This window comes from Cryptomeria japonica, chromosome 8, assembly GCF_030272615.1.
Source record: "Cryptomeria japonica chromosome 8, Sugi_1.0, whole genome shotgun sequence".
Taxonomy (NCBI): Eukaryota; Viridiplantae; Streptophyta; class Pinopsida; order Cupressales; family Cupressaceae; genus Cryptomeria; species Cryptomeria japonica.
In genome coordinates this window covers 595,007,208-595,151,386 of record NC_081412.1, presented here as the reverse complement: position 1 = coordinate 595,151,386, position 144,179 = coordinate 595,007,208, and the positions used below count along the sequence as shown (strand labels likewise).

The 144,179-nt window shown below is 35.6% G+C and overlaps 2 protein-coding genes across 5 annotated transcripts; both read right to left on the bottom strand.

The window, feature by feature from the left end:
* Window positions 1-40,461: 40,461 nt before the first annotated feature.
* On the bottom strand, window positions 40,462-103,044 carry LOC131029841 (uncharacterized). 4 transcript variants are annotated; one of them, XM_057960491.2, is made up of 6 exons: window positions 102,531-103,044; window positions 64,847-66,582; window positions 64,568-64,669; window positions 43,662-43,814; window positions 41,121-41,246; window positions 40,462-40,909 (listed from the first exon to the last, which is right to left on the bottom strand). In XM_057960491.2, exons 2-6 carry the CDS (start codon window positions 66,179-66,181, stop codon window positions 40,811-40,813), a joined length of 1,815 nt encoding a protein of 604 aa, XP_057816474.1. In that variant the 5' UTR covers window positions 66,182-66,582; window positions 102,531-103,044; the 3' UTR covers window positions 40,462-40,810. The 4 variants fall into 4 exon arrangements, 3 of the variants coding, with proteins under 3 accessions (XP_057816474.1, XP_057816475.1, XP_057816477.1); XM_057960492.2 differs by having other exon boundaries at window positions 64,847-66,579; XM_057960494.2 differs by lacking the exon at window positions 102,531-103,044 and adding an exon at window positions 66,823-66,856.
* LOC131029842 (uncharacterized) lies at window positions 86,937-88,163 on the bottom strand. Its single transcript, XM_057960495.2, has one exon. It carries the CDS (start codon window positions 88,161-88,163, stop codon window positions 86,937-86,939), a length of 1,227 nt encoding a protein of 408 aa, XP_057816478.2.
* Window positions 103,045-144,179: the final 41,135 nt, after the last annotated feature.

Genomic DNA, 144,179 nt, shown 5'->3' with positions numbered 1-144,179 from the left:
TTCATAAATTTGATTTTTTCACAAGTGTTGATGTCTAATCCTCATTTTTTCAACTTTTAGGGCTCCCTTCAGGCTCATACAAACTCCTTTTCAAGTGCCTTTTTTTTAAAGTGCGTGATTTTTCTTTACTTCACAATGGTGCTATTAGTTTGTAGTGATTGTGGTCAAAAGTTGTACTTTCATCATATGGTCTTTTTTGACTTATTTTGGCAATTGTAATGCTTAGATCTTAGTTTAGTCTATGACATTAGTAATGTGATTTTAGTATAGCTTAGTTGGGGTAGTTGTAAACATTGAAATCAGAAGTTCACTTTGCATTTGTTTTGCAAGTGGTCAATGTAATCACATTAAATATAAAGTGCCAAATCATCATTTTTATTTTTATTTTTTATTTTTTGGGGGGGAGGGGGGCAATCTTGTGTGCTTGTTCCTTCATCTCTCTCTTGTGGTATTTTAATTTTTAGTTATGGGTTCTCCTAAATTTCCACTTTTAACTCCACACAATTATGCAACATGGGAAGTAAATGCATGGAGTAAATTAATGGAAAAAAGGTTAAATCATTATGCTAATGGAACTATTTCAAAACCATCAAATCATAAAGTTAGTCCTAATCTAAAAAATGGAGTGGGTCATCAAAAGTTTTATGGCTCTTGGAATGTTGAGAAAATACATATCACCTTATCTTATCTTTCATATTGAAAAGCATAAGACAATCAAGGAAGCTTGGGATAAAATTGATCAATTGTATGGTCAAGTTGATCAGATTAGAATATACACACTTGAAAGTGATCTCCTAAGTTTGGATCCTAATAATTTATATAAAATCCAAGACTATGTTCACTCGGTCAAATGAGCTAAGAGCACAACTTAAGGATTGTGGCATTGAGAAGAGGAATGAATAGTTGGTCTTCAATTTGTTGGGAAAGCTTCCTTGAGAATATGCAAAGCTTTTGTTTCTAGTTTCCACACTCATCAATTGAGAATGGGGAGTTCCTAACTAAACCATCATTTGATTCATTCACTAAGATGTTGATGCTTGAGAAAGAAAAATTGATCACAATGGATATTCTCAAGTCATCAAAGTCATATGCTTTGGTTGCTAGTCATGAGAAAGGATCGAACAAGAAATAGAATCAAACAAAGCCAAAGCCACAAAAGGATAGAGCACAATCTTCCTCTCCTCAACAAAGAGATTTTGCATCCTCTCCTAAGGGGAAATCATCTAAGAAAGAGAAGAATACTCATGCATATTGCAAGAAGTTAGGACCTAAATAATGTCATTGTTACAAGAAGGATATTGATAAATTGAAGCATCTTCTCGAGAAGAATATAATCGGTTTTCCTTCTAGATTGTCTACTTCACCTTCTTCTTTCAAAGAAACAAAATTTGATAAGGAAAAGAGCCACACTTATGTGATAAGTAAGAATAAAGGACAAGCTCGTTGTGCTATTACAAGTCATGATTCAGGGGAATGGCTTCTAAATTGAGGAGTTTCTCATCACATGTCATCTTCACAATCTACGTTCTTTTCATTTGAGCCTTGCAACATGCCACCAATTTTTATGGAAAAGAATGTAATTGGGAAGGGATCTATTGATATTGGATATGGCACCTTCATTGATGTGTTGTGTGTACCTCACTTGACAAACAATCTTCTTTCCATCTATCAAATCACTCATGGTGCAGCAAGGAAGGCTGTGGAATTCACTCTTGATTCAATTATCGTTAGAGACTTTGATAGTAGAGATATCATTGCTACCGAGGTGGTGGATCATGCATCTTGGTTGTACTCCTTTTCAAGCTTTGTTCCCATTGACAACTTTGATTCTTCTGATTATGATAACACTTCTAGTGTGGATTTTGATATTGAGAGGAACTTTGGTTACTTGAACTTAGGTGTGATGAATACTAAGAGGGGGGGTGAATTAGTATACCAAAAAATGTTGAACTCAAACTCTTAAACAGTTTAGCAGATAACCGGTATAACAGATTCACTAATAAACCAGTTAAGAGAAATGCAAACCAAATAGAAAATAAAGCATTCACCCACAAAAGCACAATCACCATTACACAAGATATTTTGATGTGGAAACCCAAATGGGAAAAACTACGGTGAGCAGAAACTCACAAGTAACTATCAGCAAAATAGAAACAAGACCGGTTAAGGTCATATAATGTTCTTCACCAGAATGGATCCTGTTAGGAATCTAGATCTCTATTAAGAGAAAAGTCCTGTTAAAGACTACCTTGCTAAAGGATTTCAGATCCATAGTTGTGAACCACCTTGTTAGAGGATTTACAAAGGCTTTGCTAGGCCTACCCGGTTAAGGGTTTCAGACTTGTTGAAGATATGAGTAATCAACAAGTGAGTGATCTAGATACTAGCACAGTATGCTTGGTTAGATCCTTGATAGCTCATTGTTAATGCATTTCAGCATTATTTCAGTCTTAAATATCTCCACACTCTAACTCTTCTCACAGACCTAATCTTCTCTGCAAAGATCGCACATAACCTTCTCTTACATCATACATCTCTCAACTATGCAAACCCTAGACATGATGTCCTTATAAAGGAAACTGATTTCATGTCGATCCAATAAGATTAAATTACAAGTTCCTAGGTTCAGTGCATCTAGACACATTTGGTAACATGGCACAAAATCACCGCCAAAGTGTCAGTGGATGATAACTCATCACAGAAATACCAGTTGGTAACTCATCACAGAGTAATACCAGTTCATACAATATACACATTACCGGTTGTCAAAAATGAAGACTGGAAAATGTTTAACTACCGCTTTGTTCCTTCGTACCGCTTGAGATCCTCGAACTGCTTGAGGTCTTCATACCGCTTGGGTTCTCCATACCGCTTGAGGTCTTTAGTCAATTTGTGACTGGTAAACATCTTCTGCAAAACACCAATAGTCTAAAGACTATAATACATAATACCGGTTGGAACAATTACCGGTTGAGTATAACTCATACATTAAGAAAGTGTCTGTCCATCAATGACAATCAAAATATAATCAAAATGCAAACAATATCCCCCTTTGGCATTGATGGCAACACTTAGGAAAATTTTGAAATCTAAGTGTTTTTACAAAAAAAATATGCCATAATCAAAATTACTCCCCCTAAGCATATACACTATCCCTTTTGCAGAAATTACAATGTATACTACTCCCCCAAAGTGGTAACATGAAAGTATACATAACATTCACCAAAATTTTAAATACTACTCCCCCTTTGCCAACAATGACAAAGTAATGCACAATAGCCCCTGTTTCTCATTAGCATTAAAAATTGAGTAAATGTCTATGACAATAAGGAATAAAACTTATCAAAAATAGATTTAGAATCCTGCATAAAAGTTTTCATGGCCAATGACCATGACTCAAGTAATGAGGTAGCAACCTCACTTTCTATCTACATCTGGAATACCAGTTCTTCCATAGCATCAATGGTACTCATCTCTTGAGTTATCGTGATAGCTTCCAGATTGAGAAAACATTTCTGAAGAATCTGCAGTCTAGGAAATAAGACCAGTTGAAGCTCCTGCAAATCTTTTGTCATGTTGCATATTTCTGATTCCACCCTGGCAATCTGCAACTGATAATGATGGACCATTTTCCCATATGTAGTAAATGAATCATATGGCATCTTGATGTTGCTAATGTATGCCTGGAACTCCGATTGGAGTTTATCTTTCTACTTAAGCACATCATCACAAAATAGATGAGGTTGGTAGATTTTACTCAGTAGTAATTTTCCCTCATCCATAGAAACACCTATATCCTTTTGTTGTTTCAGAAGTTGTGACCTAAGCTCATTCAGTTTCTTGACTAAGGCAGTGTTGAGTGCCTTTTCATGGTTCTTCTTAGCAGTAGCTACAGCAACATCTTCCAAGCATTGTACTTGGTCCTCTACTACAGTGCAAAGAAGTTTCAGCTTGGATGAAGAGGAATCAGTACTAGGGAGGTTAGTATCAGGAATCGGACTGGTGAGGGTGTCAACAATAGTTTGAATGACATCTTGTTCCTTCTTCCTTCTCAGTGCTTCTAATCTTTCCTATGCAAGCTTTATGCTTTGAAGCAGCTCTGATTCATCTGCAAATTGATTGATTTGATCACCGGTTGCCTTGGCCTGTTTGATCTTCTCTTCTTCCTTTTTCTCTTCAGCGCTTTTATTTTCCTCTTCTTTCTTCCTTTGTTCTTTTTCTTGTGTTTTCTTCTCCATTTCTTCCTTTTTCTTGTCCTCTTCCTTCTTTTTCTTCTCTTCCTCCTTCTTCCTTTCTTCTTCCTTTCATTTGTCTTCTTCTTTCTTCTTCTCCTCTTCTTTCCTCTTCTCTTCTTGTTTCCTCTTCTCCTCTTTTTGTTTTCTCTTCTCCTCTTCTTGTTTCCTCTTCTCCTCTATACTCTTGTCTTCCTCTTTCTTTTTCTCTTCTTCTTTTCTCTTGCCTTCCTCTTTATTAGGCTTTTCCTTGTCATGTTTCTCTCTCTCTTCTTTTTCTTTGTCAAGAGTGACATCCTCAATATCTAATGCATCCACATTAATAGTGTCAAACTGTTCTGAAGCTCTTTCTCCTTCACTGTTAAACACTTCATCTGGTTTGCCTGATGTTAGATCAGGTGCTTGTTCAGCCTTCAGATTGGCCTCAGACACTTGGTGTAACCGGACAGTAGCTTTGGCATGTAGATGTGTGTCCTCCACTTCAGAAGCTCTGCCTTCTAGCAGCCTAAGTCTTCTCCTTCTCGTGAAGAAGAGACATTTGTTCTTATCCATTATCTCAAACAATTCAGAATTGGAGGCATCGAGAAAGTATTGTGCAAAGACTTTCTCCCTTATTTCATGTTCTTTCTCAATGGCAATGCACCATTTATTGTCTAAAGAATTGTATAAAGAATCAGGTGTGATCGATCTGATTTCAGATGGCGACCGGTCATTGACACACAAATATCTAATAACTTCTTATTCTTGAACCTTGCATTCCATCTCATCTTATAGATATCACATCCATTGTTGTTGTTGGTGATTCTTGTAATGCTATAGATTTGGCTTCTTGTGATTCAATGTAGCAGGATATACATTGTCTTCTAAATACAGTTCCTTGGGATGATTACTTGACAGACATTGCAGGTTTTTTTGTGAAGTCCTACACTACAAATTTTTGAGACATCATTGATGATATCCCATATTCTCCTTGATGGAGATGATCCTTCTTTAGTTGTTGTGAGGGAGCACTCTAACCCTCTTGTTCATTCTCTACATGATCATTCTTTTGAGTTTTATGTGATCGTGGATACTTATGTACAACATTTGGAGGAGGTCTCTTTATCTTTAGAAGAGACACTTGAGTCTTTGGATCGTGTTCTACATTCATCTTCACTAGATCATGGATTGTCTTTTTTAGCAGTGTGACCTAATACACATGATTTGGAAGGGGTAACTTTTAGCGCAGACATGGTAACACTTGAGAAACTTTTAGAGAATTCATACATATTTAGATTTCTTCCTACATATTCCTTTTAGGATTGGGGAGACTTCATGCATACACCTTTGGTTTTGTTTCTTCCTAAGGGGAGGAACATTGTTCGGAAATCGTGGAGCATCCTCTACATCTAACTTGGAGCATTTATTATTGGTGCACATTCTACATTGAAAGGGGACCACTTGATCTCTCTTCTTCACTCTTATGAGGTGGGGTGCGGAGGAACTTTTTCTTCACATGAGGGTTTTTCTTGTCATTCATCATTGAGAGCATTGTGTGTTTGCATCTCTTTTGGGGAGGAGTTTTGTTCCACTAGGTTTTCTCCTTTTCACAATTTGTGAGTGTAGACACCTAAAATTGTCCTATCTAATTAAATAAATATTTTTTATTTAATTATTTTATCCTAAGTCTTCTATTAATTAAATAAATTCTTATTTATTTAATTAATTCATTAATCCTCTTCTAAGCCTTTCCTCATTTAAATAAATACTTTTATTTATTTAAATTGTCCTTTTTTAAATTAAATAAATATTTTATTTATTTAATTGATCCAACTTCCTCTATTAATTAAATAAATGTTTATTTATTTAATTAATTCATTGGTCTTTGCTACCCATGACACATGTCATTCATCTCTTAAATCTTATCTTACCTACCCCATTTATCATTTAATTATTTCCTCTACCTACCCTTTAATCCTAGCTGACCATTTATCTTTACACCTCTTAATCTTATCCCTCCATTTCTTACAGTTTTGTCTATATAAGAGGATGCTCTCTTCCGTTCCAACCCTAATCAATGCATCTAATCAATCCAGCTAGCTAACTAATGTGGCAATCAAGCCTTCTTGTGATCAAGCTATCAACCACAATCCGTTCTTTGTTGAGGTCTTGTGCACACATAAAATATGAGAGAAAATATATCAAACAAGATCAATGGAGATTGAAACCCTACTTGGCATGTGAATGGTAATATTGCTTTATTTTGTTGATTTGCATGATCTTAGGTATCTCTATTGGTATTGGTGAATGTTTCATTGCAAGGCCTATATTGTTCGTGGTTGAATCTTTATGGTTTTACAATAGTTTATCATCACTTTTCACCGTATATAGTGAGAGATTGTATTTCATTTGTACATGGGTACCTAACATGGCCTAGTAGAAGGACTCATCTTGAATTGTTATCCTTTTTTTGTAGATGATCCCTAAGTTGCACTTAATAGAGGGTGTTGGTGTAATAAAGGTGTTACATACCTTGTTTTTTCTTCACCTAGGTCCTAATTACACGCCACTTAAACTTACTTAGGGACCACATAGGATATTTTGCGAGCATCTCCACTTTAGGTGGTGTTATCATGTTATCACATCCCATCTTATGTGGTGTCTCCACCTTTAGTGCCTTTATTACATTGTCACATCCACCTTTTGTGGTTTCACTTTTCCACCTTAGGTGGGTGATCCACCTTTAGTGGTGTTATCACACTATCACTTTTCCACTTTAGGTGGGATGATAGCTTTTCACTTTAGTTATTATGTCATAAGATCATCACAATTGTCATAATCTTATGCACTCCTATGTTCTTACCTTGGCCTATTTAACCAAGGGGTCTACTATGTACTCTCATTATTCTAATTGAATCCATTTGATCCTGTGTATTGCATCATTGATAGTAATACAATTTATTCTTGTCATATTGTTTATCTCTTGTTCTTGTGCTTTCCATTAGGCCCCTAGATCTTATTTGGCTACCTTCATAGACAAATCTTATAGAATTAAAGTAGCTAGAATTTAAAAAATAACCCTAAAAGCTAATCTAACCAAGAGGATTTAAATCAATCCAAAATCAAAGTTTTGAGCTAATTTTTAGGGCATAGTCTAGAACTAGGTTTTAGTGACACAAAAAGAATAACAAAATCCTCTACAAAACAATTCCTCTAATAAGGAAATGAATAATAAATGAGGTGGTGGGGATGAAGAAAGAAGACTTACCTCAAAATTGAAACTGCTCAAAATATTCATAGGACACAAGTTGGAAGCAAGAAACTTGTGCAAGGATGAAAGTTAAGGTTTAACCCACCTTAATCAAGTTAATATTCCAAGTGGAATAATTGTGGAAATAACTCACACTTAATTGCAATATCATTAAGGAGGTACAATGGACTCAAAAGTGCAAAGTGTGGAAGAAATGACTAAGAGAAGAATAATCAACTTCGTGAGGAAAGTATTATCATATGTCATAAATGCATAGAGGGGTAGGTAGAAGTCAAGTTATGGGCTATGCGAGGCACTTGGAACTTGGAACTAAGTTCCACTCAAGGTCTTGTGCATATTTAGAAACCCTTCAAAGGAAAATCCAAGGAAGAGTAGGGATCAAGCTACAAGAAGAACATGAAACCTGGAACTAAGTTTGAACTCTTTAAGGGGCACATGGCTCCGTAGGAACCTAAAGGGTTTTACTGACTTGTTTTTGTATCTCTTAGAAAGAGATGAATGGAATAAAATACCAAGGGAAAATCCAAAAAGAGAAAAAAAATGCTATAAAAATAAACTAAAGGAAAGAAATGAAGAAAACAAATGGGATCCTCATGATTTGTTAACAAAAAATGATGGGATTTATATTCAAGGCATAACACTACCTCTCAAATTTCTAAAAATGGAACACATGTTGCTTAGATTGCATAACATGAAAAAGTCACTCAGGATCCAATCATAATGTGTACTATTTAGAAAGGGCTAGGTTACAAGCTAATCATCTTCATAACATACTTATTTTTGGTCTATCATTACATGCATAAATATTGATAAGACCTAGAGAACAACAATTGATGTCATGAGTAACCCATATGAGATGGTGCATTAGATCTTCCCACAAGTATATGTCAAAAGAGATGAAATTTTTGAAATACTCACACCACATGTAGGGTGACGAAATGTGATGTTTGATTCCATATCATTGTAATGTCACATGCAAGAGAAAACTAAATAAAGTTACCTCTTTAAGCCAAATCATGTCCAAGGAATTTTTTAGTAACTAAATGTTACCATTCGACTATTTTGAAATTTTTTATCCCTATATTTGGCTATAGTTATATTCTTCTAAGGTCCCATTGGCCCACTTATTATGTGTTTCTCTAATCCCAACACACAATCAGTTTAGCACAAACACATATCACGCCATTATTTAAAACAATTCATGCTCTTAATGCTCTTATTTGTTACAGGATAATTTTATTTTTCTATGTTTTTACCCATTTTAAATATTTTTATTCAAATTATATATTTATAGAACATTTAGAAGCTAAACCATTGGATACGACTTATACATTAATAGGGATTTTTAGTGTTAGAATTGCAAAAAAATGATACATGGAAAAAGTCACAATCTTTTGTAAATTTTGATTTCCACTATGAAAACACTTAGCTGGTATTATTCTTCTCTACTACGGATTTACTAATATTTTTATATAATTTATGAGGTTATTTCTCAAAGTATACTTTAATGACATGAACAAAGAGAAACTTTTGACAAGTGGACCTTACCAAAAAATTATGAGAAGCATTTGTAATTTCTGTATATTCCAACAAATAAACTTCATATGGAGGAATCCTCCATTAAAAAATTTGGTTGGCTATCATCCACTAAAGTTGCAAATATATTGCATAATAAAGTATATAAGTTTAATATGTCATTAGCACCTAACTCTCTGTGTGAAAAGTGGAATAAGAATCTGTATCTGCAAGACACAACACTTCAATCGAGTCATTACATGCATGCTTAATCAACTATAATCAATGAATAATAAACCATAACAAATTGACCCATTGCCTTCTAAAAGATGCGAGTATAAGATTGCTCTCAGATTATTTAGCAATACCAGTGACTAGACAACATCAAGACGAAGGATTTTATCTATATGAACATGATGAATGCTAGATGGATGCAATATTGATCTAACAAGATTTAATCAATATGAAATAATTAATATGCAATATATCAATGAGTCTAGAGAAAAAACAGTATAATAACAATGTATTCTCCAGCCTCTCTTTGAATGAGAGATGAGCCTGAATTTATAGAAAATTCAGAAATAAACCAACGGTTGAGATCAAATGATGATGAGCGGTCAAGATTTTTCAAGAGGAAGCACAATCTAGGTGAATTGATGTGATTGGATGCTTTTCTCAGTTTTAAAGGAAATTGAACTAAAATTGAGATTAAATCGAGAAAAAACTGATTTAAAGGAAATTGAACTAAAATTAAGATAAAATCAAAAAAAACTGATTTATTCTCTATTTCATTCAATTTTAATATTTAATTGTTTTAATTGTTTTCTTTGAGATTATCTATCAATTTTTAATTTGTTTTTTTCAAGATTATCTCCAATTGATTTCTTTTCTCAAATTTTAATTCTTTTCTTGGTCAATTAATTCCTTTTTTGAAGATTTATGGCAATTTGATTTATTTAATTGAATTAATTCCTCTTTCTTGATTTGTTTCCTTTTTTGAAGATTTATGGCAATTTGATTTATTTAATTAAATATGCTAGGATATTTAATTAAAATAAATAAGATAATTGTTCAAAATGATTTACTTGGAATGATTAATTAATTAAATAAATATTTAATTAATATTGAGTGATTGATTTGCCATGTGACATTTGATGATTTTAGGAATTAATTATGTGCTCAAGATTTATTTAATTGTCTTTAGTTAGGACCTTGGTGACGTTGTTGTGATTAGGGGCCCATGGTTTAGATGACCATTTTTAGGGTATTACATTTGCCCCTCTTTGAATTAATGTGCGAGTAGCGCATTGGTTCAAAGAAAATTTGATGTCTAGGAGATGTCAGTTCTGAACTTGATTGATCACGAACTACATAAAAAGTGAGGTGTTTAGTTTGATTCGAAGCGACAAAGCTGAATAAAGTCTGATTAACGTGATACCATTCCGAAACTTGATTGAACTTGGGAATGATAGAAAACAAAAGATACTGAACTTGAACTTGATTGATCAAGAAGCAGATCTTACTGATCTAGAACTTGATTGAACTTAGATACAGTGAGTGATGATAAAAAATCGATCTTGAACTTGATTGATCAAGATACGATGAAGATAAATTGTTCAGCTTGATCAAGAAACAAATAAAATGTAGCACCTGCTTAGATTAAGTGTGATTAAAGATACTCTTTAAACCCTTGATTGAGTTTAAACGAATAATCAACTTGATGAAAAGCAATGAAACTGATTAATGTAAAGAGATCGATTCAGATAAACGACAAATATCAGCTTGATATGAAGCGATGAAACTAATATGTCCCTAGAGATTGATTTGGTTCAAATGATCGAGAAATTCAACTTGATATAAAGCGATGAAGTTGAGATGCCCCTAGTGACGAGGTCTTATTTGATTTTCTTTAGTTGAAAAGATTTTGTTTTGCTCGACTTTCGATGAAGATTTGAAAATTTTCTCAACATTGAAGAATGTGAGGTCATAAGGTCACGAGTATGCCCCCTCGGGAGCGAAATCGAAAGATAGTGAGAGTACATGATGATTATAGGCAATTTTGAGCGATGATAAGTTGTTTGAGCACAAATTGATTTAGAGGAGTTTTTGAAAATTCTGTGTTGATTGATAAGAAATTGACCACAAAGTTGATTTGTAGAAATTAAATTGAGATTCAATGTTGATTTGCGAGAAATTGAGCGCAATTAGAAGAGAGAATGAACTTTTGATGAAAAGAGCACTAAGTGGTCCAAATTTTGAAATTGACGAGGAAAATAATCTCGATTTTCGATTTCGATCCTGAAAATGGACTCAAGACAGTCGATTTACAAGCTCGTGATTTGATTTCATCGTACTTGTGTTGATTGGTTATGAGATGTTGTTCTATATGCTTTATTCTATATGTATGCATTTTCTTTCAGTATAGATGAATGAATGCAAATGGAATATGGGTTTTTATTTTTGTTTCTTTTCATATGCAAATAAATGAATGTGAATGAGTAATGAGAATGAGTAATGCAATTTTTTTTTTTCGTTTTTCTATGCAATAAGATGAATGCAAATGAATGATAGTGAATGTATGAATCTATAAAATATGCTTATGTATGCAGCTAAACATCTCAAAACACAAGTACTCGATTAGAGAAATGATGAAAAGAGACCACTTAGCGAAGAAATGATGACGCTCCAACTCTCATTCAGCAGACAAAGAGGAAGCATTGTTACTATACCGAAATCACTCCAAATTCACAAAATGTAGAATGAAATGCAAGATGACTTGCAAAATGAGATGCAACCTAAACCTAGTCACTGGACTTTGAAAAGCCTAATTGTCATCATTGAGCGTTTTACAATTATAGCAGGCAGAATAGAGTTCATTTCTTTTCATGTGCAATATTAATTATCTTGTCCGCAATGACCCTTTTTTCGTTCATATCCTTGGACAAATTACGCATGGACCCGGATTGCACAATAAAGAAATTTCCTCAAAACAGACAAAGAAATGATGGGAACCTCCCTGTAGCATTCAAATAAGCGGAGTCGAGGTATGTGTGGCGATTTCACCTTGATGTGAAGGCTCTTATCACAAACACCCAGCTAATTTAGATGTTCCCAGATCATTGGAATCATTCCTTCAAGCCGAAAACAAAGAAAATATTATTGCCCCAATCCTTGGTCCTCTCAGTCACAATAGACTTCCTCGAGTTACTCAGAGGGATAATAATCGAAAACCAATATAAAAGATAGCACAGAAAGAAAATTTCCATGCATATCTCAAATAGTTTAGTGATTGTTTTCCGTTATGTTGTTTTGCTTGTTAACTCAGTGATAAAACTCTTCAGTAGTCATGAGACAGGTAATTGACTCGAAGTGGACGACCAAGTTTCACTGACGTAAGGTTGACTTGGTTGATATTGCTTAGGACATGTAATGTGCTCTTGTCGATTACCTAAGACTAGGACATTGATCAGTTTCAAGCCATGAGGGTTCCAACGAACTAGGATGTCACCAAAGTGACTGAAATATGTACAAGTGAAAGCAAAGATGCATGAAAGCGGGAATGCCAAAGTTGTGTTGATAGATGGAGCGCTTGAGTACAAGAGGCACCTGTTTGCCAGGTTTTCACCTGCTTGGCAGAAATTCATATATATTTTATTTTTTACCAAGGTGCCTATTTACCAGGTTTTCACCAGGGCATTTTCTCTCTTTTTTCCTTTTTTTTTCTTTTGTTTTTGTTTTTCTTTTTTTTTTTGAATTTCTTCAGAACTTTTTCTAATTTTTATGATTTCTTCAAGAATTTTTCTGATTTTTAGGATTTTGTTTAGGACATTTTATGATTTTTAGAATTTTTTAAGGGCTTTTTCTGATTTTTAGGATTTTTTAAGGACTTTTTATGATTTTTTAGGAGTTTTTAAGGACTTTTTATGATTTTTTAGGAGTTTGTTCAGGACATTTTATGATTTTTAGAATTTTTTTTCAGGACTTTTTCTGATTTTTATGATTTTTTAATGTTTTCCCCTAGTGTCTAGCAAGGCAAAAGGGATTTTGAGTACATGAATGGATAAGTGAATGATGGTGGACGCTTTCAAGGACTATCTCACAACATTAATCCAAGCACATGCTCCATATATAGCAATATAAACCAAGGATTTTAGCGATGTAAAGCAAGGATTTTAGTAATGTAAAGCAAGGATATAGCGTAACGAAGCAATATGGTCCAAATAAGTGGCTATGTCAAGAGGTTTTTGGAAAGCATATTTTTGCATTTTGTCCATAGTGTTGATCAAGATCAAGGGATAGATTTGGATAGGGGACAAATAGGATAATCAAGATCAAAGGTGGTAATGAAGGATGTAAGTGAGCAATGGATAGGAGCTAAGGGGTTTGGATCAAGTGCAATAGATAGGACATACAAAACATATAAAGATCCTTAACCCTATCAAGATCAAAGCTGGAAAATGGATATGAATGTAGATAGAGCAAATGAGGGATAATGGAGGATGAAGGATAATGGAGGAAGATGGATAATAGATGGATGTACATGGATGGAACTTGCCCCCAGTGTAAAGTGCAAAAGGATAATGGATTATGCATGATGCCTGTTTACCAAGTTTTCATCATGGTACTTTCCCAAGGCGCCACAAGAAGTGGTTTTCACACAAGGACGAATTTATTTCTCTTTACTTCTTTTTTTTTCACTTTTTTTTTTTTTTTTTGGAAGATAATGGAGGCATGACAGGGGATGGAAGAAGGACCCCAACGTCTCACTACTTTGGATTTTACCCTTAGAATATGAGTTACAATAGACAATGGCTATGAAGGTATGCTCAAAGATGTTGGCAGAATAATGAAGTGAAACTAGGCCAAGGATTTATGCAAAGGATTGGATAAGAGGGATGGAAGGGTGAAAAAGAGGTGTTGGATAATGGATGGGATGTTGGAAGAATTGTGTATCGATAGATGGAAATGCTGGAAAGATCAACATTGGCACACGCCTTGAGGGATGCGTAATACCCTAAAAATGGTCATCTAAACCATAGGCCCCTAATCTCGACAACATCACCAAGGTCCTAACCAAAGGCAATTAAATAAATCTTGAGCACACAATTAATTCTAAAATCATCAAATGTCACATGGCAAATCAATCACCCAATATTAATTAAATCATTCCAAATAAATCATTTTAAACAATTATCTTATTTATTTTAATTAAATATCCTAGCATATTTAATTAAATAAATCAAATTGCCATAAATCTTCAAAAAAGGAAACAAATCAAGAAAGAGGAATTAATTTAAATCAATTGAGCATAAATCTTCAAAAAAGGAAACAAATCAAGAAAGAAGAATTAATTTAAATTAAATAAATCAATTGAGCACAAATCTTCAAAAATGGAAATAAATCAAAAAAGGAATTAATTGACAAAAAAGAATTAAAATTTGAGAAAAGAAATCAATTGGAGATAATCTTGAAAAAAACAAATTAAAAATTGATAGATAATCTCAAAGAAAAGAATTAAAACAATTAAATAGTAAAATTGAATGAAATAGAGAATAAATCAGTTTTTTCCTGATTTTAATCTTAATTTTAGTTCAATTTCCTTTAAATCAGTTTTTTCCTGATTTAATCTTATTTTTAGTTCAATTTCCTTTAAAACTGAGAAAAGCATCCAATCACATCAATTCACCTGGATTGTGCTTCCTCTTGGAAAATCTTGACCGCTCATCATCATTTGATCTCAACCGTTGGTTTCTTTCTGAATTTTCTATAAATTCAGGCTCATCTCTCATTCAAAGAGAGGCTGGAGAATATATTGTTATTATACTATTTTTGCTCTGGGATTTCATTGATATATTGCATATTAATTATTTCATATTGATTAAATCATTTAGTTTAATATTGCAAAAATGTTGTTAGATTAATATTGCATCCATCTAGCATTCATCATGTTCATATAGATAAAATCCTTCGTCTTGATGTTGTCTAGTCACTGGTATTGCTTATAATCTGAGAGAAATCTTATACTCGCATCTTTTAGAAGGAAATGGGTCGATTTGTTATGGTTTATTTATTCATTGATTATATCTGATTAACCATGCATGTAATGACTTAATTGAAGTGTTGTGTCTTGCAGATACAGATTCTCATACCACTTTTCACACACACATTTCTGGCACCCACCATGGGGCTCAAACCCACAACTACAAGATTTATAATGCTTCTTGAACAAATTTAATGTTTGATTTTTATAACTAATAAACATGTGTTAAATTTGCAAATAAAAATCTTTCTTTTTTTATTGTTCTTCTATGATAGTAAATAATGGTCTCGGTTTGGAGAGTATAAATTTTTATTGAACCATTGGATCTTAACTAATTTGTGATATGTTTTGTAAAATCAAGTTTTCTACAGGATCATAGAAGGGATTTTCCTAAATATTTTGGATTTGAAAGTTATTATTGACAGAGTGCAGGACTATCATTTTACTCCTTCTTCTATGACAGTCAAAAATGGTCTCGGTTGGAAGAGTATAACTTTTTATTGAACCGTTGGATCTCAACAAATTTTTGATATGTTTTTGAAAATGAATTTTTCTACAGGTTCACCGAACGGATTTGACAAAATAGTTTTTCTTGGAAAGTTATGATTGATAGAGTGCAGGACTGTCATTTTACCTATTCTTCTGTGACAGTCAAAAATGGTCTCGGTTCGGAGGGCATAACTTTTTATTTAACCGTTGGATCTCACCCAAATTTTAATATGTTTTTTAAACCCAAGTTTTCCATATTTCCACTGAATATATTTGCCAAATTATTTCTGGTTAAAAAGTTGTAAGCGACAGAGTGCATTACTATCAAAAATTGTCATAACTAGGATAGTCATAAAATGGAAATTCTTGTTAGATTAGTTTAAAGTTTACATGATAGAATTTTCTTTTGATGATTTTTTTTATGTTATCTTGGAAACTAATTTTGAGATTTAAATGTTTTCAGGACGCTTGTCAAAGAATCTATCAATAAAACACACGCATGCCAAAGAATCAAGAAGAAAATGACTACTGACATATTGGTTTTGCAGGTTGCCTAAGGAGAATCGACTAAACATTGTGTATTCATTTGGTATTTTCTTAGGCACTTAAATTGCTATCTGGTTAAAGAACAAATCTGTCTTTCATGTTTTCAGAAAAATCTAAGAGGTAGGAGAGTATGCTCTTGTCTTTTATAGACAATCAGAAATCTAGACCCTCAAAGTTTTTTTCTAAGTTTTGAGATTTGTGTACCTTTAGCGGGCCTGTCACAGTGGAAAAAAGTAATCACCCTGTGAGAATGACCCAAGTGAGTATAGCTGGACCTGAGCATTCCAACTCACTATAATAAATAGGCCTCTGGTGATTAAAGTCTTAGAGGATGGGATTATTTGAGTTTTCTCTTTGAGATCTCTCATATCGAGCATTTTGTAGGGCCTCGCGATCTCAATCACGTTTACGTGACTACATCTTGTTTCGGTACCTTGTTGGGCTATAGGCCTCAATCATGCTTGCGTGACTTCAAGGGGTAATTTCAAACGGAATTCCTGACTAAGAACCATAAGATAGAAACTACCTGATTCACCTCCGAAAGGTTGATAATCTTTGTGCAAGAGAGATAGTAACTCTCCCAAGACACTTGCCATATCGTGCCCCCATTAGCGTTTGGAGTCGGCTAATACGGCGTTGAGAATCCATTGCGTGAGACTCAGCGGTCATATTCTGATTAGCTATTGGGTGTGTACCTAAGTCAGCAAGCAAAGGTTTTCTTCTCTAAGCCAACTTCCATAGGGTTAGCGTGTTGTGACTGAATTATTATATATCTTGTGTGTTTTCTATGTTTTCATCCCTAAAACTAAAATTGGAATACCAAAACTGGAGAAAACAACAAACAAAGTCAGTGATAAACTCTGTCTGTGTCCAAACTGGTCTTTGTTAGTCATTGAAACATCAATCCTTATCAAAAACTAGTAGTCGTCAGTCATTGAAACTCTGTCTGTCAGAATCTCGTCTCTGTCCAATCCTCTGTCATATGAATTCCTGATCTTGTCAGTCAAAATAGTCAAAGTTTCCTAGATCAGTCTACAACAAGCCTAAAACTGGTTATCATCCTCTTGAGCATAAACAACCTTGATAGTGTACCTCTGTCATTGCGTTGCACGATTTTGTCGATCATCTTTAAGCTAGTTCAAACAAACATTTTATCAAACCTAAGTCAACTTAGATAACGTCTTACACAGGATAGATCGTTCCTGAAACCAGACCAGATCTTAAGTTACTTCTCTTAATTACTACGTTAAACGAACTACTAGCTACAATTTGATCTTGACTTTTGCAACACATCTCGCTCTCGGTCCTGTCGGTTAAAAATGCCTGTTCAAACCAAAAGCTCTTCTAATTTTTTTGACAAAAGTAAGAATCTTCTGGATACCTTAGCTCCAATTCCCATGGCTACCTATACTCAAATGCTTCAAGATATAAAGAAAAAAATATGTGACATGGAAATCCAACAAAATAGATCAATGACTCCATTTGAAAAAAAAATGTATGATATCAAGTGTGAGAAACTTCAAGAAGTGTTAAAATGATTATGTGATGTGTCAAGCAAATACCAACAAATGATTGACAATCAAAAGCCAAATCTCAAACAAGCTCACAAGACACCTTCACCAAGACAAAAAGGCATCTATTCCCTAGATAGACAGTTTACACCTTTGGGGCAATCTATTGAGTCCGCTTTGGAAGAGCTTATTAAGAACAATCTTATCATATTGCCTAAAAAGACCACATGGGGATGGGAATTTATGAGTAAGTATTGTGGATATCATAGACAAAATGAACATAAGACTTCGCATTGCATAGAATTAAAACATAAGATTCAAGATCTCATTGATAATGGTGTCATTGAAATTGAAGATCCTAATGACTCACCTAAAGAAAAAAAAGGAACTATTTCTAAGCATGATCAAAATCGTGAACCTATGTCTAGCAAGGCTCCATATGTAGCCTCCATCCCTTCCATGATGCCTTCATCTCCTAAAATGTCTCAACAACAATCCATACCATCTCCTTCAAACAATGAAACTTCTCATGTTGACCTTCAAGGGCTATCTCCTATGGAAATCCAAGTTAATGCCAATATCGATACAAGTTCCTCTAAAGATTTAAAAATCCCAGATCCTATTCTATCATACACTTCAATTCCAAACATACCCACTCCAGAAGGCCCTTTCCAAAATGCTTCCCCATCATGCCAAAATATGGAGACCTTCCAAGAGTCCCCTACGCCTATGCAAAATCCTATCCCTTCCTTAGAAGTGACTCCATGTCCAGAGGATAATCTCGAAAATAAAAAAATAAGTCCTACCATAAATCAAGATCAAGACACCAAAACTCTTCAATCCCATCTAATGAATGAAAGAGATCCTATTCTCCTAGAATCCCATGATGATCCCCTTATACCTTTCCATTTCTTCCAAGATGACCCCCTTCCATCTCAAGAGCAAACCATCCTTCCAAATCCCATTCCTAATCCACTTCCTAAGCAAGATCATGATGCACCTTCCACCTTTTCAAATGATCCTATTCAAAATGAAGACTCAAACACCCTTCCTACTCTATCGAATGATCCTATTCTATGTCAAGATCAAAGTATCCCTTCATCTCCTTGTCATAATCCTCCATGTTCACCTCAAGAGTCCATCATGCCCATAAATCCCTCTCATGATCCTATCATTCCATGCAAGATACCTCCACCTCAAAATGGACTTGCCTCTAGCATCAAAAGTAAGAAGAAACCCTTTGTTAAAAAGATCTTTCAAAGCATGCATTATCAAAGAAAAGGGTTAGACATTCATGAAAAGGGTATATTAGAACCCCCTGCTATAAAAGAAAATCTTGATTATAATGGCTACATTTCTCACTCTCAAGATGTTGGTATCCCTCATAAATCCTACATTTCTCCAGTTAAATCCAAATACATGCCTTCCCCATCATCACTTCCATCCATTCTAGGTCCCTATATCCCTCCATCCCTTATGAAAGATCAACAAAGGCACACATCTTTGAGTACCTTCCATCAATATAAAAGATCTCCATATCATTCCTATCTATCCACGCATCTCCCTCCAAGCAATTTGGATGCCAAGCATAAAAGTCATAAGTCAAGTAATCCACGTGTATTCAAGGATCAACATGTCCCATCTAATCGACATGTCAAAACAAAGAAAAATATGATCCAAAAAGAAAAAGAAAAATATAAAATGCCACAAAGGCCCACAAAGAAAGAAGAAAAGTCAAAAGTTATATGGGTTCCTAAGGCACTTGTACAAGCAATGTGCTCTAAGGAACTACAAAAGAATCAAAAATCAAAAGCCATGTGGATCCCTAAGTGGCTACTTGAAGCACAACAGTCTAAAGAAAAATCAAAATTGGCATCCAAAATTGTTGTTCCTCCATCCAAACCTTCTAAGTCTATTCCTCTATCACCTCCTTCATCCATTTTGGGTTCTTATGCCCCAAAACATGTAACCTTTCCTCCATCTAAATCTCAAAATTTGAGATTCACTTCTCCTCCATATGTGCACCATCCCTCAAGGCGTGTGTCAATGTTGATCTTTCCAGCATTTCCATCTATCGATACACAATTCTTCCAACATCCCATCCATTATCCAACACCTTTTTTTCACCCTTCCATCCCTCTTATCCAATCCTTTGCATAAGTCCTTGCCCTAGTTTCATTTCATTATCCTACCAACATCTTTGAGCATACCTTCATAGCCATGGTCTATTGCAACTCATATTCTAAAGGTACCATCCAAAGCAGTGAGACATTGGGGTCCTTCTTCCATCTCCTCTCATGCCTCCATTATCTTCCAAAAAAAAAATGATGAAAAAAAGTGAAAAAAAAAGAAGTAAAGAGAAATGAATTCGTCCTTGTGTGAAAACCACTTCTTGTGGTGCCTTGGGCAAGTACCATGATGAAAACCTGGCAAACAGGCATCATGCGTAATCCATTATCCTTTTGAACTTTACACTAGGGGCAAGTTCCATCAATGTACATCCATCTATTATCCATCTTCCTCCATTATCCTTCATCCTCCATTATCCCTCATTCGCTCTATCTACATTCATATCCTTTTCCACCTTTGATCTTGACAAGATTAAGGATCTTTATAGGCTTCATGCGTCCTATCTATTACACTTGATCTAGACCCTTTATCTCCTCTCCATTTCTCACTTACATCCTTCATTACTCCCTTTTGATCTTGCTTATCATATCTGCCTCCTATCCAAATCTATTCCTTGATCTTGATCAACACTATGGACAAAATGCAAAAACATGCTTTCCACAAACCTCTTGACATGACCACTTCTTTGGACCATATGGCTTCGTTACACTATATCCTTGCTTCACTGTGCTATATCGTTGCTTTACATTGCTAAAATCCTTGGTTTACATTGCTATATCTGGACCCTATGCTTGGATTAATGTTTTGAGATAGTCCTTGAAAGCATCCACCATCATTCGCTTATCCATTCATGTACTCAAAATCCCTTTTGCCTTGCTAGACACTAGGGGCAAACTTCTGAAGAAATCCTAAAAATAAAAAAAAATGTCCTGAAGAAATCCTAAAAATAAAAAAAAATGTCCTGAAGAAATCCTAAAAATAAAAAAAAATGTCCTAAAGGAATCATAAAAATCAGAAAATGTCCTGAAGAAAACAACAGGTATGAGAATCTGTATCTGCAAGACACAACACTTGACTGATATACTGGCAGACAACAGGTAGATGACTCAGAAACTGATTCAAATGAGTATGAATGGGGTCTAGATCACATCTCAAATACATCTACTACAGAAACACTTGAAGAACTCAGGGATACCGTAGATGACGCACAAGAGATGATATGCCTAAGAATGCAAAAGGAAATAGAAGAAATCAGATTAAAACAACAAGAAGACTATGACTGACAACTAAAGAAAGAAAGGACACAAGCAAGTCCTTCACTTACCAATTATCCTAATGAGACAGGACAAGTCAAGTACGGAATCACACAAGAAGAACTAGAAGCTAGAGCAAGAGAACCAGTCATCAGTCCAAAAGAAGTTGAATGGAACAGACGATAGGGGTTAACAAAATCGTCAAAGTCATATCCACAAGTGTGTCAAATGCAAGCAATCAATGAACCAAATCAAGAAGGAACTTGCAACATCAAGGATGTGGGTGTTGATACTATATATACCTTCACTAAACCACTTGAAGATGAGTCAGCAACTCCATACTATGACTCTGATGGCTCAGACAGGAGCTCTATCTATGACAACAACTATTCAACAACACATTATGACTACTCTATCATGAATAATGAAATATTATCTACTGTTATACCACGGTATGTAGCCTAGTATGAAGTACACAATGATGCTAGAAGTAGGTCGGTTGAGTTAGGTCCAATAAATACTAACATGAATGACGATAATCGTGTCATAACTCTTCCTGGTCTCGAGACACATGCACAAGGTAGTATTCTGGAACTCGACTAGTCAGTTTGAAACAATGATGATAGTACTGTGAACTCCCTTGAGCCTGTACCAACCTTATCCTTAATACATCCAGAATTGATTGATAATACTCTTTATAACCAACCCTTGAACGTGCCTATTTTTGCCAATGACTATACACTAGCCTACTATCTCAATGCAGTTGAACCCATGTACTCTTCCACCAACGAACAAAATGAAAACATGACTGAAGCGAATATCAAGTATCTTAGTCGCAAAAACAAGAAAAATAAGAATAAAAGATCTGATAGCGAAAACCACATTGTGGCGGTGTCAGACTCTAAAAAAGAGAAAATAAAGGACATACCCAAAGGTGAAAACCTCTATGAGGCACCTAAAGGTGAGGTACTTGATATACTGCCGAGCCACTGCCAGGAGAGATCTTCCATATTGATCGAACCAACTCAGCCAGTGAACATTGGGAGTCAAGAGATACTGCATGTCATTCATTTAGCCCAATCACTGTCAGCAGAAGAGTTAAAAGATTTCACCAATCTATTTTTAGAAAAGAAGATTAACTTTGCATGGACATACTCAGATATGCCAGGACTAGATCTTGATCTCATCATGCATCATCTCTCTATTATACCAAGAGTTAAACCAGTCAAACAAAAACTCCGAAAAATGCATCCTCATGTGGCACTACTAGTCAAGGCTGAACTAGAGAAATTGCTAAAAGATGGATTTATCAGAGCTATAGACTACGCAGAATGGATATCCAACATAGTACCTGTATCAAAAGCAGACAAATCTATTAGAGTTTGCACAGATTTCAGGGATCTCAACAAGGCATGTCCAAAAGATGATTTTCCATTGCCCAACACTGACATGATAGTAGATATGACTACTGGATATGAGATGTATTCATTAATGGATGGATTCTCTGGTTACAATCAGATCAAGATAGCACCTGAGGATCAAGAGAAGACAGCCTTCACATGTGTGTGAGGAACCTTCTACTGGAATGTTATGCCGTTTGGTCTAAAGAACGCAAGAGCAACTTACCAAAGAGTAGTAACCACTATTTTCCATGATATGATACATAAAAACATGGAAGATTATGTAGATGACACCCTGGTAAAAACTATGAAGAGATCTACACACATTCAAGAGCTAGGCCTCATATTAATCAGTTAATTTTAGTTCAATTTCTCTGCTAATTCAATTAAACTGATTTTTCAGCTTTGTCGCTTCAAATCAAACTAAACACCTCGCTTTTTTATGTAGTTTGTGATCAATCAAGTTCAGAACTGACATCTCCTAGACATCAACTATTCTTTGAACCAATGCGCTGCTCGCACATTAATTCAAAGAGGGGCAAATGTAATACCCTAAAAATGGTCATCTAAACCATAGGCCCCTAATCTCGACAACATCACCAAGGTCCTAACCAAAGGCAATTAAATAAATCTTGAGCACACAATTAATTCTAAAATCATCAAATGTCACATGGCAAATCAATCACTCAATATTAATTAAATATTTATTTAATTAATTAAATCATTCCAAGTAAATCATTTTAAACAATTATCTTATTTATTTTAATTAAATATCCTAGCATATTTAATTAAATAAATCAAACTACCATAAATCTTGAACTAAAATTACCTCGACCTAAAATTAACTGACACCGTTAATGACTTAATTGAATGAGAGATGAGCCTGAATTTATAGAAAATTCAGAAAGAAACCAACGGTTGAGATCAAATGATGATGAGCGGTCAAGATTTTCCAAGAGGAAGCACAATCTAGGTGAATTGATGTGATTGGATGCTTTTCTCAGTTTTAAAGGAAATTGAACCAAAAATTAAGATTAAAATTAGGAAAAAACTTATTTATTCTCTATTTCATTCAATTTTAATATTTAATTGTTTTAATTCTTTTCTTTGAGATTATCTATCAATTTTTAATTTGTTTTTTTCAAGATTATCTCCAATTGATTTCTTTTCTCAAATTTTAATTCTTTTTTTTCAATTAATTCCTTTTTTGATTTATTTCCATTTTTGAAGATTTGTGCTCAATTGATTTATTTAATTGAATTAATTCCTCTTTCTTGATTTGTTTCCTTTTTTGAAGATTTAAAAATTTTCTCGACATTGAAGAATGTGAGGTCATAAGTTCATGAGTATGCCCCCTCAGGAGCGAAATCGAAATATAGCAAGGGTACATGATGATAGGCAAGTTTGAGCGATAATAAGTTGTTTTGAGCACAAATGATTCAGAGGAATTTTTGAAATTTTAGCGAGAAATTGAGTGCAAAGTTGATTTGTAGAAATTAAATTGAGATTCAGCGTTAATTAACGAGAAATTGAGCGCAATTAGAAGAGAGAATGAACTTTTGATGAAAAGCACTAAGTGGTCCAAATTTTGAAATTGACTAGCAAAATGATCTCAATTTTCGATTTTGATCCCAAAAATGGACTCAGGATAGCCGATTTACAAGCTCGTGATTTGATTTCATCGTACTTGTGTTGATGGATTATGAGATGTTGTTCTATATGCTTTATTCTATATGTATGCATTTCTTTTCAGCATGAATGTATGCAATGCAAATGATCATGGATGTCTATTTTTGTTTCTTTTCATATGCAGATAAATGATAAAGCAAATGAGTAAGGAGAATGAGTAATGCAAATTTTTTCGTTTTTCTATGCAATAAGATGAATGCAAATGAATGATAGTGAATGTAAGAATCTATATAATATGCTTATGTATGCAGCTAAACATCTCAAAACACAAGTACTCGATCAGAGAAATGATGAAAAGAGACCACTTAGCGAAGAAATGATGACGCTCCAACTCTCATTCAGCAGACAAAGAGGAAGCATTGTTACTATACCGAAATCACTCCAAATTCACAAAATGCAGAATGAAATGCAAGATGAGATGCAAAATGAGATGCAACCTAAACCTAGTCACTGGACTTTAAAAAGCTTAATTATCATCATTGAGCATTTTACAATTATAGCAATCAGAATAGAGTTCATTTCTTTTTATGTGCAATATTAATTATCTTGTCCGCAATAACCCTTTTTTCGTTCATATCCATGGACAAATTACGCATGGACTCGGATTGCACAATGAAGAAATTCCCTCAAAACAAACAAAGAAATGATAGGAACCTCCCTGTAGCATTCAAATAAGCGGAGTCGAGGTATGTGAGGCGATTCCACCTTGATGTGAAGGCTCTTATCACAGACACCTAGCTAATTTAGATGTTTCCAGATCATTGGGATCATTCCTTCAAGCAACAAACAAGAAAATATTATGCCCCCAATCCTTGCTCCTCTTAGTCAAGATAGACTTCCTCGAGTTACTCAGAGGGATAATAATCGAAAACCAATATAAAAGACAGCACACAAATACAATTTTCATGCATAGCATAAATAGTTTAGTGATTGTTTGCCGTTATGTTGTTTTGCTTGTTAATTCAGTGATAAAACTCTTTAGTAGTCAGGAGATAGGTAACTGACTTGGAGTGGACGACCAGGTTTCACTGACATAAGGTTGACTTGGTTGATACTGCTTAGGACATATAATGTGCTCTGTGGATTACCTAAGGCTAGGACATTGATCGATTTCAAGCCATGAGGGTTCTAACGAACCAGGATGTCACAAAAGTGACTGAAATATGTACAAGCGAAAGAAAATATGCAGGAAAGCAAGAATGCCAACATTGCGTTGATAGATGGAGCGCTTGAGTACAAGAGGCGCCTGTTTACCAGGTTTTCACCTGCTTGGCAGAGATTCTTTTTTTTTTTTTTTTTACCAAGGTGCCTGTTTACCAAGTTTTCACCAGGGCATTTTCTCTCTTTTTTTCTTTTTTTTTGAATTTCTTTAGGACTTTTTCTGATTTTTAAGATTTCTTCAGGACATTTTTTTTTATTTTTAGGATTTCTTCAGAAGTTTGCCCCTAGTGTCTAGCAAGGCAAAAGGGATTTTGAGTACATGAATGGATAAGCGAATGATGGTGGACGCTTTCAAGGACTATCTCACAACATTAATCCAAGCACAGGGTCCAGGTATAGCAATGTAAACCAAGGATTTTAGTGATGTAAAGCAAGGATATAGCACAGTGAAGCAAGGATATAGTGTAACGAAGCCATATGGTCCAAAGAAGTGGTCATGTCAAGAGGTTTGTGGAAAGCATGTTTTTGCATTTTGTCCATAGTGTTGATCAAGATCAAGGAATAGATTTGGATAGGAGGCAGATATGATAAGCAAGATCAAAAGGGAGTAATGAAGGATGTAAGTGAGCAATGGAGAGGAGATAAAGGGTCTAGATCAAGTGTAATAGATAGGACACATGAAGCCTATAAAGATCCTTAATCTTGTCAAGATCAAAGGTGGAAAAGGATATGAATGTAGATAGAGCGAATGAGGGATAATGGAGGATGAAGGATAATGGAGGAAGATGGATAATAGATGGATGTACATTGATGGAACTTGCCCCCAGTGTAAAGTTCAAAAGGATAATGGATTACGCATGATGCTGTTTGCCAGGTTTTCATCATGGTACTTGTCCAAGGCACCACAAAAAGTGGTTTTCACACAAGGACGAATTCATTTCTCTTTACTTCTTTTTTTTTCACTTTTTTTCATCATTTTTTTTTTGGAAGATAATGGAGGCATGAGAGGAGATGGAAGAAGGACCCCAATGTCTCACTGCTTTGGATGGTACCTTTAGAATATGAGTTGCAATAGACCATGGCTATGAAGGTATGCTCAAAGATGTTGGTAGGATAATGAGATGAAACTAGGGCAAGGACTTATGCAAAGGATTGGATAAGAGGGATGGAAGGGTGAAAAAAAGGTGTTGGATAATGGATGGGATGTTGGAAGAATTGTGTATTGATAGATGGAAATGCTGGAAAGATCAACATTGACACACGCCTTGAGGGATGGTGCACATATGGAGGAGAAGTGAATCTCAAATTTTGAGATTTAGATGGAGGAAAGGTTACATGTTTTGGGGCATAAGAACCCAAAATGGATGAAGGAGGTGATAGAGGAATAGACTTAGAAGGTTTGGATGGAGGAACAACAATTTTGGATGCCAATTTTGATTTTTCTTTAGACTGTTGTGCTTCAAGTAGCCGCTTAGGGATCCACATGGCTTTTGATTTTTGATTCTTTTGTAGTTCCTTGGAGCACATTGCTTGTACAAGTGCCTTAGGAACCCATATAACTTTTGACTTTTCTTCTTTCTTTGTGGGCCTTTGTGGCATTTTGTATTTTTCTTTTTCTTTTTGGATCATATTTTTCTTTGTTTTGACATGTTGAATAGATGGGACATGTTGATCCTTGAATACACGTGGATTACTTGACTTATGACTTTTATGCTTGGCATCCAGATTGCTTGGAGGGAGATGCGTGGATAGATAGGAATGATATGGAGATCTTTTATATTGATGGAAGGTACTCAAAGATGTGTGCCTTTGTTGATCTTTCATAAGGGATGGAGGGATATAGGGACCTAGAATGGATGGAAGCGATGATGGGGAGGCATGTATTTGGATTTAACTAGAGAAATGTAGGATTTATGAGGGATACCAACATCTTGAGAGTGAGAAATGTAGCCATTATAATCAAGATTTTCTTTTATAGCAGGGGGTTCTAATATACCCTTTTCATGAATGTCTAACCCTTTTCTTTGATAATGCATGCTTTGAAAGATCTTTTTAACAAAGGGTTTCTTCTTACTTTTGATGCTAGAGGCAAGTCCATTTTGAGGTGGAGGTATCTTGCATGGAATGATAGGATCATGAGAGGGATTTATGGGCATGATGGACTCTTGAGGTGAACATGGAGGATTATGACAAGGAGATGAAGGGATACTTTGATCTTGACATAGAATAGGATCATTCGATAGAGTAGGAAGGGTGTTTGAGTCTTCATTTTGAATAGGATCATTTGAAAAGGTGGAAGGCGCATCATGATCTTGCTTAGGAAGTGGATTAGGAATGGGATTTGGAAGGATGGTTTTCTCTTGAGATGGAAGGGGGTCATCTTGGAAGAAATGGAAAGGTATAAGGGGATCATCATGGGATTCTAGGAGAATAGGATCTCTTTCATTCATTAGATGGGATTGAAGAGTTTTGGTGTCTTGATCTTGATTTATGGTAGGACTTATTTTTTTATTTTCGAGATTATCCTCTTGACATGGCCACTTGTTTGGACCATATAGCTTCGTAACTCTATATCCTTGCTTCGCTGTGCTAAAATCCTTTCTTTACATCACTAAAATCTTTGCTTTACATTGCTATATCTGGACCCTATGCTTGGATTAATGTTTTGAGATAGTCCTTGAAAGCATCCACCATCATTCGCTTATCCATTCATGTACTCAAAATCCCTTTTGCCTTGCTAGACACTAGGGGCAAACATTAAAAAATCAAAAAAAATGTCCTGAAGAAATCCTAAAAATAAAAAAAAATGTCCTGAAGAAATCCTAAAAATCAAAAAAAATGTCCTAAAGAAATCATAAAAATCAGAAAATGTCCTGAAGAAATCATAAAAATCAGAAAATGTCCTAAAGAAATCATAAAAATCAGAAAATGTCCTGAAGAAATCATAAAAATCAGAAAATGTCCTGAAGAAATCCTAAAAACCAGAAAATGTCCTGAAGAAATCCTAAAAATCAGAAAATGTCCTGAAGAAATTCAAAAAAAAAAATGAATCTCTGCCAAGCAGGTGAAAACCTGGTAAACAGGCGCCTCTTGTACTCAAGCGCTCCATCTATCAACGCAATGTTGGCATTCTTGCTTTCCTGCATATTTTCTTTTGCTTGTACATATTTCAGTCACTTTTGTGACATCCTGGTTCGTTGGAACCCTCATGGCTTGAAAACAATCAATGTCCTAGTCTTAGGTAATCCACAGAGCACATTATATGTCCTAAGCAGTATCAACCAAGTCAACCTTACGTCAGTGAAACCTGGTCGTCCACTCCGAGTCAGTTACCTATCTCCTGACTACTAAAGAGTTTTATCACTGAATTAACAAGCAAAACAACATAACAGCAAACAATCACTAAACTATTTGAGCTATGCATGAAAATTGTATTTGTCTGCTGTCTTTTATATTGGTTTTCGATTATTATCCCTCTGAGTAACTCGAGGAAGTCTATCTTGACTAAGAGGAGCAAGGATTGGGGGCATAATATTTTCTTTGTTTTCTGCTTGTAGGAATGATCCCAATGATCTGGAAACATCTAAATTAGTTGGGTGTCTGTGATAAGAGCCTTCACATCAAGGTGGAATCGCCTCACATACCTCGACTCCACTTATTTGAATGCTACAGGGAGGTTCCCATCATTTCTTTGTTTGTTTTGAGGGAATTTCTTCATTGTGCAATCCGGGTCCATGCGTAATTTGTCCAAGGATATGAACGAAAAAAGGGTTATTGCAGACAAGATAATTAATATTGCACATGAAAAGAAATGAACTCTATTTTGCTTGCTATAATTGTAAAACGCTCAATGATGACAATTAAGCTTTTCAAAGTCCAGCGACTAGGTTTAGGTTGCATCTCATTTTGCATCTCATCTTGCATTTCATTCTGCATTTTCTGAATTTGGAGTGATTTCGGTATAGTAACAATGCTTCCTCTTTGTCTGCTGATTGAGAGTTGGAGCGTCCTCATTTCTTCGCTAAGTGGTCTCTTTTCATCATTTCTCCGATCGAGTACTTGTGTTTTGAGATGTTAGCTGCATACATGAGCATTTCATATAAATTCATGCATTCATTATCATTCATTTACATCCATCTTATTGCATAGGAAAATGAAAACATTGCATCATTCATTATCATTCATTTGCATTCATCTTATCGCATAGAAAAATGAAAAAAAAAAAAATTGCATTACTCATTCTCATTACTCATTCACATTCATTTATTTGCATATGAAAAGAAAGAAAAATAGACACCAATACTCATTCACATTCATTCATCTATACTGAAATGAAATGCATACATATAGAATAAAGCATATAGAACAACATCTCATAATCAATCAACACAAGTATGATGAAATCAAATCACGAGCTTGTAAATCGACTGTCCTGAGTCCATTTTCGAGATCGAAATCGAAAATTGAGATCATTTTGCTAGTCAATTTCAAAATTTGGACCACTTAGTGCTTTTCATCAAAAGTTCATTCTCTCTTCTAATTGCGCTCAATTTCTCGTTAATCAACACTAAATCTCAATTTAATTTCTACAAATCAACTTTGCGCTCAATTTCTCGCTAAAATTTCAAAAATTCCTCTGAATCATTTGTGCTCAAAACAACTTATTATCGCTCAAAATTGCCTATAATCATCATGAACCCTCGCTATCTTTCGATTTCGCTCCCGAGGGGGCATACTCATGACCTTATGACCTCACATTCTTCAATGTCCAGAAAATTTTTAAATCTTCATCGAAAGTCGAGCAAAAATCTTTTCAACTAAAGAAAATCAAATAAGACCTCATCGCTAGGGGCATCTCAACTTCATCGCTTTATATCAAGTTGAGATTTCTCGATCATCTCATCCAAATCAATCTCTAGGGGCATATCAGTTTCATCGCTTCATATCAAGCTGATATTTGTCTTTTATCTGAATCAATCTCTTTACGTTAATCAGTTCCATTGCTTTTCATCAAGCTGATTTTTCGTTTAAACTCAATCAAGGGTTTAAAGAGTATCTTCGATCATGCTAAATCTAAACATGTGTTATGTTTTATTCATTTCTTGATCAAGCTGAATAGTTTATCTTCATCGTATCTTCATCAATCAAGTTCAAGATCGATTTTTATCATCACTCACTGTATCTAAGTTCAATCAAGTTCTAGATCAGTAAGATCCGCTTCTTGATCAATCAAGTTCAAGTTCGGTATCTTTTTTTTTCTATCGTTCCCAAGTTCAATCAAGTTCCGGAATGGTATCATGTTAATCAGACTTTATTCAGCTTTGTCGCTTCGAATTAAACTAAACACCTCGCTTTTTTATGTAGTTCGTGATCAATCAAGTTCAGAACTGACATCTCCTAGACATCAATTATTCTTTAAACCAACACGCTGCTCGCACATTAATTCAAAGAGGGGCAAATGTAATAACCTAAAAATGGTCATCTAAACCATAGGCCCCTAATCTCGACAACATCACCAAGGTCCTAACCAAAGGCAATTAAATAAATCTTGAGCACACAATTAATTCTAAAATCATCAAATGTCACATGGCAAATCAATCACTCAATATTAATTAAATATTTATTTAATTAATTAAATCATTCCAAGTAAATCATTTTAAACAATTATCTTATTTATTTTAATTAAATATCCTAGCATATTTAATTAAATAAATCAATTTGCCATTAAATCATCAAAAAGAGGAATTAATTTAATTAATTAAATCAAATTGCCATAAATCTTCAAAAAAGGAAACAAATCAAGAAAGAGGAATTAATTTAAATTAAATAAATCAATTGAGCACAAATCTTCAAAAATGGAAATAAATCAAAAAAGGAATTAATTGACAAAAAAGAATTAAAATTTGAGAAAAGAAATCAATTGGAGATAATCTTGAAAAAAACAAATTAAAAATTGATAGATAATCTCAAAGAAAAGAATTAAAACAATTAAATATTAAAATTGAATGAAATAGAGAATAAATCAGTTTTTTCCTGATTTTAATCTTAATTTTAGTTCAATTTCCTTTAAATCAGTTTTTTCTTGATTTAATCTTAATTTTAGTTCAATTTCCTTTAAAACTGAGAAAAGCATCCAATCACATCAATTCACCTGGATTGTGCTTCCTCTTGGAAAATCTTGACCGCTCATCATCATTTGATCTCAACCGTTGGTTTCTTTCTGAATTTTCTATAAATTCAGGCTCATCTCTCATTCAAAGGGAGGTTGGAGAATATATTGTTATTATACTGTTTTTGCTCTAGGATTTCATTGATATATTGCATATTAATTATTTCATATTAATTAAATCATTTAGTTTAATATTGCAAAAATATTGTTAGATTAATATTGCATCCATCTAGCATTCATCATGTTCATATAGATAAAATCTTTCGTCTTGATGTTGTCTAGTCACTGGTATTGCTTATAATCTGAGAGCAATCTTATACTCGCATCTTTTAGAAGGCAATGGGTCGATTTGTTATGGTTTATTTATTCATTGATTATATCTGATTAACCATGCATGTAATGACTTGATTGAAGTGTTGTGTCTTGCAGATACAGATTCTCATACCACTTTTCACACACACAGGATGGTGGACATATGGAAGAGAATTGAATCTCAGATTTTGAGATTTGGATGGAGGAAAGGTTACATATTTTGGGGCATAAGAACCCAAAATGGATGAAGGAGGTGATGGAGGAATAGACTCAGAAGGTTTGGATGGAGGAACAACAATTTTGGATGCCAATTTTGATTTTTCTTTAGACTTTTGTGCTTCAAGTAGCCGCTTAGGGATCCACATGGTTTTTGATTTTTTATGTTTTTGTAGTTCCTTAGAGTGCATTGCTTGTACAAGTGCCCTACGAACCCATATAACTTTTGAATTTTCTTCTCTCTTTGTGGGCCTTTGTGGCATTTTGTATTTTTCTCTTTTTTTTTGGATCATATTTTGCTTTGTTTTGACATGTCGATTAGATGGGACATGTTGATCTTTGAATACATGTGGATTACTTGACTTATGACTTTTATGCTTGGCATCCAAATAGCTTGGAGAAGGAAAAGAATGTATGAATGGATAGGAATGATATGGAAGTATTTTAGATGGATGGAAGGTACTTGAAGATGTGTGCCTTTGTTGATCCCGCATAAGGGATGGAGGGATATAGGGACCTAGAATGGATGGAAGTGATGATGGGGAAAGTGTATATTTGGATTTAATTGGAGAAATGTAGGATTTATGAGGGATACCAACATCTTGAGAGTGAGAAATGTAGCCATTATAATCAAGATTTTCTTTTATAGCGGGGGGTTCTAATATACCTTGTCCATGAATGTCTAACCCTTTTCTTTGATAATACATGCTTTGAAAGATCTTTTTAACAAAGGGTTTCTTCTTACTTTTGATACTAGAGGCAAGTCCATTTTGAGGTGGAGGTGGCTTGCAAGGTATGATAGGATCATGAAGTGAACATGTAGGATTATGACAAGGAGATGAAGGGATACTTTGATCTTGACATGGAAGAGGACCATTAGATAGAGTAGGAAGGGTGTTTGACTCTTCATTTTGAATAGGATCCTTTGAAAAGGTGGAAGAGGCATCATGATCTTTCTTAGGAAGTGGATTAGGAATGGGATTTGGAAGGATGCTTTGTTCTTGAGATGGAAAGGGATCATCTTGGAAGAAGTGAAAGGTATAAGGGGATCATCATGGGATTCTAAGAGAACAGGATCTTTTTCAATCATTAGATGGGATTGAGGAGTTTTGGTGTCTTGATCTTGATTTATGGTACGACTTATTCTTTCATTTTTCAGATTATCCTCTTGACATGGAGTCACTTCTAAGGAAGGGGTAGGATTTTTCATAGGCATAGGGGATTCTTGGAAGGTCTCCATATTTTGGCATGATGGGGAAGCATTTTGAGTGGGACTCTCTGGAGTGGGTACGTTTGGAATTGAAGTGTATGATGTCATAGGATCTGGGATTTTTAAATCTTTAGAGGAACTTGTATCACTATTTCCATTAACTTGGATTTCCATAGGAGATAGCCCTTAAAGGTAAACATGAGAAGTTTCATTGTTTGAAGGAGATGGTATGGATTGTTGCTGAGAAGTTTTAGGAGATGAAGGCATCATGGAAGGGATGGAGGCTACATATGGAGCCTTGCTAGACATAGGTTCATGATTTTGATTATGCTTAGAAGTAGTTCCTTCTTTTTCTTTAGGTGAGTCATTAGGATCTTTAATTTCAATGACACCATCATCAAGGAGATCTTGAATCTTATGTTTTAATTCCATACACATTGAAGTCTTATGTTTGTTATGCCTATGATATACACAATAACTACTCAAGACTGCACATCCCCATGTGGTCTTTTTAGGCAATATGATAAGATTGTTCTTAATAAGCTCTTCCAAAGCTAACTCAATAGATTGCCCTAAAGGTGTAAACTGTTTATCTAGGGAATATATGTCTTTTTGTCTTGGTGAAGGCATCTCATGAGCTTGTTTGAGATTTGGCTTTTGATTGTCAATCATTTGTTGGTATTTGCTTGTCAAATCACATAATCGTTTTAGCACTTCTTGAAGTTTTTCACACTTGATATCATACATTTGTTTTTCAAATGGAGTCATTGATTTATTTTGTTGGATTTCCATGTCATATATTTCTTTCTTTATATCTTGAAGCATTTGAGCATAGGCAGCCATGGGAATTGGAGCTAAGGTATCCATGAGATTCTTACTTTTGTCAAAAAAATTAGAAGAGCTTTTGGTTTGAACAGACATTTTTAACCGACAGGACCGAGAGCGAGATGTGTTGCAGAAGTCAAGATCAAATTGTAGCTAGTAGTTTGTTTAACGTAGTGATTGAGTGAAGTAATTAAGATCTGGTCTAGTTTCAGGAATGATCTATCCTGTGTAAGACGTTATCTAAGTTAACTTAACTTTGATAAGATGTTTGTTTGAACTAGCTTAAAGATGATCGACAAAATCGTGCAACGCAACTGTAGAGGTACATTATCAAGGTTGTTTATGCTCAAGAGGATGATAACCAGTTTTAGGCTCGCTGTAGACTATTTTAGACAATTTTGACTATTTTGACTGACAAGATCAGGAATTCGTATGACAGAGGATTGGACAGAGACAAGATTCTGACAGACAAAGTTTCAATGACTGACGACTACCATTTTTTGATAAGAATTGATGTTTCGATGACTGGCAAAGACCAGTTTGGACACGGATAGAGTTTATCACTGAATTGTTTGATATTGTTTCATTTGTTTTCTCCAGTTTTAGTATTTAAGTTTTAGTTTTAGGGATGAAAACATAGAAGACACGCAAGATATATAATAATTCAATCACAACACGCTAACCCTATGGAAGTTCGCTTAGAGAAGAAAACCTTTGCTTGCTAACTTAGGTACACACCCAATAGCTAATCAGAATACAGCCATTGAGTCTCACGCAATGGATTCTCAATGTAGTATTAGTCAACTCCAAACGCTAATGGGGGCACGATATGGCAAGTGTCTTGGGAGAGTTACTATCTCTCTTGCACAAAGATTATCAACCTTTCGGAGGTGAATCGGATAGCTTCTATCTTATAGTTCTTAGTCAGGAATTCCGTTTGAAATTACCCCTTGAAGTCACACAAGCATGATTGAGGCCTATAGCCCAACAAGGTACCAAAACAAGATGTAGTCACGTAAACGTGATTGAGACTGCGAGGCCCTACAAAATGCTTGATATGAGAGATCTCAAAGAGAAAACTCAAATAATTCCATCCTCTAAGACTTTAATCACCAGAGGCCTATTTATTATAGTGAGTTGGAATGCTTAGGTCCAACTGTACTCACTTGGGTTGTTCTCACAGGGTGATTACTTTTTCCCACTGTGACAGGCCCGCTAAAGGTACACAAATCTCAAAACTTAGAAAAAAGCTTCGAGGGTCTAGATTTCTTATTGTCTATAAAAGACAAGAGCATAGTCTCCTACCTCTTAGATTTTTCTGAAAACACGAATGACAAATTTTTTCTTTAACCAGATAGCAATTTAAGTGCCTAAGAAAATACTAAATGAATACACAATGTTTAGTCGATTCTCCTTAGGCAACCTGCAAAACCAATATGTCAACAGTCATTTTCTTCTTGATTCTTTGGCAAGCATATGTTTGATTAATAGATTCTTTGACAAGCATCCTGAAAACATTAAAATCTCAAAATTAGTTTCCAAAATAACATAAAAAGTAATTATCAAAAGAAATTTCTAGCATGCAAACTATAACTTAAACTAATCTAACAAGAATTTCCATTTGTTATGACTATCCTAGTTATGACAGTTTTGATAGTGCTTCACTTTGTCATTTATAACTTTTGAACCAAAGATAAGTTGGAAAATCTCTTCAATAGAAATGTGGAAAACTTTGTTTTACAAAATATATTAAAATTTGGGTTAGATCCAACGGTTCAATAAAAAGTTATACTCTCTGAACCGAGACCATTTTTGACTATCACAGAAAAAATGAGTAAAATGACAGTCTTGCACTCTGTCAATCATAACTTTCAAACCCAAAATATTTAGGAAACTCCCTTTGGTGAACCTGTAGAAAACTTTAGTTTAAACAACATATCAAAAATTAGTTGAGATCCAACGGTTCAATAAAAAGTTATGCTCTCCAAGCCGAGACCATTTTTTGACTGTCATAGAAGAACAATAAAAAAGAAAGATTTTTATTTGCAAATTTAACACAATGTTTATTAGTTATAAAAACCAAACATTAAATTTGTTCAAGAAAAATTAGAAATATTGTAGTTGTCCACGGTGGGCGCCAGAAATGTGTGTGTGAAAAGTGGAATAAGAATCTGTATCTGCAAGACACAACACTTCAATCAAGTCATTACATGCATGGTTAATCAACTATAATCAATGAATAATAAACCATAACAAATCGACCCATTGCCTTCTAAAAGATGCGAGTATAAGATTGCTCTCAGATTATTTAGCAATACCAGTGACTAGACAACATCAAGACGAAGGATTTTATCTATATGAACATGATGAATGCTAGATGGATGCAATATTGATCTAACAAGATTTAAGCAATATAAGCTAAATGATTTAATCAATATGAAATAATTAATATGCAATATATCAATGAGTCTAGAGCAAAGACAGTATAATAACGATGTATTCTCCAACCTCTCTTTGAATGAGAGATGAGCCTGAATTTATAGAAAATTCAGAAATAAACCAACGGTTGAGATCAAATGATGATGAGCGGTCAAGATTTTCCAAGAGGAAGCACAATCTAGGTGAGTTGATGTGATTGGATGTTTTCCTCAGTTTTAAAGGAAATTGAACTAAAATTAAGATTAAATCAAGAAAAAACTGATTTAAAGGAAATTGAACTAAAATTAAGATAAAATCAAAAAAAACTGATTTATTCTCTATTTCATTCAATTTTAATATTTAATTGTTTTAATTGCTTTCTTTGAGATTATCTATCAATTTTTAATTTGTTTTTTTCAAGATTATCTCCAATTGATTTCTTTTCTCAAATTTTAATTCTTCTCTTGGTCAATTAATTCCTTTTTTGAAGATTTATGGCAATTTGATTTATTTAATTGAATTAATTCCTCTTTCTTGATTTGTTTCCTTTTTTGAAGATTTATGGCAATTTGATTTATTTAATTAAATATGCTAGGATATTTAATTAAAATAAATAAGATAATTGTTTAAAATGATTTACTTGGAATGATTAATTAATTAAATAAATATTTAATTAATATTGAGTGATTGATTTGCCATGTGACATTTGATGATTTTAGGAATTAATTGTGTGCTCAAGATTTATTTAATTGCCTTTGGTTAGGACCTTGGTGATGTTGTCGAGATAAGGGGCCCATGGTTTAGATGACCATTTTTAGGGTATTACACTAACAAGATGTATTTTCCCCGACTACTCTCAAAGTAGCCTTTGAGAGGTGGGGTGCATGAATTCTTAGAGAACTAAGAATTCATGAATGTCCCAATACTCATAACCAAGCCCAAGATAATAGATGTAAATGTTTTTGCTTTGTGAGGCTAAATTGGATTGGAGAACTGACTCAATTTTGTCAATATGAAAGTGGTTTCAAAAATAGGTGTTGTTTCACTTGGTTTGGTAGGATTCAAAGCCATCGTGGGGTTATTATCACTATTAACCAAGCCCAAGATAATAGATATAAATGTTTTTTCTTTGTGAGGCTAAATTGGATTGGAGAATTGACTCAATTTTGTCGACATGACAGTGGTTTCAAAAATAGGTGTCCTTACACTTGGTTTGGTAGGATTCAGAGTCATCATAGGGTTAGTATCACTATTGGTCTTCCAACCTCATTCTTAGCAATCAATGTGTGGATTTTATAGGCCTACTTAGGAGCAGATCATAGCATAATAATAGGAAATCACTATCGTATGATCTTGATGTTAATGCATTAGTAGCTTCTGCAAGATAAGACTTTCCTAACCCGTTAATCTCCTGTATTCTGTTTTTGGTTTACTCATCTATGCTATTAGATTATCTGATTTATGCTTTCTGAACTAAATATGTTTATCAGACTGTAACATTGATCATGATTATGATATTGACATTGGATAAAGATGGATTAGATCGACGACCTGCTTAACATAGTTAAGTGTCGATCTAAATGCTATCGGGCTAGTAACCCGATAGCATATTAATGTCGATTCATTTATGAATTGGCATTAATATACTATCGGGGTATTAACCCAATAGCATATGTAATGCTATTAGTTATCGGGCTTGTTTTCTTTGATACCGATTCATTATCGAGTGTGTTTATATCGATCTGTTATCATTTACAATGGCATCGATTAGTTATCATAGACACCGAGTGGATCGGTTGACATTTGTAAGAGTCACAACCAAGTGACATCTTGGTCGGATATGTCTAAAAGACATGTCCAATCAATGTGCCACTTGATTGTGACTACCTTACTATATATGCATCATTCAAAAGGGGATGACATTGAAATCGATACATGTTCATCCTCCATACCTGCAGCAAAAGAAAGACAACAATATTATTGTCAATCATAATACCAAAATCTTAAATACACCATCTTGCATATAACTTGTTCATTAAATTGGAAATTGAAATAACATTTACACTTGACCTTAACACTTGGACCATGTCTTGTAAATGTCCCCTTCGACAAAAAGCAAAGGGATCGTTCTTGAATCTCCATGAAGGATTGTTTAAGATAAGTGTTGAAATCCACTTCAACACAAACCCATTTGTTAGGTCATTCAAATAAAATGCCCTATCAACTAGATGATTTTCTCAAGGAAAGACTAAACATTAATGATGAATCCCAAGAGGTTAAGTCATATGAAGTTCAAGTGATGATTTTTTGTGACCTTGAAGTCCCATGTCCAATGAGATAACAATAAAAGGATGTTGCAAATGAACCAACACTAGGAGTAGTTTAGGAGCACAAACACTTACTACAACTCCTTAAATGAAATTAAAAATAAAAACCTCAGTAAGATTTCAAACTCTTGCAAACTAGATGTCATGGGATTCCCAATCACTTGGAGAATGTTTTGAGAGGATATTGCTAACATATTATGCAATAAGGATATTGTTCTCATATCACTAACATAAAGAATCAATAACATCAACTGGAAAAAATAACATCTACTTTTTGGAAAAAGTTTCAAGATCATAATCTCATCTTAAATTTGGAGACATGTTTCCTTGTTTCACTCAGGCACCATGTTCTTCATTGTTTAAGACAAGATTTGTGAAAAGTTGAATAGAAGCCACATTTAAAACCCTAACAATGGGAATAATGGTAAAATTAATTTTGTAATCCCTAGAGAGTCCCATTGAAGAAGTATGAAAAGACAAACATCAACCTAGAAGCCTTGAAACCATACATAAGCCAAACTCTCAAGTTTGCATGGTGTCGAGCAGAACTCAAAGCTAATCTCTAGTCGCAATAATTTTAAAGACAACTAGATTCATTTTTCATGGATCTATGTGGCCAATAAGTACATGTTCAAAATTTTAGTTTATAACTAGGGGAAAGGACCCAGTAGTTGAGCATGTACCAATTGTTGTGAGGGTTGTTGATACCTTTTGTTCCAAAAATTGAACAAATAAAACCTATTGTTTGAAACAAAAAATATCAATTTTTGTTAAGAAATGTACCAATAGTTGTTAAGAAATGTATTAATATTGTAAAAAGTAACCAATTAGGTGATGCCATGTCAGCTGCACAACTATTGGGGTCTCTTTTGCATGCCTATTGGTCTCACTTTTGGGGGGGGCTGTTTTGGACACCTTGGCAAAACGCATGCTGTTGTGGCATCATATTTGATGATGTGGCCCTAAAACCTTAGTTATAAGCAGGGGACTTGCCAAGTAAGCTGCTGTAAAAAAATCAGAGTGATTTGAAATTTCCAAGTAGGATTTTGAGAAGCACGAAGTTAGGGTGCACAACTACTGGGTTCTTTCCCCTACTTTCTTGGACCTTGATCTTTATGACTTTATGCAAATATTTTTTCTCTTTAAAAGATCACCTTAGACTTATGAACCCTAGTTACTTATAAAAAAATGCATCATAATCGGATGTGTTGCCACTTCTCCTTGCTTGTGTAGGAAATATCACACACCATTCAAATATTATGTTAACATAGGTGTGTAAGGGGTCTCATTGGTAAGAGCGTTCCTAGAATCCATGTTGAAATAAAGTCATCTATGCATATGCTACCATAGGCTTATATAATCTACCATCTTATGATGCTTAAAAAATGCTGATCAAAATCTCCATATAGCATAATTGTGTGAAATTATAGTCTAATTAACTAATGGACCTGCGATTTAGCTCATGAGCATAAAATTTTGTTTTTTCCAATATTTAACTAAATTTGAATGCTAAAGAAAAATTGAGCTTATTAAATTGTTTCAATATCATCAATTTAGTGCTTATTAAACATCAATTAAACTGCAAATAATAACTGATACTGATGTACAACTCACCACTTCAAGCGGGCTTGTAAGGAGCGACATGAATTCAATACGTGCAAATTTCAGATTGTACGTTTAGCACTTTAGAAAAATTTCTCCATGTTTAGTCTCGTGGACATCATTAAAATCTTTCATTCATTCATCCATTCATTTAGTCAGGAGAACATAATGATAATATGTAAATCACAATTAACTTACTAATTAATAAATATCTTTGTTCCATTGCTAGAAACCAATATGCTTGTGATGTTTCATAACCCTAATATCTGATATCCTCTTATTTTCAAGAAAAGATTAAATATTGACAAAAAAATATAACCTGACATAAGATAGAAAAAGGGGAACAGGATGTTGCATTTACATATTATACACTCAGAGATCCATTGACAGCTCTACAAAAGTGTTGTTTGAAAATATGTTTGTCAGCTTTATCTCCTCTGCAGTGAGAAATGTTGCATCATAGTTGAAAGTGACAATCGATCACATTTGAATTTCAGGGCAATGCCTTGTCAGATTCAAATGGAAATTGTTGCGTTCTTTCCATCACTTGAAACCAACTCTATAAAATGTGCTAGTGACCACAATACTTCCATCCTATGGATATCTCGGACAGCCTGCACCATGAAGAAGCGACCTCTAATTCCTCGTACATAAAAATATCACTTGAACTTATGGATGAAAGATTCATGAAGATGAGGAGAAACATATTTATAACATGTTGCTCAGGCATTAAAGATGTGCAAACAGAAATAATAGTTGCTTTAGAATATTGCCTGGACTGCAATTTGTGAAGATATGGACAGAGTAAAAGTAGATAAAGCATACCTCTACAACAAACCGACACCAGATGTGTCCATTTCGAACCTCCATAACGCCTTTCAGTATAGTGAGACCCAGGCCACGTATATTATTTGCAATCTCTAAGAATATACCTTTGTCCTCGCACAATATCTGTACATCTAGTCACATGTCAATAGTTTAGAAGGTGAAATTATATTATTATGCAGCACAAGTAAACTATGGCATATTTTAACATTTACCTCTCTAACACTAGTGCAATTCTTATCTAACTATTTTTAACTCCAAAGCTACATTAGTGTAGCCAAGAGCAAGTGACAACAACCCAACTTAATAGAGAACAAAATCACACATTAGGGTATAAAATGAAAGAGTTTGCACTAGACATTTCTGAATTTGAATATATCAATGGACAAACCTAAACCAAAAATCAGCGGATCCACAAACTCGAACTTATTTTAGTGAGTCGCCTCCATCACAAACCCTTTGGATATGCTTGGGTTATTCACAAACTAACAAAATTTAATTCAATTCAATTATATCTACTCCCTAATACTGGGGTTGCTAGTACAGGTAACCTGGTACTAAAGTGGGAAGCTTGCCCTTTTCAATGGATTAGGTTCAGCCATGTCCTTGGTTTCAAACCAATTATATCACTGACCTTATTGTGTTGGAAAAGGGAAGCTCTAACCTTATTGTGAAATCTGATTCCCAAGAATTGGTTAACAGTTTGAGAGCATGCAAAAGAATGATGGATTGGCAGGCTTTGAAGTGTGTAAGATTAACGATCGCCTTGCTCTCGTCTACAGATATTTTCTGCTGGTATACATTCCTTGTGGTAAAAATAAGGTAGCTGATTGGTTGGTCAAACTAGGCATGGAAAGAAAGGCAGATTCTATATTAGTATCAGACTTGTACATGTTGGTCCCAGCAGGTTTAGAGCAGGTCTGAATGAGTGTTTAGCCAATGATTGGTGTTGAAAGGGTTTGGAGGTCCTGTTTTTTTCAACAAACCATAGGACTTCCTCATTTATCTAGAAGCAAATCAACCCACAGCATCAGCAATGATTTGGATTACCATCTCAGACAACAAATTCAGTTTCTCTACTTTCATTTTCACTTCCTCTGCCCAAACTTACATTGATTTGAGAGCCTGCAATCATGATTTCTCAAATTATAAATTGTATGCATCATTAGACACAAACACCACTCTTTCAATTATTTTTTAATTTCTAAAAATCTATGAGGATTGATTTGTTTGCACAATATACTTCTAATTTTTGTTTATGATGCAATGAATATCGTAGTCAATGAGTCTTACACACCTAAAACACTTAGAGAAATTTATACATTTAAAAATGGTGTTTCCTTCAGCTCAAATCTGCTTTTTTAGTCAATTTCTTGATGTAGACTTGTGTATGTGATCAAGGTAGATTGTAATTGATTAGCTCATCATGTCTTTAAAGTTGATTTATAAAGAATCCATAGAAAAAGCTTTAAATCCTTAAAAAATCTCTATATTTCATGGTTTTTTCAATTTACCAAGCCTAAGTCCAAGTCAAAAATCAGATTGGACAGTCCATTCCACGTCTGAGTTTAGTAACTATGTTCCCAGTCACCATGCCCATCTTGAAGAAAAGTGATTTCCCACAGCTAAATTTGTAGGGTAGTATGGAGTTTAAGGACACAATGGATTTTATGAAAATAAGAAACAATATGGATGTACTGTGGAGCTCATAAGTTGAATTCCCAGACATGGTATTCTAGCAACACTAGGAGCCCTAAGCACCAAATTGTAGCTGAAATAGTGGTGTTGGAGAAAATGAGCCACATGCAAACCATAAGTGTAGCTCAGTACAAAAACACCTCAACATACAAATGAGAGGTCCTAGGTTCAAGTCCAGCTGGTTCATGAAAAAATTAAATTATTCAAGGGTTTTGATGTCAGTTCTTCAGCTGTTCCATTCAGTGCATTGCATGTGACACTTCAAAAAAAACCATAGCAGACATCAAAACCCATCTCTTTGTCAGTCCTCTGATGGAAGGTCTGGTGTGAGATGAAAACCCTTGCTTTGGCCCCCACATGGTAATAGAGCAATATGAATATTGCACCATTTTCAAGGAGGTACTGCCCAGGTTGATGCTTCCCCCATTGAAGCACCAGGATTGAAAGGTTACTAATTTGGGGTCACATCGGTGAAGTGCTGGAAAATTTAGTCATTTTTCTGTGTTGTGTAGGATTTGACTTCGGCTCGGAAAGCCTGAAAAATGAAGTAATATTATTTTTTGGTTTATGCAGACATTCTGAAAACATTGATATTTAGTGAAGTAGTTAAGGACTGTTATGTCACTGAAAGACGTTACTGGTAGTTTTAATTTTGGTCATGGATTGAAAATGAAGGTTAGATGGTTATTAGGTAGTGCCCAATTTCAAGCTACCTGAATTTATGCTATTATTAGACTGATATTCTTGGCCATTTGTTGGTAAGGCTGTGGGACTGAATGTTTTTTAATTTGTTATGCTTTACTTTTTCACCATTTTATCAAAAAAAACCTAATATCTACTTACCTCCACAAGCATCTGTCCTGGCTGACTAAGGTTCTCAACAATAATTGGGCAATGCCTCCTTTGGATTTCTCCATATGCAGCCAAGTCAACTGCCCAGCATGCCCCACTCTCTGATTCCTTAAGTGAACCCTTTCTAGCTTCATCTCCACTCATCTGCAATTATGGGGATGATTAAATTTTAAGGCAAAAACAAAATAATCTATTCAAATGTAGAGAACAAGAAGAGAAATCTTATAGTTTACATTTCAATAACTCAAGATACTAAGATACAGAACAAATTATCACATCGCATGTCGGGGCATAATCTCAAGCATTTATGCATCCCATGGAAGCAAAAAATACGTGCAAGAAAGGAAATGCTACACATGAAAGAGAAATTCTCTTTGCATAATTATTTTGAACTGCTTACAATAGAGGGCAGTTCCAGTTACTATATATGCTCTGCTTGATTGATCTTGTTTGTATGATAAAATAAAGTAATGCTCATTACAAGGCACGAATAGGTGAACTAGGTACATTATAAGCTTTCAAGTAATTGGTTTACAGTAAAATGGAAAGAAATCAGATGCAAGCTGTTCCATTGAAACACCGATATTTACAAAAACTGTTTCATAGCCATGTGCATAAAAAATGAACCTGTTATATGACCTATTATTTTCTTGAAAACCATGATTATGTTTGTGATAAGAATGTCTTTGGGAGGTGCTTAATGCTTGCTACCATGATTTGTGCTTCTGCATCTTCTCTCTTCCTTAACAGTTATTGTTGACAAACTATTTCGGCCACTTTCAGAATATGTCCACATAAACTTCAAAGAAATTCTGATACGGTCTAATTTATTTTGTTTCAGTTTATATTATCTTAAAATAATTAGTGTGTTACTACAGATTCTGTTGATGCTATTAGCTCAGACTGTTGATCTCTAAAGCTGACGCTAAGAGAAACATCCTTAAGAGAAGATTAGCATATGGGGAACTAAATTGCACTATACAGAACGACCTTCGGGGTTTTAGAAGCCAGCTCTTCGCGATTGTTTTGGGAAAAGGAGAGAGAGAGAGAGAGAGAGAGAGAGAGTCTAAACTTAGGTGATGCACCGGATCTTAAAACATTTCATTCATAACAAAACATACTACAACCAGTATATCTAGCTTTGTCACAATTTGAAAGAGTCCTAAACATGATTCAAAAACATTACAAGCGTCATTTAAATTGAAATTGCAGAAGCATAAACTATAGCAATCAATCATCACAACAACTTTTAGATAGACACGAAGCAATACATCAAGTAGATTCACAGAAATAACACATCACAAAGGCAATAAATGCACAGTTCAACGTATTTGATTTCTGTTATTTTAAGAACATAACATGCTAAGGTCAAAAGATTGTATTACAAGATAAAGGACTGCAATTCTCTCTCAATGTTCTTTATTTACAAAAGTGATGAACCCCTAAAACAAAGCTAAACCGTACTTTTATAGAATATTTTTCCTTTTTAGAAGAGGAGACTGCAACTGAAAAGATGCTTTGATTCCCTACACGTGGACCCTCATCACCACGGTCGTTGCAACTGCGAGACTAGGTAATGATATCTACTCCCTTCATGTGTGGTGGCTCTACCAACTGTCATGCTCCACTACTTTGGTTAAAACCACCTGAAGAATCAGTTGCGGATCGCAGCGCTTGAATTTCATGAGATGCTGACACGCCACACCACCTATTTTACTTTGCAGCTTGCCCGTTCGAGAACTAGGTCAATGGCACACTTTTAAAACTTCTCTGCATTATAGAGAACCCCAACTTGCACCTTGTTGACACGTGCATCACTCTGCAGCTTGGGCGCATAAATAAATATATTCACTTCTTTTTGCTAAATGGAATGTGAGCAAGACATGTGGCATGTCGACGCAACATTTTGAAAGCTTTGACTCTGGCGTTGGGAGGAATCACCCCAAGCGAACAAGTCTCACTCATAGAGATACACCAAAAAGGGAAAGGCATGGCCCACTGCTTTGTAAAATGCCTGCACATAAAGCCACGAGGTGGTGCTCTCAAACAACATACAAGGAGAAAAAGTTCCTGGACCACAGACAACTTGCGCCACTCTGACACGTGGCATGCTTTGTTGTTTCCTTTGAATTTAAAGAATTAAGGCCCACGGACCTATTGAAACGAGGCTGGAATAAAGAATTAAAGCTGCGAGGGCTTGAAGAATATAAATGAAGCCTCGTCAAAAATTGCTAACTCAATCTTTAGCCAAAGGCTGCGATAGATGGAATCTACAACTCTGGTGACTCAGGGACCTCTACCTGCAAAGGTTTGGACCTGGAATCTCTGGTTTCTAGCAAAACTGAGACACAAAGAATAAGTTGTACAATTTACAACTTTGAGAGCATTGATTGTAGAGGTGCTCAATTAGCCTCCAAAGGCTGCACCTTCTACTGCAACATCTCAAATGCCTGGTCAAGCTCAAACATCTCCTTGAATGGAAAATTGCTCATGGCCAATGTGGCCTTTATATGGAATTTTAGTTGTGCCAATGGACACAAAATTCCATACACCTCCGCAACACTTGAAGAAGAGTCGAAGGAGTGGAAGATCGATTGGTCTTTCTGCTTATTCTCCAAAAGTTGCTTTATTTGAGTCTCTGCAAAAACTAAGCCCTCCGGAAGAAAAGAAGATGGGAGTCCCTATTGGACGAACTGCTCGATATGCCCTTTCATTTGTTTCACTGTGAGCTCAAGGGCTTGATGACACTCCTCGCCCTTTTGGGCTGCTTTATTCCATTTGATAAATTTATTGGCCTTCTTCATAGCTATTCTTCTATTTCTGATTCCTGCCACCACCAAGGTATCCTTCATCGTTGTGTATAATTTCTCAATCAATAGCTTGAACTCTACTACATTTGGGGCGATAGATGTCAAAATTTGCTCTACAACAAAACTAACATCCACACTTATCTTTTTGTGCATCCACAATGAATTTTAATGTCGATCGCAAGGATGTCGCAACATCCTTTATTTTCTCCCAATAGGAAATGTAAAGCTGTTGCATCGTTTGAAGAATATTTATTTGTTGCACGAAAGTTGCTATCATACTTTTCAATTGCTGGATCTATGAATCCTTACCTTTATTTTCTTCTTGCAATTGCTTAATTTTATCTAAAGAATTAGAGTCATCTTGGCACAATTGCATCAGATCTTGATCTCTTCCTCGTAGTGCAAACTCAGTGGTCTCTTTTGCTTTCTTCTCCACATCTAACTTGGGCTTCTCGGAGCTCCTTTTGGAACTGAGCCTCTTTGTCCTATAGCTCCTGTTGGATTCAGACTTGCATGCCCAAAGAGTCTAAGAGCTCTTGTTGTATTCAGGCCAGTTCCTGCAACTTTTCATGCAGTTGAGTCTCTGCCAATTCCCTTGCTTTCTTCTCTACTTCACCTTGAGCCTGAGCATTACCTAGCTCTTTTTGTAGCTTATCTTTTAGATTTTTCATGTCCTATTGCAATTGTTGCTGCAGATTTGTGCTGTTGAAGAGGCTCTTTTGCAATTGCATCAGCTCCTGCTCTTTGGCCTGTGATTTGGCAATGAAATTCTCCTCATTTTTTGTTGTGTCAATTATTGTTTGTGCATCCTATAGCTCTATTTGTATCTTTGCGTTTTTCGCTTTCTCGGACAAGAGAGCCATTGTCGGGGATTTGTCTTGCAATTCCTCATTAAGCCGGGCAATTTCAATATCTTTTCTTTTAATCTCAACATTGAGTCTGTCAATAGTAGCCTTGATTTTCATCAGTTCTTCCTCTTTCTTGCCTGCTCGTCAACTAACCTTCAAAAAAAAGTTGCGATGGCTCTTTGTGTCTCTTCCATCAGCTCAACATTGCCCTATGGACGAGCTTGACTCAAGATGAGGCCAACAACATGAATTGTATAATCCTCGGGTTTCATTTTCCCTTCTTGCTTGTTGATATTAGGAATCATTGACGCAACCATTAGTGTTTGATGTGTTTCATTATAGATAGATTCAATTCTAGGGGTGGTTGGCTTCAAAGCTTCTTTTCCCCTCCTAATCTGAATTCTCTCTTCTCAAGCCTTCTTCGTTACACTTGTTTGCTCACAGTACTCAGTTGGAGATTGAATATATTGTTTAACAAAAGGGATGCCCACAGGAAGACCAAAGGGAATGGGGACAGTAGAAATCCCCATCTGTACTCCTATCGAAGCAATTAGTGGAAAACTTAAAGTAGAAGGGGAAAAAGGCAAGATGCTCTGCAAAACTTGTGTTGGGTGCAAAGTTATTGAGGAAACCAATTGAGAAGATGAAAATAAAGGCATTGTCGAATGCGACGGTGAAGAGATCTGCATACATGATGAAGTGAGCATGGTAGAGGATGCAAGAGCAGATGGAAGTGTGGGTGCAAGATTGAAAATAGTAGGCTGCAGAATAGTGGAAATTGTAGTAGCAGTTGTAGATTGGGATGTAGTAGAAATTGTTGTAATGTCCCCTTCTCAGTTCTAGACTGATGGATGGAGTCTTAGCCTATTTTGGAAACCCATAGGCTAACCAGAGACTAAATTAGGGTTTCTATCTTCAGGAAGGTTTTCGGAGAGGTGTTTGTAGGAGTTCTACAGTTTGCTCTCTGGGTTTTTTGTGAGCTTCAGGATGGTATAACATGCATTCCATTCAGAGAAGATTTATGAATTTACTATTTTTAGTAAATTGCGACAGGCTGACGGTTGTTTTCTTTATAGAGTTTTCCTGGGTTTTTTGAGAGCTCCAGTGTGGTTTGACATGCAAATTCTTCGGAGATGATTTTCGGACTTACTATTTTTAGTAAGCCACGACAGCTGCTCAGAATGTGGTAAAAATCACTTTGGAAACACACACTATTTTTAGCAGTATGCTATTTTTAGTAAGTACTATTTTTAGTAGGGGTTCAGTTGGTCAATTCAAATGGCTATTTCCGACAGGTCAGTTTGAGCATGTCTTCCAACATTTTTGGAGTTTGTTTGGCAAGTTAAGTATTTGATGAAAAATGGTGTTTTAAATTAAATTATAACTTAAGACAAAAGTTGGACGATTTATTTAAGGGGGACTGCTTAAGTTATATTGATATCTAAAATCATTTCCTTAATTATATGTGGGAGATTCTTGGTTGAGGAAAATATTTTATAAGTGAATGATTAAGGCAAGATGGACGCCTTAGGAGGAAAATAAGACAACTTATGATATAATTCACTTTATTCTTTGGATGCCATAGTACACTTTACTGATGTAGTTTTTATAATAAAGTGTATTTGCGACCATGTGATGGGCGAATTGGAAAATGAAATGCAAATTAAGGACATTGGAATGTCATTGTATAATCCCATATTGGAGGGAAAAGAAGTTGGATTTGAGGAGGAAGTTATAAATATGTGCTCTGGCCTTCATTTAAGACTATCCATGAATATTATAACGAAGTGCTGCTGAAATGTTGTTAGAATGCTTCGAGGAATGCTTACCTCCTAGACTGTATGCTTAGCTTCTCGCTTGAAAGATAGTGACCAGTTGAGATTTGGGACTGTTCTTCACTCAGAAGATTGGAAGGATTCATTGCAAAGTGTGCGTTCGAGTTTTTCTGATTTTGGAGTGTTGTGTGTGTGTTCCAGGTTGTTGGTCTTGGTGTGGCTGTACCTTATTTTCATTCATATCTCTATGCATGTGCATCCGTTCATTCTAGGTATCGGCTCATTATTTCTCTATGCTATAGGCAATCATATCTGTAAGTTTTTAGTGCCTATCTTTGAGTCTTGAATTTTTAAATGCAAATAGAATTTTCTGCCCGACCATACCTTGCTGTAATTGCCTTGGAATGCATGCAAAATAGTTTGGGGTCTATTTGACACGTTTTATCAGTCCTAGCTTCATTGCATATCTTCTAGATTTCATTTGCATCTGATTGGGGTCATTCCGTTGAGTGTGGGCAAAGTTGTGAGCATTTTTGTGAGTTTTGTAGTTGCTGGTCTGCGTATATCCAGCTTGCTGTTTGCATATCAGATTCTGAAGTTGCTAGTGAGAAGTGTGTTTTTTTGGAGTGATTAGTCTTTGGTGGTTTGGAGTGCATATCTTATCATTTGCAGCAATGGATAGTGTTGTTCTTATTCTGAAATCTCATGCTATATATTGTAAAGTTGATTAGTAGTACTAACGACTATTTCTTTCTGGATTGTAACTCATTACCCACTGAATAAGTGGAAGAGGCTAGCTTTGCCGCCTATCTTATCTTATTGTAATACTGTCCTCCCACTGAATAAGTGGTTGAGTAGATTGTAATTTTCATTTTTTGTCCTCCCGCTGGACAAGTGGTCGAGTGATTGTTGCTTATTTCAGTTTCTTGGATTCCAGAATTGGCAGGTCATACCGCCATACTGCTGTTGAAATCTCTATCACCCGTTGCATAAGCAGAAGAGGTTGGATTGCCCCCCAGCTTGTAATTTCTAGTTGATTATTGAAGCTAACAACCCCCTTATCACTATATGCTCTCACCTTCCCACATTGGGCTCTTGGTGATCAGAAAGTGGAAGGGTTACCTTTCAGCTGTATTTTGATTATTATTTTCTAATCCTAACGAGTGCTTGTAATGTTCGTAACTGGAATTAATTGAAAAAAAAGTAGGGGGATATTTTAATTGCAGACACAACAGGGGTAATTAAAGACTAAGAAGAGATAACAGAGGGAGTAAAACATGCCTACGTCATGGTGACCGCTAGATCCTATGTGACAAAAACAAACCTCTTCTTCGTCTTGTAGGTTCTTCAAGTCCAACCTCTATGTTCTTTTTTTTCAGATTGTGGTGTAGCACCTGAGGAGGATACTTTTCCTACAAAGCCCAAAGAGACATGAGCTTGTTGTGAAGCTGCAGGCTTCCTCTCGAGAATTCAAGTGCTTCGCTATCTCTTCACATCATAAATTTGTGCTACCTTATCAGGCAAAGGTCTCTTTTGTTGTGGGATCCTACTGCTAGGTGTCATCCATATTTGACGACAATGGGTGTTTCGCATTCCATTTGGTGTCAAATTGATCAGCCATGGTGATGGAGTCGTCAGTAAAATTAAAAACATTAATTTCTTGATGATACCTCCAAAAAGCTGTGATTTTCTCCTCGCTCCATCCTTCTCTTTCTAACTGTTGTTTAAGGCTTTTGTGTATTTTAACATGCACTCCTTGGGGTTCAAAGACACTCCGAACTCCTAGCATCTCTAGAAAACCTTTTCTAGATGATCAAAATGATCTTTTGATTTAGAGAACACTACCATTTCTCACTGGAAAGTGTCTCCTGGATTTGAAAGGATGAAGGGCATTTTGGCATACGCAAACGTTTCCCACTTCGTGGTAAACATGGTCTTGTGTTGATCTTCCTCCTTTACCCATACTTGATTATATCTTGAGAAGCCATCAAACAAGGAAAACATTTCGAAACTCGCGACCATTTGAAGGATCTGCTCCATGGAAGGGAGAGGGTAGTGATCCTTCAAGGATGCTTTGTTCAAATCTCGAAAGTCCACACAAAGCTTGATATCTCAATTCTTCTTCTGAACACAAGAACCAAGTTAGACACCTAGGTGGAGTGCTTAATCGAATATATAATCCAAGAGTCGATGAGTTTTTTCAACTCCTGAGCCATCAGACTATTTTCGAGTTGATCAGTCTTTGCTTTTGGCAAATGGGCTTGGCTCCCTGCACTAGATCTATGGTGTGTTGAATAATGTTGCAGTCAAAACCCTTCAAGTCATCATAGGTCCATGCCATGACCTTGTCATACCTAATTCAAAGGTCTATCAGCTTTTCTTTATCCTTCTGGGGAACTTCTTTGCCAACCTTCAACTTCCTGTCACCTCTGACATCAAGATCAAAATAGTCTCCCATGTCTGCAACAAACTTCCACTTATCATTTCTTGCATCATCGCAGTCAAACAAGCTCTTTGAGTGATTAGCCCTTTAGGAATCTTATTAGTTCTAAGCTAAATGATTCGAATCTTCAATCTTCATATGCCTCTTTGATCTTTGGGTGCAATTGCTCTTCAAATTCATGCAATTGTTGAATGAAAATGGCAAACTGAGCATCATCCTCAAACACTTGCCACTTATGATCATTATCAAGGATGGTTGGCCTCACGATTACCCACATTGAGTGCTTTTTGGTTAGTAGGTCCATCAATGGATCAAATTGAGAGGCGGTTGTTGCCATTCAGTCCACTTCAACACGTTGATTTCGAGGAACCAGTTGGATATTGAAGGCTTCAAACCCCTCAATTAGGTCCCATGCTCTATGGCAATAAGATCTCATCCAAACATTCTTTGCAATCAACATTCCTCATGTGTACTTGATCATTAGCTCTGACTCTCCGAAGGCTCTCAAATGCTTTATCCCCATCTTTTCCGTGAGGCTCAACCCTCAGACTAAGCCTTCATACTTGGCCTCATTATTCGTGCAAGCGAATTGCAATCGAAATGATCTCAAGATCACTTCTCTAGTAGCAGAGACTAAATGGACACTAGCTCTTGAGCCAGTTTTGCATTCGGCACCATCAAAGTGAACAGTACACATACCAAGGTTATGGTGTTGAGGTTCTCTTTATTGCTCCTTTTACTCTTAGTGACCTTCGAGATCGTTAGATCTTTATCATACATTACATATGTCCCAAGGTCGATAGCATCATAGTTACCAAAAGGGTCACTTTCATAAACTCATTCACAAGCACCTCTTCCTACAAGCTCCTATTTCCAACGATTCCATATTCTAGCATTTCTACATGATACATTTCATTTTTGGTGAAGGAGGTTGTAGTGTCGTAAATTGTACACCCTTGCTAGGCTGGTACAATTTCACACTTGGTTTAGCACCCACCTTGGTGTGTTTGCATCTTGCATTGTAATTCCCCTTTAAGCATTTAATTAATGAATTTAATTAAAGCTAAAGTCATGTTTCATCACTTTACATGTTATAAAGTTGGGCCCTTTACCCTTAGCGTGCTCCTCTTCATTTTATTCCTTCAATAAATCATTTAATCATAAACCCTAATTATGTCCTATTTCGACCTTTAAGGCCCGATTTCGCATATCAAAACACCTTGAAATCAGCTATAACTTTGGGATTCGCTCCAATATCATCATATCTAACGGCCCTGAAAATTTGGTGAAAAGTTGGTCGGACCGTGGCGGGAGTGCACATGGTCCTCGGATTTTTTCCTGAAATTTCGAGACCATAATTCTATGATATTATAATGCTTAACCCCAAAAGATTGGTAGGAAATTCAATTCTTATGTCGGCCTAAACACGGAATCGAGTCGAAATTAAGATCTAGGGTTTCATACATAAGAGCTCTCTTTCTTCATTTGAAGGGATCGAAAGGAATTCCAGTCTAGGAAAAAGCTATTGGAGCAAGCATAAGGAGCCTTCTATGTAGTGAAAGAGAAGCCTATGTGGAGTCTTCAACAACATTTCATCAAGCATTCATCATCAATTAGGAGCCTTGAAGACATTGAAGAGTAATAGGAGATCTAGTGGCAATATCTCTCCCTTGGGGATTGGTATGATTTCATGTTATTTTCATGTCTTTGTATGAGCTTCTTTACATCAATTTGCATATTTGCATTCATGCTTTAGATCATTTAGTATATTTGGTTTGAAGCATTGTCATTTACATTCACACTTACATTTAGGGTTTACTCTCACGTGTAGGGTAGCTCTAGTTTCTTATCATTTAGGATCTTGCATACACACAAGGTTCTAGCAAACACATTTTCAGTACATTATCGGCTATTTGTGGAGGTGGAAGTCACCAACACAGGGGTTTGATTGAGGCAAAACCCTTTATAGCCACCCAAACCTTCCCTTTTCAATTGTAGGTGTAGGAACAGGTACCCGGAGGTAGTTCCAGATCAGGAAAAGGCACTGGAACCACCCAGAAGTCCCAAATTTGTAGAAAATTGTCAAGGACAAGGGCGTGGCACCCTAGTCCTTCCCAGGACAGGGGCGTGTAGCCCTGGTCCCCAGAATCAGTGATTTTTAGTAGGTTTCAGGTTCAGGACCTCCAGATTCCATCTCTCCAGTTACAGCTCTCTGTCAAATTCTTAGGGATAGTGGCGTGGCACCCTAGTCCTGGTCAGTTTGGCTCATTTTGCAGCATCAAGTACACATCCAAAATCCTCCCCCTTTCATTCTTTCAGTATCTCAGTTCTAGATCTGCAAGTTTGTGTAATTTCAAGTTCATTTGTGCTTTATTCTTCATCTCCTAGTCTAGTTGATCATTCAAACCCTAGTTTTTCTCATCATTTGCAACAAGAGGAATAGAAAACCTAAGAGATAGTCTCTCTTTTTCACAATAAGTAGCCAAAGTGATCTATCTCCCTAGGCTCTTTCGTATTCTCAATGTGTTGGCAAAAGTGGGATTAGGTCCTAGTCACCTGATCTCGCTTTTCCCGCCTCCACAGAGGTGTGGGCAGTTTTGAAATCCATCATAGCATCATTAGCTATATGCTTAGGATGCAATGGTTCAAACAGCACTTTCATTTTGGCACCATACTTGGTTATCAAAGTCAAATGAGAGCAGTCTAAGGATAAATATCCTCCTATCTTAGCAATAAAGTCACGAGACAAACATAAGCCAAAAGCAAGGGGAATTTCTATTATAACCACCTCTTGGGGAATGGTGATGCTGGGGCATGCATATAGGGTCAAAGGGAGGCTCCTGATCAGTCCCAAGGCTTGGACCTTATTACCATCTAGCTGCATGACTCCTCTACCTAAGGGCTCATATTTTAATCCTAAGGTATCCACATTTTGTTTAGGCATGACCATGGTGCTAGCACCAAAGTCAATCATAGAATTATGAAGTGCTTTATCTCCTACAATGAGAGTTAGGAAGAACAAGGTGGGTTTTGGCTTACCTGCCTCTTCCTTTGTGATTTTTTTCTTGGCATTCATGAAAGCCACAAATGGTCGGTCTTGTGTTTCCTTAAGCAACTCCTTACCCTTTTAATGGATGTTCTCTAGAGTTGTCTTAGTTGATGTCTTCTTTTCACTACCTTCCAAAGCATCCTGCAATAGAGACTTTTGTTCAAGTGTGGCCACAATGTCCCATAGTGATACATTAGTTGGAGCTTTCTTCATCTGTTCAACTACATTGAGTGATCTGAGTGGTTAGACCTTTGGCTCCTTTGGCTTGTAGGAAAAGGTTTCCTTTGACTTCAAGAACTCTTGCATTGCTCCTTGTTGGTCTGAAACCCTTTTGGGAGTTGGCTTGGGCACTTGCACCTGTAGAATTGGTTCTCCAGTAAACCTTCTCTTAGAACTGGTGTTATAGTCTAATTGAACTTAAGAAAACTTTGACATCAAAGCATCATTGGCATACACTACGTCTTCTCCCTCCATCCATGAGAAAAGTGCATGATCCGGGGCAATTTCCACTTCTTGTTCAAGGGACATTCCTTGAACCTAAGACATGAGTATAGCATTCTCCATGGATACTGGTAAGCATACACGCCCACATCAAGCATAATGCCTTGACCCCTCTGCTCCCTTATCCTTTATTGAAGGTTTACCCTCAGACAATGGTGGGGTGTATGAGCATCATTTCATGAAAAGTATCATGCGTTTGTGTCATCCGCCAAATTGTTCAGGCCAATAACCAACTCTTTAAATTGATTTGGCGGTATATTTTGAGGCAAGGTTGGAACGGGTGGCATATGATTTGAGGGTTGAGGTTGAGCGCCAGATCTTACCCCTACTTGGTATTGGTTGTGCTGAAACGAGGGTCTCCCACCTTGGTAATCCTATTAAGGGGGCTTCGGAGGCGTTGCTTGTTGTCTCTTTAGATTGATTATCTCATTTGAAAATCTTCACAACAAACTTTTCATATCATTAACCTTTGTAGCTAGTGAGGAAGAAGTGGATGCATTTGTCTGAGCATTAGGATATAAATAAATGGAGGGTGGAGCGGAAGGCATGCCAGAGCTACATACTCTTGCGACTAAGTTGGCATTTCGAGAAACACTGGCATGGGCAATCATGGAGGGAGATTTTTGGCATCTATCAAGTTGTTCTTAACTCTAACCACCAAGTTGTATGAGTCTGCCAATGTTTGGCCTCCCAGCGACTGAATCATAACTGCTATATTGAAATTGAAAGCCTTCAGAAAAAAGACGAACACCATATCAACAGGGGGTTGAGCAGAGACTGGAATTATTTGCCAAGTTTTAAGAAATTGTTGCAAGGTGTGTGCCCTTGGTCTCCTTGTGTTGTGCAGCGCAGCGCTCGGGTTTGTGACATGGCTTAACCGTCTCCTATGGATTCTATAAGTCTAGTGGTTGTATCGAGCATTAACAGGTTGATATTTTGGTGCAACGGCAACTGCACTTGTAACAAGTGGTATCAGAGCTTGGTCACGGGTTCAAACCCCTCGCTTACGTTGGGGGGGGGATTTTTGCAAGGTGTGTGCCCTTGGTCTCCTTGTGTTGTGCAGCTCTGCGCTCGAGTTTGTGACATGGCTTAACTATCTCCTATGGATTCTATAAGTCTAGTGGTTGTATCGAGCATTAACAGGTCGATCTTTTGGTGCAACGGCAACCGCACTTGTAACAGAAATTTGGTATTGAAGTCTATGACTACTTCCTGAGGAGCCCTTTAAATGGTTATCAGTTGTTGGAGCAGGGATGATTAGTCTCCTTTCTTTGTAAAGAAGTCAAAGAAACGGTCCCCAAGTTGGTCCCAAGTGCCTATTGAGTTAATGGGTAGAGATCTATACTAGTCTAGGGCCTTTCCTTTAAAGAGGTTGCTAGTAGTCTGAACACTACATTTTTCTCTATAACATGGTGAATGGTACAAACATTAGCTACATCTTGCAAATGTTTTGTTGGCATTTTGAAATACTCCCCAATGAACTTGGGTAATGCCTTCAAAGAATTGGTGGGAATAGCATCCCAAATAGCTGGCGAAGTCAAAGGTATAAGTGGGCTATCATTGTTCTATTCCACAAAATTTCGAGGTGCTCCCGGGAGAGCCATCTAAATCACAGATTGAGCCTACACTTAAACAACTACCAATGGGGGTAGTAGCCAGCCTAGATTGTGTGTTGTTCGTGATTTGGTAACAAGCCTTTGGCTCATAAACCCAATTCTAATCAAGCTTCAGAGTGGCCCCATCGGGTGTGCTAGAAAAAGAATTATTGATCTCTAAAGCTGACACCAAGAGAAACAACCTTATGGAAGTTCTACTTATTGGGACTAAATTGCACTATACAAAAAGACCTTCAGGGTTTTAGATGACGGCTCTTCGTGATTCTTTTGGGAAAAGGGGAGAGAGAGAGAGAGAGAGAGAGAGAGAGAAACATAAAATCTAAACTAAGGCGATGCACTGGATCTCAAAACATTTCATTCATCACATAGCATACTACAAACATATAACTAGCTCTGTAACAATTTGGAAGTCCTAAACATGATTCAAAAACATTACAAGCATCATATAACGAAAATTGCAAAAGCATAAACTATAGCAATCAATAACCACAATAGCTTTTAGACAGACAAGGAGCAATAGATCAACTACATTCACAGGAATAACACATCACAAAGGCAAGAAATGCATAATTCCATGTATTTAATTTCTATTATTTTAAGAACATAACATGCTAAGGTCAAAAGAATATATTACAAGATAAATGGCTGCAATTCTCTCTCAATGTTCTTTTTATAAAAGTGATGAACCCCTAAAACAAAAATAAACCTTGCTTTTATAGAATATTTTTCCTTTTCAAAAGAGGAGGCTGCAATTGAAAAGATGCTCTAATTCCCTGTACGGAGACCGTCATCATGGCAGTCATTGCAACTACAAGACTGGGTAATGATATGCTCCCTTCATGTGTGGTGGTTCTACCAATTGTCATGCTCCACTACTTCGATTAAAACCACCTAAAGAATCAATTGAGGATCACGACTCTTTAATTTCATGAGATGCTGACACACGACACTACCTGCTTTACTCCGCAGCTTGCCTGTTAGAGAACTAGGCCAATGGTGTACTTTTAAAACTTCTTTGAGCTTTAGAGAACCCCAACTTGTGCCCTGTAGACACATGCATAACTCTGTAGTTTGGGCACATAAATAAATAAATCTTCACTTCTTTTTGCTAAATGGAATGCGGGTAGGACACGTGGTGTGCTGGCGCAAAATTTTGAAAGTTGTCTCTAGCACCGAGAGGAATTGCGCCAAGCAAACACATATCACTCATGGAGATACACCGAAGAGGGAAAGGCATAGTCTATTGCTTTGTAAAATGTTGGCGTGTGAAGGTGCCACATGGCGCTTTTGTGCAACGAGAAAAGAGAAATAGTTCTCGAACTATGGAGAACTTGCACCATTCTAACATGTGGTGCGCTTCGCTATTTCCTTTGAATTTAAATAATTAAGGCCCATGGACCTGTTGAGACCTAATCACACATCACCCCATTCCAAATGGGGAACCCCTAGTTTTTTGGTCCTCTTGGTCTTTTGGTTTTGGTTATTTGAGTCTTTTCACAGCAATCCCTTTAGTCTCTTGGGTTTGCAAGTGTTTTTGATGAGATTTGATCAAGTCTATAAGTCATTTGAGCGAATTTGGCTAAGTTTGGATCTTGTTTTGTCTATTTTAGGGTTTTGCCCTTCAGGCTTAGGTTTGAGGTCTTTTCCTTAGGGTTTTGGGATAGTTGAACGTTGAAATGAAGTCAGAGCCCTTCAAGGAAGCTACTAGTGAAATTTGAGTGAATTCTGAGCACTTACTATTTTTCGTAAGTTGCTATTTTAAGTTTCATTGCGTCTTGGATTGGCCTAATTTTGCCAAAAAGACAAACTTACTATTTTTAGCAGTTTCTATTTTTAGTAAGTCTATTTTTAGAAGTGTCACCTTGTCCTGGTTTGCCCTAATATGATGTTTGGAAGTACTTACTATTTTTAGTAAGTCTATTTTTGGCATGTCCATCTCAGGCAGTGGTTGGGACACTGAAGGCAAAGCACTCCTAAAAATCAAAGTCTAAATCCAAAAAGTTGAAAAAGCAAACAAGTGATCAAAAAAATGGCTAAGTATGAAATTCTTTCCTGAAGTGGAAAAAGCACGAAAATTTTTTTAAGGCACGAAAAATCCACTTCATTCCGAAAATGGCAAAGAAATCCAAATGATATACAAAAATGTCTAAGGCAAGAGGAAGAATTCCTAAACTTCATCAAATTCCTTTACCATGGCAAAAAATTCGCCCAAGCAGGAGATGGGGCACCAAATGAGTGTCAAGAAGGAATTTCCTTCCAAAGGACAAAATCCTCCTCCTCGTGGAATTAGCGCCCAATTCTAGAGAAGGGCGCCAAAATGGCATAAAGGAGGAATTTTTCTCCAAGAGTAAAAATCCTCCACATGGTCAAAATTCTACCCTAGCGAGGATGGACGCCAAAACAAGATGCAAGAGGAATTTCCAAGATCAAGACAAAATCCTCCTCCTAGTGGGATTGGGGCACCAAACAGAGGCAGGGAAGGAATTTCCTTCCAAGTGACAAAATCCTTCACCTAAGCAATTGAGTGCTCAAACCTGGACAAGGGCACTAGAAAAAGGTAAGGGAGGAATTTTTTCCTCCGTGATAAAACCCTCCTACATATGTAAATTCCACCCAAACTTGGAAGTGGGCACCAAATCAAGGAAGAGGAGGAAAATTTCAAGAGGTTCCAAAATTCCTTCATTGGGTGAATATAGCGCCCAAAGACAAAATTGAAATGAAATTCATGACCAAGGAGGAAAATTTCAAGTTTTCAAAAATTCCTTTCTTAGGAAAAATTACGCCCAAGATGAAGAAATTCCAAGGCACAAGAAAAAAATTGACCAACTGAGAGAATTTTCTCTCCTAAATTCTAGAGCTCAAGATGGAAAAAATTCCTAAAAAATTGGGGAAGTGATGGATTGATCAAAAATCTCCTTCAGAATGAGATGAACACAAGAACATGGAAAAAATAATTCCTTCAAGATAAAAATTCTCTCTACAAGAATTTTCTCTCTCCCCAAAATCCAGACAAACAAGATTCTTGCCGAAGCAAATAGGATTGCCAAAATTCTTTCGAGGAAGGAAAATCTTTCAAAATATCTTTATGCATTCAGAATGGAAATATTTTCGCAATTAATGAGTTGGCGACATGCAAAGGGAATATTCCACGTTTATGACACACAACTCAAGATTTTTTAGAAATTTCCATTTTTTTGAACTCCACATATATGGTAGGACCCGTTTGCATGGTGAGTTGTCAAAGGAAAAATGACGCATTTTTAATGCAACTGCCAATTTTAACCTTTCGCCAACTTAGCAACTTGGTAAGAGATTTCTATTTAAACGATGGATTGAAATTCATTTCTCACAATGCTAATTGGAGAAATCTGAAATTAGAGAGAAGTGGAGAAAAGTCAGAATCAGAATTTATTATTATTTTAGAAGTTCTCAGAGGTTTTATTTTATTCCAAGTTTGGAATTTACAGGGTGAAATTCCTTCTTCATCGATTTATTTAAATTCCTTATGATGATTTTAATGTTATTTATTTTGTTTTGTAGGAAGGTTGCGAGCACTTCCCAACAGACATAGATCAAGAACGAACTAAAAGGATTCCTTCTAGAATCAAAGATTATTTCAAAGTGGAAGGAAAACAGCGACACAAACTTGGGGACTTTCCAGCTGGGAGAATTCCATAATAGAGTATTTAGAACAACTGGATGTGCTCCGTCAACCATTGCCACCATGATTGTCAAGAGCAGGATTGTTGCAATTGTCGACTTCCCTCCAACCATCCAATGCTCAGAGCTGATTATGGAGTGCGTGAAACACTATAATGCTAAGAGAAGAGTAATTTTGGCATCGGATGGCAAACTCCTGGCCAAATTAACAGCTGAAGCAATTGGAGAGACATTTGGAATTCCAACATACCAATCCATGACTTATAGAAACAAAGAGAGAGCACCGATGATATATGATGCTGGCATTGAGAGATGTGCTGGAATTATTAACAAAGTATGGATGCAAAAAGCAAAGCCCCACATTTTCAAGATGCCCAAGCAAATCACCAGCAATGGACTTCAAGCAGGAGTATACCAACCTTGTGCTAATGCTGAGCGGAATCATGGGATCTCAACAAGCCTTCTTCTTAAACCTTGGATATTTTTCTTCATCAATGAAGTAATGGAAGGCAACAAAATTGTAGATTGGGCAAGGTTGATCGGTCACAACTTGCATGAGAAACTAAAGAATTTGAAGCAAAAGAAGACCCAATCTTTTTATATGAGTTCATATGCCATCTACTCACTGGCAAGAATGGGTAAATTCAATGGCTTGCCAAGAAAGGGACCTATGGGATGTGGACCAAGCCAATGGAAGGTTCACGAGTGCTATCTGTAGTTGCACTTATACAACATTACTTCTTTCAAGTTGGTAAGCGACACCTTTACCATGCATTTAACCAGATTGTTAAAAGGTGGATTCCATATAAGGTTGACGCAGGAGGCTAGAAAGCTGATAAAGAAGTATGGAGCCTAGTATATACAATTTCCAAAATTCACTTACATTCGGGTCCGAGGGTTTTTTGATCAGCCATATAAGTGGCCAAGGTATCCAGCAGACAAGATTGTGCTGCTGGAGGTGACAAGGCAGTTGACCGCCTACGATAAAACCCAAAAGAAGAAGAAGAAGCTATCAATTGAATTTCCAATTGTCGTAGGAGATTACACAGAAATGTGTCCGACGTTGGCAGTGACAAAAAATTCAAAAGATGAACTATTATTCTATCACTTGACATTCCATATGGCAAGGTCATTCTTTGACCCATACAACAAGATCAGGAAGGTTGCTGGGGTGAAGCACAAGCACAAAATTCAGCTAGAGGATTATTGGGCCAATGTTGGGGATGACTTTGAGGTCAGGAAGAGAATGTTCTCCAGAATGTATACATGTGTTATTTTGCAGCTTGCATGGTTTCACTTTCCTAGGTCAGATTTATATTTAGCATTTAGATGAACAAAGTTGATTGCAATGTTTTAAGGTGAAGATCACTTGCTCGTACCTTTTGTCAATAGATGATTTTTATCAACAATGCAAGGTTGGACTGAGCTATTTTATGTGCGCTTAGTCTAAATTGTAGGATGAACATTGTTCTCTAATGATGTTCATCAATGGTTTAAAATATTTCAAACACAACCTTTGAAGATTGCACTTGCTTCGTGTAGTTGTCTTCTAGTGGCGAAGTGAAGTGTGGTTGATCTCATCCGAATCATTGCTATCTATTGAGTTCCTAGATTTAGAGTAGTCTTCCTGAACCCTTCCTATTTTACTTTCAGCATTTTCAAATTGAAAAGTCCCAAAAAAAAGAGCTATATACTGCTAAATCATTCGCAAGAATCTCCTTGAAGTTACAAATCTGCCTAAATCTTCTTTAAGTGTGCGTAAGTCCCCTTGGATTACCAGCATTTCACATCAAACCAACTGAGTTCACATCGATTGCATAATCAGAATCTTGCATTCAATTGTATGAACTTGTCGCAATCTTAGCGTACATTGGACTTTGATCAAGAGAGGATAAAGTGACTGTTGGAAAACATTATTCTGTGTTGGTGTGGTCACAAAACACCTGTCAACAGGACCTACTAAAACAAGGCCAAAATAAAGAATAAAAGCTGCGAGCACTTAAAGAATATAAGTGAAGCCTCATCAAAAATTGCTAACTCAAGCTTTAGCCGAAGGCTGCAGTAGATAGAATCTACAACAGATATTACTAAATGATCAAGAAATAGCACAGACTATAGCTGGAGATCTTAGATAAATAAACATAATATAAAGCAAATGTACTTGAAAATTGCTAGGAGGATTTTAACAGGTCTAATCCGTTTACTTCCAATCCAAAACCACACCAACAGAAAAACAAGATTTATTTTAAGGGATTCCTAAAGGTGTTGTTTGTCAGTTGGAATTACGTTCTGTCCAAGATTTATATTACTAGAATCATAATAAGGCTTATAATACTTCTGTCTTTGGGACTTATGAAGTCTTCTAAAGCTTATTTAATATTTTCCATTTCAAATTGCAATTCCAAGCCATTTTATTTTGGCATAGGACTCAATAAAGATCAATCAATTATTTTTCACTCCATTTCACAAAAATATTCTCACAAAAGTAAAGGATACTTCCAATTACAAAAATTCTAAAATGTGGAAATAACAAGGGGTTTTTGGGAATGCAGTGATCATCTCAAGTGGCATCTCTTGCACCTTCATTTATAACCAACCAACTGAAAAGAACTGCATGCAACAATAATTTCAGGTTTAGCCATATCTTTACTAAATCAATAGTAGCAAAACTCTCTGAAAACCACAATAACTCACAAGTAATAGGCACTCAGCATATTCAATAATACAGTCTGAATTCGATTATTGTTTTTTTCCTATGCTCGGCATGAATCTCAATGCACCAAAAAAGAAGCAAAAAAACTTGCAATTTATCAGAATTGTGATTAAATCCCAATTTTACATGCAAAATCACAAATTGGAATGAAATTTTAGGAAAAACCATTTTGTTTTCTCAATTTTATGAATTTTTAAGTGTTTATTAATTTCTCAATTTAATCCAAACTAAATGGGGAAAACTTTTATCCTTTAGCTTGTCAAGTCAATCCCGATAAAGATTTTGAACAACTGCCTTAGAAACAATATTGAAGTGTACATTCAGGAAAATCCTTCAAACACATTAGAAGTAGGATCAACATAGCTTAAAAATATTGAATTTCAACATTTGTCATTTTGGCAAGAACATTTTCTTTTATATCTAAGCTTTGGGTTGTTGTTACCATCTTGAATGTAAAGGGTAGGTAACCAGCACCAGTTCTCACTTTTTGCAATGGTTGATTAGAAAACCTACCTATGTGATACCTAGTAAAATGGATGTATTATTGAACTCCTCCTCTGCTTTAATGGTACCTAATCTTATGAAGGAGACTTCAGCAGTACTCTTAGCTAGTTTGAAGTCTTGTCCTTGCAACATAAAAAAGCATATTGAGTCTAAAATACTGAGAAAAATTTACCAGAACTGAATTGTTATCTTACACTGTATTGTTTCTACTGTGGACGTATTAATTCTGTCATTATTTATTTTAAAAGATCAAGGCTGAAACAAGTACGGAGGTGATTACAGTTAGCAGAAGTTGCATTGGTTCTTGACCTTTAAAATTAAGTGACAAGGTTGGACTCTTGATATCAATTATTGTAAACTGATGCATGTGAGTCATTGACTATTTAGTATTTTCATCTCAGTTTCTATTTCGATTTTATAAAAACATATTTTTTCAAATTTTATTCTTCTCAAGTTCTTTGACGTTTCACCATACATACTGAGCAAGATTTCAACTTCTGTTATTCATTTATTGGGGATACTTTTGCCTGTTAGTTCACATCTTGACTATGCTCCCTAATGTAAATCAAGTTGACTAGCAAAAGTGAATTATATTTCAATTGATGACAGTGTAGAGAATGAGATTCTTTCTTATAAATGCAAAACTAATTAAGCTACAGATTGATATATTAATGATGTTTAGATAGAGTATAAAGCTTCTGGTAAATACTGCATACATTTAATTTATCAACGTTTCAGATCACTGCCTAATTCATCATCAGGGTAATGAGGATTAAAGTTAAACTATCCTAATGTAGGATTACGAATGTGATCCAAAACATTGATCAAAGATAAGTATGTTTTATAAGAAGCGTTATACTCTTCTCATGGACTGTGAAAACCTCATGATACTTATGGATGTTTAGTTTCTAGCCAAGTTATGCTTAGTGGAAGAGATAAGCCCTTGATTAGATCAAGAAAGATGGTAAAGGAGTGTACCTTAAAGATTCCTTTGTAGCTCCACCTCCCAGCATTCTGTGTAACAGTGTGTAAGAACTTTATGTATTTTATAGTACGTTCAAGCAAAGCATCTATGCTGCACTGTACACACCCATTAAAACCATAATTATGCTATGAAATTCCAGAAAATAATCAGACATGAAATATAGAAAAGACACAATACCTATCCTTATTGAATGAACAACAGCGATTTATCAAAAGAGCAAAAGATAAAATTAAACAAGATGTAACAACAACAATTCAGACCCTTATAGCAACCTTATTTGCATTAGGTATTATATCACGCAATTCTCTAACACGATCCTGAATTTGCTGCCGATCCTTGGGTCTTGGTCTGCCTGTCTTCCCTTGTTTGCAAGTTCTGCGGGCAGTATTTGGTGTATCTTCATGCTTGTATCTATTTACCCACTCTCTCTCAGAATGCATCCCACTGTTATCTTTTAGCAAATCTTGAAAAAAACTTGTAGATTCAATTTTGGTATTTGTATTTGTTGGCTTCTGCAATTGAATGGAGGATGAAACTTGTGTAGAATCTCCAAGGGGATAACCTCTTTTGTTGGTTTCATCTATAAAATTAGCTCCTTTGGAGGAACCACTCTGAGAAGAAATGTCATCAATAGTAACTGAGCAGGATCTGGGTTCCAATTTCCTACTGGATGGAAAACCAGCTACGACAGCTTCCAAAAGATCTTCTTTTAATTCCGAAAAAAATGGGAAACCTGAATTATTGTCAAGAATTATGTCACCAAGATTTGAGGCGGAGTTGAATTCTTGAACCAAGGCCTCAGTGTATCCATGACCACTGATCAGATGAACATGATTTAAGAAAGAATTCTGTTTCATATCATTTTGTAGTTCAGAATCAAAATTTCCAAGACCATCCCTGTGTCCAGACACAAGAGCTGTAGATAATTCATCCCCCATCTGAAACAGCAAAAGCTTTTCCAATTGGCTTTCTTCACAATTTATTGATTTGAGGGCACCAGAGGAAGTGGAAAAATTCAAAACAGGGTCTCCAAGCTCCATATTCATTGGCCTCGAATTATATGTATTTGGTAAGAAAGAAGGAGAAGCAAGGCTTTCACAAGGATCATTTTGCCAATTATGATGTGTACAGGTGCCAGTATTGTTGAGCATACTAGATTCCTTGAGGAAACAAAAATCCATGCTTGCACTTACATTTGAAGTCACTTCTCTCTTATCTGGACAACTGTTTGAAGTATTCTGCAAATCATTGTTTTCAATTTCTGATAAGATGTCAAATGGAGCAGCTGGGAGTGAGGTACCAGGGCCAAGAAAATTGCCTGAAGTAGAAAAAATTTGGGGCTTCTTTCTCTTGTCTTCATATTGTAAGCATTCAAAACTCTGTATGCTATTCTTAACTATAATAACACTCTCTGCTAATAAGTCAGATGCCTGTGATGCTTCCTGAGCACATATTTTTGTGCCTAAACTTAAGGCCATTTGACTTTCCCTTCTAGGATGTACTGATGAATGTTGGTTCCCATGGTCTGAGTTGTGATTTTGTTGGTTGCATGCATTGCATAAACTTAATGAGTCTTCAGGAGCATCAGTTTGTTGTTGATGGGTCATGCTGCTTCAATCCAGTAACAAGACTGGTTTATGCCAAATAACCTCTTTCGTTATTACCCCTGCAGGCATAAGTCTACTAGTTTCACCATCACAATGTGCTGACATGAAACAAGCGTCTCTCCTTTTATAATGATTTATAGAAGACAATAGTTTATCACGCATTCCTATTTATCTCTTAGGCAGGGATTTTGCATTAGCTGGATTGCTTATCAGATTCAACTCTACTTGGCATGTTAGATCCTATATATTTGGTAATGCTGTAGCAGATTGCCATGACTGTAGATACTGCCTGATAAAACTGGCTCTGGAATTATATTTCACCACAATAGCCCCTTTGAACAGAATGAGCTTCCACAAACAGGTTCTTTTACTGGTTTGAGTCTTTCAGGTTTCATCAACTTCTGTAATGAATCATAAGGATTGATTAGAACTAATTTAAACTTAAATTGATTGAAAACATACTATTGTAATGAATAAGACTTCTCTAAGATGCACTAATGGATTGATTTGTAAAAGAAAGATGGATTCCGTTGATATGTGAAAATTTAAATTAAGTATTGCTACAGATATATCTATCCTATAGTGCTGAGAAACATTATTCAAACCTTGACAAAGGATACAATTTTTCTCAAAAAGCATACCATATATAATTTGTGAAGAAGTCCATCTCACATGGAAACCTGGAAACCACATATATTATATTCAACCTTCAAACTCTAGACAAAATTGAAAAGAGTAGCTTCTGTTTACGTTGTGTGTTCTAAAATAGTGTTTCCAATAAACAAAGATATCCATGTTGGTTTTGATCCAATGGATGTATGTTGATGGCTTGCCAAGCTAAACAATAGCATTTAAGTTTGTTGCTATCCAACACCAGTGGTGAGGTTCTTATTTTTTAACTCTTCTAGTTTCCATAAATTCCAAAAAGTGCAAATTTTATAAACAAAATATTATATCTTTTTGCTAAGAAAGATAAACACTTCTTCATGAAGAGTTGACTGAAACCTAAATTTGTTTTAACAAAACAATTACAAACACATATTCATGCAAAAAAGAGTATATGGTCCACATACCATAATTATCACCTAAAGAAAACAGAGGAAATATTACCATCAAATAAAATACACAAGGATATGAGGGCTATGGTATTCGTTGCCTAGATATTGCAATTATTTGGAGACAATGATAAGACATGAACAAAGAGCACATCCAACTCAAATCCAAGACATTGAAGCGAGACCTAAAACAAATGACTTGATATTAAATTATAAAGCACTTATAGAATATAAATATTTACAAAAAAATTGTTTTTTTTTTCTAGGTAAAGAAATATTATATCAATTCTTCACATATTCTAAAGACACAAAAAAAATATACACAGATGCAATGTACTTTCCTACTTCTGTAGAGATCATGATGCATACACCTTGCCATTACCATCACATCCGGAGCTTGTAAGCAAAAAAAGAAAAAGAAATCACTCGAGTACAACAAGAGATATTCCTAGAACAAACTAAAAACACATATCTAGACTAGAAGCTGCTAAATTTAGATGCTATATGAAAGTTTATCCAAATTACAGAAAAGAAGAAGACTCTTCATCCAATGTATGAATATATGGAAAGGAGGAAGAAACAGAAGAGAAACATGTCTGGTTATTCTGAATAAGAATCATTGTACATGATTCTTTTCTTAGGGATGAACCTTATCCAAGGCCTGGAAGGTAGGCACTATGACAGATGTTGCAGTAACCATTTTGGCAGCAAAAAAATCACCATAAACAGTACCAGAACAGATTTTGTACACATTTCAGTGCATTGAGATTCACAAAGGGTTTCTGCTTTTTCATTTCTTGCAACTTAGACATCGATTGCAATATATCTCCAACATCAAAATATTGTGCGTAATGTCAGTTGATGACGAAATTGGGCTCTTTCAAAAGCCTATTCTAGTATGTTTTAGTGCAACTAGATGTAGCCATTAATATCAAATTACTAGTTATGATACAAACCATCTTGGACCTCTTGAGAACACCCCATCACATCATTCCCTCCTGCACTACAATCATTCTCTATCACGTTTTATTGTTTGGATCCAATATGAGGTGGCTCATATTAAAGTTCTCTGCTATTTTTGCAGTAATAATTTGGTGCTTAATTTTCCTTCACATGTCCCAAGCATATAATTTTGCAATCTGCCTGACATCTATAACAATGCCAAACAGCAAATATTCTTTTCACTCACAGTAATCAGCATATGAGAGTTAGTCCCACCAAAGCACGTGTTTTAGTTGTGGTGCAAATGGAAGGATATAAATGACCTGATAAAAAAATTTTGAACCCCAAATTGAATAATCTCGACACTTCAATCCACTCAATTTTGAGAAAAAACATTCTTTCCACACACATTAATCAACATATGAGAATTCACCAAAGTGCTAGTTTTAGTTGCAGTTCAGTTGAAAGGGTATAAATAATGTGAGAAACACTTTTTTACCGAAAATTCAATTATCTCAAGATCATTCCACTCAATTTTGAGAAAGTGACGTCAGGAATTCATGGTGAATGGCTACTGAACAGCTAGTTGATCTTTAGAAGCCAGCTGCAGTTCACAAAAAGACATAAACCAAAATGGCTACAGAAGACAATTAAATATAATATACAAATGTTATCATATCTTAGTAGTCCATGAATTTTCGTGGATATCTAAAACAATTTGTGGACTTTTTACTCAGTAACAGTGACAAGCTACACAATTGGCAGTCAATAACAGATGAATTTCACTACTGAAGGATATTATTCCAGAAGGATTGAATCTTGGTGTGACATATTAATTTATCCACACCTGTCAGCTTTGTGTCAGAAACCATCAAGTTGACGAGTCAAATGGCCTCAAGTAGTTAGACTGCTCTGAGAAACTTTCTAGCTCATTAAATGACAGTTTTAATCTACTTTGAGCAGCAATTGATTCAATGAATTAAAAACTGGGAAGTTCAAGAATCAAACAGAAAGTGAAATAGCCAATTTTGAAGATGGAAGGTCTGTACACCATTGGAAACATTTGACCACATGGAAGCTAGCTACTATACATTATCCCAAATCCCTTAAAAATATTCAAAGATGAATTAGAAAAATCATTGTACAATTCCTCAGTAGTTATCTCCTCCTTCAGTGTGAAGCCAGTTTAGAGAAGAGATATGTCTAGCAGTTGAGAGGGAGAAAAAATCATCATCAAGAAGTAGAGATGAGGAAGTTAAAACATTTTCCATAGCCAATAGAAGTTGCATATAGCTTTTATGATTTACAATAGCTTCTTCTTTTCATTATCATTGACTGTTTGGACATAGTTTTTAGTTTTACTGTTTTTTTTCCCAAAATGAATTTCTTCGAATGTTTAACTTTGTTCTCCGATGCAACTTCCATTATTGAGTTTTTCATTGCATTCCTTTGCATTGTATTTTGTAATACATTGATGGAATGAGCGACTGGATGTTCTATTCTTGCAAGAGGATAAATAATTGTTGCATATAGTGATATAAGGCAATGTTTCAACATAGCTTAATGGTAAATGTATTTCATCCATATTCATAATTGATTTCATAGAAGTAGCACATATTTCTAATATAGGAAAATGTGCATCCACCTCAGTGTATAAACTGCAAAGACTTGTATATCATGCATGCACACATTGGAAACAGCATCACGAACTACATGGCAGTTAATAGCAGTGTTTCTCCAGGTTTTGGGGGCAGGCAAAATTTTCACAGATTTCAGAGATGGCTATTAAAGTAACATATTAAGATTAATATTTGAATACTAAACATACAACAAAATTAAAAATAAATATCTCTTCATTGTATCTTGCATATCAATAGTTTTCTTTTTGATTCACACATCAATAGTTCAATATGCAAGGTGTAACAATAATGTACATAATCCTAGGAGTAGGATAATACTTTATATTTTATATTTCCTAGGAACACTAGAAACCGAACAGTCATTTTTCATATTGTTAATACATTTTGATTAAATGGAACAAGCTTCCATTGACTGTTTTTCCCAGTTGTCCAAATGTGTTCATTCGTCAATATTTTCTTGCATTACATTCTTGAGCTTAACAATAGTATAAAAGCAGGTTATTTATCCTCCATTCTTGCCATAAACCATTGCTCAAGTCATCTAAGGTGTCAATCTTTAAATAGAAAATGTAGTCTTCCAAAACTCTGTTATTTGTTCACCATTATTCTTATTGTGTGTTTTGCTTCTTCACTCTCTACACTTGTCTTCTATATCTAAGAAGAAGTGCTAATTGAAGTCACAGAGTCTATAGATGAGAAGAAATGTGAACTGTTGCCTTCATTCACATCATTGAGGTCACACAAAAGTATCTTGGAAAGGGACGGATGATTTGTGATGTCTTTCAACCAGCAAAACAAAATGCACCTACTGTAATTTTCATTGCTGAGTGCCCTCTGTGAATAATTTGAACACAACAACAAAACTCCCAAATTCATGTTGTGTTCCGTTACTCAACCTTATGAATAAGTAGAAGCAATGCCTCTAGAAAATCCTCATCCAGCAATCAGGTATTAACATCAGTCAAGCCCTTAATGTTCCTCACATCTATGGTGAAACTAACATCACAAATGATTCTTGTTTGAATGCATCTGCGACTACAACTTTGACTTCATTTGAACACCACAACAAAACTCCCAAATTCATGTTGTGTTCCGTTACTTGACCTTATGAATATGTAGAAGCAATGCCTCTATAAAATCCTCTAGAATATCCTCATCCAGCAATCAGGTATTAACATCAGTCAAGCACTTAATGTTCCTCACATCTATGGTGAAACTAACATCACAAATGATTCTTGTTTGAATGCATCTGTGAGTACAACTTTGACTTCTACAACAACTTCAATACCTACTAAAGCTGGCAATAGTAGTGTGTAGAGGCAACTTCATTGCAAATATTATTTGCCCATTGGTGTCTACTAGTATCTTTAACAAAGGTGGCTAAGAAGACAACAAAATACCAAAAGAGCTCTTCCATTAAAATCTCTCAAGGTTGTTGACCTTCCAGACAAACTTGCACACGGAAAAGTTCAGTTGTCCTGGTCAAATTTGTAAAGTTATTTCAATTTTAATTAAAGAACAAGTTATGAACTATGAATGCTATATATGGATATGAGGAATTATGTCAATGTCTAATAAATCTGATTTTTATCTGCAGGTCTGAAGGAGAGAGATCATTTAATATTTTTCTATGTCTTCTCCAAATGAATTCAATTGCCATATATATTATTTAGGTAACCGGTCAATTGGTGTTTTGACTGATCATGCCTTTTGGGCATGACCGATCAATGCACCCATTGATCGGTGCCTTTACAATTATACCATTAACACAATGCTGATTATCGGTTCAAAAACCCCCGATAGCATATTGTAATATCATAATATAATAACTGATCAATTTAATGAATCAATTCATAAAAACACCGATGATTAAAAGTGCACGATGAATATAATCCAACCGGTGCATTTGTTAACCAATGTTAATGCCAAATGAAGCGGTGTATTCATTAAACCTGATAACAAATATGCTCGATATAATTAAGCCCAATAACAGATGTGAATCGGTGCCAATGTTTATGCATCCGATAGCATGTATCGGCGAATTTAACCCGATAACTTATAGCATTTAATATAAATCAAACATGAAGCATGTAGATAAATAACAGAACAAGGAAGGTTAGGAAGATCTTATCTTGCATAAGCTACCATGCATTAACACTCCCTCTTAGCTTTGGAAGATAAGGCAACCTGCATCACATTTCCTTTTCATAACTAAGACAATGTCAGTCAGCAAAAATCATTTATACATGAGAAGTACCATCAAGACATATGATACAAAATAGAAGAACATCACTTGAGCATGTGACATAAAGTATTATTAATTTTTTTTTTTAAAAACAAGAGAATCATCACCTGATCATGTGAGAAATCACCAAAACATGTGATCTGTAAGATTCATCAAGATATCACCTAACACATGATATCAGTATTGCCTAACATGCAATACTTAAGGATAAGTCTATGAGAAAGGTTAGTTTCTCATCATATCCAAGTTGTGATAAGTGCAATAACATTTATAAATGTTTATCACAACATAGTCATGGCACATCCATGACTTACCAGAGATCCAACATGATCAATGGTTGAGATATCACCTACACGTGATATCAGTATTGCCTAACACGCAATACAAGGATAACCATATGAGAAGTGCTTAAGTTCTCATCATATCCAAGTTGTGATAATGCAATAACATTTGTACAAATGTTGTATCACAACATAGTCATGGCACATCCATGACTTACCAATGATCCAACATGATTACTGGTTTGACTATCATAAGATCGTCACCTTATGATGTCTACATACAAGTGTTCAGTATCTGAGAGATCGTCACCTCTTTTATATGAACACAGGTGGCAAGAAGCCAAGAGATAGTCCAAACATGACAAAGAAGTTTACACCTTAAACATCTTAAATATATGTAAGTATAGATTACAAAGCAGATTACCTTTCTATCATACCTAAACCCTTTCTGAAGTGATCAACCTTCACTCTGAAAAGTGGTTTGGTCAGAATATTTGCAGTCTAATCTCCTGTGCACACATATTCTAACTTTATCACATTCCTGTCAACCATATCTTGTACATAGTGATATGGAATCTCAATATGTTTGGACCTATCATGAAATACTGGATTTACAGAAAGTTTTATACAGCTTTGATTATCACACTGAATGACTGTAGGTTTCATAGGTTCTCCAAATAATCCCACAAGCAATTTCCTTAGCCATACTGCTTCTCGGGCAGCCATTGAAGCTGCAATATATTCAGCCTCTGTGGAACTCTGAGCTACTGAAGATTGTTTTCTGCTGATCCAGGATATCATGGCTGACCTTAAACTGAAGCAGCACCCTGAAGTGCTCTTTCTGTCAGTCACACTGCCAGCCCAATCTGAATCTGTAAATCCATGTAGATCTATGTCAACCTTTTCATATTTAAGACCAAGCTTTAGGGTACCTTGTAGATATCTCATTATATGCTTTACTGCAACCAGGTGTATCTCCTTAGGTTCACACATGAACTGACTTAAGGCATTAACAGTATAGCAGATATCTGGCCTTGTATTTACTAGATACATCAGGGACCCAATCATCTGCCTGTATTGAGTGGGGTCAGTAGGTCTTGATTCTGCTACTGCTTCTTTAAGTTTATGGAAGTTGGTTTCCATAGGAGAGGTCATGGGTCTGCAGTTTAGCATTCCAAATCTTGTCAATATGTCCAAGGTGTACTTCCCTTGGTTCAGTACAATATTATCAGAATTTTGCCATACTTCCAATCCTAGGAAGTAATGAAGAAGCCCCAAGTCTTTCATATCAAATTCTTTGGATAGATCTTTCTTGCATTGATCTATTAGGTGATCATCTCCAAACTCTAGGAGCCTGTTTGAGCCCATAGAGAGCTTTCTTGAGTCTACACACATGAGACTTTGCATCATGAATTTCAAACCCTTCAGGTTGCTCTAAGTAGACTTCTTTCACGATCTCACCATTTAGGAATGTTGTCTTAACATCCATCTGATGTACCTTCCACCCCTTTGCTGCTGCAATGGCTAGGACAACTCTTACTGATGTGTACCTAGCAACAGGTGCAAATGTTTCTTCGTAATCTATTCCTTCCTTCTGTGAGAACCCTCTAGCTACAAATCTGGCCTTGTGTTTTTCAATACTGCCATTTGCAGCATGCTTGATTTTAAACAACCATTTAGAAGACATGACAGACTTCTTGGTTGGCCTAGGAACAATCTCCCAAACATCATTCTTCATAATGGACTGATATTCTTCAGTCATGGCATCTATCCATACTTGATGTTTGAGTGCATCTGAAACATTGTTAGGTTCAGCTTTAGAGAGATCATTCATAAGTGCAACATAGTTGATGAATTTATTAGGCCTCTTGCTTTCCCTGAAGGTTCTTGAAGGAGCAGCGAACTTCTGAGCTTCTGCTATTGTTTTGGTGGCCCATAGTGGTCTTTTCTTGCGATTATCTATAGGTGGGTCTTATGTTTCACTTATAGTTTCCTCAAGATACTCCCTCTAAAGCTCAGGAGTAGGTTCTTCTTCTAGGTTAGGAGTAGGATTATGAATTTCAGGTTCTATTGTATTTTGGGCCCTTTTGAAGGCTAAATCTTCTTCGAAGATTACATCCCTACTGAGTTCAATATTTCTCTGCCCTTGTACATAGATTCTGTAGGCTTTAGAAGTTTCACTGTATCCTACAAGTATTCTTCTTTTTCCAGAGGGTTCTAGTTTTAGTCTTTTCTCTTTAGGTACATGAATATAGACCGGACACCCAAATATCCTAAGATGGCTGATATTTGGTTTTGTCTTGGTAAAGACTTCCTCAGGAGTTTTATCTTCAAGGTGTGAATGAGGACATCTATTTTGTATGTACACAGCAATGTTAGTTGCTTCTGCCCAAAGGTTCAAGTTTAGATTTTGATCTAGTATCATGGCTTTGGCAGCTTCTACTATGGTCCTATTTTTCCTTTCACCTACTCCATTTTGTTGTGGATTATAAGGTATTGTCAACTCCCTCTTAATCCTAGAATTTCTACAAAAGTCTTTAAATAGTCCTGATGTGTATTCCCCCCCATTGTCAGTTCTTAAGGTTTTAATTTTGTTTTCAGAGAGATTTTCTGTTAATGTTTTAAACTCTTTGAACCTACTTAGGATCTCTTCTGATTCTTTACATTTCAAAAAGTAGATCCACGTCTTCCTAGAGTAGTCATCAACAAAAATTACATAGTACAAAAATCCCCCTAGCGAGGGCACGGACATAGGTCCACATACATCAGAATGAATTAACTCCAAAACTTTGCTAGTTTTCCTAGTACTATTCTGAAATGCATTTTTGGTATTTTTACCTAAGGCACACCCTTTGCATGCCTTTGAATGATATTGCTTCAACTTAGGTAGACCTGTGACAAGGTTTCCCATGGTTGACAAAGCTCTATAATTCAAATGGCCTAATCTCCTGTGCCATACTTCATTTGCATTAATTGCTTCATGGATCAATGCTAGATTGGGCTCTGTACATAGCTCATACAAATAGCCTTGTCTTCGACCAATGACCTTAGCATCTTTGATGGAGGATCTCTTTGGCCAAGCCAACACCTTGTTTTCCATGAAGGTCACTCTGTATCCTTGATCTTCTAGTGCTGATATGGAGATTAGATTTCTTTTGATACCTAGAACATATAGTACTTCTTCAAGTCGTATGACATGCCTGTCTTCAGTTTGATGGTGCAGGTTCCAATTCCTCTGACTGGATGTGAAGAATCATCTCCGATGGTAACTTCCTCATCATCTTTCTCTATCATGGAGTCTAGTATTTCTCTAAAGCCAGTGATGTGTCTAGATGAACCACTGTCGATCACCCATGAGTTATATTTGTTTGAAGTATGGCTTGTAAGTGCTGAGTAGAGGACATAGTTCTCGAAGTCATTTTCTTTTCTAGATTTCTTCACTTTTGCAAATGTGGCTTGCTTCCCTTTCTCCGGACAGTTTGCAACATAGTGTCCAAATTTGTCACACCTATAACATTGAACATGTGATAGGTCTTTCTTAGAAGTGTTCTTGCCTTGTTTAGCTTTTCTTTTCCTGAATTGCTTCTTTTTGTACTTCTTATTGATGTTTGTATTTAGGACTTGCAAGTCTTCATCTATATTCTTTTGTTTTATTCCTACATTGTTCAATCGGGATTCTTCTTGTAGACAGTCATCTCTTAGTCTTTCAAACTTAGGATATTTGGAACTTGCACTGATGCCTTGGACAAATGTGTTCCATCCACTAGGCAACCCATCTAAAGCAATGAGTGTTAGTTCTTTGCCTCGGATCTCGTAGTCCAGAGTTGCAAGTTCATCTTTTAGAACTGATATCCGCATGAAGTAGGCGCTGATTGTCTCCCCTTTGTTCATGGTGATATGATTTATTTCTCGTTTTAGTGCTAGAGTACGACTTGCATTTGATATCTCAAATGTCCTTTCAAGTGCCTTGAACATTTTATAAGCCGTCTCCTGCTTTCTAATGATGGGCATTATATTATTTCTTACCCCATCCACTATTATTTTAATAGCCTTATCATTTCCCTCGATCCATGTGGATTTCTCGGTTTCATCTTCTGGTTGTGCACTTTCAGTTTGGAGATATGAATCAACTTTGTTTTCTCTTAAAATCATTTTGATTCTAAACTTCCAAGCTGAAAAATCTTCGCTACCTCCGAGTCTATCTTCGAATCTGATAGCGTTGGCCATTATAGAAATGTGATGTAGTTTGTAACTTAGTCCTTGAATTTTATCAAAATTGAATAGCCTTAGGTTCGATTACCTTGGCTCTGATACCATGTAAAGTTATTTCAATTTTAATTAAAGAACAAGTTATGAACTATGAATGCTATATATGGATATGAGGAATTATGTCAATGTCTAATAAATCTGATTTTTATCTGCAGGTCTGAAGGAGAGAGATCATTTAATATTTTTCTATGTCTTCTCCAAATGAATTCAATTGCCATATATATTATTTAGGTAACCGGTCAATTGGTGTATTGACCATGCACCCATTGATCGGTGCCTTTACAATTATACCATTAACACAATGCTGATTATCGGTTCAAAAACCCCCGATAGCATATTGTAATATCATAATATAATGACTGATCAATTTAATGAATCAGTTCATAAAAACACCGATGATTAAAAGTGCACAATGAATATAATCCAACCGGTGCATTTGTTAACCAATGTTAATGCCAAATGAAGCGGTGTATTCATTAAACCTAATAACAAATATGCTCGATATAATTAAGCCCAATAACAGATGTGAATCGGTGCCAATGTTTATGCATCCGATAGCATGTATCGGCGAATTTAACCCGATAACTTATAGCATTTAATATAAATCAAACATGAAGCATGTAGATAAATAACAGAACAAGGAAGGTTAGGAAGATCTTATCTTGCATAAGCTACCATGCATTAACAAAATTCACAGGTAATCTTGACCACATTCTTTTCCTAATATCAAATTCATCCGTTGCATTAACCCAAAAGTCTTCAAGATCCATTTTGTGCTTGTATTTTTCTCCATTCACTAATCCAATATGATTATGAGGATCGAAGTTAGCTCTAGATCGGTAGAAGATAAATGGATACCATTGCATCTCTATCCTTGCACTTTCAGCTGCTTGTGCTATTGAACAAGATTCTAGCATTTTTCCAATAAAAAATGGAAAAGAAATTCCAACCTTGTGTTTTCCTCTCTGGAAGCTTTCATATGTCTCTAGCTGTCTCAAAACTTCAAGCAGTATCATTTTGTTGGTGGGATAAATTGGAAGTCTATAAGGAAACCCAGTAAATCCTTGAACTCTCAAATATGTGAATCTTCAATACTAAATAAATCAAGATCCAAGTATGCTTATCAAGTCTTCCGCTTCTTGAGTTAGTCTCTGATGAGTTCCTCCTTGTAATAGTCTAGTGATATACATCAAGAATGCATCATTTACTCGCTTGAAATGAGATTTCTTATGAAACTGTAGTTGTGGGTAAAAATCATGCACATTGACTTCATTCTCACCATTACCCACTTGTACCTCTGCAACTTAATCCTATGTACTTGTAATTTCTAGCAAGTAGGTAAATAATATAAGAACTCACATAGAAAGATTTTGTTCTTTCCAAGTTTCTTAGTTATTCATCTATAATATCATTGATTATCCTCACCCAACTGAACATCTTAAGTCCTGCAATGATTTCATCAATGAAATAATACATCCAAGTTTCAAATGGCACACCTTGAGGGCTGCCCATTACTCTATTGAGTAGCAAGATAATATCTCCATAATCTTCTTTAAAATTTGTGCGAAGAAGTTTCTTTGGCATCTTTTTGTAGCTAGGCCTTGGTTTCTCTAACCATATTTTGTTGATAGTTGATGCACAAGGTTCAAGTTGTGCTTCATAAAGCCTTGTAATTTCTTCTTTGGTTTTGAGCATGGTTGCATGGTAGTTAGGAATCCTGAATGCTTCTTTGATAGCAACTTCTTTGAGGTATACCAATACTCTTCCATCAGGTGCAATAATCTACCTTTCTTGGGCATTGTAGTGTATGGTGTTGAAATAGTAGCTAGCTCGGATACCTATCTATTGTATTTTAATGTTGTCAATGAATAATTAAAATACACATGTATTATCTATTATGTAAATCGAACTTAGGGCTGGGCTCAAATACATGTAACTTGTAATTATGTCTTGCTTGGGCAAGACCTATATATAATGTAACTTGTGGATAGGACAGGCCCTATAAATGTAACTTGTAATTTGGTCTGACCCTAATTGGGCAATGTAACTTGTGGTCCTATATTGAATGTAACTTGTAGATAGGGTAGGCCCAATATGTATTTTGAGCGATTATGTAATTGGGCTGGGCCCAAACTCATGTAGCATGTGGTAAAGGCAATCAAGCAATAACGTCTTAATAGGTCAAGACCTATTTGGACAATATACATAATATTATTATTCAATTAACAAGGCAAGCCGACTTGAGACTTGACACCACAAGTCAAGTATATAAGCAAGTCATTTGCACAGCATAATGAATCAATTCACATACAAGGCGAATCATTCTTAAGGCTTTCAACACATGTAATCTGCTCTCCAACATTTGGCGATCTCTCTCTCTCTTGTGCGAACTTGCTCCTCATCTATTGTGTGAAGGCTGGCTGTTACGTGATGCTATCAAGATCTTGTGAAGCTAATGAAGACTTGCCTTGAGTGAATTTGATGCTGATGATAAGGGCTGTAATCTCCATTATCATATAAAGAGGAATTCAGATCTGCTATCTTGCTGGTTGAACAGCAATCTGAGATAAGCACACTTGCCTTGTAATTGCCTACATTTGAGATAATACACATTGTACTTTGTGGCTGGGTTTTTCACCTCCAAGAGGGAGGTTTTCTTAGGGTATTGGTGTGTCTTGTTTTGTGTTTTTTATTGTTGTTACTGTTCTGTTATAACCTGATTATTTAAGATTAACATCTGATTGCTTAAAATTAGCATATGGCACATTCTACAATTAATTCACTACACTCTACTGCTGGTGGAAATCCAACTGCCTGGACAATACCGTTTCTCATCATCCTCTGAGCGATTGTTGTGGGTAGATACCCATCATGTCTATACATTCTTTTCTTGAAGTCATGGAAATCAACATGGACAAGGTTGGTGTCTCCAACCTTCTTCCATTTTGAAATTAAATTAGATTCCGGCTGTGCTCCCTTGCTGGCAAACTTCATTTGAACTTTCCTTGAGTGGTCATCTATTGCTTTTCACCTTCAGCCTGTCATAAATTTGAAATTCTGTGAAAAATCAGACTATGTATGAAAGGAATCTGCTTAACACTTGGTAAAATTTGTGAAAATTAGCCTTTGAAATAGAAAAATGATGAAAGAAAATCAGTCCACAACTTAAATTTTGGACTGAAAATTATACTTTAGCTCCAAAAGTTGATGGAAAATCTGTCTTCACTTCTGAAAGATGAAATCCTTCAAGAAATTGATTAATTCTTTCACAAAACTCAGAAATTCACTTGCTACTGCTCTTCAAATGCCTTCTTTCCTCTTGAAATCTAAGAGAGAGCTCTTCAATTTTGAACTTTAGAAGGAGTGAAAGTGAAATGAAATGTAGAATTGAATATAAGGCTAAGAAGTTCGAAATTCTTTAGCATGTTTCTGTTTTTTTTGTAGATTCAATGAACCTAGTCCCTTTCACATATCTTCTTCCTTGTTTTCTTCTCCTAAAGATGGCAACTTTATCCTTCTAGAATATTCCGAAGAATATTCTTTCCTTCTTCCTTGGCAAAATTTCACACATCCATTTTTTCTTCTATCTTGTTGATGTGTTGGCAAAGAATCTTCCCTACATTTTCTCTTCTTGGGCAAACTTCACCTTGGATTTCATACTTAGCCAAACTTTTTCACTTATCCACCTAGGCCAGACTTGGCCATTGGTTAGGATTATCTTTCTTGATGCCTTGGCGGACTTGGGCTTGGATCAAGACATTTTACACAAACGATGGGCAGACTTGATGTTGCTTTAGATTTTTATGCTTGGAAAAGGGCAGACTTCATGTTTGATTGAGATTTCTTCATGCGGAAGGCGGACTTCATCATGCTTCAAGACATTCTCAAGGCTTGAGCAGACTCGATGTTGTTTTAAGACATTTTATCTTTTCCATGAACACTTAGTAAAATTTCTTGCTTATCACCACGTTTATCTGAAACTTTCTGGATCAACACCTTGTCTAGATAATTTTTTTGATTTTTCACCTTGAAGATACAAACTTTTCATTTTGAAACCAAGAACCTCATTGTTCTGACTTGAATGACCTAATCCCAGGTCAATTTTCCAAAAAGCTGAAAAAAGAAAATAGAAAAAAGCAAAAAAATAGGAAAAAAAGTTGCTTCCCCAATTGGTCCTAAAGTGCCAAAAATGAAAAAGCAATCCACAAAAATAGGAAGTTGTCAAAATTGGCCCTAAGCAGTTGCGTTTTTCATCCTTTGGCTTATTTTAGCACTTTTGAGATGTCAAAATGCCCATTTGATCATGATTGATCCAATTGACCTTAGGACTTTAGAAAAATTCTTTCAAAACCCTAGCTCTAGACTTGCAAAGATTGGTGAGTCAAAACACTACCCTAAAAAGAAAAGAAACTAGGGGTCCCCATTTGCAATGGGGCGACGTGTGGAAAAAAGGTCACAACAGTATTATTGAGCAACAACTTACTAAGAAACTTGTTAGGTTGCACTCAATTCCAACAAAGTAGCTATTCTTTTAGTGTCTTTGGTATTGATAGGAGATCTAAACTTTTGTACCTATAATTTCCCATTCAAATATTGATAATGAGCACACTAAGACCAACAATTAGGTAGCTCAATGCAAATTCTTTGAGGCCATGAATATTTCCTCTAGTTGTTCGTACTTTTGGACTTGATTTGTAAGTTGAAAACTCAAGGATAGCTTACAAACTTTTCCCGTTGAGTTGAAAACTTAAAAGGGCAGCTTAATGGAGACTCGGAATGAAAACTCGTGAAAGCATCATTGAGTTGTGCATTTCTATTACACAAGTTCATATATGTTGCTCTCTTTCCAAGGGGGGGCCTTTGCAATAGCTCCCCACCCTCATATTATAGTGGGGAACTCAAGATTCAGGTTTCAAGTTCTTTGAACATTATACTTAGAGAAACTTCAAGATTCAAATTTTGAGTTCTTTGAGCATTGTACATGCAGAAACATCAAGATACAGATTTGGGATCTTCACGTGTAGTACTTAGAGAAACATCAAGAAACAAAATTTGATCTCTTCGAGCATTGTATTTGGAGAAACGTCAAGATTCAGATTTTGAACTCTTGAGCATCATACTTGGAGATTTCTCACATTATCCATTGAGGACTTATCATTGCAACATATTGCAAATTGAAGAATATTGTTGCTTGTCACTACAAAATCATAGTAAGTAATGTTTAGCTCAAAACCTGAACAGTTGAGATTTTTCACATCATTTTAGTTTTTTGATGACTACACGTGAAGCAAGATCATCACATGCCTTCGTTTTTCATGCAATTTTCCTTGCAATGGGAGCAATTTTTATGTGTTGACACTGTGGACAAGTGGTTCATATTTTTAGCTTGACAAAATGTTCAGGCCATTTAGTGCATACTTCAGCACACTTTGGGTTACTCATGGGCATAATCAACCTAGGTTATCCACTTTTCAAAACATAGGGTATAGTTGGCACACTTTTGGACTAGTCATGGGCATCATCATCTTGAGTTTCTCAATTTTCACTCATATAAGTGACAAAGACAAAAGTAGAAAAACATTCTTATGCAAATTTCATCATTCAAGAAAATGGTGGTAAAAAACTTCATATCAAATGGGTGTGATATTCTTTAAGAATGAGATATAGAATGTGAAACACAAACAATGATTTTACCACTACCCTGTAGACTAAGGGGAGATGTAACAATAATGTACATAACCCTAAGAGTGGTAAGCAAGGTTACCCGGGGATGCATCCCCAGGCCAAATCTCCTTGTCCCTATCCTGGGGACATTTTTGGGACTCGGGGACGACTCGGGGACATCCCTCGGATGTCACCAAATCAGCAAAAATTGGGAAATCATCTTGAAAACATACAAACTCAGGGTGCTGCCACTGGGGACGACTGAGGACATCTAAGATGTCCCCCGACCGTCCCAAGCATGGCTGGCCATTCCCTGCAGCAGCACTCCTTTTTTGCCAAAAAAAATATACATTATAAACTTTTAAAGAAAAAACATTACCATGATTCTTTTCTCTATCTATAAGTAGTACCAACAATGCAAGTTCATGCTGCCATTCGTAGTGGAAAATGGATCCTCCCCTTATGTGGGTAAGTGCTAGGATTTTATTGATTCTAGTACATCTAGATAACTGGTACCTGCATTATGATATTTTAAATCTGTGCTGAGGATAAATTACTATGCCAATTTCCAAATTAATATATTTGTGGGTTTTTTTGCAGATAGAATATTTGGCAGCTCTAATATCGGTTGCCCTTTATGTGAAGTCAACGTATGCTCTATTCAAAATTAATAATATTTCAACCAAATTCACATATATTTAATTTACTTACATTATTAGATATCAGAAAAAAAACAAATATATGGCAGCAGTGTAGCCAACTACTTTGTTTTAAAGTAATACTATTTTCATATCATAATTGAAAGTGAAACTATATGGCAGCAGTTTAGCCTTTGGGCATTTTGATTTTGTTATAAGTTTATAACTTGTGTGTTGTTTTTTGATATCACGTGCATATTGACAATGAATTCTGATTCCTGAAAGCACTTTGAATTAAGTATTAATGTTTGAAATTTTGAATTAATGAATCCATTGAACACAAATGTTATACGTTAAGTTTCTATGATGTATACATGCATGTTTAATCCATGCTTTCATATGAATATTTTAAATTTTCCCTATATTATATATGGCCATCCCCTTTGCCATCCCCTAGCCGTCCCCAAAATTGGCTTGAAAAATCAGGGACACGGCAATGTGTTTCCCCATCCCCCAATCCCAGAAACTCGGGGTAACCTTGGTGGTAAGATATTACTTTATATTTTATATTTTCTAGCTACCCTACAAGATGAGCTAAACAGTAACTCTCGTATTGTTGAATATGTACATTTTTATTGAATGGAACAATCTTTCATTGATTTTTTTATTGTCCAAACCCAATTCTTTTGTCAATCTTTTCTTGCATTACATTCACAGGCCCAACACAAGGATGGATATAACTTAGCAAACTTGAAGACATTGTTTTACAACAAACTGTCAAGCATGTTACTTCTTCAATCATAATGCTGGTTATATATTAGTTGTCACAACTTATCTCTCAATTATATGAATAATATAAGGAGACAAGTCACAAAGGAGGTCACTTGGTCATGCTCCACAACATAAGAAAACTAAAGAAGAGTGTCTAATTATCTTCCCAAGTAATTCCAACCATAACTAGAATGTCTTCATTATCATTCCTAAGCCAAATATAAGATTCAATATAGGAAATGGTAAAATGCGAATTCCAAATTTTGAGCTTAGGGAAGAAAATAAAATTTTCATGTAAACAATTCAGCACAGACTACCATTTTCTTCCAAAGGCTTCTCGTAGTGAGAGTAATATCCAAACAAATATAGAAATTTCCCTTTTTCTCTTTCTCTTTCAATGTTCCCAAGAGACAATTAATTAAGCATGTATTATCCACCATGGCAATGCATAGTTGCATGTTATTTTGCATGTATAGAGTTTTCAAGTGCATGCCCGAGTAGGGTTGAGTAGGCCAAAACCATGCACTGTTTTATCTTGTTTTCCTACTCAAACTGAGAAGATATTTCTAGCTATATAGTCAAGCAAGGACTATGGCAATTTAGGAAATACTGAAAGAGATAAAATACTTCATGGATTTATTTTCAATTTAATATCTTTTTGAAACATTGAATGATTTTTAAGTCAAGGAAACCTTGATGTCCTTGGGACAGTCAAGGGTTCTTTTGACACCCCCTAGTAGTCCTAAGGATGTCAAGGCATCCCCTCCATTGTAAAAAATAAAGGGAATTTCATAGTGACCTCCATTTGTTTCAAAAAAGGAGGATGGGTGAGGTGTGGGCAGGACATCTCATTCTAATCTCCAAAACTTTGTGAACATACAGTTGGCCTCTGTGGATGTATCCCCGTGGACCACTAGTTCATAGTTAAAGCACATATTATTTCAGCTAAGGTAAATTGGATTTCAATAGCTATTCTATCTGATCGACAACATAGAAACTAGAGAATTGTTGTAAATATTTGTGTAAGGAACAACTTCAGAAAATGATAGATCAATTTTTATGAACTTTCATTTATCGATGAAATAGCAAACTAATTCAATTCAACCTTCCATAATAAATTATAGGAGGTTCTTGAAAATGGGGCTTTTCGATACTCTGAATTGCATCCAAGTTACATATGATATCATTCATCATGACAGATACCTAACACTGTGTAGAACTCCATGCTTTGATATCTAACATATTGCTTTATACTTTTAAATTTCTTGGCATCCTTGTTCAAAAACTATAAATGTAACATACATGCTTTACTATTCCTGATATCATCTGCTACAGTTTCCCATGCAACTAGATTGAGGCTGGTTTCTTATCCCTTTCCCAAGATAGCAATGGTGTTCTCTTAATTGGTAATTGTTATGTTCTTAACTGTGTTTGTAACCATGTGTTAATTACTTGTTAGGAATAAGTTGTAAGTGTTATCACTTGAACCTACACCCCTGTTTGCTAAGCTATCAACTCAGCAGGCTTGTGACACATGGGAACCCTCCTAGGCCTGCGGGTTGCCTAAAAATTGGAGTGAACCTCCAAAGTAAGCTGGTTCTTTTCAGATTCTGCACCTAAACTAACAATTTCTTCAGGGAAAAGAGTAAGGAGGAGAACATGTAAAACTGAAATCTAAATCTAAGGTGATTGCACCAGATGATATTTTGAAATCCAACTAAGCAAAAGACACACAGTACAATAGTGATAATAAACCTCTTTTACACTGACCAACAACCCATGATCTTTGCATCAATACTTCATAAGAAGGCTGGATAATCACAATCCTAAGAGGAAAAAATCCTTTTCACAACCTAAGACTAGTAATTACTAAAACACAGCTTATGACCTGCAAGAGCATATATGTTTTTGCATAAGGCATCGAAAGAAAGTGCAATTTTAAGGGGGGGGGCAAAAAGCCAGCCACAAAGAACTGACTAACCCTAAAGATGCGATAACAGAGAAAGATGAGAAGTAGAGAGATAAACCAAGCTATTATCCTTGCCAAACAGGTATCACCAAGCTTTATAACTCCTGAAAATGTGTTACAAAAACATCCCTTCCTGCAGAGAGAAACTAAAAAATTACAGTCTGCTCAAAGATGAATGAATCAGAACCCTTACCAAAATGAAGGCTTCCAGTATATATGCTTTTTTCCAAAGTTACCAAGAAGACTCCACCTCCTCATTTTAGGTCGAGCAAACTCAAAAAACCTACTTTTTGGGCCCCAAACATATCTGAAAAGGAATAAACTTGAGCCAAAAAGTGAAGCCACCCATTCTGCAACCATAAAACCCCATAAATGCATCATAAATGACCCTGAAATGTCTATGACAGGCCTGCAAGCCCTCATAAATGCAAAAATATCTCTCCCTGATCTCCAAACAAAATATCTGATAAAGTGATTTTTAAAAATTTATCATTATCTAATCAAACATTTGTTTGATTTTATTTTACTTATATTTAAAGGTTTTAATAATATAAAAACAATAGAATTATTTTATTTAAAGTGATAAATAAAATAAATCACCTTAATAAGATAATTTTATTATTTTTATTTATTAAATAATAAAATGTAATAAAAAAATATATTTAATTAAAGTGTTTTAATTTAAACTTTAGTAAATAATTTCTTTTATTATATTTCATTATTTTTACCATAAATATAAAATAAAATAAAATTAAAACCTATGTTTGATTAGATAATAATAAATAATAATAAAAAAAAACTTTAAAAAATATTTGTTTACACTTATTGGAAGGCATACTTCCTAAGTGATTTAAAATCACTTAATAGGATATGAAAAATACAAGGAAAAAGTGATATAAAATCACTTAGGAAGCAAAGAGTTTCAAATTTTAAAGTGATTTATAGAACCACTTAGAGGCATATGGCGATAGCTCACCATGTGGCCTCTTACATTTTACGTGGCATAGAAAGGGGAAAATAAAATGTAAGGGAAACAAAGGCAATTTCGAAGACATTTTAGGGGAAACATAACCCTAAATTCTCATTTGCCTTCTCACTTTTGATATTCGACCTTCTAGAAACTTCGCTCTGCATCTGGGCGCCGCTAGGGTTTGAGCTGGGCACGAAAGGAGAAGAAAAAATCAGTCATCTTTCTGTTGCTGGGCGCCGAAATGAGTGCTGGGCCTCTGTGGCGTTTATGGCCTGCTCTTCTCTCCGTGTTTCGCTAATTTCGGGCCCATTTTAGGGAGCCGCCATGGAAATTTTCTTGTGTTTCTGAGTATTTTCTGGGGCGTTCGAAGCTTGATCTCCCTGCTGCTGGGCGCGCTTTCTTTGGCCTTTCACTCTGCTTACAGGTTCGCTATCTTTTACTGATTCTAGAAGGAAAATTCGTTTTTTCTGAATCATTTCATGGCGTTTCAAATTTAACCTGGATATTTCGAAAAACGTTGAAGAAATAGATAAACATAAAAATATATGTTTGAAACCCCTCCTTTCTATCCCTTGATTCCTTGCAATAATGGTTGACTCAATCCGAACAACTTTTGGACGAGACTTTGGAACACAAATTTCGCGCTGTAAGACTAAACCACCTCCAATATCACCTTCTAAGGTCAAGGACTCTTCTTCTTCTGCTTGCTGAAGATCTCGCTTGATAACAGTGTATGCCTCAGAACAAACAGCAGAATGATACTCAACACCACTGTATTCCTCATATCCATTTTTTTCCAACCTACTGTGTAACCATTGGGTGTCAGATGGAATATGGGTCATTGAGATCATGCGACCCCCAATCCAAGGAATTACTTTGAGACGCCACTCACCACTCTCAAGGTCAACAGGGGTCCTAGAGAGTTCAGTTCCCTTTTCTGCATGGTGCTCTTTTTCATCTGGAGGGCGAATTGCTTGGGCAATCTTTATGCTGTGCTGTTTCTGACTTTCAGCTACAAGGTTCTCAACCTCAACTGTAGGAAGAACCTCAAATTTTATCTTTTCTCCATCTTGGCCCCATGCCTCAATCTTGGCTCCCTCACCAAGCAGCAATTGCACATGCAATTTACGTTTTGGCCTCTTCCATAATCCTTCAGTTCTAGAAACTATTACAGAAACTGTAGAGGAAGATAACTCTGCTTCATAATATGTCAAAAGGAATTGTCCTTGCTGGTATTCATATCCATCACCATTATCTTCAAAAATTATTCCTTCTGCTTTTCCTTGCTCGTCTAGAGCCACAAGGAGTATTAGAGTGTCAGTGAGCTTTGCTTCACCTGTATGTTGAATGCAGGGACCTACTGGAACAATAGATCCACCTTGCAAATAGCCTAGGCGTTGCATTTCCACCAAAACCACCAATATCAGGTCTTGAAAATGGCTGTCCACTAAGCCCTTGCTTTGCTGCCTTTGGGTCAAGAAAAACATTGAATTCTGCATTGCAATCTTTTCAGTTTTGGTATCTTGTTTCTTTCTCATTTCAGAAACTGTAGCTCGTTTGGCATGATCTCAGCCAATGAATGCTTTACATAAGCAAGTTGACCTGAAAAACTCTTATTTGCAGCATCTGCTTCATCTTTCATCCAACCATGCTGTTCTATTTTACCTGGTTCAGAAGTTAAAAGACCACTGTCCAATAAGTCTGGTGATCCCACACTGAGATGACTCATAAAATTCTCCCCACAATCAAAAGCACAAGTTTGAATGCAACCTGAATAAATTGTAGGATATTTGTAAACACATTCAACATTCACCTCCACCTTAGGCAAAGGACTTGTGTTTACCCAGTTGACCAAAACAAAATGGGTCAACAAGACTTGTCTGATCATGACCACTGTGTCCTCCTTTGATAACTTCACTGCTGTGTGCATCTCTGAATGACTGTTTGGATTGAAAATGGTGAAAAACAAACATTAAAAACCCTCCCTTTGTCATCTGCCATTTAATGCTGCGCATTAAAATATGTATTTTATGAAAACTGTAGCTGCCTACTTCTGCAAAATACTCTTAAATCTGAATATTATTTCCAAGGACGTAGCTGTCTTGAAATTGTTGAAATGTCTAATCAATAACGCCTTTTCCAGTTTATCATAAAAAATCTTTTAGGCTTGATGCATAAAATGTCCTCTTGTTGATCATTTGTAGATATTTGCACATCTTGTTTACGTTCTTAAAAAAAAGAAGTCTCATCATGCTTATTGGTTGATAATGTGATTGCATACTTGCGTTTTGTTACTCTTTTTCCTTTTATCACCAGCTCTGATATGATTTGATTGTATGAGACCTTGCCATCGTTTCACATGAGCTGGGCTCAACCCTTGTGGGAGCCTCATTCTTCTCCACTCATTTTTTGTGAATTTCATGACCAGCAAGCTGTCCCTTTTCCTAATCCTGCACATGAAACAAACCTGTTAGCAAAATATGCATATGTATGGTGATCTTCCTTTGATCTGATATTTGCCTTTCGAGATTCCTTTGTGATGCGAGTTATATGCATCCGATGCATGTAGGGATCATATATATATATGCGTGCATTAGTACACATGTTAGAAATGCAGTCAGCCATTGCTTAGAACAAGATGTTCTAACGCATTGCATGTTTCAACTCTTTTGCAGATATCAGAAGAAAAGCATATACGGACCAGGGTGGAGCAGCAAGACAAAGGCGACATCGAGCCTACCTCAACTGTTCCAGTCATTCAGGCAATGACTGGTTCCATTCTCGACATGCCTTTCCTCATTTTTTCCTTTGTACTTGTGCATACATATCTGTATATTTCCTTTCTACACTGGATGCATGTAGCTAGTCTCACGGCTCTTTGTGTGGGACGCATGTTTGAATATGAATAAAATACTTCTCCTTTTGATGAGATCTCTCTCTCTTTTGTGTTACAGACTAGAAGTACTTAAAAATACCATCTTTAAATCACTCCTTAGTGCAGTTGGAAACACAAAAATAGAGAATTAGTACACACTTGCTTTCTTTTGTAAAAGCTAGCATCTCTTAACCTATTTTTCAGCTAGGAGCGAAAAATAGGTAACAGTAAGTGGTTGCCAATTGTTGTGTACTAACTAGCAACCGTCAATTACTTCAAATATGATTCTCATAATCAAGGAAGGGCTCTGATTTTCTACACAGGTCTCATTGTACAAGAACTATCCTAGGATAAAGCAATCAATGTTCATGATCTAAGATCACTTTGTGTGTAAAATCATGTTGTATTCATATTGCAGTTGTACTCTAATAGTTTAGTGCTAAACATTTGGCACTATTACTTATACCTGTTATGCTGTGCCCAATCCCACAATGATGATGATTTGGTTTGTTGTACCCAATTGTGATTAGAAGACTCTAGATTTTCATTGGAGCTGAAACAAATATTGAATAACAATACCAAAGAGTGGTCACAACTATGAAATGAGCTTATCAATACAAAGTCTTGAGATGGTACCTTGATGTTTGCTTGCAAATCATGATCACTTAACCCTGAAAAGTCAAACAAATTCACCAATCACCATAAGTGCAATCCTTGAATAGAATTGCCAAAGGAGAGGTAGGGTTTTTGTCTAAACTTAGAATTTATAGTCAAGGGGGTTTCGTCCTTGAATGCACACTCAAATTGGATCTTCAATAATATATGTTAAGTATAAAAATTATCAATTGAGCAATTTGAAACTTTTGAATAGACCTTCTTTAATTAGGACTTGTAGATCATATTTTGGCACTGTTGACATGTATTTTATACACCATCATACACAGAATAAAATACCAATAGGCATCTTATCCTCTCTTGAGAAAATAGTCTCTAACTGCTGAAGATACGCATAAAGGATCAGTTAGGTAGACTCCAAGGTTCTTTTAGTAGGGTCTCTACGTGTGGACAAGCTTCCAGCGGTATGATGTGATTTGCTGTTTCCTCCAAGGGGCCTTACGTATTCCAAAAGCTCAAAAATTTTACTAAACTAAAGGAACTTTCAAAAAATAGCAAAAGGATAGGGTTTGAAAGAGGCCTAATCTAATCTAACCCTATGAATGACTTAGTATGGACGAGACTTGGCAAGATTCAACCAACTTCAATTTTGCCGTAAGATAACAACTCAATTGAAATTAGTGCGATCTTCTAAGGTAATAAAATGATATTCAATACATCAAAAGTCAAGGACACTACCACGAAGGTACATATCCAAGATGCAATAATGATTGAAGATTAAGGGACTCAAAGTATTCTCCAGTCGACCATGCAAGGCGTTCCTACAATCAGCAAGAAGCTAGTGGTTTGGATTACGAATCCTACCAAATATCAAATCTCACACTTAGTCCTTCAAATTAACAAACTACTTTGATTGAGCACGATTCAAGTAGATCAAACAACCATGAAGATAACTCAAGAAATTTGCAACAAAACACCATAACTTCAATATTTTATTGATTTCCAAGTCATCATGTACAACAATTGCTTGAATTTCTCTCTTCAAAACTCAATCTTGCTACAAAATAAAATTGCTTCTAACTCTAATCTCTATTGACTCTTGCACAATTTCACTATTGACTATTACTCAATGAAATGAAAAATGGGGGTATAAATAGCATCCCCAATTACAATGAAAGGTCCAGATTGAAAGTAAATCAACGGACAAGATCATGACACCTAAACCCTAATTAGGGTTTGTTACAAATGGCCTCCTTTTTACTGAACAATATTAAATACATAGCCAAATATTAAATTTGGCACAAAAACCTAGGAGGCATCAACCAATGAGAAATAAGATGTCATGTCATCTGTAACAACCTTTCATCTAGAATCTTATTCCCTTTCCAATTCTCTTTCTTAGCATATGCAATGAATCTTGTCATGATTCCTTCGATTTCTGTGATTGGAATCTCGGGAAGATTCTTCATACTCTCTTCCAAATGGATGACCTGATCGAATGCATCTAGAAGAGCTGCGTCCCATGAAGGTTCAAGTTCCTTCGTTCTTTCAATCAGGAGCATGGTGGAAAACATCTGATCATACTGCTCATCTGTAACATTTGCGTCCTTGCAAAAGATGATCTTGATTCTATCCTCAAATTCCTGCATATCCACATCTGTCTCGACCTCGATCCTTCTGCCAAGAATGGTACGAAGTACCTCAAATACTCTGTCCTGGATCGGATTGATCACCTCCTCGACTTGGCCACATCTAGTACTGATGTCTTCGAAGAAAACACTCTTCATATGGAGTAAGGTTGACCAATGAAGCAAACTGTGAGAATCACCCTCCAAGATCTTCTCCTGCGCTAAGATCCTCCTTGATGTGTGTCTTATAACTTTCAAGACAGGAATGATAACGTCCTTGGTATGGGCAAATGCAGCTACTGTTATCATCAAATTGTGGATTATCTCAAGAACCTAGATAGCCTTATGAATAGTCTTCATCATCCTTGTAACAAACTCTATAGCCACTGTGTGAGATCTATCCATCCAATTACTTGTACGTTGGACCATGTTCCTGAATCTTTCTGCTTCATTGATTGATTGAAGTGGCAGTGCTTATACTGGTGATCTAACTGGATCCTGACGTCCCAAAGGTTCATTGATGTGACTGAAATATGTCCTCCATGCACCGACTTCTCTCTCAAGCTTTCTATTCTTCTCCATTTCTTCTCTAAGCTTATCTTTCAATGCCTCAAATGAGTCGGTGGCATCATCCATTGTCTGTTTTGCAGTGGATGGTCCTAACTCGATTGTCTATATATCATAATCCTCTGCTAGGATCTCACCCTCATATTTGTCTGCTGCCGGTGTAGCTATCTACAGTTTTCTGGATCCAGTCTCATCTCGAATCATCTTGGACATCTTGGTAGCCTTCTTCTTTTCAGTTACTTCGTGTGAGCGTCCAACAAGGCTCTCTAAATCAATTGCATTGTCCTCGTCCTCTACTACGATCACCTTAGTCAATCTTTCCTTCAACCAATCTGGGATATTCGATCTTGTCTCTTGAACTTGTATTTCTTTATGCACTATTTCTTCTTCTCTGGGAGGAGATGTCATTTCATTATCTTCTTCTAACTCATAGTCCTGGAGAGATCCATCAGGTGAACCATGTTGTGCCTGTCCTTCTTCCTGCCTGTCATTCTGTACCATAGACTCCATGGATTCTTCCACTTGAATTGTTCTATTCTCTGGTCTAGAAGATGTACCGGATGATCGATCTTTGTTGGCCCCTTGCTTTTTCTTGGAAGACTCTTTCTTTTCTGACCTTTCTTTTCTCTTCGAACCTCTTGGATGGAGATTGCCCTCACTGACACATCGAAGGTTATCTTCACCTGAATTCCTAGGATTAGGATTGCCTTCACTCACACTAGCTCCACCTTCGGCTGGTTTCTCTTCCAAAGTAAAAGACATAGCTATGCCTTGTTCTCTCAACTTCTGATGCTGAACGTCTACCCATCTGCGAGTACAAGACAAAACTGGTGCCATCAAAGCATCTAAATCCACGACCTTAGGCTCATTCCAATCCAACCTTATTGTTTTGCTTTCTCTATCATAGGAAGACTGGATATGTCTGCCATTGTCCTGAGCTTGGTCGGCCACTCTGTAAATCCTGCATTTCCTGATGAAATCCAAAGGTAATCTAGAATGCATTTTTTGTTTCACTTCAAGATCATCTAGGAGGTTCATCATAAAATCTTCAATTTGGTGCTCATGCTTAAATTTTCTACCGACCGTCTCCTCTAAATGTCCATGTGGATCAAAGCTCTCTCTCAAAGCAAAAGATGAAAAAGAATACAAGGCCAATTCCTTCTCTGCGTCATCCATGGCTAAAGCATTAGGACATACCTCAACTGAATTACCCAAAATGATAGGTACTGGAACTCCATTCTGATGTCTGTGTCTGAATGCCTTCGCATATGCTGCCAACTGTCTTGTTACTTCAAGTAACACAATTCTGTCTGTCGGATATCTCGGCAACATGTATGGAGGTAAAGGACATCCATGCACTCTAATGTAAGTGAACTTGGGAAACTGAATGAACCAAGCACCGTACCTCTTGATTAGTTCCTGGGCATCCTGAGATAATCTGTTGTGAATTCCACCTTGCAACGTCCTTGTGATGTTCATCGTGAAAGTATCATTAACTAACTTGTAGTTTTTCCCTGGCGGATGATGCAAGTAGGCATAGGAATCACAAGCTCTGACCTCGCCGGGTCCTCTTCCAATCACTCCTCTGTGAGGCAGTCCTACGTACTCAACACTCCTGATCAAAGCATAGATGACGTATGAACTCATGTGGAAGGATTTAGTAGCCCTGAGTCTCCTCAACTGTACGTCCAAGCAATGGCTAATCATCCTAGCCCAATGTATCGTACCTTTCCCTTGAACAATCACCTGGATGAAGTAAAACATCCACTTCTCAAAATAGAAGGCATGAGGTGCTCCTGTAACTCAGTTGAGCATGGTAATCAACTCTCTGTACTCCTCCTGGAAATCAATCCTGTGCGGTGTGTTCGGGATCTTGCTTAGACGAGGACGACTCTTGAGTAGCCAGTTCTTGTTAATTATGCTTAGGCAAGCATCTGGATCATCATCGTACATTGACCTGGCTCCCTCTACGCTCTTGTATATCATGTCCCTGTGCTCTGGAAGATGGAAAGCTTCACTTATGGCTTCCTCTGAAAGGTATGCCAAAGTGTTTCCCTCATTGGACACGATCGTCCTGGACTGTGGATTATAGTGACGGGCACACTCGATCATCAACTCGTGGCACTGAACAGTTGGAGGAAAGCCGGCCGCCTTAATGATGCCACTCTCTATTATTCTCCGGGCAACAGGTGATGGCTTGCCGATGTAAGGGACCTCTCGAAACTTCTTCGTGCTAAAGTTCCCCAAGTTTGTATCTCCAATGTTGCTCCACTTCGACACGATCTTGGTCTCCACTTCTTCGGTCTTCTGATCTTCTTTCATGAGAGCTGAGCGACTGGTGGATGCTCCCGCCTTCGGGGTTGCCATACCTACACAACATTTCATTATGAGAACTAGATTTGCAATGAATAACGTTGATTAGAGAGATAAATTTTTTAGGAAACCTCATGATAAGTCTTTAGAGTTATTATTTCCTAAAAATAGCGATTGAGCTAAGAAATTCAAAATTCAAAATTCAAAATTTAAAATATGACGATCAACAAATAAAACAATAAAAATCAAATCGCCATACCTCAATAGAGAACTAACTCTAAAATGCAAAAAAGGAAAGGATCGCCTAGGCAAAATTGAGGTATAAATGATCTTCAACGTTATCTCCTCAAGATATCAATTTCGCCACCTTTGATTTGACTTTGACGTGATCCTCTAACACCTTGGCAAATTCGCTCGAATGGTTCTTCAAGTATTGCACCACCTTGGAAGTATTAGCGCCACCTTTGGATGATATTCGCACTTCTCCAAACACAATTCGCACCACCTTGCTTGGGATGAAAGCTCGCACTTGAATGATAAAATAATGATGTAAAAATAATAGTTTTCACCTCCCTTTTATAAGCGCTTGCACCTCTCCATTCACCCCCAAGGCCGACTTGGTGAAATAAAGCAAGTTTTAAACGATTTTTAAATAAAATAACAAGGCCGACTCACTTAACCAAGCGCTCCAATCGATTTTTTTTTAATGATTAAAATAATTAATTATTATTTGCCAACGTTTTTAATTTAACAATTTTGATTTTTAGAAGGCAAAAAAAAATTAATTAATGCCAAACGCAATAATTAAATGCTAATTAACTAGGATTTTCAAACTCATCGATCTTAGCATTTAAGGTAAATTTAAAATGTTCATTTGAGCGCCAAATTCATGAAAATGGAGTGGACGTACCTCATCGCCCTGGTCCCTTGGAGAGGGACAGGAGCGATCCACCATTTTGGTCATGATTCTTGCAATTTCCACGTTCAACTTCTTCATTTCCACGTTCAAATCGTCATTTTTGTCGGATCCTTCGAGTTAGATCGCCTTGCATGTGTGCATGAGTGGCTTTGGATGTATCATCGCCCTTGTCCCTTGGAGAGGGACAGGAGCGATCCCCATGTTTTCGCTTGAAATTCTCCATTTTGATATGAACTTTTCCTTGTATCGTCTTCCAAATGCCATTTAAAACCTTGTGCGACTTTATCTTAACGTGATTTTCAAAGGATATCATGTGTTTTGGCTAACATCGCCCTGGTCCCTTGGAGAGGGACAGGAGCGATCTCCATGTCCTGGCTCAAATTCGTAAACATCTAACCTTTGTTCATCGTTTATTGCCTTCCAAATAGCGTCCTTTACCTCGTCCATCTTCGCCTTGCCTTGATTTTGAAGGAGCATGTGCGTTTTTAATGAAATCGCTTTGGTCCCTGTCCAAAGGACAGGAGCGATATAGACTCCTTAGCTTGATTGATAACATTTGGACATTCCAAACTTTGATATATCACCTTCAAAAGACACCTTGAACCTCTTACGACCTTGTGAAGTCTTGTCTTAACGTCATTTTTGCATAAATTGATCAATACACTCAATATCGCTCTGGTCCCTTCCTGAGGGACAGGAGCGAAGTTCAACATTATGAGCTTGTTCTTGTTTTCTTCAACTTGCAATTATCTTCAATGCGTGAAATGACGTCCTTTCGATCCTCTTGGTAGCTTAACACTTGCTTGTCTTTTGAAATCTATGCCTTTATGGAAATATCGCTCTGGTCCCTTCCTGAGGGACAGGAGCGAACTGGGGTCTTAGAGTGCAAATTCCTTCAATATGATGACCTTGGTAACTTGTGCTTGATTGAAATGCCTTGAAACGTCTTTGCCACCTTGTTCCTCGTCTTAGAATGTCCTGAACTTGGAGGAACGGTTTTAAACTTGAATAAGAAGCAATATAACCATCATATCGCCCTGGTCCCTTGGAGAGGGATAGGAGCGATATTAGCTCTTTAGGCCTCATTTCACTTCGTCATCTTCAAAACTTATATTCAACGGATTCGCAATGTTCTATTCCATTCATTCATGCCTTGGGATCGATTGAAACTGGACAAGAAAATCATCCACAACAAAAATCGCTCTGGTCCCTTCCTGAGGGACAGGAGCGAACTAGGCATTTTGGGACCCTTGTTGACGTTTCAAAATCTTCAATTTGTCTTCAATGAGTTCATTTCATCGTCTTCCTTGCCATCAAACACAAACTTGCCTTGATCTTTGCCTGAATTTTGCCCTATGAAGAATATCGCTCTGGTCCCTGGGAGAGGGACAGGAGCTACAACGTACTTCGCCCTGGTCCCTTCCTGAGGGACAGGAGCGATTTTAACATTCTGGGTCATTTCCTTCATGTTTGCACTTCAAATTATATTCATCTGATAAAACATCTCTCCTTAGACCTCTTCAAATTGTTAAGTCGTTAAAATCTTGCAAGGACAAAGCAAAATTTGATTTGTAGCTCCGGTCCTTCACTGAGGGACGGGAGCGATTTTGCTCCTGGAGGCATTTCTGTGTTCATGAAAATCTTCAATTTATATTCAATGGAAAGATCTCGCCTTTCTCCATCACTTTCAACTTGAAATTTATCTTGACTCTGCAGGGACAGTAAGATATTTGAAAACGAGCTCCCGTCCTTCACTGAGGGACAGGAGCGATTTTGCTCCTACAGGCCAAAATATCATGATTCTACACATTTTATCACTTCACAAGGCGAAAACAAATCATTTGAAATGCCTAGGATCAAAAATCAAAAAAGTCAAAATTTGGTCAAAAATATTCAATTGGACAAAAATTCACATTTCATCTCAACACTTAGACAAATTTAAGCTCTGCATCAACATTCCAATTGAAAATTAGACCATTCTGGCGAATTCATTGCATTCGAAATTTGCATCCTTCGAAAGGAAGCTCAAAAGCTCTCAAAACTGACTGGATTTTGGCCTAAAAAGACGAAAATTAAAACCCTAAGGCTTGACCCTAAATCCAGACAACTGACTGACTAACAAAATCCTAAAAACAAAGGAAAAAAAAACAAGCGAAAAACGAGCAAAAAGAGGGGGTCCCCATTTGCGATGGGGCGATGTGTGAAATGGTCACAACAGGCACCAACATTTGAAACTGCTTTTATTTTTATTTTATATATTTATATTATATTTTATTTATTTATTTGTTTGTTATATTTTAACCAATATTGAAAACACTTCTTTTTAAAAATTATAATAATATTAATTAATTTTGGGAAAATGGGACATGATGTCTATCAAAAAAGATGAATTCATCAATACCACCTCTATGCAAAATCACCATGGGTCACATCGGTTGTTTCAAGTTGTGAAGAAAGGAAAACATGCAGTTCAATGCAAGTAGTACACTCTTCAAGCAACTCCAATTCATGTTTCTGCAATCAGCTACCCACACAATGGAGACCATTTCTTTCCAAAAAAGACAGATTATCCAAGCACACCTGGGTTCAATTGCAGCTCCAAGTGAGCTCCTTGCAAGATTCCTAACTTATGATCATTGCCACTTCACAAAGCATACATCATCTTGTTGGGTTGCACATACAGAAGAAAACAACACTAGGACATTGGAAGGCTAAATAATTTGAGTAATTAATCATAGTATACATTCTCACATGGACAAGAAGATAATGCTGAGACATTGGAAGGTTTTTTTATCAAGTAACTGATCACTTGACAATTCACCTTCCTAGTAAAGAATTGATGTGAACAGCTATATTAATCAGCATACCAATGGTTCTTAGAATTAAGCTGTCATGAAAAACTGATCTGTATATCCTACAACTCCACTCCTCTCAACATCCATCATATTAGACATTGTACAAACTGTATTTGTAACACATTGTCAAATATAGCATCCCTCTTTGGGATTGGTCCATAGTCTACACCTTTTTGCAATCTAAGCCAAGAAGTTTTACATGTATAATATATTTTCCATTAATAAATAAAAGAACTATTTTCCCGTCTCGTGTTCTATATGAATGTGGAATGGTGCTTTCAAGTTTTTTTTCACATGTATCTCATAAGTTGATTAGCTAAACCTATTATTTTGGAAGTTGTTAGTTGTACAACTCTAGACCTTGGTTTTCTAAAGGAGGTCAATTGTTTCTTAGACCCCAGTACCCTAATTTTTATTCAACTAATGAAATCTCAAATCCTTACTTCTGTTCATATTTGTATGAGACTTCCAAACCTTTATTTTCAGTTTCAAAATAGAAATTAGGTCATTCTATTTCATGTTTAATCACTTCGGAAGGGTCTACAGAAATGATATTGAGAATCAGTTTTTCTCAGATTTGTGTGGCTGTGGTCTTTAGATGGGGACTGTTGTATGAACTAATTATGGAAGATTATAATATGGAACCATAAAACGGATTATGAGAATGTTGCTTTCTAATGCATACTTATTTTTTGAGTAAGGAAAATTAGCCCCGAAATGTTGTGAAATCACTTTGTTATGGAAACTTTTCAAGATCCTCTTGACTCAGATGAACATGAGGTTAAGAATCCCAATTATGAGGCAATGCATGTATCTGGATTCTGAACAACACCATCCAGAGGTCAAAACGATATTGACACATTTAACTGCTGATCAGTAGTCATGCATGCTAGTTGTATCTTCTCAACAGAGGATGAAACAAGCAAGAAGAGTCCAATCTCATATCCAATGGCATAGCATGATCAACAAAATTCTAAATGTTTTTCTGGAGATATTATGATTAAGTAGCTGTAGTTGGTAGTTGTTTGTTTCCCATGGATTGTTTTCTGTATCCAAAGCTGCATTGTAATCATTTGTAGTCTCTGTTTTGCTGAAATTAGTAAATTTTCTTTTTTATCATTTCTAAGAAATAGAAAGTAAGTCAAATTTGACAGTAGTACCACATGGGCATTGAGGAAGCGTGAACCACCTATGGACTAAAAGCCATCCAAGGTTTGCCTAATCAGAAACCTCATGATCAGAAAGTAAATTTATTGGTTGTCCAGAAGGGTCATGGTTTTGAACAAGTCATATAATCAGATGTTATATCTGGAAACTAGTCTTCCTTGGAGTCTGTTGAAAGTGGGTACCTGCGGTGATACAGTGTATGCACTTCATAATTTTGAATAAGATCCCTTCCCATATACAACATATACAATCCCTAAAGACATAAGACAATATACTTAGCATTTCTGTATGTAAGAAGCCTGTCAGCTCATCTCAACCTGGTTCCTATCCTTATAAATTTGATACAACCATATTCACAAATCTAATATGGTATGATGAAGCTATTGTATGTTATTAATAAATCCTTCCACCCACCACATCTCTGATTCAACATATCCTAGACAACCAACCTTTACAGGAATTCCATAGTTAGATAGAATTTAAAGCCTGAAAACTCAAAGAAACTGAGGAAATAGTGACAGAATAGACAAAACCAGAAGAAATATTTTGGCCAATATAATCATTCTCTGGAGATAATTGAGTGAGAATGTACAAACCTTAAGTATTGACAATTTCAGAACAACACAGATACATTGATAAGGAATCTACTGAAAGAGGAGAAGAGATCTATAAAAGAGAGGCTTCTTTTAGGTTGGGAAATTGGGTGTTTACCTAATTGACGATGACTACTTCAATTTTCACAAACCAGCATGGGACTGATGTTAACCAGAATGATAAATTCATTTGGAGAATGTACCCTTATTGACTTTGTGATCCAGAATACCATTCAGGCCAATCTGATATCGTATAAAGTTCTCTTTCCTATGGAAAAGAGAAAACTCTGACATTGTGATTTGAGTACTAAATGACAATGAAGCATGGTCTTAACACAAGGACAGTAGAAGTGCACAAATATGTCATTATGCTTTCCCCATATTACTGTAAATAGATAAATCAGCTCAGATGTAGCTGTAAGCCTTATAATAAAAATACATAAGGGGGGGGCAGAAGGTTCTCATATGATAATCATAACTTCTATCAGCTAGAAATAAACTAACTCCCTTGACACATCTACAAGATAACTTAGAACCCATATTTCAACAAGGAATAAGCTCTTTGCATAAAGAAAACCACAAGTGTCAAGAAGGTACTTAAAATCGAATTACCTACAAAAGGAAAGTTATATAAACACATTTGAACTTAGTAATGCAATAATTCCACATTTATTTATATAAATGATAGTCTAGGAATCTAGAATTCAAATACCAAGGAGAATGCTCTGCTTTGTGCAGTTTGATGCTGTAGTTATATGTACACTCCATGAAGCACAATATGAATATATAATGAGAAATATCTTTTCAGGGAAAAGTATTGGATCATTCACACAGTTAGCATTCAAAGGATCCTTGTAAGATGAGGTGAAGTCAAATTATTTCTGGCATTGGCATTAGAAAGAAATGGGAAATGAAGGTGAGCCTGTTGTTAGCAAGCCATTGGATAATTGCCTTGGATAGAATGGAGAACAAATAGACCCTGTATGCATACAGAATCCACCCTTACAAACTAGCAAACTACCATTATAGCTTTACCAATTTGTTTTGTATGACAAAGTCTGGATTTTAAAGAAGAGCATGTATGAGAGTTGCTGAGAAAATATCTTTTCATAGTTGCTTCTGAAGTGTTAGGAAACAGAAGGGAAATTCAAACAGTAACATATAATTGTGAAAGAAGGCTACTTCTGGTCCATTTGTTTTATAAACAATTATTGGCCATTAGAACATTGATAAGTAACAGGGTTAGTGTCACTGGTATAGTTTTCACAGGCGCTTTCTTTCACCGAGATTAATTGAGAAGTAGATGATCTCTATGTTTTGTGAGTATGTTTGGAATCTACAATAGATGGCTGGTGTTGAGGATTCCCATGCCGAGTTGCAGAATTAATCTCTTGAACTATACTAATGCTATTCTTCATTTACTAGTTTCAGTTTGGCAAAGCTCTTGAAAAAATATCCAAAGAATGAAGAGCTTGTACCTTTATCTCAAACACTGCACCGAATGAAATCATACAGATATAAGTATCCTGAAGTTTAGAACACTATTCAGACCTTAATTACATACAAAAACGTATTCTCCTAGTAGGATGTTTCATTGTCACTTGCTTTACATGATGCATCCGATGTGCATGTATGCCATTATGGTGCCTTAAGCTTTCTATGTATATCTTTTGTAATCTTTACCACATAATGCGAAAAATAGTCAAACTTCAATGAGAAAAATACTATGTACACTGATTATAGTTAGCTTCTACCTAAGAAGAAATCTGTTGGGAAACCTTTTCTGCAACCTTCTAGACGCTTATTTGCAAAACTCAGGTTCTGTAAGGGAAAACAAACACAACAAAATCTAAATATTAACTCTCTCAGCACTATTTTCGGGATGGCAAGCATAATTTATGTGATAATAAAACATTTATATTTTAAGTCTGAATTAAAATCAATTAGAGTTTCTAATCTACAGTCAGAACAAGGACAATACACCTTTCCTAACCATTATCAGGAGAAATTTTTTCCAGAGACTACCACAAAATACTAAGGATTTGGAAAGAGATAAGCATATAGATACTGGGAAACGTAAAAAAAGAAAAAAACTGAACATATGCTATCAGACCATTATTGAAAAAAAACCATAACCACAATCCCCGTTTTCCTAATGTCTGGTTGGTCGATTCAAAACTCCATGATCTTAAAAAATAAATGCAGAGAGATAATCACATGTATTCTGAATGCACACCGCTAACAACATAGTTCAATGAAGTTGGTATATGCAGATATGGAAAAATATAAATTACAAAGAAGAAAATATTAGTGAATCCCCCATGCTGGATTCCGTGGAAAAAAGGTGGTGACAAAATTCAACATCTCACATACCTTACATTGCAAGAAGGCAACGCTTGAAATTTGCAAAAAAACACAGCATATCGCCAAAACACACCAGAACAAGCATTGTTATGTACAAACATATATTTGTGTGTATATCGTCTAAAACTTGGTGATATACACAGCAGGAGGGTGCATAATTCTGTGTATATCATTGGAAACGATGATGGAGCGTTTTTCGGTTGCAGCTCTGGAAAAGCATATGGAGCAGAAAATCGTGATTAAGAGGAGGGGAAGGGCTGACACAAAAAGTGTCATTGTCTTCTTTGGTTGGCACAATGGCAGACAAGTGGGGTAATGCTATTTATTTGCATTGCTCTGGTACACTCTCATATTATTCTGTTCCACTTCAATGTCTAGTCAACTACATGCAGTTACTTTCCCTCTTTTTAAAAAGAATAACATGTTAAAACCAAAATTTGTAGTCTCCAAAACCCCCGCAAAATACAACTGAATCCCCTCAGTGGGTTTTCCACCAAGCAGAGGAAAGCTTCCTTTGAGGACAAAGCTGCACCTACCATACTACCATTTGTAGATGGTTTATAGGGGTAGTGCCTCAAGTGATGAGGGATTTACTTGGCTCAAAATAAACTGCTGGAATGTTGGTTCTCTCAAGTAATAATCATGGGTGTATACTCTAAATAGGGGAAAATATTTTTATATAAAATTATTTAAGTTTATTTCATATAATTTTAAAATTAAGATTTAAGGTTCAAATTTCTAGTGGGTTATTGTGATCATATAATAAATAGGTATGAAGTGGGCATGTCATGTCAACATCACGTTAAAAAGTTTACACATTATTTAAAAAGAAAAACTGCAATTAAATGAAATTAAATATTTAGTTTAAAATTTAATGATGAATTGGTGTGAAAAATGTTAAAAGTTGATTTGTGGAGATACTAGAATATTAGATTTTGTTTAGATGAAGATTTTTTATATTGTAAATTGGTTTCTGTTTAAGTTTTCATTTATGTGAGTTTGAACTTCATCTTCATGAGCAACATGTAGACTTAAACTATCAATCGCAAAGCTAAACCAATAAAATGTGGAGATTTTTTTGTTTTTGAATGAGTCTAAGAATAGGTGGTGTTTAGGAACATCTTTGGGAGATATGTTGAATTGGAGGGTTTGTCTTCAATCATATGAGTGAGTTTTTTTACTAAAAAAAAAACTTAAAAACAAGAAGTAAGCATAAATGTATCTAAAATGATATCACAAGAAGATAAATGTAGAATGAATTATCCTTTTATCCTTTTTGATCTAGGTGTTCCTCTCATGTTTTAACATGATTTCAAATGAGTGAACAAGTGCCTTAATATAACAATCAAGTATACAAAGCAACATAATTTGTTTAAATCAACTCACCACAACTAATGAAATAATTGACAATATATAATGTAAAATTTTAAAATTTAGATCTAGAAATTATTAAAGTGACATAAATTAAATCACTATTTATAAATCTAATCTATAAATTGAAAAATAAGAATTATTTTTTAATAAATTAATTTTTAAAATTAAAATATAATAAATTCTAAATTAATTCATTTGAAATATATCACTTAAAAATTAATTATTGAAAAATAAATGAATGCACTATTGTCCTAAGAGAAATTGTATTATAATGATATTTATAAAATGTTATAGAGAAGATTAATAAAATGTAAATGTATCTTTTTATTTATTTTTATTGACCTTAATTCTTAATCACTGTCTTACAATTTGAATTATTTTCATTAATCAAAATAAAATTAATAATTTAAATAATTAAATATGTAAAAAATAAGTTTATTTTAAATGTATGGAAAGTTGAATTTATGGGTATTGAGATTAAAATAAAAATATTAAAATATTATTTGATTTGTTTCATAATTTTAAATGAAAAAATTATGAAATATTGAATATAAGATAAAAATATTTTATGTTTTATATAAGTCTATAAATGAGTTGTCTTTTTTTTTAATGTATAATTAATATTTATTTATTTTTTAATTATTTATTTTTTATTGGAAAATATTATTTTTTATGTTAAATATAATTATAATAAAAAAATTATATATTTAATTAACTTTTATTTAATTTTAAAATTTAATGGATTGATGGTTTAATATAATTTATATTGATAAATAATATATTCTTGTATAAAGTTGAGTTTATTTTCTCATTAAATATTTATTTTCATTTATACATATTTTCATATGTTTGATCATGTTTTATTCATATATGTAGCTCATCATTTATTACAATTACATCCATTACCCATACAAACTTCTATATATTCCTCTATCACATCAAAATTTACACTATGCTGATATTTAAAAACATTCAATGTGCATTCATTCATATCAATTATCAAAGTTGAAAAATATTCTAGAAACAATTTGTTTATCATAGTAAAAGAAACCTAATTCTATATCAAATCATTCTAGGATACCTACATGTATGATTGTTGTTTGTTGAACATCCACCCAACCATAAAAGATGGTAAAATAGGGTTGACTATGAAGAACTTAAACCTCAAAATTCAACATTTTTTCCAATATACTTTAAAAAACATCAATCCTTGTGTTAGAGTAAATATTAGAGATAGGGATGAAATAAATCACTATAGTCCACAATGTGGAAGGTCATTTCTATGAAGTTTAGTTTACATTAAATTGACAATTATTCCATATTCAAGTCATAACATTCATTTTCAATACCAAGACATATAGAATCTACAAAACAAATTAATTCTCACACATAAAATGTTCTATCATTCACATTTGATTTTTTAAACTAACATTCATCAATATAATATTTTATATATTTATTTATAATCTTTAATTAATTAACTCCAATAATACATTTTGAGAATCCTATTTTCCTTTACATGATACCATTTATTATTTGAATATCCTAATTCAAATTTAAACTATTTAAACCATCTACTCTTAACATTTAATTAAAAAATATCCTTTTAATATCTTATTAAAACTCTTTGCTATTCTCCACCTTTGTTTTATTGTTTTTAATATAAAAAACATTTGATTAAAAAATTTAACAAACAAATAACACTTTATCAATATAATAAAAATTATTGTAAGTCAACAACCACCTTCAAGAGATTAATATGCTAAAAATTAAAAATAATAGACTAATATTTATTGCATTTTCTTTTACCAATAAATAATAGAAGTAACAAACTAATTTATAAAAAGATTCCCAATCTTAAAACATTGGAACTTAAAATAATTAAAATTAAAATTAAGTTAATCCAACCTTATAATTAGAAAACAAAATAATAACAACCCATAAAAGTCGTCTTTAATACAACTTAAAATATACATTTATTTATTCCTAAATTCAAATGTGGAGGAAGCCGCTTATATTTATGACACGTTTTCAAAAATGTCTTTTCTTTAATTTGTTATTAGTCAATACATAACTGATTGTTTTCCCTTTGGTGGGGCCTACCTCAACTCCATCGGGTACACCTAAAACTTATGAGCCATGATGACGTCATCCATACGCCATAAATTTTTAAAATGTGTAGAAAAGCAAAATGATTGGGAAAATTTATTGAGTATTGAGCAAAGAGGGAAAGTGGAGACAAGATGTGTACCTTTGTGCAGGGGATGCATAGACATATCCACTACACCATGAGAGCTTCACTTATGCCATGTAAATACTTTGTTTTTCTAATGAATGCCATTGTTGAATGAATTACATCCTTTCTTGGGGGCCTTTGCTTTTATTATTATAATTGGATGATTATATTAAAATATGCCCAGGTGATAAGGTAATAAATATAATGATTTCAATTTATAAGGGGTTAGTTTTTTATATATATAAAGAATTTGTTGTATTTTTGTAATTGTTGATTAGAATAAAAAAAGGATTGGATTTATTTTTTAGATTATTAAGTATATATTGCAACATTAGATCGTATTTGTAATTTGGTCTAAGGACACTTTTTTAACTAGAGATTTGTTCTTTTATTTTATTTTTTTATTGAAGATGCAAAAAGAAAAATTACAAGATAAGACAGTCAATGACTGTAAAAAAAAGTTCTTAACCAATTAAAATAGAAAAATTATTAGTAGACTCTCAATTAGTGTCAAAAAGAGATCCTAACTAGTCATTACAAAGATATTATCAGCAGACTATCTTTATAGAACCATAGCTCACAGATGGTACAATCCCATAAAATTACAAAAACCAACAACATGTTGTCAAACTAAAAGTTGGAAAAAATCAAACCCAAGAATAGAGATGAAACAACCAATACAATGACCAAAACGAACAACACAACTAGTTTAGCAAAAGAAGCCTGAGACTTTGAGCAATACGAATCTTCTTATTTCCAAGTAACTAGACCACTTGATGTTTGATGCTTTGGATTTTAAGCTCCATCTTTAAGTTTCTTCTAGAATCCACCTGCAATTTACAAGAGGAAGCAAGACAAAAAAAACTGTCATAGTAAAGCTTTAAAACTACAACTTCCTAACAATTGTTATGATGATTAAATATTGTTTTGCATATGTATCTCCATATATGCAATAAGATTACATGTTGAATTTCATCTGCAAAAATATTATTATGAAGCCCAACACCAAGCAAGGCCTCTTTCCAATTAAGTTGATGGTCAAAAATAGTAGGTAATTCCTTAAACACGAAATTCCATTGTTTTTGAGCAAATTGGCATCTCCAAAAAATGTGTCTCATATCTGTTAGGGTTTCAAGCAGATCCGAAGCAAATATGAACTAACAATTATATGCAGATTTAAATACAAAAGATAAAGAAATAAAACAAGACACAGATAACACAGAGATTTAACGTGGTTCACCCGGAATGGGTTACGTCCACCATACACAGCCGTCCAATCTTTCTTATTATCCAGCAAAAATAGTACATCAACCTTACAATGCCTTAAGCATCCCAGCCGCTTATAACATGCGTTTTTAGGGCAACAAACAAAGTCGGCCTTTTTAGGGTTTTATTACAATGTCGGTTTTCATCAACAAAAAAATGGCAAAAAAAAAATTTCTCGAGGGCTACCCCGACGAGGATACATGCTGAGTGTACAGTACTTTATTGATCAGTCGCCACATTTCAACAATCTCCCACTTGGAGACTGATCAGGCTCCACACCAAACAATCTCCCACTTGGAGACTAATACTACACGACACCACTGTACATGCAACATCCGCTGGATAAAACACTAGGACTTGACTGGTATAAATTCCACAATTATCAATCAAGAAGACCAACAGAAACTGATGAAGAAATCAGCTTCTCCTGTGGAACTGCCTTTGTGAACATATCGGCAGGATTCTCACTTGTGTGAATCTTCTCAAGCCGTAACTGACCCTCCTCCAAAACAGTCCGGATGAAGTGGTACCTGAGCTGAATGTGCTTTGTCCTTGAATGAAAAGCAGAGTTCTTCGCAAGATGAATGGCACTCTGGCTATCAGTATATAATGGGCTATCCTCTTGTGTCTGACCCAATTCCTTCAGAAAATATTGCAACCAAATCATTTCTTTGCTGGCTTCTGTAGCAGCAACATACTCAGCTTCAGTGGTTGAAAGTGCAACAACCTTTTGCAGCCTAGAAATCCAACTGACTGCAGTTCCCCCTATAGTAAAAACATACCCTGTAGTACTCCTCCGTGAATCAATATCACCAGCCAGATCAGAGTCAACAAATCCACTTAGAGCAGTATTAGATCCTTTGAAACATAATGTCTTCGTAGTAGTTCCTTTCAAATACCGAAGAATCCATTTCACAGCATTCCAATGTTCCATACCCGGATTACTCATAAACCTGCTCACAACTCCCACTGCATATGCAATATCTGGCCTTGTGCATACCATTGCATACATCAGACTACCAACAGTTGATGAATACGAGATGTTAGACATTTTATTAACCTCTTCTTGTGCCTTTGGGCACATCTCCTTAGTCAATTTGAAATAACTAGCCAAAGGTGTACTAACTGCTTTTGCATCCTGCATGTTAAATCTTTTCAACACCTTCTTTATATACTCACATTGGGACAAATTCAAGGTTCTATTTTTCCTATCCCGTGTAATCCTCATACCGAGAATTTGCTTAGCTGCACCCAAATCCTTCATAGCAAATGACCTGGCTAATTTCTGTTTAAGATCATTTATATGTTGCATGTTAGACCCAGCAACAAGCATGTCATCAACATAAAGCAACAGGATAATATAACTGCCATTATCAAATCTCTTAAAATATACACAATGATCAGAATGACATCTATGATAACCGTGTTCAGCCATGAAACTATCAAATTTTAAATACCATTGTCGGGGTGCTTTCTTTAGGCCATATAGACTTTTCTTCAACCTGCACACCAAGTTCTCCTTACCTTTGACCTCATATCCCTGTGGTTGCAACATGTAAATTTCCTCCTCTAGATCTCCATGGAGAAAAGCTGTTTTGACATCTAATTGTTCAAGATGTAAATCATCTGCAGCCACAAGACTAAGTACAGTTCTAATTGAAGTCATTTTTACAACTGGAGAAAATATTTCATCATAATCTATACCCTTTTTCTGTGCAAAACCTTTTACCACAAGTCTGGCCTTATATCTTTTCTGACCTCCTTCCTCCTCCTTCAGCCGATAAACCCATTTGTTAGGCAAGGCTCTTTTTTCTGCAGGTAAAGGGACTAAGTCCCAAGTCTTGTTTTTCATCAAGGAGTCCATCTCCTCTTTCATGCCTAGCTCCCACTGTTGTTTGGCATCTACCTGCATTGCTTCTTCATATTCTTCTGGTTCACCAGAATCCGTTAATAAAATAGAATACAAAGAAGGAGAAAATCTTTCAGGGGGTCTACTTGTCCTCGTAGAACATCTAACACTTGCAGGAGTTTGTGGGACAATCTGTTGTTGCTGAGCATCAGGTACCTGTGGCATTTCATTTTCAGGAATCTCATCCAACACCACATATTCTTGTTTGTCCTGTTCATGCTTCTTTTCCTACATCTGTTCTTTATACATAACCTTCTCATTGAATATAACATCTCTACTTCTAATTATTTTCTTATTTTCAAAATCCCATAACCGATAGCCATATTCATCTATCCCATATCCAATGAGGGTACATTTCTGAGATTTAGCATCAAGCTTGGTTCTGTTTTCTTTATCAACATGGACAAAAGCTTCGCAACCAAAAGTTTTTAGAAAAGAATAATTTACCTTTTTACCAGTCCATGCCTCCTCTGGAATACCACCATCCAAAGGGGTTGAAAGTCCTCTATTTATCAAATAGACAGCAGTATGTACAGCATCTGCCCAAAAATGTAAGGGCAATCCAGCATGCAATCTCATGCTCCTCGCACGTTCCATGATGGTCCTATTCATTCTTTCTGACACACCATTTTCCTGTGGAGTTCCTCGAACTGTCTTCTGCTTTCGAATCCCATTTAAGGAACAGTAATCTTCAAATGCTTTGCTGCAATACTCACCTCCATTATCTGATCTGAGACACTTCAACTTTTTTCCTATCTCATTCTCAACCAAAGCTTTCCATTTCTTAAAAGTTTCAAAAACATCTGATTTTTGTTTTAGGAAATATACCCATGTTTTTCTAGTTGAGTCATCAATAAAAATAACATAATAACAAGAGGCACCAAGAGATGATACCTGAGCTGGTCCCCATACATCTGAATGTACAAGCTCTAACTTCTCACTCTTCTTCTCTTTCCCAACCTTGAGAAATCTGACTCTTTTCTGTTTACCATAAACACAGTTTTCACAGAACTCTAAATCAATCTTCTTTAGTCCTGGCAATAGATTTTTAGAGTGAAGGATTTTCATCCCTTTCTCACTCATGTGCCCAAGCCTATGGTGCCACATTATTGAATCTGTTCTTGCAACATTTATTGTTGTTGTCCCTGCAGTAACTTTATCTGTAATAGCTAAGGTAGAGTAAGTGTTACCAGTACACAGATATAATGTGCCTACCTTCGCACCTTTAGCTACTACTAATGATCCTTTAGTGACCTTCCACATACTGTCTGAGAAGGTAACTATGCAACCTTCACTACCTAGTTGCCCTGCAGAAATTAAATTTCTTCTTAAATTAGGAACATGTCTTACCTCCTACAGAAACTAGTCATTACCATTATGCAACTTGATCTTTATCTTTCCTTTTCCAACAATTTGACAGGGCTCATTATCACCCAAATATACTTGTCCAAAATCACCTTGAACATAATCTAGAAAATATTTTCTATGGGGTGTAGCATGAAATGAAGCCCCAGAATCTATTACCCAGGAATCATTAACATTATCCAAAATAAGATTAAAGCATCTTGTAAAGTATTACTTGCAATATTATCTTCCTTACTGTCATTTTCATTTTTGTCTCCTTCTTTGTTTTTCCGAGACCAACAGTCTTTCTTTAGATGACCAGGCTTTCCGCAGTACCAGCAATCTTTCTTTCCTCTAGATTGAGAGCGTCCTTTCTTTGACTTCCCTCGTGACTTCTCATTCCTAGGGCCTTTTCCTCTTTCCTTTGATCTTCCTCTGTTCTCCACATTCAAAACACTACCCGATGATGTTGAAGTCTCACCTGTGCTTTTCCTTCGCATTTCCTCGCTTAGGATAACACCAACAATATCATTAAATACCAAAGTATTTTTACCAGAGACAGAGTTACTTACAGCCATAACCAAGCTATTCCAGCTTTCTGGCAAAGAACATAAAATCAAGAGAGCCCTAACCTCTTCTGCAAAGGTAATTTTTACTGAAGACAATTGACTGGTAATTGTATTAAATTCATTTAAGTGCTCTGCTACAGATCCTCCCTCACTCATTTTCAAATTAAACAAATGCTTCATAAGAAATACCTTATTTGAAGCCGAGGGTTTCTCATACAACTTAGCCAATGTTGCCATCAAATCTACAGTCGTTTTTGTTTCTGTTATATTGAATGCTACAGACGACGCAAGGCACAATCGAATGGATCCCAGTGCCTTTCTATCTAAAATGTCCCACTCTTCATCTAATATTGTGGTCGGTTTCTTTTCTTTTCCTTCCAATGGCCGCCACAAATCCTTTTGATATAGGTAATCCTCCATCTGCATTTTCCATAACTGATAATTCTGGCCGTTAAAATTTTCGACCTTGAATTTGGAATCCTCCATTGCTCCCACTCAAATCTGAAAGTCCTGCCAATTTATAGAAAACCTCGCTCTGATACCAATTGTTAGGGTTTCAAGCAGATCCGAAGCAAATATGAACTAACAATTATATGCAGATTTAAATATAAAAGATAAAGAAATAAAACAAGACACAGATAACACAGAGATTTAACGTGGTTCACCCGAAATGGGTTACGTCCACCATACACAGTTGTCCAATCTTTCTTATTATCCAGCAAAAACAGTACATCAACCTTACAATGCCTTAAGCATCCCAGCCGCTTATAACATGCGTTTTTAGGGCAACAAACAAAGTCGGCCTTTTTAGGGTTTTATTACAATGTCGGTTTTCATCAACAAAAAAAAACGGCAAAAAAAAATTTTCTCGGGGGCTACCGCCCCCGAACCCCTGCCCGAGGCCCGGCCCAGCCCCGGACCCCAGCGAGGATACATGCTGAGTGTACAATACTTTGCTGATCAGTCACCACATTTCAACAATATCTTCTTGTTGTTGGCAGTAAGGACAATTGAGGGGTTGAACCATTATACACTTCAATTTGTCCCCAATGGGCAACTTGCAATGTAAAATCTTCCAAGCCATTAATTGAGCCTCTAAATTAATTTTTGACTTCCAAATTTGTGTAGATAGCTTAGCCCAGAATTTTTCACTAAATTTGTAGTTCCATTTCTCATTCAAATGAGATTTCATGGGCAAAGAAGGGAGCAATTGCAAATAAATCTTCTTCAAAGGAAATACTAGAAAAGGATACGAGGATAGCCAAAGCCAACCTTTGAAAAAATAACATTGAATAGGAGTACAAAGCTTCATAAATAATTCCAATGGAGCCAAAGATCACAAAGGATTTATATTTGTTACTCAAAGTAAATTGAGATTTAACCACTTGTCAAGGTAACCAATTCATTGTAGTAAAATCTCATAAATCCCCCACCTTACGAATTCCTTTTTTATACAAAAAATAGGATTGTTTTAAAAAACTTAAGGCTAAATGTTGCCCATGATACTAAAGGTGCTTATTCCACCGAATAGATGAGGTGAAAAAGCTAAACCCATTTTGAAGAGATGCATCTCTCCATCTTAAAAGATGGTTGGTATGTTGCCATGCCTTCCAAATTGGTTGGAATGGAGGACAAGCTTTGATGGAGAAAAATGACGAATGAAGAATTTTATCTAACCAGCCCACTGCCTGTCATTTCCCTTTGACTGAAGAAAGGTTGATTTTGTTTTGTATAAGGATTTTCCAAGGTTCATCACCTTTGACAACTATAATAAGCTATTTTTTAGCTAAACAAACCCCTTGAGTTTTTGGGTCAATTAACCTCGAACCACCTTTACATTTGGGCTGAATGCAATGAGTCCAAGAGGTGGCGATAAACCCAATACTACCATCCCACTTAGTCCATCATAGCCTTTATTGGAAGGCATCCAACATGATGAATAGTAAACATGAGTGGCAAGGAAGATTTTGTTAGCAACTTGGATTCTACAAGCTAAAGACAAAATTTTATTTCCCCAATTAAAAAGCTTAAGATGATTCTGATATAATTGTTTATGAGCCTGCTAAGATATGCAACTTATTCAAACAATTTTATGAAAATCTTTTCAAAGATGATCAATGGTAGGATATTCAAGATGCCCTTGAGGATATGGTTAAGAGGTTATATCCCTAACTGAATTTACTCTGAATATAGTGTTATCTGGATAGATCTCTTTCTCTTGAAGAGCTGGAAAATGCTCTTTTCTCTATGGCCTTATAAAAGTTTGGGCAACAATGGGCTCCCTATGGAATTTTACCGAGCTTTGTGGACTCATTAAGGAAGACTTTTATTGCTTCTATCTTGAGGCATTTGAGAAAGGATCCTTAGGTCCACACATTAATGGGGGCATTATCAAAATTCATCCAAAAGGGAAAAAGGAGGATACTATCTCTGGTTGGCGGCCCATTACTTTGCTTAATGTCTCATAAAAAATCGTGGCAAAGTCTCTAGCTATAAGGGTTAAACCTATGGTGCAAGGAATTATACATGTTGAACAAATAGACTTGCTAGTAGATATATTCTTGACAATCTGATTCTAGCGTGGGAACTTCTGAATGGGCCCAACAAACTAATCAAAATGTCATTCTCATCAAACTAGATTTTGATAAGGCATTGATAGGATTCGCTGGAATTTCATCCTCAAGATGCTTCAATGGTTGGGGTTTGGCCCTAAAATTCGAGCCCATGTTCGCATGTTGTTCCAAGATGTTAATGCTTGACTTACTATCAATAATATGATGATTGATTCTTTCCCTCTATAGAGATCCATTCAACAAGGATGTCCCCTAGCTCTGTATCTCTATGTTCTTATAGATGATTCTTTGGGTTATATGCTTCAAAGTATCTCAAGAATTTCCATCCCTCATAATGTCGTTGTTATAAACTCTCATTATGTTGATGACAGTTTATTATTCTTACAAAATTCTGAGAAAGATATGTCCATCACAAGGGATATTTTGGAGCTACATTGTTTTGTCTCTAGATCAAAGCTCTCTCACAATAAAACAAAATTCTTGATGATTCAAGAAGGGCATACAAGTTTGGTCCTCATTTAGTATAGCTTCTTGCATTTTATTCTTGGTTGTGACATTTATGTGAAACCAGGGTTGTAGTTTAAAAGCATAATGAGATTTGTTGTGTGTAGAAGGAAGATTCATGACTTCTTTGATGATGATCCAAAGCCCTTTTTCAATACAATATCAAAGAGACGTCAATTAAGAAATGTTTATAATGTCACTATTGATGTATTGCTTTTATGTTGATCTAGATGATTTTTTTCATGATGCTTTATGATTATATCCTATGAGTACTAATGACTTATGACTATCTAGAATAATTGGATAATTATATCAAAATATAATTATAATTGGATAATTATATTAAAATATACCCAAGTGATGGGATTCCTCCCATAGTGTGTTGGTTAAGTAGTAGGGTTGTTATTGTTGCCACCAAGGTTCAAATCCATATTGGGTCATTGTGATTGTAGGCTTGTGCCTTTGCTAATCCAATGTGCTTGTGAGTTTGAGACTCAACTTTGATAAATGGGGATGAGGTCCCCTATTTGTGACCTCAATGCGGGAGAGTGTGTCATGCCAACGTCACCGATCATGTTCAAAAAATAGGATTGGATATATTGTTGAGATTATGAAAAAAATATTGCAACTAGATGTTTGGCACTCAACTAATGTAGCTTATTCCATTTTATTCTTGGCTTAACACTTATATGTGAAATTATGGTTGTGTTAAAAAGCATAATGGGTTTGTTGTGCACAAAAAGAAGACTTGTGACTTCCTTGATAATGAGGCAAATCTCTTTTTTGCTAGAATATATCAAAGACATACTAATTAAGAAATGTAATGCCTATATTGTTAATGTTGAAGAGAAATGGGGCATCGTAGAAAAACCATTTGAGATCAATATGTGCATCAAGTATCCAATGTTTCATTATCTTCAGATTCCAACATGCTAATACAAACACATACTACTATGCCATAAAGTGAAATCACACAATTTATTTCCCACCATTAATCCTTAGAGGAAACTTAATGCAATTAATAGATCTTTATATATGAAGTAGTTTCAACAACATGCATAAACAAATTCAATATTACAAAATCATAAAATAAAGGAATAAGACAAAGATACAACACATAGATTTATGTGGGGAAAACCCTTTCGAGTAAAAAACCCCACACTCTAAAACTAGAAAGTCATCATATAATTCAACAACAAAACAATTGCAATAAAAATTTGCAAGATCTAGGCCTTTACATGGAGATTTACATCCTACTCCATCCTAGAGAAAATCTAGTAGCATAACCCCTATAAAATGACCTTCTCTCTCACAGTTTCTCTAGCAAACACTTGCATTTATAGAGCTTACAATGCAATAAATATCAAGTTTCTATTTGAATCCATGCCTAAGGATGAAGATGCCATATGGAAGATACAAAATCCATCAAACATGCAAACAATAATTTTCTGATTGACAACTCATGCCAAAAAGGCATTTGCCAATAATTACTGGACTTGCATAAGAAATGTAACACCTACTAAATAAGTAATTGTATCTTCAAAGGTACCCTACATTTCATGTTTAAACTCAACATGAAATAGAAACTTCATTTTTGCATAACTCTTACATGAATAGTAGCTTCCAAACTTGACTCTTCAAAGTGGGTGTTAACTTCCTAAATAATAGGACCCTTCCATATTGAACTCAACAATGTTGGGACATGTGTTACCAAAGCACACCTTTGAGAAGTTTTTACAAACTCCTCTCCCTAAACAAGCATCCAAGTGACAAGTGACACTTTGTTGAGCTCTCATCACATTGCATGTAGGAATAACCTCTCATACAAGTCCCACAAAATGATATGACAACTATTAAAGTTTTTGATTAAGTGAAAAGCAAGTTTTGAAGGGGACCCAAAACCCTTTACAACAAGTTATAAAATAGATAAAACATTGAAAGCCCAACTAGATAGAACAAAACACAAAAAGGAGTCAACTAGCAGAGACAAAAACCCTGCAAGAGCACCAAACGAAACAGAGGGACAACACAAAACCACCTAAGGGACAACCTTGGACAAAGAACAAGAGACCTAAGAATTTTTTTTGAGAATTTCCACAACTTCTTTCTCTAGTTGGACCATTGAGGCAGCAACACTCTTCAGATCCTCCAGCTCCTTGGCTTGCTGAGCCATCTTCCTTGTACTTGTCTGGGTTCTTTTCCCATGCCCAATAGCCCCACCCTCAAGGGTCGGAACCTTATCCTCAATAATATCTATTGTGTTCTCTTCCTTTTGGATCTGTTCCAATTTGCTAATCATCACCCTGAAGCTATTGATAGAGGCTTTCAGAATTTTTTAGCTTTGTTCTCCAATTTTCTTCAGGGTATTCTCATGGTTGAGAACCCTCTTCTCCAATTCATTGAACCTAGCTTCCACAACCTTAAATTGAGATTCATATGCTCCAATGATAGCCTCTGCATCACTGATGGCTTTTTTTAATTCATTTAGGTAATTAGGCAGGGAAGTGAGATTACTTGTCCCAACAGCTTCTAAAGTATCCACTTTCCTGGAAGATTTTGCCTGTTTGGTCTTCAAGCTATCCATCTCTGAATAGAACGCTTCAATAACCTTGTAAACTCCATCATCCCATTCTTCATCATATGAAGCATGGCCATATGAGAATTGATGTTGCCTTTGTTGAACTTTGGAAAGACAACAATATTTTCCAGGGTCTCCACATCAACAGCAGTAGCTTTATCATTGGGAGGGAGAGTCTCACCTTCCATCACCATCTTCCCTTCTTTCTCAACATCACAAGTTCATTTATTAGGGTCCCAAGGAGAGTAGAGTGGATCTTAGAGGTATCGTCCTCCTTCTCTGGGATAATATCAGTAATGACAGGACTCCACTTAGTTTTCTTCTTGGGCGAAGGGGTAGCATATTCACTTTCAATCTCCATCCCCTCATCATCCTCATCATCTTCTTCAAACTAGTTTTCATCTTCCTGCACCTTACTCCTATTTATTTTAATCCCTTTTCCAGCTATCTTTTTTCCCGACCCAGATTCCATATCTCATCCTTCCCCTTTCTAATACCTTTAGCAGAGGTAACCCTATCGAAATTGTCTTCCAACTCTATATCAGACCCCTCATCTTCACTTTCATGTAAGTTTTCATACTCATCTTCTGAGTTTGAAAGCTCAGTGATAGAATGTTGCACATAGGAGGCCTTGACATGGAAAACAACTATTAAAGTTGGTACTCAAGGTATAATACAATATTTCCATCAAATGTTAAATGGAAGGACTTAAAGGTTGAAAAAACTTAATCCCAACATTCTCCCACATGTAAAAGACATGTCAAGAGTCACTAGAAACAAAAAAGATTTAAACTGTTAAGAGCCAACTGATGAAACCACATTGTAGCATCCTAAAATTGCGACACTTGCAATTTCGACTGCATTTCGGTCTTCACGATGGCGACGCAACACGCAACCTGAATGGAGACCCCGAAACTTGCTCACGACACTGAAAACTGCATTTTTCAAGCACCCTGGCCTGAACCTCCTTGCACCCTGCTGTCCTGGGAGGTGGGACCAGAGCGCCCAGCGCCCTGGTCCCTGGGTCCTATTTTGGGCCCGGTCTCCTAAGGGGTCTCGGGTCTTTTTGTTTGCAATTTGGAAATTAACTTTCCTGGTCGGCCTAAGGTCGGGAAAATCAGTCTATCAGCCCTAAATGACAAGTATATAAACTACTTTTTTCTCTCTCATTTGGATATAACACATACATGATGTGAAAAGCGTGGAAATTATACTCGAGCATTCAAGCATTCAAGCATTTCTTCAAGCAATTGATCATTTCAAGTCTCCATTCAAGGCTAAGTGTTGCATTCAAGACAAGGATTCAACCATTGAAGAGGAGATCACATACTACATGCTACAACATACAACATACAACATCTAAACCTTCGCACATAAGGATACAAACATCCTTAGAACAAGGTATTAGTACTTGTTTTACATACATTTACATTTACAACACTTGCTCATTTCTTGGTTAATTCCAAAACCGGGGTTTGACCTAGAGGAAAACCCCTAATCCCTAACCCCCCAATCGTCTTCGCTTTTCTGTGTGTAGGTTGTAGGTACGCGGCTGAGATTGAAGATCTGGAATCCTTGTGCAGAGACGAACAGATCCCCCTTCATTTCGCGGATTTTTCGGAGGACCGTGGCGTCGGGCGCCATCGTCCCGACAACTTTTGCTCAAATTTGCAGGACAGCGTCGTATCAACATTTTACTGCTAATTCCAGGTCCGCAGCTTCATCCTATAATCCGAACTCAGTTTATAAGCAAATCTTTGTCACTTTCTATGCATTCCTAGCTTAATTCCTTTATCAATATTCTTTACAAAAGAGGGTAGCCTTGCTATCTTGACCCTTGAAACTCATTTAGCATCCAATCTTGCATTATGTGGGATTGGATCTTATGAGTTTCAACCCCTCTTTTGAATGTAAAGTCTCTCCCCTAAGTGAAAACCATCGAATCCTAGCGAACCTCCCTTCTCTCTCCTCGGAGTTGGAAGAGGGGAGAACAACTAGGGTTCGATCGCGATTTTCCGCTTTACACACATCATCACAGCTATCCATGAAATCACATAAATCACCAACATGCTCACATGCTCCATTAAGATACATGAAAAAACAACCAATATGTCCACCATCTCCAAAAAATAATCCATGTCACCCTCCAACATGCCACATATGGAAGATAAGGAGCAAGCCAAGGTGAATATGCACCAATCCAAAAAATGCAAGCATCAAACCTCAATGATATCAATGGCTATAGGATACTACCACAACTCCACTATGCTCACGAGCTATACATAAGAATAAACATCATCAACTTCAAAGTCTTTAACAAAAACAAAAATTAAAAGCCAAAGACATCCTCTAGGAAACAAGATTGAAAATCAATTAAAACAATAATCAAAATTGATCTCTCTCATCCAACTAATAAACCCACACAACTAAAAATAACACCCACATCAAATTCTAATCCATCCAATCACCCATACCTTGAAGGTATCCATAACATCAATAAACTCATGCCAACAACATAACCAACCCATAAACTACGCCACAAGCTCCATGTGCCAAAGCAATCAACAAAGACCATACACATCTAGGAACTACCACTGCATGGGTAATTTCAAATCTAAAAATAGATCAAAGGAATACTAAGTCTACCAATCAAAATCTTATAGAGAGTGTGACCATGTGGCACTAAGGACCATCCATAAAGATATGCAAATCCTGCAAACATTACTAGTGCAAGAAACATCTCTCTCAAAAAGTCTCCATAGGTCTCCCAAGTTTGCCACATCCAACAAAGGAAAGAGATACAAGAACCTCCATGCCATCACCCAAGAACCAAGTGAAAAAATGACCACAAACTAGTGATCACCATAGATCCACACAAAATCTCACATCCAAATTCATGTAAATCCAAACATCTAGGAACACAACCAAGACTAAAGAGAGAACCACAAATCATAAGCATGTAACATGTCCTTCTACATACACTTCTAAATGCTAGATGTGTCAAGTATGATCTTTTTCAAAACCATGGGTGAAAAGCTTCACCAATACCCAAACCCATTCAATCTCAAGTTATCAAACACAACAAATGTATCATGTATCCAAATGGATGTAAGCCTCTCAAATAAAAGAGGACCAATGTGACCCAATCTATAGTGCCACAACATACATGCATTTTTAGTTCTAGTTACATAGGAAGAGTTACAGAAAGTGGAGACATGTAGCCTAAACAAAGTCCCTAACTGGGATCCCTTAGAAATTACCATCTACTCCCCCTTACCAACCTACAATAGACTTGTCAATTTTCACATGCATTCCAAAATCATTCAACTTGGATACTAAAAGTAAATTTCTTACAAGTCTTGAAATATTTTAAACATTATCAAGGCTTTTAACCCTCCCATCACTAAAATACAACTTTATATTTCCCTTAACAACAATCTTCTTCATGTTATTATCACTAAGGAAAACATCTCCCCCGTCATATGTTGAGTGTAAATAACACACCTTGTGAGGATTCATATGGAAAAATGCATATGGATCAATAAGCTAAACACCATTATTAATAAAGTTAGTTGAAATAAACAAAGCATCAGAATCACCATCATCAGAGGACTTATCTGTGGAGGGTTCAATACTCTTTTTCCTGTTCCTACACTCCTTCGCATGCCCTCTTTTTCTACAATTTCAACACTTGTCTCTCTTTCTAGGTCTCATAGAAAATACTTTTGACTTGTATTTCTTTTTATCCCCCTTTAGGCCCTTTCTCCCTAAACCTTCCTTGAACTTGCTAGGAATAATGGGAGCCAATATTCATGGATTTTCTCCTTATTTATTTTGAAAGGATTATGAGAGAAAATAAGATGACTATAGATAAATTGGAGAATTTGGTCGATGGTTGGAATGGACTAGCTGAGATAATTAAAAATGATAGTTCTTACTATCAACAACAGTAGGAAGTCACAACAATCTTCTCTTCTATTGGCTTCATTATCCATTGTTTTAGGTAGTTTTAATTCTTTGTTTTCATCTTGTTGTTTCATTATCATGCAAATTTAATGGATCATTTTATATCCTCTCTAATGATTTTCTCGGTTTTCATGTATGGTCTAGACAATGTGTTTTTGGTATTTGGATGACAAATTTGTGAAAGTTGGTAGTGATGGTTGAGCTTTTGAGGAGTGCAAACTTGGCTTCATGAATTTATTTTCCTCTTTGAAACTATTTTTCTTGTAATGACGGATGGATTATGAACCATCTTGCAAATTTCATAATTTTATTTCGATTAATAAAATAGGAATTACCCCCATATATAGTGGTTGCTTGAAAAAAAAATCCATCTTCAATTATGTAATGCCACACTTATGGAAATGATTAGATTTTTCCATAAATAAGACAAAGAGAAAAGCAAAAAAATACATTTATCATCATCTTCTAACTTAACATCTATTGATACAAGCTAGATTATAACTAAATTAAAATCATTCAAATTTTTAGCAATAGAATCACCATCCTTCATCTTTGATGAATATAAATGTCTTTTGAGATATAACTTTTTATAAAAACTTTTAGTTTGGTAGATTTTACCTATCTTCCTTTGGACAACTTGTGTATGGTGTCTTCTATGGATACATTCAGGAGTACATAATATATAAAACACAACCAAATGGTTCCATATGCCTTCTTGTATGACTTCTTCCAATCTTCATTTAACATGGTAGAGATAACTAGTTTTTTTTCTTTTGAAATGAGAACCATTGATCTCTCTCTTCAAGGAGATCTTCAACTTTCAACTCTACACTTCATAACCATTACCATTAAACTTGTCAATATCCTAGCAAGAAGTAGTGGCTATAGTAAATAATATTTTATAAATTTGTAAAAAGCTCACAAAGCAAAAGCTCCCACTATAGCAAAAAAACCTTAAGCACTTTTAAGACAAAAAGCATCTCTCTCTCAATAGAACTGTTAGCTTTGATACCAAATGTTTATTAACAAGGTGAAGAAAATTTGTATCTATATTACTTAAAATTAGAGTTTGCAAATCTAAAACTTAAATAATAACCCTTCAAATGTGTGATTGCACAATCAAAGCATGAAGGAAAGAATCATAACATAGTTAATACTAGATATATGTGGGCGAACCCCTAAGGGAAAAAAATATACCATAAAAAGAGGCACACACATATTACTAATCAAGAAATAGTATACAATAGTACACTTATTTTAAGAACTTTGTAGAATCCAACAACATCTAGATGCCATGCATGAATGAATAAAATTTGATTTCTCCACTAGCTCAAGGCCTCAATTTATAGAAACTTGTGAGAATAAATTATAACACTGTAGTATCAAAAAACAACAAGCAAAAAAGCTAATTAGTAAAATACCATGCCTACCTTCTTTGAATCACGAAATGAGCCCCAAAATAGCCACTTTCAAATCCTCCTATAGCTGGCATAAAGAATCTTACCAAATTGGGCGTCTATGAACCAAGATAGCAATATTCTATCATAAATGCTATCATAAATTCCAATAGCTTTCCACCATCTATGCCAAAAACACACTTAAGGGGATTTAGTCTTATTTTGTAAAGTGTATGTCTTTCAAATATGAGATAAATATTCTCAACATGATCTTGGTGAGTTATAGATTTATCCAAGATATCATCAATGTAATCTTCAAGGATTTTATGAATGAAATCATGAAAGATAAGTCATTGCATGTTGATAAGTTGCTCCAACATTCTTTAATATAAACTGCATGACAATTGATATAATAGAAGGCACCCCAAGGGATTCTAAGAGTTGTCTTATATTGATCTTTTGGATTAATAAGAATCTTATTATAGCCTAAGATGTCATCCATGAAAGATAACAAGGCATGACCTGTAGTCAATTCTACAATCATATCGATCGTAGGAAGTGGAAAATCATCTTTAAGAGAAGCCTTATTAATATCACGAGAATCAATACACATGAATATGACAATTAGTTTTTACTGATAGCAATGATATTCAATATTCAATGTGAATAGTCAATAGGATGGATAAAACTAGCATTCAAATCCTTTTCTATCTTAGTCTTAACCATTGACGTGACCTTAGGATTCATCTTTCATATCATTTGTTTAACAGGCTTATTATCAAGATATATGAACCACAATGGATTTATCAATATTGGATATATCCTTATATGACCACAAAAAAATAGATTCTTCTAAAGAAAGATATTTCCCAATTTTAATTATATTTTCAAAAGATTTAAGATCCATGAGGATATTATAATTATCTCAATTAAGAAGAGTACTACAGTCTTCAAGATGTGGGGTAGAGAGACTTTCTCTATTATTAGAATGAGGTACTGTCTCATTTGAATTCATAAAAAAGTCTCCAAAATAAGCCTAACTATTCAGACAATATGAAATATTTGTTTGTGATGATAAGAGGGTAAAATTGAGGACCCTAAAAATTCTTCTAGAGCTTCTTTTGAAGAGAAAACATCTAGATGAACTACATTAGAGTCTACATTATTTTCAATTTATTCAAGATAGACAAGTTTAAGTGGAAGATATTCACAAGAAACCATATGAACATTCAACCACGATCTTTCTTTAGAGGTTGTACAATGATATCCATGTCTTATCTTAGAACCATGTAGATCAAGTTCTATGGATATTTGATACCTTGTCATCATGCACACAAACTTTACCTCTCTATCCTATTTCTGAAAGAATATTGAACCCTGAGCCATAATGCTATTGCAAATCCTCAAAAGGAGGATCGATATTAATCACATAATCAATATTATGTGTAACCTTTCTTTATGAAGGCATAGTCATCCTTTACAACATGTGTAAATGAAATATTTGGAATGTCAAGGTGGATTGGATTAATTTAATATTCTCCAATAAAAGATTATGTGAAATCTAAAGATCCCTAATCATTGCTAAGAGATATATTTTTTTGGAAGGGTTGGATGAGTTAGAGTTATTAACTATAGAATAATTTTGAACCTTAGAAATAGTATTTTTAGAGACATCATTTTCAATAGATACAACCTTGACATAAACACATAGCATTAGGGTCAACCTTGATTATAAATACCTCATTGGTAGCAATGAATTTAATGGAGCAATGAAAAGTAGACGAGGTTGCACCTAAAGCATGAGTCTAAGATCTTCCTAGAAGAAGGTTATATGGTAAAGGTCTTGGCATAACATATGTTAGGGTGGGTACAATAATGGATACTAGTCTTAAAGGTAAAATTATTGTACCTAAGGCTTGTTGACCATCATTATGAAATCCACAAATAAATAAGGAAGATGATACAAGAGAATTTGGATCAATTTTAATTTTAGGTAATAGGTTAACACTACAAATATTGAGTGTCAAACCAATATCAATAAAAATGTGCCTAATTTTTCAATATTTTTACATAAGCTATAATCATTAATGGATTATAGTTTATGTAAAAATATTGCACTTCTTAAGGCATAAGGTTGTGTATATGGAATGTAATATTTGATGCATTTGCTCAAATATGTTTCATCAATACATTCACATCTATTGACTTAGTAGAAGAAGGCAAAAAAGATCTTTTGTAAATCTTCCCAAAGCATACCTTGAGAAAATAGAGAAATTTGAAGCAAGTCCCAATGGGAGATCTTAGTGGGAGTAACATGAAGTTGATCCACAATATCATACTTATTTTGTTGCTTAGACACAGGTTTAGGTGTTTGAGGAAGAGTGAATTGGGAAGGTGGAAGAGAAGTTGGTTGATCAATATTTTTTGTTTCTCTTGGTATTGTACATGTGTGGGTACCATTCTATAAGAAGGAGCCTTAGATGTTCTGGAAGTAAGGGATTATGAAATTTCAATAAAATATCTCATGGGTTATTTGTAAAAGGACTGCCATGAATAGAAATCACTTTCTTTGATAACTGACTAGTTGGAGTCACATAAATGATTGGTCCCTTGAGCCTATTAGGATCATGTTGATAAAATTTTCATCTTTCAAAGAGTAATTTTATAATGAATAATCTTTTGCAATAGATTTTGAATAGAAGGTGATGCTTCTAAAAAATCATTTATATAGCATCACCCAAAATATCAAAATCTTGCTTTCAAAATGCATGATCAAAGGCATCAAAGTTATGAATAAAAATATCAAACATATTCACATCAGGTTCACTAAACTGTAAAGGTGGAGATTTTATACCCTCAAGACAACAAAGCCTTGAGGAGAAAATAGACCTTAACTACACCAAAATGATAAAAAAAAAAACTATTAATTCAATTTAAGAACTAAGCTAAGGATCTATATGTTATAAAGGATGATTTTATGCTAGCTTTATATGGATATAAAATGTAAAAATCTTAATTGTAATTATCTATGAAAGAAGAAAAATGTGTGGATTGTAGAAACATGAAGTACAAATAGAACATAATTCATCACCAGTTGAGGTGGCTCTTTGTCATGGACATCAACATCCTTGTGTTGTCATCTAGATAGAATTGGTTGTTAAACTCTCAAATTATAACTCTTCATCTTATCTCACACTTGGACCTACACACAAAGAGAGAGGAGACAATGTTGGGGGTTGTATAGAAGCTTGACTTAATCAAACCCTCATTTCAATCTTCTAACCTCCACAACAACCAAATGGATAATATGAAGACAACTAAAATGTAAGACATTGTTGTCACATGAAATTGCATCCTATTGGATTGGATCCATCATTCCAATGACACAATGGAAAAGACCCTGAAGTGTGGGACCTTGCAAGAGGGGGTTTGATATTCAGAGAAGGGTGGATTCATTTATGATCTAGGTGCAAGTGTCAAACCAACCCAACATTTCTAACTTCTACTTATAAACCTACTCTAACAACATTGCAAGAGGAAAAGGGAGAAGGAAAGTGCAAAAATGAAAAGAGATGATACACCGACATGAGAAATATCTCTTTCCCTTCCCCAAAATGGTACAATTAACCAATCAAAACATCATTAAGATAAACAAAATTCAGTTGTATCAACCCCTCAAGCACAAATATCGAGGTTAGGGTTTAAGGGCGTTGAGAGGGAAGAAGATATTCCATGGAAAATTCTCAAAAATAATTTTAACACAACATATAATTGAGAAGGATAATTAAACGTATACTTAGCATGAAAGTAAGAATGCATACGTGCAACATACCAAATTTGAAGAGAGGTGTGAATAATATTTTTTATTCATTCAAATGTTAGAGGCCAAATTTACATGTCTAAAGATGTGCAAGTAAACTTTACAAGTCTGCAAGAGAAATGCTTAACAAAGAAAAGGAGACATAGGGTCAAAACAAGGAGAAAAAATTATTTCTTTCCAAAGGAATCAAACCATTACAAATGAGGCTAAACAACTTACAAATAACAATATTTGTTGAGAAGAAAAATCATGAAAGAGGGAAAGCCCTAGCTTTCATGTGAGATTTTTTGTGTAAAGGAATGTCAAGTGAAAGCGACATTGAGGCAGCTAGATCTAATTCATAAATTGTGTTAAGAGCCTACACCATGCCTTGACAAGGTGATTTCATGAAAAATCATGCATCTGGAAGGAAAATTACGTCCAAATCCATAGATAAGGAATGTAGATCCGATATAGAGGCCATCAAGTAATAATAAATAGGCATGGCTTCAACCTTCACTTGATGGTAGTTCACAAAATGCATTGAATTTTGTCTTATAGCCCCATGAATTGAAATGGACAAGTTGCAGGAGTTAGTGAAGCATTTAAGTCAATGAGTGTTGATCACACCATACTAAAGTTGTGTTGGGCATTGAAGAATGGGTATCAAGCCTAAGGAGACCATTGCTTTAAATAGCCAACCAAAATGGGACCCTTGAAGTTCAAATGTCAAAAAGGTGGAGGAGAGGAAAAAGAGGAATCAATGATTGGGCATCGGGTTTCATCGATAACCCTTCCATATTGGAATGGTTATCAGGGATGACTAACCCCCAACCCTTGAAAGGCTAGGTGATAGGGGCAAAGAGTATCAACCATTGAGCTTTGAGGATTCTCTTTAACCTATTCTAAAGTGGAAGGGTTAATGACATTCTAACCCCCAATGGCTGATGATGGGGAATTGAGGGTTGAAGTTGGCTTTGACTCTTTTCCTAAAGAAAGGGTCAAAGTTACCTTCAATCCTCGATGCCCAGGAAAAGGAGAAGGTAAAATTATGGGGAATTGGGTTTTGGGGGTCTAGGTTCAAGATTAAGGAAGGTTAATGTTGAACTTGATCCTCAAAGTTTGAAGATAGCAAGGGAAGTAAAGGGTGTAAGTCTTTGAGTGTTAGGAGTCTAAGGTGACATTTTCCTTCTTTAAGGAAAATGTCACCAAGGGCCCATGATCCCTGAAGTACAAAAAACTTAGGCAAAGAGGGAAAAAAGGAAAGTGAGCTTTAGGGAAACTTTGAGGAAAGAGGAAAGATGAAGTAGAGGCCTGATGTTCGAGCTACGACATGATGACACTTAGACATTTTCTTGATTTTTTACTTAAGCACCTGATCAACTAGTGCAAAATTGATCCATGGAACATAACTTTGATTGGTTGTCACTAATAGACCAAGGGTGTCATGAAATGATGACAAACATCAAAATTAAATAGATGCATGATAGAAACAAACTTTGCTATGGAGAAAAACCCATATCACAATAAATGATCAATATACATAAGACCCAAATAGACACAATATAAGAGAGAATTACTCACACTCACGTGGCTCCTCCCTTGAGACCCTTGATAGATTTGGTAACACAAAAATGGAGTGAGAGATCTCAAACCACTATTGGTGTGATGACTACTAGTATTTTAACATATCTTTGATAGAACTTCATCGTTGTGTGTTGGAGGAGTGAGAAGTTGTAAAAATAAATGAAATAAATGAGTTTTGTTCAATCAAATGGGAGAGAGGATTTTTTACACTTCCATATGGAAATTACAACACACATCATAGATGAAGCACACAAAATATTCATGTTTCAATCCTGAGAATCCTTTGGATACTAGCTCACCACACATATCTCTAGATGCGTAGTGCTATTTTTCAAAGGAAATCTGTTCATTTTCAAATTGTGAACTCTAGAAACTCCATCTTTGTAACCTATGTGATCAAAATAATTAAATTTTGGAGTAAGTGTGAAATTGCCACTATGTGCAACTACCAACACTACATTCACACCAACAACATTCTTATCATGTGACTTCATCTTATACTTACATGTTTATCTTATGATCACATGTTTGCATCTCATATGACACATTCTTTATTCTAACATGATGACACTCTACATGACATATATTCTTGCACATTTTGTATATAGCATTTTTTCTTGTATTACTTGATTATTGTACTCAAAGTTAGGGATGACGATGAGGGAACCTTTAAGTCTCTTATCACATGTACTTTCTGATTACATCTTGCTATCTTATCTCATAATGCAAGTTTTACATGATCATATGTTTCTTATGTTACTTTTTTCTTGTATCCTCCAACTCCTCACATAATTAGCATCCAATCAATTAGAGGGTCATATAATGTCACTAACATTGTTTTGATGTCTTGTTCACAAGGTACCAATATTGATCATTTTTTATTTGCGATCTTTCTTTCTTATACCAATATTGGTCTATAATGTTGTCTGCTTCACAAATCCACATCACTCTATTTTGGTTATGTTGGCTCCATCACAACCCTCTAGCATTTTTTTTGTTGTCATGATGGATTCTTCAGAGCCTTTTATAAAAAATTAATTAATGTATCCTTCATAGACTCACATTTCTATTGACTAATCTAGTTCCTTTGCAACCCGACATCTATCTTTTTTATTTTTATGAATTATTTTTGACAATTTAAAAAAATTGATCATGTCAATTTTAGATTTCTATTAGATAGGATTCATGAAACTGTGTGATTGAAAGTTCAAGTGAATTTATCACTACAAAGAGCTCATTAAAATCATCATCCATACCCATATCCTTTTTATAGGTGCTTGTTATTTACTTTCGTGTTGATTACTTTTTTACTTTGATATACATGATTCAAAGTAGCTCACATGCAAGTCTAAGTGGGTGCAAAATGAGAGGGTAAAAAATGCATATGTAACACTTTCCCTCATTTGTTCTAGACTCAATTCGATTCATTGTCCCGAACACAATAAACTAGTTTTCCAAATGACATATTTATGTGCAAGATTTAGTATTGAGCTAATACATTATGAAATTTTGAATCCCTTTTCCCTAGTGATCTAGACCTAACTTTCACATGCAATATTTCTCACCTTGGTTAAAATTGTAGATGCAATTTTGTAATTGGTTTTGAATTACATATGAGATTTTTACCCCAAAATTTTCAAATTCAAATTTAATTATGGATCTAAGCTAGTTTGCTTCCAATTAGCAATTACTCACTGACTCAAGCATGCCATATTCAACTTATAAAGCTAGGGTGTTTTACAAAAAGATAAAACCCCAACTCATTTTAGATATCCATCAACTATATCTTATAACCAAAGAAGAGCATTCACATATCATTAGAGCATCGTATTTGGGAGCATTGCATCAACATCTAATATATATGGACAACATAGGCATTTACACTTTTACTTTGCATGTCTTCCAATTTGTTCAAGAACATTAAACTGATCCAAGGGTTTTACCGAGACAAAATGAGTGGAGCAAGATGCCTCCCACCCCTAGCATGACAAACCATAACAATGTCATTAAGCATCACTAAGTTCATACAATTTAGAGACAAATAAATTTCTAAAGATAAAAAATACAAAGATGAAGGTCAACATGAAATTTTAGAATTACAAATATTAAATCAAAATCATAAGTGTAAAGATCTCTTTTGCAAGTGCAAGATTGAATCAAGATATAGCTTGAGTTATCTCTCAATTGATTGAAACTTCACTATCTTAGATCTAACAACAAAAAATAAAATTGAATAATTATACTAAATTACAATAAAACATTTACCTATACAAATAAAACTAAATACTCTTATCTCTTTCATCATTTTTACATAATACTCAACTTTATTATTTAGACTAATATATTATGAAAAACCATTTTATCCCTTTTAGTTATGATTTATGCTATTCTAGGTATATCTTGACTATTCATTCTCTAGGTTGAAGTGGACTAGCCAATAAGTGTTGGCTATGATGTCATCTTATTATAGAGTTGTTAGTTTTCATTGGTCTAAATTATACTCTTATTTTATTTAAAAGGACACATGAATATCAATATGGGGATTGATATTGAGTGGTGAACCTTCCCTTGTATCATTATGTCGGGTAAATTTCAAAATTAAATTAAATTTTAAAAATAATTTATACTAACTTAATAATTAGAAGGCTTCTCTTCTATGATGAAAACGAGTAAATAATCCTCTTCCAATGTGACTAACATAATAATTAGAACCATACAAACCTACTCTATATCAAAATAAATTTAAACCATGAAATGAGTTTTGTGCTTTCCCTCACCTAATCATTTGTTTTTAACTATGCACTCATACCAAATATTTAATAGTCACACTCAAATAAAATTTATGTCTTTAGTGACTCACTTTTACTTTATTGCACACAAGGATAATACATTAACTGTGCAAGGGTATCACCATTAACAATTGGCCTTTTTAAATTTGATCAAATTCATATTTTGCCACTTCTTTTTTAACATAGATTATTGATTTTTTTAATCAGTTATATTGGGTCGTATTGAGGTAATTGTTTTGCTACTGGTTTTTGGTTGAAGATTATTGACATTATTCGAATTGAAGAGTGTTTACATTGTTCGAAATCGCCGATAGATCTCTAATGTCGCATCTAGAAAATCTTTTATTCTAGTTGAAGAATGTGACATTGTTCGAATTGGAAAGTGTTTACATTGTTCAAAATATAGAACTTGTATAATGACTGATAGGTGAAGCATACCAATAACCATTATATCTAACTTTGCACACCCACATATTCTAAATGGTACATTGGTTTTTGACATTTTTTTGTTATTGTCCTCGTATGCGACTTAACTATTTATAGCTATTGTTCTGGCTTCTAGGTAGTAACGACATATGTTGTGGGATTCGTTATGCATGCAAGGGTCAAAAAGTACACATTTCAAAGTGTTGGCTGATACCTACTTAAAGATGCCCCAATAATCGTGCACTTAAAATTGCCAATACTTATGCACAAATGTCACAGTAGTCGTGTGGTATGTGTACCAATAAAGGTGCACAGATGGGCCAATCATGGTCCAAAACTGCTAAAAAGTGAGCAACTATTGGTACATGTGAAATTTATTAATGGACTTTTAGTTATCATATTTTGGGTTTCTTCAAAATTAGAAATTGTGAGGGTTGGATGTGCAAGGAGTGAACGATTATTGAAACTGTGCTCTTCCCCTAGATCTCTAATATCGTATCTAGACAATCTTTTATTAGATAAATCTTGAATAAACCCCACTCCTAATACAACTACCAATATTTGTAATTTAATACTTTTATTGTTTAATACCAACCAACCACCTTTTTATTATTTATAAAACACTCATTAAAATATTTCCAACAGATTTAACAAGTAATAAAAAAAATAATATTAATTTATATTTTATATAAAGTATGAAAGCATCTAAAATAAGGCATGGGGTCTCATTTTTATAGGTAGAGGATTATTACAACCTCATATTATGAAGGATATTTTGGAATTTGACGGGACTTGGATGATAAATCTTTTATTTTTTCCAAAATTCACCATAAGAAATGATTTCACATCGCTATTTGTCTCGTATGTTTCGTACTTTATGACGGTCGTTCTTTGAAAAATTGGTATTTTTAAAAAAAGATATGAACATTTCGTCGGCCAAAGTTAAAAAGAAAACTAGTTAATGTTAGAAATTAGAATTAAAAATAGTTATAATTAGCTATTTGTCTCGTATGTTTCGTACTTTATGACGGTTGTTCTTTAAGAAATTGGTATTTTAAAAAAAAGAAATAAACATTTCGTCGGCCAAAGTTAAAAAAAAAAATAGTTAATGTTAGAAATTAAAATTAAAAATAGTTATAATTATTTGTTTATTGAATTTGTTATTAAATTATGTATAAATTATTGTAAAGGATAAAAGTAGAAATTCTCAACCCTTAATTTTTTAAATATTATTTTTGTGTGAATATGGTGAATGTAGAATATTAATTTAATTTGACTTATTTGGTTTTTTTAATTGATTTTAATGTTTGGTGTATCACTTCAATATATATTTATGTTATTTAAAATATGAGTAGTCCATTTATTTATAAATAGGTTTTGCTTTATTAGTAAAATGTTTTATACAATTTAGTTTTCTTTAATTAGAATACAAAATTGAATTAGGGGAAGAGTACGAATAGATAACATAGTTCTAATAACCGTCACTTATTGTCATGTTGACCCCCCCAATAGCCGTCATAGTGAAAACACCATTAATAAATTTGTTTTGTACTAATAGTCGATCATTTTTTGTAATTAATTGGCCCACTTGTGCACAACTATTGGAACATTTGTCCCATTTGTGTACCACTATTGGAACATTTGTGCACCACTATTGGGACATTTGTCAACAAGTACTAGCGATTTTGAGTTGACGGTTACTGGAACATCTTTAGTTAGGTATCAAGCGACACTTTGAAATGTGTACTTTTTGACCTTTGTGCGCATAACTGATTCCACAATGTGCATCGTTACTACCTAGAAGCCATATCAATAGCTATAAGCAGTTAAGTCGCATACGAAGACAACTAAAAAAAAAATTTAAAATCCGATGTACCGTTTAAGATCTGTGGGTGCATGAAGTTAGCTATGATGGCTACTGGTGCTCTTCCCCTACATAAGAGTTGCATAATAGCAACAAAAGTCAAATAAAGTATGATACAAATGTTTAGTAATTATTACTTATATGTTTTAGGGATTTTTTCGTGTAGCTAGTAATTTGATGAGTTTTTTTTAATTCTTATTTTAAATAGTTGTTAAATGCATGGTAGATATGTATTTATTTGTGTTAATAAAGAAACTTTTAGGAAGAAATAGAAAAGAGGGAAGGAAATTTGAGTAACAATGTGACATATTTTTTTATTATGGAGTGATTGGATACTTTCAATTTTGCATTTTGTTATAACTTATTTTCATTATGTAAACTAAGTAGCTTTACAATAATAGGATAAGATTCTATATTATATTTTATGCTTAATTTTAATTTTGCATGGGATAAATGCGTTGCTAAAATTCAAACAATTGACATATATAAGAAACCACATAGGACTATGTCCTTAGAGTAGGTTACATCCATAGCCTTGTCCCTTGGATTGGACCATGTCTATGGTCTAACCCTTCAAATTTGAATTTTAAATCTTTTGGTTTTCAGATTAACTTTTGTGGAATATTTTTAAGAGTCACCAATGGACTCAAGCTCCCAAGATCACTTACAAAATAAAAAAACTCACCTTCTATAAGAGAGAAATTAGATAAATGAGTGCTTGATTATGATAAAATGAATTTTGATATATTGGAGATCAATAATCTTTATAATGTACATATGAGACCTTTCTTGAATAGACAAGGTGAAGAGGTAGGACTAACTAGGAAGATGACAAGTGTCTCAATCCTACTATATGTGACAACTTGAGGATAAGATCTCATGTGGACTAGATGCTTCTAGAAAGATTCTTTAAACCTAAATAAAATTAACATATGAACATGTGTAAATAGGTCCTAAAAATTTTTTAGTTAGATAATGACCTTTTTCACACTACAAAAGGGAAATTAGATAGGATATACTTATGTTCACACCAACACCCCCCTTAAGTGCAACTTATCGTGAAGTAAAGAAATGCAAAAATGTATAGATGATGTGTCTCAACTATTGGAGTTGATTTTTAGACCCCGTAGCTCCCAGAAATCACCTACAACCAAAACATCTATTACTAAGTGTAAGGCGGGAGATTGAACTCTATAAAAGAAAAATATTTTCTTTGAAAATTCAATCCTCTAATACAAATAGATGAATTAGATGTTACTCAACAATCTTATTTATCCTTCACCAGAGTTTATAACTAGAAATAAAGATTAAATAATAATAGCTTTGTTACAAATTTCCAATTATAATTAATTGATAACAATATCTGCTTTAGGCTATGAAAATACAATTTAAAAACAACATAAACAAACTATACATGTGTGAAAGATCAATTTGTATCTCACACAAGCCCTATATCTTGGACACAAGTGCCACGTGTAGACTAAAGTGTGGTACACTATTGTTCTATATAAAAAATATATAGGGAGCTCAAAAAATGATAAATTATTCTTTCATAGGTTACAACGAATAAAAGATAATAAGTACCCATGTGATTTAAATAAGTTATTAGAACAAATTATGAAATAGGTCACCAATTAATCCATAAGTAAGGAATGCTCTAAAAAAATTCAACAAAAGGAAGGATTGAAAAATATTTGGGGTGGATGTGTTAACATGCTTGCCTCGTTCAAACCCTTGTATTGGTATTTCTACCTTCATAGATAGATCAAATAAGAGAGATAAATGAATAAAGATAAGAGATAATAAAATGTAATGCTTTGATATAAGATAAATAGATTATGCCTAAAAAGAAAATCCCTCTTGAGAAATATCACAATCTCCAAAAATGGTCTTCCAAACATTAGAGGATCGTACTTCATGAATGCACTATGGAGAAATCACGTGCAAGAGCCTAAAAGAGTATTACAGTGTGCAATGCATTTCTTTTTAAAGCTTCAAGTTAGAGAGCCAAACTATGTATGAGCATGTATGAATGAGATAGATTGTGTTTGTCTTCCAAAATGGGAAGCTTTTGTTCAACTTGGAAGCTTTGGGTTCATTTGCGAGACTCAACTAGGTAGGTAGGAGTGTTACACTTGAATTTTTTATAGAGAAAGTAACACTCCAACAATCAGTTGAATTACACATTTTTACTAGATCCCAATGTGTAAACATTTGCACATAGAACATTAGTCCAAGAAAGGCAAACTCAAGAATCATGGGTCATGATAATTTTATTATAGAATTAACAATCTGATGTTATCATATCATAATTATATTATTATATATTCTCAGGTTAAAAAGGAGGTTTCCTATAGTGTGAAATTACAAGGATATGCAATTTTTGACACTGTATTTTGCCCCCATTTTAGCAAGCATATGCATTTTATTGGATATATGAGCTAAATTAAAATAATATGAAATTTAGAGTTTTTCCTGGCCAATAGATGGAGGTAAGGATATTATAGAGGACATGGAGTCTTTAGCTTAAGTGGAAATGCACCTAGGGATAAGATATACAAAATAAATAAGATATTCTTCATAGAGAAACTATAATAAGCTATAAATTTTAACACAAAAATGTTAGCTACAGACAAACATGTTACAAAAAATAGCACACAATAGACAGATATGTAAACATATTATAAATCAAATATTAAAACTAGGCAATTTTGATAAAATATTTTAACTAGTATGCTTAGTAAGCTATACATTATACCAAATAACATACGTGAGTTTGATTAGACCATGGTTTTTGCAAGCTATGTTTTAAAATAACCATGAAAAAGATAAAATATATAGAAATGGAAAGTCTAGCGAGCTGCCCCATGCTAGGTGATTTATATGTCACCAAATTGCTAAAAAGATTAAAAGATCTTTGAAACAAATGTGTGTGTACTGTTTTAGCTCCCCTTAAAATAGTTTGCATGAATCTAGGAGCGTGAATTGTTTTAAGAAGAAGAAAAACTTGAAATAAAGATAATATTAAACCAAATCTTGTGCATGAGATAAATAATTAGATGTATTCATGGAATGTTATCACTTAGCAAGAAGAATGACACATAAAATCCACAATGCCACTCACTTGAGAAGAACATGAAGGGAATTAAAGAATTGGGGTCAGTATGATTTAATAGTTATATATATAAGGCTACTTTGTAGATGACAAAACTTAAACGCCCTCCTCCCATGCTCCCACCTCCTAACTTGGTTAAATCTAATTTAGTTACTTCTACCTCTTCACTATTAGTTAGCATATATTATGCTCCACCTTTGGCCCCTACTAGTGACCCTGATGGACCTCATCCTAAATGGGTGCAAATGTTCATCACTCCTTTGATGGACCCTCCCTTTATTATGTACCACTTACTAGCATTCTTCCTTTTTTGAGCCTTTAGATATGCCTCATACAAAATTTATATCTAGTATTTCTCTTGTTGTACATCCTACTCTACATGAACCCACCATCAAAGCTTCATTGGTATCCTCAAACTTGCCACGATTGTTATGAACATTCACCACGAACCACCTAAGCACAATTTTGAGCAAGGCCCAATCCCATGATATGGCAAAAATAAGTCTAATTCATCTTCTCCACCTCACCAATATATTTCTTCTTCAACTCTTCTCACAAAAGAAGTTTCACCTTCCTCTTTACCTACCATTGCTCCTCCTTAAGTGGTTAGCAGTGGCATTTTTTGTTGTATCTAAGCCTCTGACACATTCAATAGACTCTCCTCATGAAATATGTATGTTTGAATCATTAGAGGATATTCCATCATTCTCAACTATCTTCACACAATCATTGACACTCACTTCACAAGAGGTACAAGACAATATTCTTGCAACTGCATCCTTGGTTGTTTTTGCAGGTGAGATGTCTTATGCTACACTAGTTGTGTTTCCTTTACAAGCTCAACCTCCCTCCTTATATGATCAAGACTAGGAGCTTGATGACTTTTTTGATATAATCAACTAGAGTGGTACGTTTCTTATTTTTAGGATATAGAGTTTTATTTTCTTTTTGTGCTTTCCTTGTGCTTGTATGTTTATGTTTGTGAATCCTACCTAAAGAACCCATGATACACTTCTAGGTACATAGATATAGAGAATATAGTCCATTGTCGCATATTTTATGTCTATCATCATTCTTCTATATGTTATATATTGACTTTTTATTTTCCTATAAGGATGATGCAAAACGTTGATAAATTTAGGTCTCTTCCATGTTGAACCATTTTTTAATTTATTTTTCATGCGAATCTTCTTCCTTCCATTGTATTTGGGGAATGATGTTAGTTCATACTATATCTAACATACAATATTTTATATCTAGGATTTAGAAGACTATATATTCATTCCCAACATTGAAAACAAACACTTTAATTCAAAAATTATCTTGTTTATTTATAATAAAATATAACATACGATTTCAAATAAATTACCTTTTTTGGTAAGTTGTTGATTTGTTGAAGTCTTTTTTATTTTTAAATTTGCTTTGTTATTGGTTTTGAGTTCTTATTGTTGTTGTTGTCTTTTTTTGATATACAAGATCTTAAATACTTTCAAGATCCTCATCTAATTTATCTAATACAAATAATCAGATATTATATTGTAACAATGTCTCATCAATTTTTTAATAATAAAAATAATACCTTTCCAATTCCAAAAATGGCATAGGCCTTTACAAAAGATGAACACTTCGCTTCACATGCTTTTGACATAGAATTTTAAAGAGATTATCTAGGATTTAATTTATTGCACCTAGATTCAAAGAATATTTTTGTTCGGTCTGAATAATTGTCACATTCTTTGTCCAGATTTTGAAATACAAAAGGACTAATTTCTTTGACATATGCAACTGTACATTCCTAAAGCTCTAATAACATCCTAAGGCTCACACATCCTATAGCTGAGTGAAAAGGTTTGTATTTGGCCATTGGACATGTTTTCCAAATACAACATAGAAGATTTTAATCATTCTCTAATTTACTGCTCATCCACTCAAATGTTGGGTTCTGGATTTTTGTGCAAAAATGTGCAAAAATGGTGGACTCAGACATCTAGCTCTGCATGTTACTTCTCTAATTAAAACTCCCAATAGATTTAATCTGTATGAATGGAATTTATTGTTGTTAAAGCTGATTTCCCACATTTTGTTTTCCATGTATTTCAGAGCATTGAGAAAATCTTATCAATACACATTGAGATTAACTGCATGATGGATTTGTAATGCAGAGAGCATTTTGAACTAGTGGATATGGGGTTATTGGTTTTCATTTTTTATGTATATAGAGAATGCTAGATCGTTGTTAATGAGACGCTTGCTCCAAGATGGAAAACAGTAAGTCTTCCCCATGTTTCATGTATTAAGAACTCACAGTTGTTGGATATAAGCACATAACAGAATTCTATATTCCTTGGATGAGAACAATAAATTTATAATATTCCTTGAAGTGAAATTTGAGCTGAAGGGATTCTTTTCCCATGCTTGCCTCAAAATAACTTCTTTTCTATAATGTTGTTGTCTTTTAGAGTGTAAAAAATGCCACCAACTTGACTGTAGCAATGAGAAAGCCATGGCACCTACTACAGGGGACTGTACTTTAGACAAACAAGAAGCCAATCAATTAGTCTACAAAGAAACTATGGGTCAGCACTGCAATAAGAGTTACTCCAAAATAATGAATGATTCTACAATTTCAACCACTAACCATGTATTTTCATGGTGTTTCTTGCAAATTGATCCTTGAGACTGGCTAAGTACATGATTTAATGATTATTGTATTACTTCGAAGGATTTTAAAGACAAGCTTTGCATTTTACACACTTGGGATATTATTTTTAAACAACAATCATAAAGATACAATAACAACATGTTACACTTGCATAACAATATGCACAGAAGTGTTATGTGACACACAATGACACAAAAGGTACTAACCACATAAACAACTTCACCATATCTACAAGTAAGGTGGTACTAATGAAGACTTGTCAATCACAAGACAAGCCCACCACAATGAACCTATGATATGGAGAAAATGACACCCAAATAATCACCGGGTACTAACCCAAAATTGTGTTCTCTCATGAACATAACACAAGGGTAGAATAAGGGAAGCATCAACCTCAAATCCACACAAAGACACTCTTACAAACTATAATAAATGCCTTGAAAATGCATGCGCGTGGTAGAATGACAAGGATCTAATGCCCTTCAACTAGATAACTCAACCACCAATTTCCAAAATAAGGAATAGGATGAGGGTGATGACCACCTTTGATCCACTCAAAAACCAACTTAACAACATCTATATACATAGGGACAATCCCTCACAAGAGGTTTCCTTACTAGAACATAAAATCCCTATACTAATGAGAATGACAATGGATCACTTCCAAGTAATAACACACTTTCGAAGACAAACAAGTGTCATAAAGATTAAGGTATGACAATTATCAAGGGGAGCAACTTTGATATATAAATTTTTTTGAGAAATAGTCAGGAGACCAAAAAAATGTTGAAAGGATAGAAAATAGGGTATTGCATAATAGTAGTACCTAGATAAGACACTAGCACCTAGGTCGGACACTAGTACAAGTGCACAAATGTCCTACTTAAGGGTAGGTGTCCAAGTCTAATATTATAGTCCTAACAATGCAATGTAGTCCTTCCTAGTGTTATAGTCCTAGTTCTAAGGCATGTGTCCTATCTAATAACCAGACCCATGCCTAGTTTTGGTCCTTGAGATAAGAATAAAACTCAAGAACTACAAAAAAATAGATATAAATAATGAAAATGATCCAAGAACTAAAAAGGTCCTAGACACCTAATCTCACCTCACACTAGCCTATAAAGGAGATGACTCCCATGGGCTAACATACCACAAAAGGCTTTAATATGAGATAAATGACACAGGGGGCAAGGGAAAATATTCCCAACGACCCTATTGGTTCAACCAAGGAGATAACCAAAATGACATCACCATGTGATTAGTTCTCACCAAAACACAACCCCCAAAATTGAGAGATGAACTACACAAGAGCACACAAGATTTGAAGCAAAAATTGAATATTTTGTAACAAATTAAGTTCATTTAAAACCCAAATTCAATGTTCTCTAATTTTATTTGCCAACATAACTACAATGATAAATTGCATAAGAAATGACAATAGCATTTGACAAAAACATCAAGAAAACATACATAACATGATATATCCTTCGCCACTTATGTAGGAGGTTTACATTCCATTCAATAGGATGCTTCATAATTTAATGTTACATTTACAAAAGAGGACTCAACATCCTGAATTGTACATTTTACATCATATTATAAAAATGAGAAAACTAAAGGGAAAGAGAGAACCTCCACTTGCACATTGACCAATACTCCTCAAAATGAAGCCTCTAAGAAATTTGATCCCCAATGTGGTATCCCCACCACCCAATCATGTAGTACCCTTAGGTCCACCCCACCACACTAGGAGATAGTCACTTAGGCACAAGCACATCACTCATGCAAAGCAAGGATCATGACTTGTAAAGATACCCATTGTGTATGGTGAAAATGGATAACAATAATAACAATATTGAAAGGCTAAATGAATCCAACCACAAAACCCTAGCCTAACAATCAACAAAGATCCACCATAACATATGAAGATTACCTAAGACAATGCAAATCACATGAAATCACAAAGATTATACCATCACATGTCCAATAGGGTTTTGATCTCCATTCTTCCTATCTCCATTGATCTTGCTTGATATATTTGCTCTCAGATTTTATGTGCACAAGAGCTCAACAAAGAACGGAATGTGGTTGCAAGTAGAATCGTAGTGTAGCCAAAAATGATCATTAGCATGAGTGATTAGACATTAGGGTTTGACAATGAAGAAGGCATCTCCTTAAATAGAAGACACAATATGAAATGGAGGGATAAGATTGAGAGGTGTAAAAAGGAGGTCGGCTAGGATTAGAGGGTAGGTAAAAGAAATACCAAAATAATGAAAGGGGTAGGTAGTGTAGGAATTAAGAGATGAATGACATGTGTCATAGGTAGAAAAAGCTAATGAATTAATTAAATAAATAAAGATTTATTTAATTAATAGAAGAAATGAGATAATTAAATAAATAAAATATTTATTTAATTTAGGAAAAGGATAATTTAAATAAATAAATGTATTTATTTAAATGAGAAATAAGGCTAGAAGAGGATAATTGAATTAATTAAATAAATAAAGATTTATTTAATTAATAGAAGAGTTAGGCTTAGATAATTAAATAAATAAAATATTTATTTGATTAGACATGACAATTTTAGGTGTCTACATTTTGTCCCTCTTTGAGACAATGCGGCTTGTCGCGTTGTTTCAAAGAAGATAAGATGAACTGATACAGAGTTGCCCCAGAATGGGAATGATATGCCCCCTCGAGAGATTGGATGATTTTGGCTGAAAAGATTGTAGACAATCTCTCGATAAGAAAGAAAGGCTAGAATGGATTGACCGGATAAAGGGACAAAGTCACAAGCTGAAGAAGACTGACTCGGGAAATGAAGGCCAAGGCTAGGGTAGGCTATAAGATAGACCACGGGCAAAAGACATCCTCATTGTCATCTACACCTTCACGAGATCACAGTGCAGAGCGAGAAAAAGAGCAGCAGCAGTCAGTAGCGATGGCTTTCGTGCACAGATTCGACCGCGTTCACCGATTTCAGAGACCAGTAGAGGCAGGAGAGCCGGTAAGTACCACCAAACCTCCTCGTACTTTGACGCATTTTCTTTTGTCATTAATGCATGTCGAATAGAGCAATAAATGCACCTAGGAATAGTATACAAAAAAGTGTAAAAATGTGAAATCGCGTCTGCGTCAGTGCCAGGCGCGTCTGTGTCCGACAGGCACGTCTGTGTCGGTGCCAGGCACGTCTGTGTCTGGAACCGCGTTTGTGTCGAATGCGGGCGCATCTACGTCTTTCAGGGGCGTTTATGTTGCAAAGTCGCGTTTGTGACAAATGTAGGCACGTTATGTCAAACAGGCGCGTCTGTGTTGTTTAGGCGTGCTTGTGCAGTCAATAAGCGCGTTTGTGAGTGAGAAACGCGTTTATGTCTAAAAAATGCAAGGCTTTGTCTCCTAGGTCAAATCGGCAGTTCCGTGATGAACATATGCTGTCGATTGGATAAGCTGGTAAGAGGATACACTCAAGCAGGTCCTCTAGGAAGACTAGGATAGATCAAGGCACTTTGTGATGAATAGGGAGCACCAAGATAGAGTACTTTGTGATGAACAGGGAGTACCCAAAGTATGAGCAACACTTTGTGATGAACAGGGAGTGCAAAATGTGAGTAACACTTTGTGATGAACAGGGAGTGTAACACACGTAGTACTTTGTGATGAACAGGGAGCACTACTAGGATAGATAGAAACACTTTGTGATGAACAGTGAGTGTCACTGAGATAAATAACCATATGCATTTAGATAGCGAGTAGCATTTTGTGATGAACAGTGAATGCCACGATGATTGACATGATTGATTTGTTTGACTGCAAGAGTATTTGCCTATGTTAGAGTCACGGGAGAGATTCCCGTCCACACAGAGGTTGCGACCAGAGTTGTCTTTTCAGGATAGAGCTGCCATCGAGGAGATGGGTTTGAGACACGTGCTGTATGTGCCTGAGTTTCGGGCAAACATGGGATTGCTAACTGCGCTAGCCGAGAGATGGCATTCAGAGACTTGCACATTTCATTTGCCGATGGGTGAGATGACAGTCACCCTGGAGGATGTGTATAGGATTCTGCACATACCGATCGATGGAGAGCTGATTCCATACGATCGCGATGGAGATAGAGAGGCTTTGAGACGGGTGTTTCAGGATCCTGGCCTAGAGATGAGAGCAGGACATGTGGCATGGGACACCATGACTGCGACAGGGTTAGCTTTGCCAGCTGTGATCGGAGGAGCTATCAGTGAGTTCCTATGTCCGGACAGGGTGACACGGGGGTTGGCAGTGGGTTGGGGAGGAGCACTGGAGATATTGGTGACACAACACACCAGATATGCGTGGGGTCCATGTGTGTTGGCCCACCTATATTATGAGCTTCACCAGTTTGTCTACCATGGATCAGTGGGACTGGGTTGTGGAGTGACACTATTGCAGGTTTGGGCATACGAGCATCTGCCTATCACATGGTCGATACACTTCAGAGGGAGAGGTCATGGACGGAGTTTTGTTCATCTGTACGACATGATCACTTCACAGCCTCGAATTGGCAGGTTAGAGCATTGGCGGCGAGTGATAGATGACATTGACGTCGTCATCTGGAGGCCGTATCTGGGATGCGAGGAGTGGGAGGATGACACAGTGGAGCTGCCTTACACCTTCCGGAGCAGGTATTTGATTGGGCGAATGCCCTATATACTGGAGAGACAGCTGGTGGACAGAGTATGCAGGCAGTATGGCAGGATCCAGAGGATGCCACGAGGCTCAGGTATGTATGCCCGTACAGTTAGGGATCAGGTGCAGTTCAGGCCTTTATTGTCATATGATCAGGCAGTCACATAGCTGGCAGAGATGGTGCCTCTACCTTGGGATATGTGGCCAGAGATCGAGGACGCCGGGATGGATGCAGAGTATTCCGCATATTGGGCAGAGCATCCGTTCCCACGGTTGACAGATCCAGGAGAGGCATTGGAGGGAGATGGGGGGGAGATGATGATGATGATGGTGGAGGTGATGGGGGCAGAGACCGACGGAGGCGGAGGGGAGTAGTTGGGGAGAGGAGGGTGGCACCTCGGAGGGAGGTTGGACAGGAGGGATAGGCCCAGGTGGTGAGGGGTCACGGTGGATTGCCCCTGTAGGTACCAGCAGCACAGGGTCCTAGAGCACAGGGTCCTAGAGCACAGGGACAGGTGCAGGGACAGGTGCCAGTACAGGCACAGGGATAGAGATAGGTACAGGGACCTAGGCATGTACCGAGACAGGTACCCGTTCAGGCACCAGTACAGGTACAGGGATAGGTATAGGGGTAGGCACCTGTAGAGGGAGAGCCACAGGCAGAGGCAGAGGGTGGGGATCCAGAGGAGGATGAGCTGATTGAGCTCAGGGAGATCTGCCAGGGCCAGGCAGATGAGATCCAGGATCTGGAGAGGGAGAGGGACCAACTCAGGACCAGGCTCAGGGATACTGAGCGGGAGATGGATCAGGCGATTCAGTGCTACACTGAGGCTGAGACAGCGCCGAGGGCAGGGAGGCAGGCGGCGGAGGATACAGGAGCAGGCTACGCATATGTCCTGCGAGTCGGAGAGGAGATTTCCTACTGGAGGGACCTGTATTATGGTGCCATGCCAGCAGATCAGCGGGCGAGGAGCTTCCATAGACCATCGCGTACAGCGACAGCTACGGGAGGGAGCCGGAGGAGACAGGCATCAAGTG

Coding starts and splice junctions, on each gene's coding strand:
- LOC131029841 (XM_057960491.2), bottom strand. CDS start 66,181: ATGACCCATCAACAACAAACTGATGCTCCTGAAGACTCATTAAGTTTA. Junction 64,670..64,846: donor TAATACCTAATGCAAATAAG/GTTGCTATAAGG, acceptor GGGTGTGTACAG/TGCAGCATAGATGCTTTGCT. Junction 40,910..41,120: donor GGTGTCGGTTTGTTGTAGAG/GTATGCTTTATC, acceptor TTCATGGTGCAG/GCTGTCCGAGATATCCATAG.
- LOC131029842 (XM_057960495.2), bottom strand. CDS start 88,163: ATGAGAAAGAAACAAGATACCAAAACTGAAAAGATTGCAATGCAGAAT.